Below are 144,179 nucleotides of genomic sequence, written 5' to 3' on the forward strand. Positions count from 1 at the left end.
AGATAAGTAGGAATAAGAAAGGGAAAGATCGAGATCTACATTGATGATTTGTGATGATGAGATACTTGAGGTGGTCATTGCATGATGACTACATGACATAAATGATTAGGAATGATACGTGATTACACTTGAAGACACAAGAATGGCATATTTATCGATGGACAGATATTGGCAAATGGAATTCTCCCTAGTTGAGAGGAAGTGTTAATTTTTGAAACTGCGGTCAAATTCCACCTTGGACAACTCAAATGACTGAGATGATGATTGCATTAGATTCCTCATTTCAAGAGGACCAAAATCTACCTAAAGATCACCTTATTTGGACAAGCGAAAGTTGATTTTTGAATTTATTTATTCACTCTTGTATATTGGGTTAGGTCGGCCCTAAGCACATGTTAAATTGGTCAAGTCGGCCTCAACCCCAAGTGGACCCTCATGAAATCCTATAAATAGAAGATACCTCAAACTCATTTGGACACATGGGATCAAGCCATCTTCTACTCTTCTCTTTTGTCTTGGCTCGCACAGGTCTGACGGATGAAGTTTGTGCAAGGGTCCAAAATCTTAGGGATGAAGCTCGCACTGATCTAGGGTTTTCTGATTCCTAGACACTAGCACAAAACTGGGCATTTCAGTCCTTGGGAGCTGGCACACAGTGGTCAAGATAGCATCCAAATATCCCTAGACACTGGCACAAAAGCCGATGGGAGCATCCAAGGTTTCAGAGGCAAATATGGAGGTGTCGATTCCTAGATGCTCACACAAAGTGGTCGTGAGAGCATCCAAGTTGTCCCAGACGCATGCACAATAACTCAAAGAGAGCATCTGGGGGTTTGGAGCAGATCTGGTGAGTTGGTCCCTGGACGCTCGCACAAAATGGTCTAGGGAGCATCAAGGCTACCATAAACATTGGTGTAGAATTCAGAGAGAGCGTCCAGGATTGTTATAGACGCTCACACAACTCCTCCTCCCTACATCCGAGACTCAAATATGAGATTTTAGTATTCTGAAGATTCTGCTCAATGATAGAAGTGTTCAACAGTATCCAGCAGTTAACTACATTCAATGACAACACATTGCATCCATCAGAATGAGGGTTTTGTTTATAAGCATGATTAGATTTGTTTCATGGATATCATAGTTGTTTTGTTGCATGGATAAAGTTATGGATCATTGTACTCTATTTTGTTGAATCATTTGATGACGATCTAAGAAGAAGAATATTTGCAAGGGTTTTCCCCATAGTGGGTTTTTCCCTGGTCTCAGACCAATCCTGGTGTCTCTATGTGTGTGCATGCTTTTCTTCTATTGTTCCTTTATGTTCCGCTGCATTGATGATGATGATGTTGTTATTTCTATATATAATTGCATATGCTGATGAATAATGGTGTAGATATGAATAATGTAATGATGATATGGGGTGAACTTAATGTATTAATGAAGAAATGCAATTATTAAAGCAAAGAACAATGTAGCCTTATGAAAAATTAACAGTTAGGATGAGACTGGAGGAAATGGCTCGGATACCAATTGTTAAAAACATTGAGAGGGAGGTGAATCAATATTTCATTCGATTGTTAATTAACCAATTAAGATTTTTCTCTGATTAGAAGCACAATATACCAAACCACAAAAATAACAAAAAAAAAATAATTAATAAAGAAAGTGAGGACTCCAATCCTCTTCAACATGTACAACAAAGTATTGAAATTCCTCAAGGCCCTAACCTTGAACGAGGTCTCCAATCCTCAAATATCAAGTTAGGCTCCATACTAGTCTCTCACAAGGCTCCAACCTTGTATGAGGACTCAAATTCTCAAATATAAATCTAGACTCCAATTTGGTCTCTCATAAGGCTCCAATCTTGTATGAGGACAATAATCCTCTTAGGTATACTTCAAAAGTTGCTTTAAGAAGACTTGAAGATTGGTACAAGGTGTGCTTCAAGTAAGGCTACATAATAAACTCCACATCTCTTCAAGTCGGTTCAATAATGTCACCAAATTTTGTCATAAAAGAACTTTCAAGACTGCTCCAACAGATGTTCAAGAATACTTCCAAGAGAACTCCTTCAATTGGTCTACAATATTTTCTTCAAGTCTACTACAAAGGAAGACTATAAGGTCTATCCAAGATTTGCTCATGAGTTCCTTTGATTCTTTTCCAAAAGTTTTTAGTGGTATGCTCAAGATGACTAAGTATCTCCATGCTTCATCAAGAAACGGCTCAATATATGCTTCCAAATTAGTCCAAGGTTTGCAAAAATAATTGCTCCTAAATGCACCAAAAACTTCTTCAAGAATTACTCCAAATACTGATCAAAGGTTACTCCATGGAGTACTTCAAAATGGCTTCAATGATCTTGAAAGGAAGCTCTCAGATGCATCTTCAAGAATTATTCTAATGTTCTTTTAGTGGTTCTCCAAAATTCTGGTCAAAAAGCAACTTCAAGACAACCTCTAACAAACTCCAACCAGTTCTGAGCAGATAGGCTGAAATCTGAGGCAAAAGGCAAGTCTAATTTGTTCACAGAGTTTTGTTCTTCAACACAGAGTTGATTCAGAAGTCCGAAACAGAGTTGGTTCTATGCAAGAGTCAGGTCGAATCTCAAGGTTAAAATAGAGTTGGGTCCGTGTCAAACCAAATCTGAAACAAAGCCAAAACCTCAAAAATAAACAATTTTATTTAAACCACTATAGTACTCCTTGCTAGGTTCATGAGGTATCAACCTTTTTCTTACCTCTCTACACATATCTGAATCTTCTCCCTTCTTTTACTCCACAAGTTTTCTTGTCATGCTCATTGTCCATCCACTTTTCAAATTAGCCATATATATACTAGTCGATTCAAGAGGTAGGACCAACTTGTGATTCATATTTTTATGTTGAAGCTTACCTATAATACAATATTACGACTACACAACTACATTTTTCATCATCGGGTTATAATTTATTTTTCCCAATAGAATATTATTGCATGATGAATATCTCGCATGGGGTGGGCATAAGACTTAGCATACCAAACAAAGAAACCATCAATGTTCTGCATTAGGGGCCAAAAAATTAGTCAAACATGGAGGTAGGTGATGGTGTTTCTGATGAGATGTTCTAAACATATTTGTGTAGTCCAAATGACATCAAAGGAGAGTTGTTGAGGATGGCATAAGATGGTGTAAATGAGAACCTTTTTCTATAAATAATTGTTTGTTCTAGATATTCGTTATGTATCAACCACTTCTATAAATTTTATTGAGAAAGAGAAGATGCACATGTCCCAAATTTTGAAGCTTAACATCGTAGATTTTAACCTTGATATGGTATTAGTCAAGTTTACATTGTAGCTCTATTACAAGCTTGCATTTTACAGGCATGTCCCCACGAAGGTCCACAAAATGCACCACGTCTCAAAGGAAATGCACCATCTTTGTCAATTGCTCATTCATCCTTTGACATCAATGATAATTCTTCCAACAAGACAACTTTTTCCCCTTTAACATTGTTTATCTCTTTTTATTCTCTTTGATTTTCATCATTTTATGATTGATTTTTTTAACTTTCATAATTTCCCATTTTTGAGGTTTTTTTCATCTTCTAATCTTAGAGAGTTTTCCAGCTACATGAAATTTGCCTCATTCTAATTTCCAAATGAAAAGTTATGGCCCTCATAAGTTTTGAACTATCATTGGGTTTCCATGACGTGGAAGATGATGTGTCCCTTAAATCTATGTGGAAAATCATTCTAATGAACGTACTAACATGGTAGTTGATGTGGCAAGTGATGTGGGTTAATGACATATCCTCCAATCTAAAAAAATTTAACCCCAGATTACTCAAATTTGCATTTATGCATTTTATTTTGTGTGTAGTTTTAATTTATGTTATTTAATTGATTTATTATTATTTTTTAGATCCATCTGAGAATTTGAGCATTCAGAGGTTTTAAAATTTTTAACATTTTTAATTCATTTGGATTCTCAGATATTTAGATTTCCCTGCATACTTTTTTATCCTGAAGTTGGTTTTTATTGAATACAATAATATTTCCCGCACGACTCATGATTTCTTTTGTTTTATTTTAATTTATTTTAATTTTAACTTTTTAAATTTTATTAATGGACCATATGACTCAGATCCAATAATAACATTTTATTTTTGATCTACTTTTATTTTTTAATTAATTTTTATCTTATATCTCGATCAAAATTATTCCGTGATTTCCTTGGATACATGGATTATTTTTATATTTGGATATATTTTCACCAATATACATTTCATATCCTTAGATTATCCAAATATATTTAAGAATGCATTTTATCTTAGATTAGTTTTTACCCAATTTTTTAGGAACATGGACATGCACATGAGTGCATGCAAAATACTAGCATAGACTCCAAATTCTATACCTTCCATAACTTCTGATACATCGTATTATGGGAGGAAAATACTTCGGATTTCTTCAGACCTGCGTTTCTTTGGAGGGGGCTTTCTTTTTTCGGGGTATGTTTTTTTGTTGTCATATTCTAACGTCTACTTCTCGATTTCCGTGCCAGTCATCTCAATTCAAGTCTTCACCGATGTTTTCTACTTGGGTTTTAATATGGACTAGGAACTGCTTAATTAGGGCAATGACAGCTCTTTAACTGGGCATGCATTCCCATCCCACGAAGATTTTGTTTCCGGGATGGATTGCCTATTAGTTTCACCTCATGTTCATCCAATGGTGGAAATGCATATCTTTGCTCAAGACCTATTTAATTCATCGTTGAATCATGTAGATAATGCACAACATCTGGAGATTTCAGGCTCGAGTCCTTCTGTTAAGCATGCTCCAATTCTGGATGTAGCAAACCCTGATTGTAATAAGCGTCCCGCGAAGCCTCTGAAGTGAAAAAATTCAAAAATTTGAATGGTAGTAGGGGATTAATTATTGGAACATGTCCTTTTGTTGTTTTTCCTGCCATGAGATCGAGGCCTTGGATCAAGGGAGAAGGAGCATTTGGTTTTAAAAGTCGAAGATGTAGATGATATTTTTTCTCCCTCTCTAGGTAAGCAATTTCAACCCCCTTCGTTCTTTCCTATCGAAAATAATGATAAAAACTTATCATGACGGTAATATGCATGCGAAAGTTTCCAAAATTACATCCCTAATAGTGAAATCTTTGGTCCCTTCTATTCAATATCTCTCCCTCTCTAAAATTTCACCACCTATCAAGGAAAATTATGCCTTTCCTGGTCTAACTGATATTTATGATTCCACCTCTTTGTCTAACTCTTGTAGGAAACATCCTTTTGTAGATTATAAGGTTGTTTATTCCTTGGGATAGGCCTCTATTGTTTATGGCTTCCCTACTAAGAAGTATGCTCTCCATTCATCTTCCTTGACTCATGAAGACATTTCAGGATTTGGTCGTTTAGCCATGTATGCTCATTTAATTAGTCATGTCAGTTGCAAATCCTCACTTTCTAAGGACCATTCTAAGGCTAGGAAATACATTCTTAGTGGAAAATATACCACGATATCTAGGGCTCTTAGAGAAAAGTCCCCTCTCATGGCGGTGGGGGGGAATGAAAGTCTTGTATCTAAATATTAGGGGGTTTGGGGCCAACCCCCAAAAATTGGCCCTAAAGTTTCTCAATAGATCCAAAAACCCGTATGTTATCATGCTTCAAGGAACTATGTCGTCAGGTGCCTATGCGGTCTTGATTTTAAAACCTTCAAGTAGGAATTGGACTTTCTTCTCATTAAGGTTGGTCAGGTGCTTTTCTTATGGATCTGCGACCTAATCTATCGATTTCACTTTTCTTAAGATCTTCTTGACATATAGTGATTGATTTTGTTACAAATGAACTAGACGTGGACATTAGATACATAAATGTTTATGGTCCCTATAATGATCATAAACCTTTTAGGGAGGCTCGAATGACCTGTAGTCTCTTTGGTGCAATGTATGTAATCATGGGAGGAGACATGAATTTCACTCTGTCGTTTAGGAAATTTTTAATAGTTAGTACTCAATCAGATCCTCTAGGTGACTTCTTCACAAATTTGTTTCATTTCGTGAATTTATTTAATGTTGTGCCTATTGAAATAAACTTGACTTGTTGAAATATGAGTCTTGATGATAGCGTGATCTCTAAGCGCATCGATAGATTTTTTTATTTCAATATATTTCTCTATTTTTTTACGGTTCAAATTTTGGGTGGAAGTTGTTGAGATATCAAGTAATCATCTATTTTTTCTGGATATAGAAAAAGATAACCCAAAACCCCGACCCTTGTAACAACCCCTGATCAATTTTACATGTAAATAAAAATAAGACGAAGGTCATGGGACACGTATTCCAAGTTGAATGGTGGGAAAACATTATAGTGGGCATCACTTGTGGTTTATTAATGGCTAAGGAAATTGGCAATAATTGGCATTTACTTATGAAAATAAAGGAAAATAGGAGAGAAGGAAGGTGAAGAGACACAAATTTGCATGGAAGGGAAATTAGAGGAAAATGAAGAAAAAAGGGGACATCAATAATAAAAAGGCATCAAAGAAATAGTTCGCAAATTTTGTCAGCTTTAGCTTGGATTAATTGAGAGAGAGACAACAAGCAAACAAGCAAAGGAAATCAAAGAGAAAGAAAATGAAAGCAAGGGAGCGCAAGGAGAAGGTTGGATCAGCAACTTCAACAAGAGGATTTTGTAGGTAATAGGTTGCATGTGTGATTTCCTAGCTGAGGTGTGAATGCATGGTACATGCATTTGTTTATTTGGTTCATTTGTTGTGCATGGGTTTTTCTTGGTTTGACAGTGGTTTCAGCCTTGCCTTGCCATTTTCTGGATAACCATGGTGTGATGGGATTCATTATTGGTTGAGCTTTGGATTGCTGGAAGGTTTTGGAATCAGGTGAGGTGGTCTCAAGAAAATCCCAAGGGTTGGGGGTGGAAATGGTTTTCTCCGGGAAGCCCTCAACAAGTGGGTGGAGACAGGAAAATTCCTCAAGGTATGGTGAAGAAATTCTGAGGCATCCAAGCTTGGTTTTGTTTTGTGATCTCGGGACTAGTTTAGGTGAGATCACGGTAGCTTGAGGGTGGAGGTGGTTTAACCTCTGGATTCCCTATTTGATTATGTCTTGGTTTATCCCATGAGATCTTGCATTCATGCTTGGAATATGGAAAAAAGGTGATTGGCTGAAAGAAATATTTGGTTCAACTTAGTTTATGGTTGGGTGGTACGTGGAAGTCCCTAACTTGGTTGGATTTTTCATAAGTTAATATGGGCTATTCTTCTAATGTATTTAATGAGCATAGGTACTTGTTATTATGAGGATTTTATGGCTTATTTGTCATGGTTTCTATTTTGGTTATATGTTGGTTATATACCTAGTTATATGATGTGCTCTAGCTATGGCTCTTATTCATGATTTGATAGTTTATTGAATGGTTGATGAATGCATAGGGCTAACAAATGTTGTTGCAACTATCTTGAGAGGGAAATGAGCCTAGAAGTCCCTAACTTGGTTGGCTTTTGCATAAGTTAATATGGGTTATTCTTCTAATGTAATTAATGAGCACAAGTACTTGTTATTATGAGGATTTTATGGATGATTTTTCATGGTTGCTATTCTGGTTATATGCTAGTTATATGATGTGCTCTAGCTATGGGTATTGTTCATGATTTGATAGTTTATTGAATGGCTTATGAATGCATGGGCTAACAAGTGTTGTTGAAACTATATTGAGAGGGCATTCAACCCTCTTGGTGATTATCAAATGAGGTTCAAAACTTTATGATCATATATGCATTCATGACCTGTAGCTTATATGTTTATCATGTGTTTGACAAAATGTCTATCATGTACTAGGCATGTTTTGGTCAAAATATTGTTCAAGTTTTGAATGGTTAGCCTTGTTATCATGTTATTTATGTTTCTAGAAAATTACAGGTAGTGGTCTGGAGGCTTGCCTGAAAAAGTGACAAAGATCTTGCGACCGCATGCACAAAACAAGGGATTATTTTCCATAACCGCATGCAGACAGGCTTATGGGTGAAGTTGGAGCCTCATAACTGCATGCACAAAGTGTCAAAGGTGTGGTTGGGGTGTTAAGTCAGTGAAAAAGAGTTCCATATCAAGGATTGATCACTTGGGGTGGTTGTCAGGCTCTTGAGTGGTTTGTAGTCTCTGAGGGATGTCAGTGAATTTTCAGATTATAGGCCCCACTTCCATCACTGGAACTTGGAGGTCGGGTCATGTCATAGTAGAACTCAACTCAAGTTTACCCTGAAGATCTTGTCGAAGTGGGTAAATGTGGGAGGGGTAATTACAGATTGGTATCAAAGCGAGGTTGTAGCAGTGGACCTCGTGGTAAAAGCAAATCGTCATGCAAGTTTATATGTTTGGCATGTAGGCATGATAGTTAATGGTTGTTATATGCATGCTTGTCACATTATTGTTGTTGTGGTTACATGTTGTAGAGGTAATTTAATTGCTTAAATTCCTTAACATAAATTGTCAACCCGGGGGTCCATGGACTTGCGAGGCACACGTGCACCATATGTGCTAGAGATCAGTTTCCAATTTCGAAAGATAAACCTTAATCTATTAAATAAAAGATGGCAATCGACATAAAAATAGATATATTCTAGAAAGCAATAAATCACACCACACACTTCCGGAAGTAAAAATCATTTGCAAGAATTGAAAGCACACATTTGCAGAAATGAAATAACTAATCCAAGCACTTTTGCAGAAATGAAATAACTAATCCAAGCACTTTTGCAGAAATTGAAATCATTAATCTAAAGCACACTTTGTGAAAATTAAAACACACTTGCATGAATTGAAATGCTATGCTAGAACAAACTTATCTTATTACATCCTCACATTACATCTCCTTCCATGATTCCAAACTTCTCCAATATTACAAGTTTCACATTACAAATTCTTCCTCCTCTCTCTTCTATGAAAGGAGAATGTTCTCTTATTTATACAAAAATTAAACAACTACCTCATTAATGGTGATCCACCATTCTCTCCTTAAATCCATAAAAGTCTCAACCAATTAGACACATATCCATGATTTTTCTCCATGAGATATGTTTGACTCCTATTCCAACTCTCCTTCCAATCTTGAAGAGAATTCGAAATTGAACCTTGGAGGCCACATAAGAGTGTCTTGGAAGCTTCCAAATCACCTACACATGTCACCAAACTCATTCCACCTTTAGGTATAAGTAAATACATGTTATTTTTCTAACTTTTAATCATAAATTCACTTTAAATACTTGAAACTAATAACTTTGGAAAATACAAATATGAACCCATATGGTAATGAAAATGGAGGCTAATGTAATGACAAGGTGATGAAATGAGGCAATAAAGTGGGAATGAAGGTGAAAGTGTATGAAATTGTGAAGACATTTTGGAGGCTCAACACATGTGTGAGAGATGTTATTTGATCGGTATGGTTATATGCACGAGCATCGGTTAGTCACATGTGATGGTTAACTTATTGTTATATGCATTGTGGTCATATCAATGATGATTATCATTATTGCGACTAAGTTCTTGATATTATTATGTATCGTGCTAATCTGCACTGACTTGTGCAGATCTAATAGCCTCCCCTGAGATACAATGAGGTATGACTTTGATTATTTCTTTTATATGGTTTATCTAACATGGTATGTTGCAGGGCAATAAAAGATAGGGATGAAGAAAAAAATATTGAGTACAATTCATATGACTCTTCGTACAGTCCTGAAGAGATATTGGTAGGATGGGAGAGATCAATTGAGCGGAAAAGAGAAGGGGTAATCTCTTGATATAGCAAATACACTGAAGAAGCTTGAAGGCAAAATTTGTGAGTTACAAGACAGGAAATGAGAGGCTGATTGAGGCATGGGAAATACTTGCTAGAACTCAAGAAAAACAAGTCAAGGTTAATGCAATGATCCTTCAGAAGCTTACAAATTTGCAGAAGCAGGGACAAATGTGGAACAATCATGAGGTAGATAGGAGGAGAAGACCAATGGAGCATATGGTAGCAGGTCTCAGAGAAGACATATGATGGACATAGATGATACAATCATAGGTGGTAGATATTTAGATACACCTGACAAAAGGGGTAGAACTTCTGGATTTTATTCTAGTTACGTTTCTAAGAGACATCATCATCATTGTCGCCATCATCCTTATAGGAGGAGTGAAAAGGGATATTTTCCAGAATATTCAAGAAATCCAAGCCTATTGCATTCGATGGAGAGATGAGGAAATTAGAAGATGCATAAGCATGGCCTCTTGGAATGGATATGTTTTTAAGATTTCATAATTACTTGGAGACCATGAAAGCCAATATAGCTACCCTCAGTCTAAAAGGGAAAAGAAGATATAAGGTGGGAAGGAAAATGTGGCTCCACATAAGAATTTTAAGGTAGTTGAGATAGGACATGGGTCTCAACTTGTGGAGCAGCAGAATAAAGGAAATATCATAGAACCATTGCATTGTTGGACCTTCGGTGGAGATCATTGTAGGAAGGATTGACCTTTGTATCAGAATGGCAACGCGGATGTGTGGCAGGCCTCAGATATACAATGTGAAAGAGGTGCAGACAATTGGGGATGTAGGTTAGAGTATTCTCTAGATTTATGCAACAATTGATAACGGACAGGCAGGCCACCAGGTATCCATCATTGAGGTGGAAGTGGAACTAGGGGGAGAGTTCCAGGCAGAGCCTCAATGCATCTTATAGTGGAAGAAGCCCATGCTCTGGGACCAAGCAGTAGAGTAAGTTGATGTGCATGGAAACACTGTGGGGTTGAGGAAGCTACATGGATGACGATTGATCAGATGTAGGCATAACAACTAGTTTCCAGGTATAGCTGGATTTGTCAAGGAAATTGGAATTCCTTGAGAGATGATATGTGCAGGTGTTTAGTTGCATGGTAGCGTGTTGGTACAAAAGGGCAAGGTAGCAGTTATATTGTTATATTTATTTATGCACCGACAGTTGTGTGTTTATGGAAGTATGATGCGAGGAATTGCATGGCAAAAGAAACTACCATGAAATCCTAAAGAAGGCTAAGGTTGAGCCTTCCTTTGGAATCACTAGGAACCATGGGTGTTGATTCATGGTGTTTGTTGAAATTTTTGTGCTTCGGTGCTTTGTGATTTGTTTTTGCTTGATTTTTGGTTCTAATTTTGTTTTGTGCATGGCCATGCCACTTTGTTTGTGGGTTGTATTGTTGTTGGTTTTCCTTGTTTTCTTTATCTTTCCTGTTATGTTTCGAGGGTCTCGGGAATTGGTTTGGGAAAGAGGAAAGATAATGGAGCTCGAGGAGAGATGAATGAAATGCAACATGTAGTGTAAAGACTTGGATAAATCCCAGTGCACAAATAAAGGGCAACTCAAGGCAAGACTATGACAACCAATTTGGCTAGTTGGGTCCATTGGGTTAAGTGGACAGTGGCAGTGTGGAAAATCCTGTAGATTCACAAGCTCATGTAATTTACTAAAGCATAGGACAAGAATCTACTTCTACTTTCATTCAGCGAAAGCCAATAAATCGATGAAAACAATAATCAACAAGAGGAAGATATTCAAATACGCATAACACAATAAATATCCAGGGAAAGCCACAACTTAAAACCCCACTATCTGTTGCATATATCACAAATCTGAAATGATAATACAAAGCTTGTTCTCTCAAGAACAATCCCAACACTTAGTAAAATCAATGTCCAAATCACAAGCAAAATCTTGGCCAACACTTAGTCAATTTTGTAGCTCTTCAAGTCCCTATTTCCTTGCGCAATTCCAATGGCTGATCAACCCATATTAATGGGAGGCCATTTCATCCAAAACTGTGCAATCCCTTCAAGGTTCAATTCCTGATTGCATGCATGATCTATACAACTCATAATACATTGTCACTGCACTCTAGTCTCAACTGGGTCTTTCGCATAATTGACATGCATGAGTTTTTGATGAGGGAATCTTTAGTTAACTGGAGTAGCACTAGTTAATGCATTAGTTCCCCAACTTACTGTTAACTCACTATTAGTTCCTCAAACAATTTGGAACTAATTTAACTGAACTTAACTCAGTAAACTAAGTTATCTAATTACCGCTCACAATTCACTCATCCTGGACCCCTATAATATAGGGAGAACATATACATGATTTCATAGACTTCCAACTCAAATTTCCTAAGTTAATTAAACTTAATTAATTATTTACGAGTTGCTATGAGAATAGAATTCTATTTTAATTCTCAGTTTAATTCAAGGACAAATTAACCTAAAATTTCTTGTTGCCATTTCTCAACACTCCCTCTCAACGAGAAAGGGATTGTCAGCTACCCCGATCTTGTCTCTGTGAAAACTCAAATTTACATCTTGACAATGCCTTTGTAAAAATGTTAGCTTCTTTCTCCTCTATGGGAATGTACTCTAACAACATAATCTGCCTCAATACACAATCTCTGAGATGATGATATCGGATATCAATATGCTTGGACCGATCATGAAAAACTAGTTTTTAGAGAGTTTGATATAACTCTGATTATCACAGTAAATCACAGTTGGATCCATCTGCTGACCAAACAAACCAACCAGGATCTTCCTCATCCAGATGGCCTCACATGCTGCCTGACTCACAACCATGTACTTTGCCTCTACTGAACTGAGTGCAACCGATCTCTGTTTCTTGTTGTACCAAGAAACTGTCGCTGACCCAATACTGAAGATCCCTCCTAATGTGCTCTTCCTGTCAGATGGACTCCCTGCCCAATCTACATCGGTGAAGCCTTGAAGATTCACTCCCTCTATCCATTTGTACCATAATCCATATTGATAAGTGCCCTTGAGTTATCTCACCACATGCTTTAACGCCTTCCAATACAGCTTGGTAGGCCTAACCATCACTTGACTAAGCTGGTTAACCGCATAGTACATATTCGGTCTTGTGTTCACCAAGTACATGAGTGAACCCACAAGTTGCCTATAAATAGTAGCTTCCACTACTTCCCCTGAAGTAGCATCCTCCTTCCTCCAGTTACCTGCTAGAGGAGTCTCCATGGGTTTGTTGCTCTCCATGCGGAATCTCCTAACTATCTCATTGGAATACTTGCCCTAAGACACAAACAACTCCCCATCTCCCTTCCATACCTCCATGCCAATAAAGTAATGTATGAGCCCCATGTCCTTCATCTCAAACTCTCTTGCAAGGTCCTCCTTGCAATATTTGATCAACTGATCATCACCTGTCAGTATGATATCATCAACATAAAGTACAATGATCAACAGTTTACCTTCCACCACTATGTGGTACAGGTTCGCATCTACTTCACTCTTCGTGAAGCCCAACCCGGTGAAGTAGCTATCTATCCTGGTGTACCAAGCACGGGGTGCTTGCTTCAGCCCATACAACGCTCTCTTGAGTCGGCACACATGTGACTCATGGTCAAAGGTTTCAAAACCTTCAGGTTTCTCTATGTACACCTCTTCCTCAATCATGCCATTAAGGAAGGTTGTCTTCACATCCATCTAATGTATCTTCCAACCCATCTGTGCTGATAGTGCCAATATAGATCTGATTGATGAGTACCTTGCAACAGGAGAAAATGTCTCATCATAGTCAATCCCCTCTACCTGTGAAAAGCCACGAGCCACAAATCTAGCCTTATGCTTCTCCACACTACCATCTGCAACTTGCTTTACCTTGTAAAGCCAACGGGAGCTCACCACTGACTTGTCCTCTGGTCTCGAGACCACATCCCAAACACTGTTACGAACTATGGAGTCATACTCCTCCACCATGGCATCAACCCAAACTGGCTGCTGCATTGCTTCCTTAAAGGAAGATGGCTTTGTCACAACACATTTCCCATAAGAGTCATGTATCCAGTGTACCTCTCAAGTGACCTCCTCTGCCTGTGCTAAGAAGTGGGTGCTCCCACATTCTCCCATGCATCATCCAACAATCTGTTAGCCTCTTTGGTGCACTTTCTTCCCTCTCTGGAAGACTCTTCCTGAGTGGATGTCTCCACTCCCATATCCTCTGCATGTGGCTACTCCACATCAATTTGAGGCTCCTCAACCTTAGGAGCTAAAAGCTCCTCATCCGCATGTAGCTCAAGCTCCCTCTCAAGGGAAACTCGCATGACCTTCTCCTCATTGAATCTGACAACCCTACGAATCACTGTCATTCTACTGGTTGGCATGTACACCTGATAGTTATGAGATGTCTCAATGTACCCCACAAATATCCCCAACTCTGTTGTCGGCTCAAGCTTCTTCTGTGCATCTTTGGTCACATGGAAATATACTAATGACCCAAAAATCTTGAAGTGACCAACATCTAGCCTCTTACCGGAATAATCCTCCACTGGTGTCTTCATCTCAAGTATCTAATGTGGGCTACGGTTCTGAACATAAACCATTATGTTGCATGCATCAACCCACAAGTGTAATGGTAGGGCTTGATCATGCAACATTTCCCTCACTGCCCCTACTATGATTCTGTTCTTCCACTCGGCCACCCCATTCTGTTGATGATTATGGGGTTCCGTCAACTCCCCTTTAATCCCTTCCACTGCACAGAAGCTCTTAAACTCATTTGATACATACTCACCATCGTTATCACTCCGTAGAGACTTAACCTTCTTACCTGACTCTTTCTCCACCAATGCTTTATACTCACAAAACTTTGTGAAATTTTGATCCTTTTTTTGCATGAAAAATATCCATCATTTACGAGAATAGTCATCAACAAATATAACATAATACATGTGTTTGGTCATGGATGTTGTTGAGAATGGTCCACACACGTCTGAATGGACTCTCTCTAGAATAGAATCTACTCGACTGTCTCTGTCTCCAAAGGAATACTTGGTGTATTTTCCAAAAGTACACCCATTGCATGTATAAACTTGCTCAAGCGTACCTTTGGGAATACTGATAGAGATCTGCTGCAATATATTCAAAGCCCCATGATGCAAGTAGCCCAATCATATGTGCCACAACTTGCGAACATATCGGCTCTGCACCCTTTCTGCTTTTGAGCTCAAAGCATCACACTCCTCTACCTCCAACTTATAGAGATTCTTCACTTGAATCCCTATCTTCTTTACTTGACCCGTGGCTATGTGTCGAAGGAATGCCTTTCCTTTCGAGAAGATCGCATCATAGCCTCTATCCTCAAACATGGCAACGGATACCAAGTTCTTCTTCAACCCGGGTACATACATAAAACTCTTCAAGGTGAGTGGAGCCCATACTCCCTCTGAAAAGTAATTGTTCCCAATCCAGTAACATTATACTTCTTGTCATCACCCATCTCGATATGCATTTGGAGATCTTTCTCCTCTAGGTCACTGAATAACTCTTTGTCGCCAATCATGTGGAATGAAGCTCCACTATCTAAGTACCATACATTTCCCATCATTGATGAAACCATGCATGTAATGAGGGAAAAGTCCAATTCAAATTGAGAGGCCAAAGCCTCACCCACCACTCCTCCTAAGGACTTCTTCTTGGACTTCTTGAGTGGAAAATTTGTAGCAAAATGGCCCAACTCATGACAATGAAAGCACTTAACTTTCGTCATGTATTTCTTCTTACCTCCATGATAAGAATCTGATTTGGAATGTGAAGATTTCCCTTTCCCCTTCTTCATCTTAATCGCTAAGGTACAGTTCTCTTCATCATTAGTCTTTGATGAAGAGCCATCCCTGGTGTTCCTCCTGATCTCCTCCTGCATCAAATCCGACCAAATTCATTCCCAATCTGGCAGTTTCTCCCGACCATTGACAAAGTCCTAATAACTATGACAACTCTTTGGGAGTCCTGGAAGAGAAAGACTCACCATATCCTCCTTGGCAACCGTGATTCCAAAACTTCCAAGTTCATCACGACATTGAGTGAACTTGGTCAAGTATTTGGAAATAGTCTCGCCTTTCTCCATTTTAATGTTTCAAAGTTTGTCATTCAGTGCTAATTTCCTTTGGTCATTGTTGTTCTGATACACGTCCGTCAATGTTTTCCACATAGCATATGGAGTTTCCTTGCCATGGAGACTCGAGACAATGTGGTCTCAAGCTCCCTCAAGGATTATTAGCCTCGCCTTCACCACACACTTCTTCCATTCGGCCAAGTTCTGTGCATCTGATGTTGTTGGCTTAGGGACTTCTTGATCAGTGAATTCCTTCAAGCCATTATATTCTAGCATAGCCTCCATTATGTCCCTCCAGGCTATAAAATTCGAGCTACCTTCCAAGGCATACTCGAGCCGCAAACCGTAGAACGCCATCTGCCGATCCTGAAGTATGAAATGCAAATTCGAATTTCACCTGTAACCCTAAACTCAAAACTTCGAAATCTCCTCTAGTATATTGTTCTCAGCTCTAATACCATGTAGAAAATCTTGTAGATTCACAAACTCATGCAATTTACTAAAGCACGGGACAAGAATATACTTCTACTTTCATTTTTCAAAAGCCAATATATCGATGAAAATAATAATCGACAAGAGGAAGATAATCAAATACACATAACATAATAAATATATAGGGAAAGCCACAACGCAAAACCCCACTAACTGTATTGCATATATCAAAAATCCAAGATGATAATACAATGCTTGTTCTCTCAAGAACAATCCCAGCACTCAGTAAAATCAATCCCCAATTCACAAGCAAACTATTGGCCAACGCTTAGCCAATTTTTCAACTCTCCAAGTCCCTATTTCCTTGCGCAATTCCTATGGTTGATCAACCCATATTAATGGGAGGCCAGTGCATCCAAAACTGCGCAATCCCTTCAAGGTTCAGTTCCTGATTGCATGCATGATCTATACAACTGATAGTACATTGTCCCTGCACTCTAGTCTCAACTGGGTCTTTCTCAGAATCGACATGCATGAGTTTCTGATGAGGGAATCTTCAGTTAACTGGAGTAGCACTAGTTAATGCATTATTGCACCAACTGACTATTAACTCACTATTAGTTCCTCAAATAGTTTGGAACTAATTTAATTGAACTTAACACAATAAACTGATTTATCTAATTACAACTCACAATTAACTCATCCTGGACCCCTATAATATAGGGAGAACATATACATGACTTCGGGAAGGCTTCCAACTTGAAATTCCTAAGATAATTAAGTTAGTTAAACTTAATTAACTATTTACAAGTTGCTATGAGAATAGAATTTGATTTTAATTCTCAGTTTAATTCAAGGACAAATTAACTTGGAATTTCTTGTTGTCATTTCTCAACAGGAAAGACAATCATGAGAAGGGTAACATGGGAAATTGTTGTTCTCAATGTTGTGCATGGATAAAGGGCGTTCTCTTAACTTTGACCTTATGAATATTGGTAATTATGTTGTGATCATGATTATTCTAGGTTGTCAGGGATCATTTTTGTGGAAGAATGATTGCTTTATACAGGTGAATGACATGAAAGGTTCCCGATTTATGAGGAATTAAGTGGGAAGAGTAGCCCTAGAAGACTTATGAGGATAGTATTAGGAGGGTATAATTTTGATATTATGTGCTTATAACTATGCCTATGTTTATGTTATGACAAGAAATGCTAAAGGATATATCAACGAAATTAAAGCAGTGTGATATGTGACATGTTGGGACAAGCATGGATAGTAGAAAGAGCCACAAACCCGGGACTTGAGTTGTGGATGCATGTAGTAAGGCATGGGAAAGATGCTAGAGGAAAGGTTGCGTGGTTGAGACAATGTGGTCTCTAGGTGTGATATTTTTTGTTGTCTACATGTTGTACATATGGTGTTGAGTACATGGGTACATGTTTTACATATGGTGTTGTGTACATGGGTACATGTTATGTTGTGTACATGTGGTATTGTTTGATGTGTAATTGTGTATTCGTTGTATTGTGATTTGTGTATTCATTATGTTGTACACCGTGTGTAGGTGTATGTGTTATGTTGTACACCGTGTGGAGATGTATGTGTTATGTTCTACACCGTGTGTATGTGTATGTGTGGTGTCATACACTATTTGTATGTGTAAGTGTTGGGGATTGGCTCTCAGGATCCCTAGAGGTTGTGGGTGAGATAGTAGTCCCGGGAGCCTTGGATAACTTGGGAGGAGACCAATCTTGACTTGCTGATGTTGAGGGTAGAGGCAGTTTAGTCTCTAGACACCCTTGTCACTGATAATGAGGGTGGAGGCGATTTGATATCTGGATTCCCTTGTTGTTGATATTGAAGGAGGAGGTGGTATAGTTTCTCAATTCCCTTGTTTCTTTGGATGAGAATAGAATAGAAGGCACTAGGTGCTTGCCGAGTTGGCAACCAATCCAGTGTGTGCACGTGGCCGAATAGAAGAGAAGGCACTAGGTTCTTGCCGGGTTGGCAACCAATCCATTGTGTGCACAAGGTCAAAGAGAAGAGAAGGCACTAGGTGCTTGCCTAGTTTGGCAACCGATTCAGTGTGTGTACAGAAAGGACAAAGAACAAAGGCAGAAGCAAAGAACAACTTGAAGATAAATATCAATATTTTATTTCAGTTTTGATTATGCACATAGTCTATGATTCTAATTTATGATGGTTGAGTTTTGAGCTAACCAAATGTGATATGTTTATATATGATTATTTGATAAAATAGCTAATTTGACTTGTTGTGACAAGAAGTAAACAAAATTGCAAGTATCACCTTATTGACGAGCTATCAATGAGGTGTGATTTGAAGTTATTTGAATTCCTTTTAAGTCTAATGGAAATTATGTGCTTGTTATAGGAAAGCCTAGAAATGCTTAGTTTGGGTGGTTGGAACTGGTTGCAAGACTGTTAGTAGCAACAGTAAAAGGAATTAGAACATGCAAAAGTATGTTGGTTAATGAATTTACAAGCAGGGCCATTGTGGGACATTGGAACCCAATAATGTCCATTGATTGCCATGAGCATGCTATGGTCTGTATGATGGTTTTGAAGTAGGGATATGCCTTGGTTTTTAGACCTTCTGATGCGAGGAAATATTTCCAAGGGATGGATCACCTGAGAAGGGTATGTCGAGGAACTTGGAAGTTGAGTGACTGCATGGAAGGGGGTGACCAGATTGCCCGAGGGACTGGGAAGCAAAGAAGGGAAGGCTGAGGAATAAATTTGTTTTGGTCATTAGCATTGTCAGATGGAATTAGAAGCACATTGGGAGTGTGCCCTAGAACAATGAGTCTGTAATTGTTCCTAAGAGAATAAGTAGCACAAGGATTGTAGCATTGGGCATTGCTGGCAGATTTTGATTTTGGCAGTGGATTCTGGACTTCCTGGGAAGGAAGTGAATCTTGGTACTACTTTAAGGGTGGAGTTGTGAGCCTCTGGACTCCCTTGTTGCTGATGTAGGTATTGTATCCTTCATTTACTAGTTAAAGCAAATGTGATTTTATATGTTTGTGCATATCATTGTGAATATCGCATCGAGTTGGGTTTATAAAGCTCCATAAGCGGCATGTTTGTCATGTTAAAACAATTGTCATTGTAATAATGCATCGAGTTGTGTTTATAAAGCTCCATAAGCCATATGTGTTGATGGTCGTAAGTGCCATAGGACATTGAGGATGGCATTCCCCCAAGGGGGAAAGGTTTGTAACATCCCCTGGTCGATTTCACATGTAAATAAAAATAAGACCAAGGTCATGGGACACGCATTCCAGAATGGAGGGCATCACTTGTGGTTTACTAATGGCTAAGGAAATTAGCAAAGGCAAAGAGGAAATAATTGGCATTTAATTATGAAAATAAAGGAAAATATGAGAAAAGGAAGGTGAAGACACACAAATTTTCATGCAAGGGAAATTAGAGGAAAATGAAGAAAAAATGGGACATCAATGATGAAAAGGAATTAGAGAAACAATTCATACATTTTGTCAATTTTAGCTTGGATAATTTGAGAAAGAGAGAGAGAGAGAGAGAGAACTCCAAGAGGAGAGAGCAAGCAAGCAAGAAAAGGACAAGCAAAGGGAGGAAAAGGAAAGAAAAGGAAAGCAAGGGAACACAAGTTAAAGGTTGGATCAACAACTTCAGCAGGAGGATTTTGCAGGTAACAGGTTCCATTTTTGATTTCCTAGATGAGGTGTGAATGCACAGTACATGCATTTTTTAATTTAGTTCATTTTTTGTCATTGGCATGGGTTTTTCTTGGTTTAACAGTGGTTTCAATCTTGCCTTGCCATTTCCTGGATAGCCATGGTGTGATAGGATTCATTTTTTGTTGAGCTTTGGATTGTCGAAAGGTTTTGGAACCGGGTGAGGTGGTCTCAGGAAAATATCAAGGGTTGGGGGTGGAGATGGTTTTCTCTAGGAAGCCCTTGATAGGTGGGTGGAGAAAGGAAAGGTCCTCAAGGCATGGTGAGAGAATTCTGAGGCATCCAAGCTTGGTTTGGTTTTGTGATCTCGGGACCGGTTTAGGTGAGATCATGGTAGCTTGATGGAGGAGGTGGTTTAACCTCTGGAGTCCATGTTTGATTATGTCTTGGTTTATCCCATGAGATCTTGCATTCATGCTTGGAATATGGCACGGGGATGATTGCCTAAAAGAAATATTTGGTTCATCCCAATCTATGGTCATGTGGTACGTGAAAGTCCCTAACTTGGTTGGCTTTTGCATAAGTTAATATGGGTTATTCTTCTATTGTAATTAATGAGCTATGAGGATTTTATGGCTGATTTGTCATGGTTGCTATTCTGGTTATATGCTAGTTATATACCCGGTTATATTATGTGCTCTAGTTATGGATCTTTTTCATGATTTGATATTTTATTGAATGGTTTATGAATGCATGGGCTAACAAGTGACGTTGTAACTAGATTTAGAGGGCATTCAACCTTCTTGGTGATTTTCATATGAGGTTTAGAATTTTATGATCAAATATGCCTTCATGACCTATAGCTTATATGTTTATCATGTGTTTGACGAAATGTCAATTGTGTACTAGGCATGTTCTGGTCAAAATCGTGTTCAAGTTTTGAATGGTTAGCCTTGTTATCATGTTATTTATGTTTCTGGAAACTTACATGTAGTTTTGGGCAGTGGTCTGGAGGCTTGCCTGAAAAATTGGCATAGATCTTGCGATCGCATGCACAGAACAGGGGTTTTTTGGTCATAACCACATGCAAGCATGCTTATGGGTGTGGTTGGAGCCTCATAATTGCATGCATAGTGTGTTTAAGGGTGCGGTTGGGGTGTTAAGTAAGTGAAAAAGAGTTCTAGCTCAGGGATTGGTGGTTGTCAGGCTCCTTAGTGGTTTGTAGTCTCTGAGGATGTTAGTAAGTTGTTAGATTGTGGGCCCCACTTCCATCATTGGAACTTGGAGGTCAGGTCATGTCATAGTAACACTCAACTCATGTTTACCCTGGAGAGGTTGTCAAAGTGGGTAAATTTGGGAGGGGATGTTACAACCCCCTTCACATTTAACCGTGTCTGAATTGGAAGAGGATTATAGAAAATTAGTCGAAGAAGCATGGAAGCCTCTTATCTAGAGCAAAGATGGATCTTTCACATTTCAGTTTGTGGAAAACTTGAAGTTTGTAAAAATTAAGACTAAATTTGGGTTAAGGCATACCATGAAAATGTAATTCCATGTTGAGGGAGATGAAAGAAAAAATTAACAAATTGTATGCATTGAACTCTTTAGGTATTTTTTAGTGGAACCCGTCGATGCTCTACACACTCTTGATTACAAAAAAAGAGAAATTCTTGCCATATGGATTTATGAGGCGGATAATAACATTAAGTTCTTCCATAGATGTGTCAATAATCATAGGAATGTGAACATTATTTGGTCCATGAAGGACGGTGACGAGAGTTATTTCTCCTCATTTCAGGACATTGCATGCATCAATGTTCATCATTTTAAATCCCTTTTCTCCTAGCCTAGAGGAAGCCCCATTTTAGGGTTTATTGATTCTCTCTTTGTTTCCTCCTTGCATATATGCATAAATAAATTCTTCCCTTGCAGAAGAAGTCACAACAAGTGAATTTCAAGTGACCCTTTTCTTTGTGCAAAAGAAGAAAAGTCCTAGTCCTGATGGTATGACAATGGAGTTCTACATTGGTTTTTTTTATTTAATAAAAAAGGATCTCTTAAAGGTTATAAAAGAATCCAAGAGTTCAGGACAAGTCTTAGGCGCAATTAGTTTGAATTTCATTTCTCTTATTCCTAAGAAATTGGAGGTGAATTATTTAGATAACTACAGACCCATCTCATGTTGCAATGTGATTTATAAATTGATGTCTATAATTATTGCAACTAGATTGAAGCCTATTTTGAGAAAAATAATTACGGAGGAATAGTTTGTCTTTTTACAAAACTGTCAAATTCATGATGTTATCTAACTAGTTGAGGAAGCTTTCCATTCTATCAAAACTAGGAACATTCCATTTTCTCATATTAAAATTGACCTTTTGAAAGCCTACAACTATGTGGATTGGACCTTCCTAAGGTTGGTTCTCATCCAATTGGGCATAAATCTCATCATAGTTAACTAGATAATGGGATGTATTTCCTCTTCTAATTTCACTATGCTTATTAATGGTCGCCCATTGACCTTTTTCAATTCCACTCGAAGCTTGTGCCAAGGTTTCCCCTTGTCTCCCCTTCTCTTTCTTTTGGTGGTAGATTTGTTAAGTAGGACTTTGCGAGATGCCATTGAAAAGGGAAGACTAAAGGGAAATTGTATATCTCAAAATGTCTCCATCTCTCATGTGTTGTTTGTTGATGTTGTTTTTCCTTTTGTGATGGGAGATATGTGTTATCTTCAAGAGATCCCCATTATCTTAGATCGCTTCTCCCTTCTTACTGGAATTATAGTAAATATCCAAAGATATACTCTATCTTATTGTTCCCTGTTTGAAAGGATCTTGTATTTTGTTCAAAAATACTTTCATTTCAGTTAAAGCCAATCAAAGAAAGAGTGAAATATCTAGGATTTATGTTAAAACCAAACAATTAACGATTCAATGATTGGTTATGGATGATCAAGAATGTTGAAGGCAATATTTTTGTCCAGACGAACATATTTTTGTCAAGAGGTGGACATCTAGTCTCAATAAAATATGTTCTTGAGAGCATCCTTGTCTATTGGACCTCCATTGCGAGGGTGCCCAAATGTATTTTAAATAAGATAAGGAAGTTGAGTTTTCATTTTTTGTGGTCGGTTTGAAGGATAAGAAGGATTTTCATTTAGCATCTTAGGATTAGATTGCTTCTCCAAAATCCTTTGGAGGATGGGGACTGAAAAATACTCACTCTTTTTGTCATACTCTAGTTGTGTGTAGTTTGTGGCGCCTTACAAACAATTCATCACTTTTGCGTCGTGCGCTCAAGTCGAAATACTTGGGAGATATCTCCATTATTGACTAGTACATGGATCCTAGGAAGAAGCATGAAGGTTCTTACATGGTATGGAAGGATTTAATTATATCTTTTTCTTTCATTGGTCCCTCGGTTGTGTGGCGAGTAAAGTAGTGGATGATAGGAAGTTTCGTCTGGGTGAAGACCCCTAGGCAAAGTTGGTAATGATTTCAAACTATCTCAGAATTTTGTTAGATGTCTCAGAGAAGCAGCCATATAGATTTTGGTGAATGCAAAAGCCTAGTAGGTTCAACGTTAGAGTAGAGAAGGTTGGAAGTCGGTTGAATTATTAGATCTCCTTGATCTTGTAGTTGTACAATGGTCTGTTTTCATTAACTTGCATGTCATGTCCTTCATAATATTATCGGAAAATGAAAAGGATAGGCTTATTTTTTCTAAGAACCCTTATTTGGGCAAATATATAGCAAAATTGGATTACAAGGAAAACTTCAAAGAAAATTTTAATGGGCATGTCAATTGGTGGGGGTGATTACTGTGGAAAAACAAAAGACCCCTAAAATGTAAAATAACCCTTTGGCTAGCTCTCATAAATAAATTTTTGTTAAGGGTTTATTTGTGGAAACATGGTTGGTGTGGGCGCAGTAAGTGTGTGCTTTGTTCTAATGATTGTGGAAATCTTTCTCATATTTTTTTTTTTTCCCTTATGCAATTCGTGTTAGGAAACTAGTCAAAGCATCTCTATTTCCTACGTTGATAGACTGGAATAATGATCAACTGGAGGATTGTATTCAACATTGGATCCAAGATAAATCTGTGCAATAATTTTTTATGTTTCCCTCCTTACTAATTTATAATGGTGGGAAAGGAACATTAGAATTTTCCAAGATAAGCTCATCCCACCTGAAGTTACAACTAGTATCATTGAAAACAATGTAAAGAATTCAGAGTGGAGCCTAAAAAAGAGAAAGCTAAGATCACACAGATGCCTCCTTTGGACAAAGAAATCCCATTGGGATTTTTCGATGGCGCCAGTCAAGGTGACCCTATGAGGTGCGGAGCAGGAGTTGTTATTTATCACAACCAAAATCATCACTATTTGTTGCGCTATGCTACGAGAAAGAGATTGAATTCTAAGGCTAAGTTTGCATCCCTGTGAACTCTGCTTTATATTGCTCGTCATTTGGGAGTCAAGAAGATCTAGGTTCTTGGAGATTTAAAGTTAGTAATCGATTGGGCTAATAAGAAGACAAAGGTAGATATCCCTTCTATAAATCATATTTTGTGTGAAATCAACATAGAGCTGGATTCTTTTGAGAGGACCTCATTTGCTCATATCTATAGGGAATTGAACTAGAAAGCGGATCAACTCTTCAAAGAGGCTTTGTAGCTTCCCACAGGGTCCTTTGGTCAATATGAAATGTGGGATGATCACAAAATCAATGGCATGAAGTTTCACTTCTAGAGTTTCTTCAAATTGCATGAAGGCATTTTGAACATGTTTTTTGTATTATGATATTGATATGTATGTATTTGAAATTTTTTGGACAACTTTTTGAGCAAAACTTGAATCAGTCCACCCATAAGACAACATTATGTATATTTTTCTCTTAGAAATATAAAGTTTTTCTTTTTCTTTTGAAAAAAAAACAACCTATGATGGGAGGCAATAACAATATAAACACCATGACACGCCTTCCCACGATGCATGTGGGATAAAGAATAAAAACACAAATTAATGGTTTATAATTTATTTAAAATTAATGGTTGTTGAGTGCTAACTTCCCAAAGCCATATCTTGAGTTTTTAGAACATCAAATTAAGAAAGAAATGACTCCTTTGACGCTAGGAGTATGAGGAACATGTTTGAAGATTTATTTTCGTAAAATTTATAGTGAAAATGCTCGAAAAAAATTGGTGTGATTTGTTTTTTTAATATTTTCATTATCTTTCAGAGGGATCCTTCAATTGTTTCAAATGCAAGTATGATTAATGAATAATCTTGTTTTGCTATTAACCAACTAGTTAAGATTGAAAGCTTTGATGAAACAAATGATCTTAATGGATATTGTCCTATATCTAGCATAATATCTTATAGTGCAGTCAAAGATAGCCCACATACATTATCTGATCATATTAATCCATTACGAGTTGGTTATTTAGAATACAACTCTAGGAAGACTTATCGAGATGATGAGACACTTCCGTTTCAACCAATGGTTATGTCAAGCTCTCATTTGCTTGCTCTGATATATGAAACAAACCATGCCAATAATAACAAGGTCCTTCCACAAGGTATTTTTCATTACATGATTTCACATGATTCTCATTAGGTATGTCATTCATCTACATATTTCTTTCAATATTTGTATATTATTCACTATATATATCATGATAGAATAAAAACATGGTTAGAGGAATCGTTTCGTGCAAAATTTCATTTAAATAATAATGTTCTTATCTTGCATATGATAGATATAGGTTTAGATATTATTTATTTTTATACCTATAGTCTATTATGAATTCAACTTCTATTGATATTTTGTTATTAAAAAACAATTGCAGATAAGAAACTTGAATGACTACATTGGCATTTTGATTTTATCTAGTTCATTATCAACTAATGTATTGTAGTTTTAGTAGTACATTAATTAGTTTTGTTTTTAATAGTTTTAGCATTATTATGTTTTAATATCTTTTTGTAAATATGTAGGTATGAACTATCATGTTAAATCTTTAGAATACATTCAAGATCTATGAAAAAGAGAAGATGAATTAACTAAGGATTTTCTATTGACTTGTCATAAGTTTAATTGTTAAACTTTCTTTGATTCAACTTGTTGAACATTTTCTACGTCTTAGTTCTCTTTCTTTTAAAGAAGATAAGTTAGATATTGTTGAGTTGAAATCATATCTTGATGTTAATGATGAAATCAAATGTGATTCACAAGATAGTTTCTATCTTATTTCTCCATGTACATTTCCCATTGATAAACAAGAGATCTCTTACACAAAAAGTATGAGCTACTTGTTTGTTTAGATCCCTCTGGAAGAACTAGTTGTGGAAAGTAATTCATGTTGATGTTGAGACACTTTAGTTCCAACCAATTGTGATGTTTGGCTCTCATCATTCACCTTTATCTATAGGATCAGAGGGAAAACAAAAGGAGGAATAATCTCTACCTAAAGAACCAAGAAAGTTGTCGCCTTTCTGAATATTTCACAGACACTTTGGAAAATTTGAAGGAAAAGCATTCTCTTGTAATCAACATTGTCATTTAGTATATCATCTTTTTTTTAAACTATAGCAAGTGAAGTTGAAATTTTTGAAGTTTCCCTCATAGACCTTTTTGACGACGGTCTCTTCAACATGTTTCTCAAACCTTATTTTGAAAATTTTGATGATATGCTTCTATACTCTTCAACTACTTCTAAATACAAATCTAGACATAGATAATCTTTTGAGTTCCAATGTATTAAAAGAGGATGAGACAAACATTATTTAATTAGCAGAAGAAGTTGTTTCAAATGTACATGATATTAAACATTTTTTATCTTGTTTAAGAGAAACTAGAGTTGATTTTGATAAGGTTGATGATGTTAATATATTTCCCAGATTAAAGCCTTTGAATGATGCATTAACAACTAATAATGAGTTACAAAATAATATTTCTTTTGAGGAGACTCTAGGTAAAGAAATTGATCATTACTTGATTTCTAATAGCCATTATTATTTATATCTTCATATGTTTGATGCTTTTCATGTGCAGATAATTATACCTGATATTCTTATGAGGCGTTAACTTTTAATGATATACAATTTGGAATGATGTATTAACAACTAATAATGGGTTACGAAATAATATTTCTTTTGAGGAGACTCTTGGTAGAGCAATTGATCATTACTTGATTTTTAATAGCCATTATTATTTATATCTTGATATGTTTGATGCTTTTCATGTGTAGATAATGATACCTGATATTCTTATGAAGCGTTAACTTTTAATGATATACAATTTGAGATGGGAAAAATGAAGTGGTGGCTTTGGAATCATTCCAACTCCTAATCATTTGGAATACTAATTGCAATATAATAAGGAACATTGGTGTTGTGTCGATTTCTTATTTTCTTATTTCAGAATTAAATGACATTTTTTGTTGTATGAAGTGGTGTATCAAGGAGACGAGTTTGAGGAACCCATCTAACCCGAACTCAGAGATGGCTAGGGTTTCAGGAACAGTGACCTGTGTCGCCGACGCACTGCAAACTAGAGCTCAGCTAGAGTTATACCCTGGCTATCGATCTGTCGCCCACAAGCTTAAAGCCAAAGGTGAGGCCGTATGGCCGGATCGAACTGCGCAAGAGTGGATATGGGCCACGCGGCCTGCTGCGTCCCCTTATTCACCTGGGCAGGTGAGGTTTTGTGCCAATGAATGGAAGCTGAGAGCTACAACGGACCCAACCAAAGTGGCCATGATCCCGAAGGGCTGGACTTTCCTGCTGAAAGCAGGTATTCTTGACATAGCGGCTGGGTCTATGAAAAACGATCCCTACAAGCCAGATCCGGAGAAACCATGGCATAGACAGAATACAAAACTCAGTGTTGCATTTGGGTTTACAGAGAAAAAGCCCGATCCAACAGATCGGGGCCTCAATAAGGTTGTTCCACTATGTATGGGCGAAGATCTGATACAAATATTCATCAAATTGATAGGGGGCATACATTACTGCATGCGGCTCAGCAAGGGGATGAGTATACAAGAGTTAAAGAAGGAAATCCATATTCAACTTGGAACCCCAACAAAATACCAAAATCTGATATATACAGGACATAGTCTACAGGATAACCACACACTTCAGCACTATGGTATAATCAAAGATTCAACTATCATTCTTAATCTGAGACTGCGCGGCGGATGCAATGGAGCCAGCTCAAAAAATACAGGTTCCTTTCGTGATGCAGTCAAAGGAAAGGAAAAAATGCAAAACAAACCAGCATCAACATCAGAACTACCAGGCCCCTATATTGTGGAACAAAAACCGGAATCTCCAATGCTTCAAGTATCTTTGCCGGAGGTAACTGCTCTACACACAGATCTATCCAAAAATGTTGTTATCTATAGATTTAATGGTTTTTGGCCAAAATCTGATGCTCTGCATCAATGGATCTTCTCCACATGGTCATCTAACTGTGAAATTTACCTATGCCCAAAAGGGTTTTTTATAGTTAGATTCAACACAGAACAAGAACGAGATAGTATTATCAATCAGGGGCCTTGGTTTTGGGGCAATGTTGGCCTCTTCACCACCCCCTGGTTTCCTGATTTTGATGCCAATACTATGAAAGTCTCAACAATGCCTATTTGGGTTAGGCTACATAACCTCCCTCTACATTTTTGGCATCACAAAGTTTTAATAGCCATTGGGAATTCCTTGGGGAAATTCCTAAAAATGGATGAAGACAGAGCTATCAGGGGAATTTTCACATTTGCCAGAATATGTGTAGAAGTGGACCTGAGTCAGGGGCTACCTGATCACATCACATTGAACTTCAATAATTCTTTGTGGACACAACCGCTGGACTACGAGAATACAACATTTAGATGTCGCGGATGCATGCAAACAAGGCATCTCCAATATGCCTGCCCACTGGCCAGGAAGGACCCCAAAGGGAATAAGAAACAACAAAAAAAGCCCAAAGGGTGGCAGCATACCGACCCGCTGGAAGAAGAGGACATGAAGACAGAACCTACAGGGAACCAATCAAAACCTGACACACAAATGGGACAGAAATATACACAGGAAGAGAATGCCCCAGATACTCAGTTGGGGCCATACAACACGAAACAACAACAAGAACCTCAACTGGAAGTAAGTGGCATCAAACGAACTCATGGATCCGAAGGATCGGAATCTGACAAAGAACATCCAATGAACACAATGGAAAACCAGCTAGCTATTATTGCACCCACTCCCAACTCTGGAGGTTGGCGAAGAGTGGAGAAGAAGGGCAGAAAAGTATAGGCTAGCTGGAATTTATTTTTTCTCTTTTTTTGTAATCTTTTGTTTTCTGTCATTACGGGAACAACCCATATGCATATGCTTCAAGCATCTACAAAATGTAAGCTAAAGATGAAACATCATCAGGATACTTTTAGGGAAGTTTATTTTACCTTTTCATCTCTCCTGTGTTATTTATCATCTTGTTCACAATTAAATTCATTCAATATTCTTGTTTAAGTCTTACTTTTTATTTCTCATTATCAATTAAGAATTATAAAGACTTAGTTATCAAATGTTTAGGGCAATTAGTTTTAAAATTGTGAATCAAGAACAATTTATAAAAAAAACAAATTGATGTAACTAGATTGATAAAGATCTTAACAGTGCTATCATAATTCTAAATTTAGTTAGAATTTATCTTTAGGATAGGTAAAAAAAAATATTTCAAATTCATTTGTCTCATTTGATTTTAATAAAGAATCCCTGAACATCTCAACATCTCTTGCATTGGTAAAATAACTTTTATCTATCTCGATCTTAATTTAAAGGAAACAATGTACTTATATGCAAAATAATTGGAGGATCTAATATGGACAAGAGTTTAAATTAACACTTCAACATATCCTTCGGAATTTAGTTCATGTTTTCTTATTTGATATAAGATATTGGTTTACACATTTTTCCTTGATCGGAATGTTGGGATATTTAAGGTCTATCTTATTGCTTTAGGTTGTTTATATGTAATTTTTTTGTAATTTTTTTTATAATAATAATGTTTCCTTTTCTATTTCATGCTTTCAAGTTTGCTTGATTTTTTGATTGAGTATGCTATTTTTTTTAAGAAGCGAATTAAAAACCTTGACAAAAAAATACAATAAAATATTTGTACAACCGAAAACATCACATTTAATCATCTATACAAAATTCTAGGACTTAAAGATAGAACCTTTATATTTGTGGCAGAAGTGTTTTTGGCTATGGATTTATATCGAACACTAGCACACCAAACTTTAGGTCTCTTTCAGAACTTTTCTTTGAACTCCATCCACTTCACATTAAAGTTGATGTCTATAATGATTGAAAGAGGGAATACTTTAGGTTAAATTTTGGAATTGGGTATTCTACCAAGCAAATCTAAAACACTCATGTACCACCCCACTTCCTTAGGCTAAATTTTGGAAGTGGGTATTCTACCAAGCAAACTAAAACACTCATGTACCACCCCACTTCCTTAATATCCAATTGCATATGGAAACCTTATAATAGAAATCAAAACGATGAAAAAAAAATTGAAGTTGAAACACTTTAAAAATGTGGGAAGTACAAGGAGATCCATCAAGGCTATGGACATTCACTGGCAACGAGTCAATCCTTGTATGCTACCAAGGAATCTTTGTCGAGGCTATGGATGCTCGCTAGCAACAAAACAATGCCAAGAAAAGACAAACTAGGAATACACATAAGAAACTATGCTACTCACCTAAAGTGAAAAACCTAGGTCACAACTTCAATCAATCATTTGTAGAATGAATGCTTAATACAATTAATTTCATAAATTGGCTCAAAGAGTTAGCATGAGAATTACTCAATATTCAGTGCTTACAAAAAAAAATATTTGAAAAATTCATAAACACGTGGTGGGAGTCATGATTAAGAAACATATATTTATAGTGATTGAGCTTATTTTTAACTTTAAATGTGAATAAGTTTTAGGTAATGTTATACAAAAATCATTGCTCCACCAAGTGTGTCACCATTTGTTGAGTCCTCAACAATACTCTTTAACTTTTAGATAAAAAAAACTAAAGGGCCCCCCACTAAAATTTTGAAAATTGTTAACTTAAAACATTTGATCCCACCTTTCTTGACTTTAAAGTATGGTTATTTTGGTTGGACAAAATTTGTTTACCTTCTAGATTGGTTAGTTGTTTTTATTCTATTTGACTTTTCATGTTTTTATGTTTGATTCTTTTAAGTTTCATAATTTCCTTTTTTTGAGGTTTCTATCATCTTCTACTCTTTGAGAATTTTCCGAGTATATAAATTTTCCTTCATTCTGAGTTCTAGATGAAAAATTATGGCCCTAAGATGTTTTGTAATATCATTGTGCTTTGATGATGTCGCAAATGACATGTCCCCTAAATCCACGTGGAAAACTATTCTAATGAACGTGCTAACATGGTAGTTGATGTGGATTGATGGCGTGTCCTCCAATCTAAAAGTTTTTACTTCCAAATTACTTGAATTTGCATTTATACATTTTATTTTAATTTATTGTGTTTTTTATTTATGTTATTACAATTATTTAATTATTATTATTTAGATCCATTTGAGAACCTGGGGATTTTATTTAGATCCATTTGAGAACCTGGGGATTAAGAGGTTTCAAATTTGTGAACATTGTTGTTTCACTCGATTTCCTAGATATCTAAATTTACTTAAATAGTTTTTATCTTCGATTGACTTTACTTGGATACATTATTGTTTCTCAAATGTCTCATGATTTATTTATTTTTATTTTTTTAATCTTATTGTTGATTTTTAATCTTTAATTTTTTATTTATTCAAATTTATTATGACATCCACATCCAGGGATTTCTTTTTTTTTTTCCAAAAAAGTAAATGTAATTTTTATTAAGAGAAAATAAAAATTACATCTTGTAACCATACCAAGTGTGTATGCGATATTTGTAGAAAACATGTCGGATAAATGGAAATATAGAACGAAGTAGGGTCAAATAATGTCAATGACTTTTAAATACATGGACAAAAATGAGAAAGGAAAAAAAAATACAAAGGAAGATGATGGTAAAAAACCAACAAATCCACATCAACTAGTGTTTTTACCCTTCCTTTTGTGCACCTTGTGCCAACCATTTGACATAGGTTCGATCAACACTAATGCCAATGATCTATCTGCATCCATTAGGGGGCTTCTTTATATGAGTCAGAACTCTTTGATACATGAGCTCTTTTGGAGCTTCCTAATCCCTCTGAAATCAACGTGCTTGCAAGGAGAGAGTCTCGTTGAGTCTAAATAACCAGTCATGTACTATGTGGTGAGATCTCAACTAGTTGTTGCCTACTCTGACTCATATTCTCCTCTTCCACTTGATCTTGTACATTCTCTTTGGATTCTTCTACTTTATGCTCTGAAAGAGGAATCTCAGAGAACTGTCATCTTTTTGGTTGCTAAAGTTCCTTCTTTTTCTTTTTTGGGTTTTTCCTAGCCAATGAATAAAAATTATGTAGGTGACCTATTTGAAAACATTCACGACATCTAAATGCCAGGTTCTCATAGTCCAAAACTTATGACCACTATAAGTTATTGTGCTTCAATATAATGTGATCTGGAAGCCCTTTCCTTATATCTATTTCCACACATGTTTTGGCAAAGGTGAAGAGACATCTTCTTGTTCTTTCCATATCTCTTTTTTTCTACGTCAAAGTCCAAGTCCTTTCAAGTATCATATCGGACTATGGAGAATCCTTTGGAGCACAAGTATATATTGCAGTTTGGTGTTCATGACGAAAGAATACATTGAGTTGTGGCATTGGGTTTTGGCTAAAAACCATTAAATCTACAAATGATTGCCTTTTTTTGGAGGGTCGTAAAGAGAGAGACCTTTGTATTTTTTACCTCCAAAGCGAGGGTCTGTTCCATTTGCTCAAGAATATAGGGACTTGGAATATTTTGGTTTTGTTCCGTTGAACCAGAAGCTCACCCTTTAACCGTATTTTTGAATGAGATAGTTGTACCATTTGCAAGCCTAGCACCAAGAGCACCTCCACATAGTATAAAGTTTAAAATTATTGCGGATAGATATATATACAAGTATCTTTGAGCAGTGTGAGGTCTTGGAGGACCTTCCCTTCATATTGCAGATATTGGTAATTTTGTGGTATGCCCCATTTCACTTCAATGACCTTTTTGAGGCATGAAACCGAATTAGTATATTTGACCCATATAATTGTAAATTCTCCCCCCATATATCTAATAAAAATCTAGAAATTCATTTTTTTTTCCAGCTCTGTATGGACAAAGCGCGTTTCGGAGGTGAAGGGTGCAAGGGATACCCTGACCTAAAACCCTCAAAAGTCATGTGGCCTCATGTGCAAACGAAGCTAAGAGAGACTAAATAATTGTACAACGTAGAAAGAATAAGCCACAAGAAAAAAGGATTACAACTATGGTACTTGGACGTTGTTTTACCCTCTTCCAAGTGACCTCCGGTGTGGCTTTCAGTGAGATATTTGGTGGCTAAATAGAGGCTTCAAAAATGCCACGATATGGTCGACATACTAGAGGAATAATTGAGGTAACATCCATTGCCCACAACGAATCTGCGAATGAAACTCCCCCAAGAGTAGTCCTCATTCATACACCTCACAAAAGTGATGTAAGGACATAATGAGACCATGCCCAGAGTCAGAAACATCGAAATTAGAAGTCACTAACGTGGCAACACCTTCGGTCTTGGAAAAACGGAGTAGAGAGTCAGCCCATCATTCCTCCCATTATCACCCACATCGGAGCATTTCTTATTTAACAAGGTTTAAGTTTTCCCAAATGACTCAATTACATTACATTCGTATTATTCCCTAAATTACATTTTATTCTAGATTGATATTACCCAAATATATTTTCTATTTCTGTTAAATATATATATAATTCCTTAAATTACATTTTATTCTAGATTGATATTACCCAGATATATTTTCTGTTATATATATATATATATATATATATATATTACTTTTGTTTTTATTAATTTTTATTTTATATCTAGATAAAAATTATTCTGTGATTTCCCCACATAAATAGATTATTTTTATATCCAAATACATTTTCACCCCTCATACATTTCATATCCATAAATTGTTAGTATCTATTCAAAATGCATTTTATCTAAAATTAATTGTTATCCAGATTTTTAGGAACATAAATATGCACGAGCATGTGTGCAAAATATTAGCACGAGCTCCACGTTCTATACCTTCCATAACTTGTACAACTTATGATAGGAGGCAATAACAATATAAATACCCCGATGTGCCTCCCCACAATGCATATGATATAAAGAATAAATTCTCAAATCAACAGTTTGTAATTAATTTAAAAAATGAAATCAAAGTTCGTTAGAGTGCTAACTTCCTAGAGCCATATCTTGAGTTTTAGAGTGCCAAATTCCTCCTTGGAAAACTAGGGGTATGAGGAATATGTTGGAGGGAATTTGTTTTTGTCAAATTTATAATGAAAATGCTTTAAAAAATTGAAAAAAAAATTGCTGCACAATTTGATTTTTTTACATTTTCACTATCTTTTATAAAGTTTATTTAGTTTATTAGCTTCATTTATTATTAAATTTATGTTTTGGATTTATTGATGTACCGGTGTGGATTTAAAATCCTACAAAAGTAATTTTCTTTTTCATACAGATGTAATTTTCAAGGGAAAAGAAAAAAGCGAATCCCAACAATTCTGGAGATTTAGACTATGGCTTTAGATAATCATGTGATGCATTTTTCATTAGGATGATACACATAAATACATTAACTTATTACTATTGATTTATCTTCCAAGAGGTCTCTTGGACTCCCAATGATTGTTCAAGTTCACTTGCAAGTTTCCATCTTTCTCTGAAATAAGTAATACAGATTTACATAATCCCTAAGGATTAGGTTCCCAACAATTTTCTTCCCTTGACTACCTTAATCATCTTCTTTCCAAGGCATGTCTCTTCCGAAAGATAAAACTTGTGATGACCCCAGGGTGCTTCCCACTCATCTGTCTTACCATGACTTAACCTTTCTTTCTTTGAGCTTTATAATTGAACTTGTGATATAAGAAGCAATGATCGGTTCCAACTTTTGATACTATTATTACAATCTGTTGTTTTCTACCTAGTGTACCTCACTCTCAGATGATTGAGAAAAATTTAAATGAAAGTCATTGTTTTCTTGCAATTCTGTGGTATGAGATATTTCCAATTCAGTATATATGTGAACGAGTTTCATTTCCGTAATCCCATATATTCTTCTGCATGTCCTTTCTATGTAATGGATGTCATCTTATCCTTTCATAATAAGAGGATTCTGTTCTTTCTACATATAGATTACAATTCATCCAACCACACAAAATAAGCAGTTGAAAATATCTTTTAGAAATCTCAAGGAAATCACAAGAAGTTGAAAGAAAGGCCCCAAAGTTTTCCCTCATCTATTGACCTAATTTTGGCACAAGAGGGTGGCAGTCGTCAAAAACACAAGATAATCGACAATGCCTCTAATATAGAAGTGAACAGCTCTTGATTGTACGATAATCAGCAATGCCTCCTCCAATACAAAAGGGAACAACTCCCACTCAAGTATCAGCATCCTGATAGCTGCAGCCCCACCGGCCAAGGAAAGTTCTTGTATTGTACTTCAACGCCCACTATTGGGGCTTTGGCATTTTACATATAACTCTTTTCTGAGCAAACAGTTAGTAGTTACTTGAGATGATGTAGCCTTATTTTTAGTCATTGTTAATAACGGGTCCAATTTTACTAAAAATTTCTCAGCAACATTACATTTCTTAGCAAGAGTACAAAAGGAATGTTAAATTAGGAGGCCTGTCTATTTTAATAATTGGGAAAGAACTTTATCTTAAGATTAGATCCACCTTTAGGATAACTTAGCAAGAAAATCCTTTTAGTATCTAGAAAATACTTATCTTCAGTTTCTAGTTTTTTCAAAAGCCTTTAATAATGTACGTACTCACAAACAATACAAAGAAAGGCACAGTTTTGAATAAGCGCATTCACACTCATGCTACTACTCTTTTCCCATATCACTACAATCAATTTTATAACAAAGAACTCAAACAGCTGTTTCAACCAAGCTGGCCATGTAAGAGAGTCAAAGCGATGGATTATAAGTGATTGGAAATATCCTGAACTACAGATGTAATTCTTAGCATCGTTGCATGAAATTATGGAAACATGGAATAAAAACACATTCATGTGTTGCAGGTCTTGATCCTCTATGAACATGTAAAAAGTACAGCTAAAAGATCAAAGGAAAAGTCATTTGGTCAAGAACATGGATAACTGACAAGAAACATAAAAATGGGGCAATGGCATACCACGAGATGAACCTTATTTGAGGAACAAAGATCAGAAGCTTATTTTAGAAATGAACCGAGACAAAAAACCAAAATACTGAGCTTCTTTTAAGAAGGTCCATTTTGCCTTCCAACTTGACAGCAGGGGCAGGAAAGCAGTGTTTTAGAGCACCACCCTTGGAATACTGCTTATCTAATCAGATCTCCTCATTTAGTGAAGAAATCAGTATGGCCATTGGAACAATTGTAGTGTGGAACTCAAGTATATGGGACTCTGTGTACAGCAATAACCTGGAAAGGAACATTTATAATACAAGAAAGGTATGGGCATAAAAAATGTTGAGTATAGTGTCATTAACTCAAACTAACAGATCTGTTTCTTAAAATAATCATCTTCCAAGACAGCTGGGGCAGGAAAAGCAGCGTTTTAAAGCACCATCCCTTGGAATACCACTTCTCTAATAAAACCCCCTTATTTGATGAAGAAACGAGTCTGGCCATGGGAACAATTGAATGCAGAACTCAAATATATGGGATTATGTATACAGCAATAACTTGGAAGTAACATTTATAATACAACAAATGCATGGGCATAAAATCAAACTACAATGTCATTAAATCAAACTAACAAATCTGATTCTCACAATAATCGCGTATACATAGCCGAACTGGGATCTTAAAACTCCAAAACTCCTAAAAAGATTTAAATAACAATAACATGATCTCCAGAAACTGAACTAAAGAAAAACTGACAAGCTTTTTCCCGCCAGGTTAAAAGTAATCCCATAATTCATCAAATGCTCATGCTTTTTAAAGCACAGTTTGGTATCCAACCTAAAAACCAGCTTTACGGTATGACTCATACATAGACGCCTGTAGCTAAAAGCAAAAATAGGGATCCAAAACCCTGAAAATAAATAAGAAGCTGTCTTTAGAACTTATATGGAAGAATTTGAAAATTACAAAAGAACTGAACAAAAATGAAATAATCAACTGCCTTGATATTCCAATCAAGCAATAATTAAGAAAAATCTTGCAGTAAACTAGCACCTGTGACCTAACAAATAACACAGTTGTAAGTTCACAAAAGAAATGACAGGAAAATCTAGCACATACCAAGAAAACTGATGCCAGACCACTGGTGGCAAGCTCCCTTGTAAGACTACGGCTACGTTTAGAAGTAGTAGCTTCATAGCTGAAATCATCAACTTAAATCGTGGTAAGTAAACATTAACAGGCAAACTACTCTAAAAACTAAATACCAATTCATCATCAAAAATCACTCAAATTTCTGACCTCTAGTCTCTAAAAATATTAACAAAAAAATGCTTCAACAAGTCCTCATGACAAGCTTGTGGTTTATGTAGCTTGCACTCATGAAAATTTAGGAACACCTATTACCAATATTCAATCACAAAATACGCAAGAGAATAGTATTAAAGTATTGCACATGCAGATTGAGTAAACACAACGTGTTGAAGGGAAAGAGGCAGAGTCAAAATCACTGATAAGTACAAATTTCAAATACAATTTTAAATTGTAGAAAGTAAAGTTTTTTTTTATCAAAAAAGGGAAGCATTTTATCAGAGAAAGAGAAATGGGCTTGCAGAATTTATAGCGTGCTCACAGGGACATTAGGTTATGCTCTTATATTTATAGATCTTTGGAATGTCTTCCTGGAAGAAGAATGATCCTAGAACATTTCATATAAAACAATTATAAAAACTTCAGGAAAAATGTTGGAACGACAACCTACAATTGCAAATCAGTAGTACATAAAAATGTATATATATTATAAACATATCTATATGCATCAAGCATGGCATGACCAGTACACATAATGTAAACTCTCCTTGCTGCATCCATGATTGCATTGCCTTCTAATTGCATTTGTGTTTTACTCCACCAAATAAATACCTTAATGATGCTCCCGAGAGCTTTTCACCTTTTAATCAATGCCTTCTGCCTTCAGATGTATTGTAGAGGACAACCCTAAAGGCCATCAAGTCCTAGCTTACATTTGCCCAAATGTTATTGCTGACTAATGTAATTTGGGCTTTCTTATTCTAAATAAGTGCCTCAATCATAATCCAAAAATATTTTCATTTCTTAATTGATGCCTTCAGATGCATTGTAGAAGACAACTACCACTTCAAGGCTATCAACTGCCAGCCAACATTTGCCCAAATGTTATTGCTGACCATATGTACTTTGAACTTTCTGCTTATTCACGTTTCTGATTTCAGAACCAGAGCCATGCCTCAAACAGAACCTCAATAAACTCTATTCCTATTCAATTTCTAATTTGATACCCCTAAGTTATCTTGCTTTACGGCTGCCATACAGCCTTCAATACTAAACCCTACACTAACCCTTCCAACTCCAAATTGAACTCCCCTAAATCAAAATTCAGCAGACTTAACAGTTTTCAGAATTTCAATATCGGTATGATTGCAATGTTTCCATTACATTCTGTCATGTATGAGGGTATGGAAATTGCAATTAATCAGGAGCACCAAGCCCTCTGTGTACCTCAATGTTGGTGGCATTAATTGTTGAACTCCTTTGCCATGACCCTAGTAAAAACTCACTGATTTGGCATGTTAAGCTTTTTGTATTTTATTTTAATGCTTGTGATATTTTGATGATGAGGATCCAATATAGGCAATGATTTTGATGGAATGTAGTTATTTTTTGTACCGTGATTTTTTTGGACTCTAAAGGCCATTTATAGCCTCGTGGTTGATGTATTTTTGGTCAGAAATGGATTGCTCTGGGTGCTATTTTGGTTGTATGCACCCTTACTTGCTATATACATGAGAAATGGACTCCGAAAGAGTCCAACCTCTAGTGTCCTCTACCGGTGGGCTGGTGCTATTTTGGTTGTATGCACCCTTACTTGCTATATAAATGAGAAATGGACTCCAACAGAAGGGGTTGGACTTGGAAGTAGCACCAGCCCACCAGTAAGGATGTCAGAGTCTAGCTTCTACTTCTTCTTCTAGAGGACGTCAAAGTTCAATGCCAGCCCCAGGGCCTTCTTCAAATAAAGGAAGAGACATTTCTAGAGTCACTAGCTTTTCCTGTAAAAGAGGCACAGGAAATCACTAGTTTATTTATCTCATTTCATTGTAGATGATTCATGATGATAAGACACATTTATTATATTTTTTGATGATATTTTGAGGCTTTGGATTCGGGACTCGAGACATTATTCAGTGTTGATGTGTGTGATGTATCATTAGACATCTTACACATATTATATATCATTTCCCTTTTCATATTTATGTGGGGATGCATATATTTAATGATGTTGCCCTAGATGTTTAAAGACTTGAAAAAAATAAATTATATATATATATATATATTGCCAATATTTTCTGATATTTTCCCCGATGTTCCCAATATTATATTTTCCAGACCCTCGGCAATATTTTTGCCGACACGATGTTTGCAAACTTGCTCCTAACTAGTAACAACTAATGTAAGCAATAGTTCTAGTGATGATAATATTTGATATGTCTGGGGGTATGGAGAATTACATCATAGTAGGTCCAATTTGAAATATCCATCTGGAAGACAGATCAGTAAAAACTGCTTGATCAAGAAGAAAAGTCATCTCAACAAATTCTACCATAGGATAAGTGCTTTCCACCAGAGACATCCACCCGAGAGGACTCTTGAAACATATTTGAAAGAGTTGGTCAGTTCACTAGATACCACTTTACCTGTAATCTGACCATTGATATTAACCTTTCATCTAAGTTTGCGGCTAGTTTCAATTTATAGTTGCACCAAAGCACACAATGTGCAATCAAGTATCAACGTTTGAAACTTGTCATCTCTTGCAGAAAGGAAAATCTCTTTTATTAGGACAAGCAGTGCATCTCGTCACAAACTACGGTTTCAAATTTATAAATTCTACATCTGGAGTTCATGGAATGAACTAATGCATATCTCGTTGACAATTTTTTTTTAAATTTGTATTCAGAGATATATTTACAAAAGCAAAAGCAGAGGCAGAGGGGTATATACATTCGAAAATCATATCCTCTTCACAGCACCATTAGAGCAGAAATAAAATATGAATAAACATGTGCATCTAATTCATTGACATCTTTAATCAGAAGATAGCCTTTGGCCAACAGTTGCATATGTACCTCTTCCCGCTAATTACAACAAAAAGACTTGAGTGAACCAAACTCATGAGCAAAAACATGTTTGCACCCTAAATTCCAAACTATGGACAGTGCAGTGATTATTAGGTAGTGCCAAATTCCTGTAAAATCAACAAAGACTGAGTATCTGGCATCACCAAAAGGATCAGCTCTCCAATGTGCCTTCCCCTTAAATTAGAGTTGAATGCTGATCCTGGATATACTGCCAACAGCCCCAGGCTATGTTCCATTACCAAAAAATATTTTTCTCATGGTGGACATAATTCTCACAAATTCATCGCGTGGAGTCTCAACAACCTAGCTTTGATAGCATTTTAGAGATAATGTTTCAAATTAGGATTGAATATTATATTTGCCTCCACAAAAAACAAACAAATATGCCTAAAGGTATGCAATAAGCCCAACTGTAGTTCAATACAACAGGTGCAAGCCCTCTAAGATAGTGAAATAGTGAAAGGAACATGACCTTTCAATCACACTTGAATACATAATAATAAGAATGATATAGTGATAATAATGACATCAAGTCAAGATTATAAATAAACAAGATTCACCAAATAAGCTTATCAATTATAATTAGGTGTCCCACATAATTCTTTGGGTCCCTCATCCTAATTTAATAACATGTCTAAAGTTCTAAACCCAATGGACACACTCAACTTATTTCAACCTTCGGGTAGCCCTTCCTACATGTTAAAATATTCTTGGTTTCGTTGCTTAGCAACCAACCCTTTCCCAACCTAGACATAGCTTCTCCCATATAATTTGGCCAATTTGGGGATTCCCAATTAATCAAATTGACATGAAATATGGAGTCCTACGAAAAATCCATGAAAGTACGTGCTAGCTACATGATAACATCACTACTACTAATTCTATACAATGGACCTTTATTCCCAAATCATTTTTTGGCATTTTCCCGTTTGCTAAGCACTAATGTCCATTTCCCTATGCTCATGCATCTCCCAAAGAGATCCATAAAAATAAATGACCTAAATTTTTTGCAATAAAGAAACAAATATAAGTCAAGACATAAGAGAGCATCAACAGGCATTTCAAGAGCAATTAGGCTCATCTATGAAGATTTGATGAAAATGCTTTTGGCATATGCATGACCATGGAATGTCCAAATTGAAGGAAAGCCCATACATTGGGTGTTATGTAAATGCATCTGATTTCATTGCATTCACTATATTTGTTGTTTGGCTTGTTTGGTCTTTTCTTTCAGGCTTATTAGGCACATAAGGAGAGTCTAGATCTGCCTACTTGGAGATCTATTCCATAGTAATTAGTAAATAAACTTGTTAGAGTCATAACACTCAATAATATATAGTGTACAGTGAGACAGGTGTGTAAGAAATGAATAGGTGCAGCATTACAAAGTTTAGTCATATTACTCTCTTGATGCACCGCTGCGTGCATGAATCAGTGCTGAAAAAATTGGCATCGGAAAAAAATTGGTGAGGGTCCAGAAAACATCTTCTCAGAAACATCGGCAAATATTAAAAAATACAAAATATATTCATTTCTTCAAAATTGGAAAAAATCAGCAAAGGAAAAAATCGCGATTATTTTGGGCCAAAAAAAATCACGGTTTTTCAGCATATCGCAGAAATATTAGTGAATTTATCAACACATGCATGTATCCTAATTTCCTACATGGTATCAGAGAAATATCAGAGCACATGAGCCTGTAGACACTATAAAGTCAAATTCGTGGATGGCAACCTTACAAGGAAGCTGAGCAACCACGTAAAAAGTAAACAAAAAAACATGATATCAAAGCAATGAATTTTCGTTTATTTCAAAAAGTGAAATTTTCAATTTAAAAAGACTGAATTTTGAATAAAGGAAAATCCAGGAAAAAAAATAAAATTGAAGTTAAATAAAAAAAGGAAAACAAAAAAAAGAAATTAGGTAGGTCGAATGCCATAAGCACTTGTCCTACAAAGCCAGAAACCATCGAAGCACACAGCAAATATAGGATTTTACGGGTACATCAAAACAGTTAATCTGTCAAGGCTCAAATTCCATAAAAAAATTGCAAAAATGTAACAACATGAATGCAGCACATGACAGATAGATCCCCACAGACAAGAAACCATGCAGCCAAGCAGCCAAAATATCCCAAGACAAGCAAACAAAGTAGAAACGAAAATTAAAGTGTAGCAGACCTATAACTAAGAGCATACCAGGAGCAAAAAATCTGCCCAAAAGACCCAACATTGACAGATAGAAAGACAGTTGTTTTAACCTGGCAGCATAATAGACACATGGAGAAACAATGACAGACCTGACAAATCACCCGTCTTTTACAGCAGATAAAGACCCATGAAAACACACCCTCACTCTTCAAGTAATCATCTCAAAAGTTGGGAAACAATCCTCTAAGGCCTTTTGTTGTATTTAATAATTTAGGAAGGCCTTTGATTTTGTGCCCAAGAACACTCTACTTTAGAGGATGAATGACATTGTCATCCTGAGCCATTCATTATCTCTATCATGACACTCTATGAGATAGTAATGGCCCAATTTTGAATGGCCCAGGGAGTTAAAAAGGGGTCCCTCTAACCAACTTTATTTGGGATCTAGATTGATAGCTTTGAGGAGTTGCTCAAGTAAAACATATATGACGAGGGGCGTCCTCTACACCACATCTTGATTACATCTCATCATTGACGATGGGCATCCCCTACACCATGTCTTGATCACATATACTGTTGGAAAATATATCTAGGTTCGGTCTTCATAATGATCTTTGTACTTATGTCATTGTACATTGATGATGGGCATCCCCAAGACAACCAAACAAAGTAGAAAAAAAAAGTAATGTGTAGCAGACCTATAACTAAGAGCATACCAGGAGCAAAAAAACCGCCCAAAAGACCCAACATTGACAGATAGAAAGACAGTTGTTTTAACCTGGCAGCATAATAGACACATGGAGAAACAATGACAGACCTGACAAATTACCCATCTTTTACAGCAAATAAAGACCCATGAAAACGTATCCTCACTCTTCAAGTAAAGGCCTTTTGTTGTATTTAATATTTTAGGAAGGCTTTTGATTTTGTGCCCAAAAACACTCTACTTTAGAGGATGAATGACATTGTCATCCTGAGCCATTCATTATCTCTATCGTGACACTCTATGAAATAGTAATGGCCCAATTTTGAATGGCCCAGGGAGTTAAAAAGGGATCTAGATTGATAGCTTTGAGGAGTTGCTCAAGTAAAACATATATGATGAGGAGTGCCCTCTACACCACAACTTGATTACATTTCATCATTGATAATGGGCATCCCCTACACCATGTCTTGATCACATATACTGTTGGAAAATGTAACTAGGTTTGGTATTCATAATGATCCATGTACTTATGTCATTGTATATTTTATGTACAAGCAAAGAGAAGAAAAAAAATTACTATTATTAATTTTTATTAGTTAAGAATGTTCATCATGCTTATAGGATTTGTTGAATCAAAATCCTCATTGGACTTCTTGTAAAGAAAAAGAGAAAAAAAAATTCTATATGTAATTTTGGGTCAAAAATGCCTCTATATGTCAAGTCGGCCCTGTCCCAAAGGACATGTCTATTTGAACCCCTCTGGACAGTATAAATAGAGGATGAGATGAGCTCATTTGGACACACAATTCACTTGATTGATTCTGAAATTTTGCAGGAGGGCCAAAGTCTGAAATTGAAGAAGGGTTTTTGGAAGTTCTGCCTTATCATATCTCTTGTTTAAGATTTGTTGTTGGTCTCTTGCTATTGATGGATTTTTTGTGTAGAAGGGTTTGACTTGGAATCTAGAAGGTTGAAGTCTTGGATATCTTACTTTGATCTAATTCTATAAGAAAATATTTTTTCTCGATTTTCCCCTTGGAGGGGTTTTGGCCTGGCTTGGAGCCTATATCTTGTGTTCATTAGTTTTCTTGTGATCTTCATGTTTACGTTTTTGGTAATTGTTTGATGAAAGAACATAATAAAGATTAATAAAAGGCCAACAAACTTCACAAACAATTATCAAGAAAGAGAAATCTAATCTAAATCGTAAGCCTCTTGATTTCTCAACAATTACTACTATTCAGTGTCACAGGGTTCGCCAAACTTGAACGTTGGGGTTCGAAGTTTGGCGAACCTTAAATAAATTTTAGATGTGGCTCAAGTTCAACTAAGGTTCGATTGTAATTAAGGTGTTCAGTTCAACTTCCTCTGTTACCTCAATAACAGAAGATGAGATGTATTAAATCTGCACTCGAACCTCCAACATTAATTGTGCCCTTTGATGGCCCATTTGGTGTGAAAAATTGTAAACTGAAATTCTATCACTGCAGCAACTAATTTATTCCACCTACTTATTATTCTCAATAAGTTATTTACGAAATTCCTTCAGTAAATATTAAAATAAATTCTACTATAGTTATCACACAATTACCCAAAGAAAAATACATGCACAAGAATCAATCACATCAACACAGTGATTTTTGGACAATTGCCCCCGGAAAAACCCAATGCAGGAAAACCGGTGCAGCACATGAGGGTTTTATTAATCTTCAGCAGCGATTGCTTTTACAAGGAATGATTTTACAAAGAAACTAAAAGAAAACACCTAAGACTTTCCCTCTGAGACTATCTAACTCTTTGGAGACCTTGCTCCCACTTCTGCGCCACCCCCGCGTCACTCTGATTGACCCAGTGTGGCTCTGAGTGGCTCTGCGTCCCTCTGCATCAATCTACGTAGGTCCTGCGTCTCTCCTTTGTATTGTGTCTCTCTTTATGCGTTGTCTTCCATTGACCTTACGTCACCTCCTCCTCGATCACTACCTGCTGCTAAAGCCCTCCTCTTCCTCCACCCTCCAACTCCCTCTGAAATCGATCTCCTCTTCCTTGAGAATTGAATTTCCTTGAGATACTGAGTATCCGTCGGTGTGTCTCCAAATGACCCTCAAGTCTTCTCTTATACTTTTCCTGTTGATGAATCAACGGCCGAGATTAAGTCCCTAATCAACAGCTAAGATTAAAACAGACTTGATCCCTGTCTCTTAGAAGCTTTTCATCCTTATATGTATTAATACCCATTAATATTTTTATTTTCCTAAGTTTAGACTTAGGAACCTATTAAAAAATATTAATTATTTAAATAATTCTTCATCCTGATGGAATTTTTCAAAATGATTTCTAGGTCTTGGAGATCTCATGTACCTTAGCCTCTCCTCCAAATTTCAAGGCTAGAGCACATCCGATGCTACCAAAAATCAACATTTTGCGTATATTGTAAGAACCCTTAATTCAAATACATGAATATGTAATTTAAACACAGAATTTAAATTCATTTATCTAATGAATACCAACCTGTCTGCTCTGCTGGGAAGCTCCACTGCATATTGTTCTGTTGCAGTTCTTGTTCTGGTTGCAATTGTTGTTCTGGCTGCAATTTTTGTTCCAGCTGCGTTACCAAAACGACCAAAACCCCCCTGCCGAACTGGGTACAACCTAGGTACTCAGTCTCATAATGCTTTCCAATAAGAGCGATCTAATCCCCCGTGCTCAAAAACTCCAGTGCAATCAAAACTCAAGAGTGTTTGTATCTCTGTGTTAAAAAAATTTCTCCCCCTTACAAGATTTCCTTCCTCCTTTTATTTCCTCATCCACTGCCTTCCTCCCATCTTCGTGTCAATATTTTGATACATGTAACTTTTATGAAATCAAATCTCATTTGATTTTGTTGATTTTATTTGGATACACAGATTTGATTTAATAAAGTTTATTTTTTTTTTCTCGTTAAGACTATGCTATTCTATTATATACATAAACAAGAAAACAGTTACAGTCATGAGGTCATATTGCCAGAGGCCATGGATGGCACTCTGGACTGACAGTGATCAAAAAAACAGCACACACAGGGACCACACCACTGAGACAAATCACCCGCGCAGGGGCCCTACCACAGAGACAAGTCACCCGCGCAGGGGCACCACCACTGAGACAAATCACCCACGCAGGGGCACCACCACTGAGACAAATCACCCACGCAGGGGCGTTAAACCGTTGAGGTGCAGTAAGAGCAGAAATTGACATCCCACGCAGGGGCTCAAAAAAGAAAAAGAAGACCTTCATAAGGATCCCTTGCAGGGGCATTGACAAACATTGAACAGGATATTTCTCGAACCAAACAGAAACAACCAAAACATACAGTAAGCCATTGTAGCAAACGTAGCAAATCATGGGAGAACCTGAGCAGCGTCTGAAGGGGAGAACCTGAGCGAACGGACAACTATTCGTCCGGCTCCTCCTCGATGATCCAGCACATACCTTCCGGGAGAGAGTCCCATGCGGCCTTGTCCTTCTCTGGAGAAGGTGCTGCCTGAGTCGAAGGTGGAATGACAGCAGGCTCTGGGCTAACCTCTGGCAAACCCTCAGCATCCCTAGAGCTTCCAGCCTGGTGCATCTTTGTGCTGGGTTGTTCCTCGCCCTCCTCCTTCGGTTCTTCAAGAAAAAGGACCGAGACATGGGCGTTGATGCGAGAATTGCCCTGGGAACTGCTGAAGGAGAAGACTGCAGTTCCAAACGCAGGTAACGGAGCCGAGTCCGAATCTGGATTGCTGGAGTCCAGGAAATGGCTCGACTGGATGGGATGGGCCTCTGCAACTTGATGGCATAGACATCGACAGCAGCGGGAAGGGGGAGTTGCAACTGAGGGACGAGAGGACCCGCCTCTGCTAGAGCCTCGACGGCTGAGAAGGCGCTGTCGAGGCCTGACCATGTTTCCACTGATAGCAGGAGAACGAAACAGAGCAGGATAAGAGGAGTTGGAGAGATTGAAACACCCTTCACCCACCCTTGCAGACCTGAAACCACCGTCAATTGCCAAAGGGGCGACGTGAGCACTAGCTCTGTGAGCCGTCGACCATAAACCCAATTCCGAAATCTGAGCTCGACCCAACACATTACATTCCATTCCCTCACCATTCTTATGCTCCTCTGCTCTTCCTCGAACTCCGCATGCCATAACTGCACTCTGAATTCGCATTTGAAACCCGGACAGAGCAATGAATTGCCGTCCCTTATCGCACCTGCACCCACGCTTAAGATCCATGGCGGCGGATCGCAGTAAATGCGAGTCTTAGGCTTGGGGCCGCCCATGGTGACCATGTGGCACCTCATTCTCAGCCATCGTGTCACCCGCATCCGGGGTAATAAAGTTTATTTATTATTTTAATGAATTAATTTGATTTATTTAATTTATAATTTTAAATTAATTTATATTATTATTTTATTAATTTTAAATTTTAATTTGTAAATTAAAATTAGCTTTTTCTGTTAGTTTTAAGGATTTATCATATATATGATACTCTGGTGAAATATTAATTCATTACCTTAATTTATATCTCCTATTGTAGTAGCTAGCTTATATATAGTGCGATACATGCGGGTCCATGCATACGTAGCTATCGTATGGAGGTCTCCTATGTATGCTAATACTCGTTTTTATTTATATGTGGGTCATTACATAAATCCCTCCTTCCAAAAACTTCATCCCAAAGTTAGGTTTTCTAACATATATTAGTGATTAATGTGAGTATATAAGTCTTTATATTTCAAGATTGAATTCGTTTTATATGGGTACTTAAAATTTGTTTTCTTAAATATTTTAAGATTTTACAACTATAATATTCATGTTCTACCCCGGTTGGTTCCCCAAGCTACTCTAGAATCATCCTATCCTTCCTAATCTCTTCCGCTTCCATCCTATCCGTCCTCTACTAGAGTGTGCCATGGCATCAGCTATACTGACTAACCATTCATAGGCTCTCAAGGGTATCAGCGTCGATTATATCAACCTGATTGCCCAGTAGGCATCTGGCAATCATCATCACACGTCTAGGGGAGCGTGATTCGCACAGTCCTCCCATGACTCCAAGTTTTGGAGGATAAACGGTGGGCAATACCTCCACCCCTCCTAGTTGGACCTAAGTCAATGCTCTTTAATGGAACCTCATTGAGTCTTAATTGTACTGAAGTTTTTGTCATCACGTGGTCACGCTATCTACAACGTAAACACGGTGGGCAATACCTCCAGCCCTCCTAGTTGGACCTGAGTCAATGCTCTTTAATGGAACCTCATTGAGTCTTAATTGTACTGAAGTTTTTGTCATCACGTGGTCGTTTTGGTAACAATGCTATCTGCAACGTAAACACTTGTCCATATATTATAACATATGCATCAGTATATATAAAATAAACAGTTTCTGTATAGCTCATACATGTTGTTATCTCCAGTATAACATATTTGGTCATGTCCTGCTCATGTTATTGGCTTTCATATTGAAATTGTAATCATTCTTTTATTTCTATCTCATTTATTATATCGATATGCATAATGAAGCAAAATTTATAATATCTTAATTCCTATCATAATTCATGATTTAGATTTTATAGCAAGGTTAATCAAATATTGAACTTCATCTTGGTATCCATAACTCAGTAAAGTTAATTTAAATAACATATTTCATCTTGGTATCCATGTACCAATAGAATTAAGCAAATAACATATATCATATTTCAGTAACATAAAAACTTATGTTTCTATGTGATCCTTCCAAAATGGTTTTGAGTATCTGATTTAAAGTAAAGTAAATATATACAAAATATGGCTTAAAGTTCTTCAAAATTGACACAAGTTGGGGTATTTTTGACATATGATTTCCGTATCTTCCCAAGTAGTCGATCCAGGGCTATACTTGTCCCACTAGACCTTAACTTGGTCTATCAGACGATTCCTGAGCTGTCGAACCCTACGTTCCAGTATACGTAATGGTTCGACCGAAATGATTCCCTTGTCCAATACCTGCAATTCCTTCCATTGAAGGTTATGAAATTTGTCAGCTATGTAATGCCTTAATACAGATACAGGTGGCAGTGCAAGACGATAGGCGACAGGTCCAACTTTTTCCATGACTTTAAATGGTCTGATAAATCGGGGTGACAACTTTGTCCCTTTTCCGAATCGGATAGTGCTTTTATTTGGTTTGATGCGGACGAAAACCTGATCCCCTACTTCATACTTCCTGTCAGTTCTGTGGGCATCAACATAACTCTTTTGTCTATCATGTGCTTCTTTTAACCGTTGTCTAATTTGTTTTACTTGTTCCTCCATCTCTTGGATTAATTCTGGCCCTACTATCACCCGATCTTCTAACCTGTCCCAACTTAACGGTGTTCTGCAAGGTCTGCCATATAATGCTTCAAATGGAGGCATTTTGATTGAACTGTGGTAACTGTTATTGTATGCAAATTCGACTAAGGATAAGTACTTTTCCCAGTGTGATTGCTGATCCATAACATACATCCTCAACATATCTTCTAGTACTTGATTTACCCTTTCTGTTTGCCCATCAGTCTCAGGATGATAAGTTGTACTCAAATTTAGTTGAGTTCCTAAGGTTGACTGCATGCAAGTCCAAAATCTTGAAGTGAATCGTGAGTCTCTATCTGATATGATCTTCTTAGGTACTCCATGAAATCTGATAATTTCATTTATGAATACTCGAGCTACGTCGGCAACTTCGTAAGTATCTCTTACGGGAATGAAATGGGTGCTTTTCGTTAATTTATCCACCACAACCAGAATGGCATTGTGCCTTTGTGGAGTGAGAGGTAGTCCGACGATAAAATCCATAGAAATTATCTCCCATTTGGTCATAGGAATGTCGTGAGGTTGCAAGAGACCTGTTGGGTGACAATGATCAGCTTTCACTTGCTGACATTCAAGACATTTTGCAACGAATTGAACAATATCGTGTTTCATGCCTGGCCAAAAGAAGAGTTTCTTGGTATCAGTATACATTTTCTTAACCCCGGGATGTGCACAATACACTGCTCTGTGGGCTTCCTTAAGGATGGTGTCTCGAAGATCCCCATTATCAGGAATATACATCCTTCCATGAAATCGCAAGATTCCATCATCTTCTAGTTCATACCCCTCAAACTTAGGTTCTTTTGACTTTTTACTATCAAGACTAGATCTTACCTTTAAATACCAGCTATCTCTTATGAGATGTTCTAGTACTCGTTGCCTTAAATCTACTTTGATAGGTATGAGGGAAAATATTTGAGGTCTTCTACTTAAAGCATCTGCCACTACGTTTTATTTTCCCTTGATGTAAGATATTCCAAAGTCATACTCACTTAGAAATTCACTCCATCGTCTTTGTCTAGCATTCAAGTCTCTTTGAGTAAACAAATATTGTAGACTTTGATGGTCGTTTTTGAGCATAAAGCTTCGTCCTACTAGATAGTGTCTCCATATCTTTAAAGCTAGTACTACAGCGGCTAACTCTAAATCGTGAGTGGCGTAGAGTTCTTCATGAGGCTTTAATTTTCTTGAGACATACACTATTACTCCTCTATCCTACATTAATACTGCATCTAATCCTTGCTTGGATGCATCAGTACATACAGTAAAATCTTTGTCCATATCAAAGAGTTGTAAGATTGGTGCACTGGTCAGCAGTTTTTTGAGTTCAAAGAATGTTTTATTACATTCCTCAGTCCATTCATACTCAACAACTTTACGTTGAAGAGTTGTAATTGGCTTTGCAATTTTAGAGAATCCTTCCACAAATCTTCGGTAGTAACCGACTAAACCCATAAAGCTTCGCACTTCATGTGCATTTTTCGATATTGGCCATGCCATGATTGCTTTTACCTTCTCGGGATCTACTGAAATTCCTTCACCAAATATGATATGACCTAAGTAATGAATATTTTTCTGAAAGAAAGAACACTTGGATAATTTTTCATATAACTGGTGTTTTCTAAGGCAAGATAATATTATCCGTAAATGGTCTTCATGCTCTTTCTCATTCTTAGAGTAAATGAGAATATCATCTACGAAAACTTGTACAAATTGATCAAGATATTTGCGGAAAACATTGTTCATAAGGTTCATGAATATTGTTGGTGCATTAGTCAACCCAAATGGTACCACAGTAAATTCATAATGCCCAAAGCGTGTTCGGAATGCAGTCTTAGAAATATCGCTTTCCGAAATTCTTAACTGATGATAGCCTGATCATAGAACAATTTTTGAAAAGACAGCAGCTCCTTTCATTTGGTCGAAGAGGTCATCAATTCGAGGCATTGGATACCGATTCTTTACTGTAGCTCGATTCAAGTCTCGGTAATCTATGCATAATCTTAAGGAACCGTCTTTCTTCTTGAAAAAAATTACAGGAGCACCCCAAGGTGAAATGTTGGGCCGTATGTGTCCTATATCCAATAGTTCCTTCAATTGAATTTGCAATTCTTTAAGTTCTGGAGTTGTCATTCTATAAGGTGTTTTAGAGATTGATTGAGTACCAAGTTTCAATTCTATTGTGAGATCTAGCTCTCTTTCAGGAGGTAATCCTGGTAGTTCCTTTGGAAATACATCTGGAAATTCGGCTAACACCGGATATTGTTCTAAGGATGGTCCTTTTTCTTTACTTACTTCTTGAACTGCATATGCCTGACAACCTTTCCTTAAGCAACGCTTCATTTGCATTGTTGATATGTAGCGTAAAGATACTTTTCTCTTGATACCTTGAATTTGGATCGTCTCTCCTTCATCATTTATACCAAGAATTCTTTTTCAGTAATAGTCTACCCAAGCTTGATGAGCTTCTAACCAATCCATACCTATGACGAGGTCATAAGTTCCTAGGGCTGTGACATAAACTTTTAATTTAGTCAAACAGACCCCTAGATCAATTTTGCATTCCTCCACACTTAAGTCTACGGATTGGAGTTCTCCTGAGACCATTTCTACATGTCTGAAATCATTTTGTTTGCACACTTCCAACCCACATTTATTTAATGCATATGACGAAATGAAACTATTTGTGGCACCAGTATCAAATAAGATTTTGAATTTTATACCATTAATAATACCTGAGGATTCCACTACAGTGGATTGATGTGTTGCTTGATTGTTGTTGACTACTGCATGGATTCTATGATTGCCTTGGGTATTTGGTATTGGTTCTTTTCCTGCCCTATGCAATATACTTGATGAAGCTTCTGGACAATCACGTTGAAAATGCGGTCCTCCACATCCCCAACAATTAACTTGGGTCGGTCCTCTTGAATCATATTGTGAGTTTCTAGATAAAGAGCTTCGCCCTCTCATGCCGCTTCCTCTCGTATTTCTTCCTCTATTAGCAGTTCCACGAGATTTCCATGGACTTGTGTTTGATGATTCAGCGGCTATAGTATTAACTGCCATGGGAGCTCTTTCTCCTACGCTTCTTGGGTTAAATCTATTACCATAGGGTGGTGGTCTTGAGCTACTTCCCCTGAAGAAGTTTCAAGGAGTCTTTCCTGGAAACCCTGATTGTAGAGGCTTTGTTGGCCCGACATCCTTTTTTATTCCTAGATGCTCTTCTGCATAACAGCCACATTCTACCGCTTCAGCTACTGATGATGGCTTCCACATCGTAACCAAGGCCCCGATGCGAGGGTTTAACCCAAATATGAAGCGTTCAGCTTGAAGTTCACTAGAATCTAAATAATGAATGTATTTCACACGCTCCATAAACCTTATTTCATATTCTTCCACTGTTTTATTACCTTGGATTAATGTATGAAAGGCCCCGGCTTGTTGTTCTTGAAAATATGGAGATAAATACTTAGTGCAGAATCTTTCCTCGAACAATTCCCAAGGGACATTATCCGTTGTGAGGTGTAGTTGTTTTTCCAGATTTCCCCACCAAATCAAGGCGCTTTCCTTCAATTGAAATACGGCAATTTTTGTTTTTGAAGAAGAGTACTCTCTTAGTGTAAAACATATGTTCATTCCTTCTAACCATGCCTCAGCACGTTCTCCAGCTCGTCCTCCAGAAAATTCTGGGAGTTTAATTTTCTGTAGCTCCCTAGAAATATCTTCCTTTGATTGTCTATACTCAGAATTTTTTGGTTCCGCTGGATTTGTTTGCTCTTCTTTGGTTTTAGCCATTGTCGACCCTTTTAATGTTTCCAATATGGCTTCCAATGAGTGCATTATTACGGTCAACTCCAGTGCTAGAGCAATTGGTGTTGATGATGGTCTCGATGGTGGCGGTGATGGTGGTGGCGATGGAGATGGTGATGACGACGGTGGTGGTGTTAATGATGGTGATGCTGCCCGATCACGTCGTCGTCGCTGATATGTCCTTACCATCGTAGTGTTTCCTGTATACATAATAAAATTGTAAAAATTTGAGGTATACTTTCAGATTTAACATATAATTTCAAATTTCAAATTTACAAACAGGTATAGTTTTTTTTCTATTTTTACCTGCTAGGCAAGTCTTACTAGTACCAAGGTCAAGGAGGGTGGTCTCGTGACCTCCTTGTCCTAATGCAAGGTATTCTATTCTAATGTATAATAATACTTATTCTAATGCATGGGTCTTTATAAACCTTAGTTTTTTTTAAATCAATATTCTATATTAATTATATTATATCCCTTAACCTTAATACACCTATTTATATATGACAAATATATATATAAATAAATTAGGACACATAGTGAACTAATAGTTTCATGTGTCCTCCTCCTCTTGGTGTTTAGTGTGTGTAGCGCTACTTTAGCTTGATGTTGCTTGGATTAGTGGTATTATATGACATATATACATAAATAAACATAAATAAAACAAACATAATATTACAACTTTATGTTATAATATGTAATATATATATAAAATATATATATACACCATAGTTTACGTTATGGTGGAACATTTGCCTTAACCGAGACGTCATAGGTGATTATAACCGGGATATGCTACCATGTGACTACCCTATCAGTAAAAACTATGAATATAAGTGACACATCATTACTCTTTGTTATATACTTTGTGAACCCCATGATGAGGCAGAGATACAGAAAGATAATCATTCGATTTAGATGTTCCTCTATCCGCTGGTGGTTGACATACGTCAAAGGTTTAGACATACAATATCATCGTTTGACACCAAGCGCCACCAAAGAAATGAGTTCCGACACGTCAGGTGTTTAAAAACGATGTGTGAGCACCGTGGCTTTTATAATGCATGCAGGCCTGATAGTTTCAATCTAACAGGTCCGTAAGATTTGCGGCTTAATGTATTGCATTGCATAATTACACCCTGACTATGAAACTATTTAAGGAAATATAAAACAATCTGGAGAGACAAGCGACTGACCCTAACGAAGAGGCTACGCTGTGGCTAAGGATAATATTCACCTACGGTAAAATAGACAACAACACACAAAATGACCAAGAATACTCAGGATGGAGGGAGAATGGAACAACGAACAGAAGGTATTCTCATAAGCTATCGGACAACTATGGTTTTATGAGATTTTCACTCTAGGACAACGGTGAGACTCCTGTGAAGCGTGTGTATTTAGCATAATAAGTTCGAATCTCATGCTTAGCAGCTGAAGCAATTCCAGCAAGTAGTTTAGTAGACGTGGTAATTTTTTTTTGATTCAAAATCTGGTTGCTATTGATGTCAGGTGTGGCAGCGGTGGGGTTTTGAGAAATCTATCGGTGGTGCCAGAAGTTAGACAGGGTTTGGCAGAAGAAGGTATAATGTCAGTTCAGCAAGGACTTAAATATACTCTGGGCACTTTCGAAATGACTGCAAACAGGTGAAATTATGTCGTTGCAGATGCAAATCACCGACCTTGACCGTCTATCAGTTCTTCTTTGGGCATAAATTGCACTGTTGATAACATCGGCGATATTCGAAAATATCGCGATATTTTCGGCAAAACGATATATCGCCGAGAAAATATCGCGATATTTTCAAAATATTGGCAAATATCGGAAAATGTCGGCAAAATATCGCGATATTTTGAAAATATCGGCTATATTTAAAAATTTGAAAAAAATATTTTTTATGCTTGCTGATATTTGCCGATATTGCCGATAAGATATTTTCTGGACCCTTGCCGATAATTTGCCGATACCGATATTTTCAACACTGATAAATTGTATAATACTTCCATCATTCTCTTGTCCAACATTGGCTTCTTCTCTGAGGAAATCATCTTTTAAAATCGCCATCAATGTGCCATATTTAAAATAAATAAATACTTATATACATCTTTCTGTGATTATAATGATTCGATATAATACTGAGGAGGCTCACATAATTGTTTCTGAAGCTTAAATAAACTTGTATTACTAGTTTTGACTTACTATATATATGAATTTTTTTTAACAATGATTTGTTATTTTTGCTCTATGGTGTACACATTACATAACGTATGGGTCATATCATTATAGATCAATACAGTGACATATTCTTACACTGGCTGATATTTGAATTTAAAAACATAAGGACCTATAGTGAGACCTTGTCTGCATTAAAAGACATTCTTTTCACTGTAATGGGAGCCATAGAACAAGCTTCACATCACTATAATTATCCAACTAATACATCATTGTAAAAATCAACCACTATAAAATCCCTCTATTTGTCTCTTCATCACTCAAGAGTTCAGTAAATGACTTTGGAGCATAATATTTTTTTTTGAATTCAACTGTAACCTTATCTTAACAAACTTAACAGGTCCGAGAGTTTGAACTAAGCTTTGATACCAGATGTAAGAACCCTTAATTCAAATACCTAAATATGTAATTTAAACACAGAATTTAAATTCATTTATCTAATGAATACCAACCTGTCTGCTCTGCTGCGAAGCTCTACTGCAAATTGTTCTGCTGCAGTTCTTATTCTGGTTGCAATTCTTGTTCTGGCTGCAATTTTTGTTTCGGCTGCGTTACCAAAACGGCCAAAACCACCCTGCCGAACTGGGTACAACCTGGGTACTCAGTCTCAGAATGCTTTCCAATCGAAGCGATCTGATCCCCCGTGCCCAAAAACTCCAGTACAATCAAAACTCAAGAGTGTTTGTATCTCTGTGTTAAAAATTTCTCTGTTTTTCCTCCTCCCCCTTTCAAGATTTCCTTCCTCCTTTTATTTCCTCATCCACCGCCTTCCTCCCATCTCCGTGTCAATATTTTGTTACATGTAACTTTTATGAAATCAAATCTCATTTGATTTCGTTGATTTTATTTGGATACGCAGATTTGATTTAATAAAGTTTATTTATTATTTTAATGAATTAATTTAATTTATGTAATTTATAATTTTAAACTAATTTATATTATTATTTTATTAATTTTAAATTTTAAATTTTAATTTGTACATTTAAAATGAACTTTTTTTTGTTAGTTTTAAGGATTTATCATATATATGATACTCTGGTGAGGTATTAATTCATTACCTTAATTTATATCTCCTCTTGTAGTAACTAGCTTATATATAGTGTGATACATGCAGGTCCATGCATACGTAGCTATCGTATGGAGGTCTCGTATGTATGCTAATACTCGTATTTTATTTATAGGTGGGTCATTACATATATGACCATCAATTTTTACGTTGAAAACATTTGAATATCTCTCTAACGTTACTTTGGTGACTTGTTTGACATATATTTCAAAATATTTTTGAATAGCGTGAAACGAAATGTATAAAATTTTCCCTCGGACCTCAACTGTTAAATGTGTCGTTCGATGACATTTTAGCATGACCATCGATTTTTAAATGGAGTTCAAAAGAAAACCTACAAATAACAGTCAAATGTTACCTTAGTGACTTGTCTGCATATCACTATGTTTTATTTTAATGATTTTTAAGAAATTATGAATTGTACACGCTAAACAAAATGTGATGGTTGAACCAAATTATGAATTGTGCTGAGCAAAAGAAACGTGCTCTCGCACAACTATTCAAAGTTATTAATGGAGCAGCCAATTTCCATCAAGTGGCCAATTTCCAATTCCAACTTGCAATTTAAATAAAAGATAAATAAAGGATAGTTAAATAATTCATGGTTACATTAATAAATTATAATTACATCGATATATTATTATATAACTATAAATTTTATCACAATTTTTTTGTATGAACGCAAAATTATATATTACATTTATATAATAAAATATTATTGCATTACTTTTTTTATAAATTTATTAATATATATGAAACTTGTTATAAAATATGTTAATTTATTTTTGTAAATATATATATATATATATATATATATATAAAATGGTGAACCTCATCGAATTTGAGCTAGAACCATGTGACATAGCTTCTATTCATTCATGATGTGGTCCACTTAGCATTCTCCCCCTAAGGCTATTAGAGACAATTCAATGCCCTAGCCTACTTTTGTTATCATCAACAACTTGTGGTTAACCAAAGCAAGAATACGGCTATGGTTTTAACACCTCAAAGACAGCGCTCTCCAAGTCTCATTTCTTCTTCAAGGTGAAGCCAATTTAGATAAACATGCTTTGAACTTACTTGGGGGATTACTTTATTGGTCCTATCTTCATATTTTGGTCAACATCCCAATCACAACTCAATAAGGGGCACATCTTCATCTGTGCGTGAGTGTTACTACTTCCATAAACATTTTCAAGATATAACTTCAAAGATGCACCTCCTTGACAAGATTGTGTGCTTGTTGTTCTTTGTGGCTTTGAGGCTTGGGGGGGCAGCTTAGAGCCTACTAATTGAGCATAAGTGGAGAACTTACGAGCCATTATACTCTAGAATATGATCAATTACAAACAAAGTATTCCTCAATACATTATCAAGGGAAAATTTGGAGTGCACCCCTTTCACCTCAAGGGCACATTCGCATTTCCGAAAGCAGAGGGTCTGCCTTCACTCCAGAAATTGCGCAAGCCTCGCCCAGCACACAGGTATGATCACATAATATGATTAGTCACACAGGTATGTTGCAAGTCAGTTCTCAAGTTCGTTTTGGTTTTCGACTAACTGATTTCTTGCCATGAGTGTTGCCATGTCCACAGGTATCGCAGGTGTTCATCTGCCTCTTAGCAGCACAAGTACAATGGCCTTCAAGAGAGCAGAGTCAAAGGACACCGTTGAGAGCACAACGTGGGTTGCAGCCAAGCAAGTGTCTATGAGCTTGCCTACCTATGAAGACATCAAGTTGTTCGTAGACAAGGACATCAAGATAAGATGGCAGCAACATCACAGCGATCAGCATCACAGCAAGCAGCACCATCAACAGCAGCAAAAGGTAGCACACCCACATGTGGCGAATGCAAGAGGAAGGTTGTTTACAACACAGAGGCAAAACAAAGTGGCAAGCTCGAGCAGATCCACTTGTGATGAAAGCAACTTTGGATATTGAGGCTATGAGGTGATGGCGCGGCCAGACGATCGTGCGAGAGCAGAGAAGGAGTAGCATGTGCTGAAGCAGCAACTCAAGGAAGAACAAGAGCTGCATAGACAAGAGAATGAAGTGTAGTAGGAACAAGTACAACAGGGGGCGCAACATGCACAGACGGATGAAACTGCGCCCGTACAAGTTATAGATCCATCCCAGTAGCTGGCACGGAGCAGACAAGGTGAGCAGTGTTGTTGATCGCATGCAAGGGAATTCAGCAACATGCATGTCATTGTGCGCACGCATGCGATCCCACACATTTGGCACACTCACCGAGGCAAAGACAAGAAGCAAGTTCAACTGGAGCTGAACATGTATTTTGACAAGTTGACGTGCACGGCGACCAGCGCATGCTTGGAGATCAACGCAGACACTATGCATCAACATGTTGTCAGTTCGACCACATCCAAGAAGACCATGCTCATGTTAGTAGATGAGTTGGATGGAAGAGCCACACTAATGCACTGAGATGCAACGAAGGCAAGAGTTCGCTTCAGCAACATGTCACCATGGAGCGCATGCACACCATCACGGACGACCAAGCTTGGCATCAGCTCACCACCTTTACCATCACAAACATGTCAAAGAGTTGGTCTCATCACAACGGACTGAGTGTCAGTGATGTCTTGCATGGCTTGCTCAAGCCATTTTGTCTCACATGGGCACATGTGCATTGTATGTGACGTCTTGTCAAGTGGAAGTTCAAGTGTCGATAATTGGATGTAACAGTCATAGAGTAGATGAAGAGTCATGAGGGTATATGAAATGTCACAAAGGGGAATGTCAAGGGTCACCCCACCCTTTGTTATAAATAGAACCTCATAACTCATTGTAAAGGCTTTTGGTCAGCCAAGCTTCCGATAAGACTATCTTAGAGAGAGCTTGGACAATATTGTAACGAGCCTTGGCTTCTCCACTGCGCAGAGCTAGTATATCTCTTTGGAGGAGCAAGCGGTTGTGGCTGTAACATTCCGCTATCGGAACTAGTGGTTGGACATGGATGTATTGTATGACTGGAACTTACACTTCTTAATATAACAGAGCCAGCACGTTTCATGCATATGTCATATTGTATTCCAACTATCTTGTTTACTCTAAATGGTATATGTATCTGTTTGCTTATGCATGCATGTATGGACTATTATGTATAAGTATGTATGAGACTGACTGAAATGTGTTGATTGGTTTAACCATCACTTTAGATTGTTAGCTAACTCGCTTTCCAGTTTGTGATGCATCTTCGCTCGCGTGTTCCCTTCCAAGTCGCGTGCTATCACAGGTTTCCAAGGGGCGCACTCACCCAACTCTGTGTATTAGAACCGTTCATGCGCCTTCCTTGTCTTACTGCAGCTGTCACACTCTTGCTACCAACATATATATCTTACTTGCTTCTATGCGAAATCTCGGTCAAGGCATTACCGTACGACCCACTGCTGGACTCCTACACCAAACGGTGTGAGGTCTAATTTGGACTTCTTACTGGGGAGATCCCCTGACATGTTGGCGGGTCCAACACCGTCAACATTTATGGCGCTAGAAGGAGGGCCAAATGACAAACTGTGTCCTCTCATCTTGTTTTGAACCTTTGCATATCTATCATGGAGTCTTGCACTCTCAACCCTCCACGATGTTTTTCGCATGCCGAACCTGTCCACATCACGAGGGAGTTTTTTGATCTCTTATCTACATACACGTATGATGGTGAAGGCGAAGTGGCCTGGCCTGTGTTCTTACATGACTTCCTTGCCATGCTTGATGAGGAAGATGGATGTTCTAACGAACAGGCCAGTCTGCTGCTTGCATACACACTTCGTGAATCCCCACATCGGTGGTTGTGCAACCTACCGGCTGACAGCGTGCACTCACTTGAGCACTTATGTGATCTCATTGAAGATACTTTCCATCATTTTGATCCAAAACATCTTGACCACAAACTGTTACAACAACGGAAGGCTCTGCATGAATCGCCTGATGATTTTTGGCAGCGCTTCCGTGTTTTGCAGTTTCAAGCTCCAAGAAGCCAGATGAAGTTTCAATATCTCATTGACAAATTCGAGTATTGCCTTATCAAATATGTCAATCCCAAGAAGAAATATGAGCCCAAGCCTCACTCAGCATACTTCAGTGATGGAGTTGCGCAATCACAGACGGATACGGTCACTGTCACAAGTGACTATCTATCGTCCCCTCATCAAACAGCTCCACCACTGCAGAGTGATGCAGGAGATCAGGCACACACATCAGTTCAACTATCACATCTTCCCAGCATCACTTCGCTTAATTTTCGCGCAGATTTGGTTGTGAGTCCGTCAAGTTGTCATATGCATTATGTACCACAACCTCCGTCTTCATACTCAGATGATCCTCCGGATGATATTGTCTTGTGTTCTTCCATTCCGGACTCTACACTTGTTGTGAACAAGGATCAGGCCATTGATGGAGTTGGTGTTGCACAACCAACATGCGTTGTCATTCATGAAGAGTATGACTGGGAGCTTGAGTATCAACACTCGACGAAGGATGACTCCTTCTGTCTGAGCCCCCTCCGTTATTTCCTAACATCTTTGGTGAACCTGCCATCCATGATTTCACATGTGTACCTTCATCTACAGATGCACCCATTGTTGATCACTCGTAGGACACACCAAATGTCAGTCCATCATCCAACAGCGGAGAGGATAAATTATTCATTGAAAATCCACTTGACTTTTCATCTGCCTTTTCCAGAAACACAGAGGGTGAATTTGTCCGCTTCTCATCTACCCCTCTGTTTGATTCATCAGATCATGAGGATGCCAATGAAATCATTGATTTTGTTGATCGTAGTTGTCGTGATCTATTTACTCCCATATTTGATCATGATGATGATTCTATCGCAGTTGATTTTTCGAAGCCACCGGTTTATGATGATCTATCTGACGATGAAGTCGAAACCCCCTAGACTGTCGAGGCACTTCAGCTCGAGCTGATGGTTATGTCAGGCCCTCGCTGTCCTGAGGTTGGTTTCACTTCCGATCAGGAAATTGTTGAAACACCCAAGGCTCCTCATCACTCATCTGTATGCATTGAAGATCAATCTCACACAAATCATACTTCCTCCACTCGAACTACACGATCCCATCGCTCATGCATTGGAGGAATCTTACATTGCAAGCACACATGCATGACGCAAGTTGTCTTTGTTTCTTTCGTTTGCTTGCATGTCATAGTCAAGAGTATGTGTATGCTTCACAACTGCACATAGTGTCGCACAGCACCGTGACAAGTCCACGAACTGCATGTCATGTACTTGCACTCACTCATGTTCCGTGGACACATTGAAACATGGAGTGTGTTTGTCTTCATTGTTATATCTTTCTTGTTTGCTGGTTCGCACAACTGGGTTGCTCGCGGACCATGCCTTCACCAACATGGGTCAACCAATGCACCGGTGGCTGCATTGGAAGTATCACTTCACGTGATCAGGCCCATGCACCATTAGCTTAAGAGTAGGAGTAGTGTTTTCTTTTGGTTGTTTGCTTGCAAGCTTTTTTGCTTACTTACTTCGCATGTTTGTTTGTTTGCTTTCCATTTTGCTTTCGCATTTACTTCTGCTTCTGCTTTGTGTTATGTTTGTTTGCTTGTTTTGCGCTCATAGTTTAGTTTCGCATGAAACCGTGTGTGAGTCTTGAAACAAGCTGGGTAAAGTACAAGAGGACTTGTACAGCTACCAACATTTGGTTATTTGTTGTCCGCTCTCTTATGTAAGAACTTGTTATCTTTAGTCCATGATACATCAATGGAAAATGCGTACTGTTCGAAGTGAACCTTGGTGAAAACACAATGCTTGCACACTAACTAGTATCACCTACTCTAGTCGATTGTTTTTGGGTTAATCCTTGTCAACTCAGTCAAGTAGAGTAAGGTGAGGGAGAAAACCTTAACAAGCATATTAGAGGTATATATAAACTACTTCTCTGAAGGAACAACCTCTTTTGCTCTCAATAAGTCAGGATCCCTCTTATGAAAAGGAAAAATAAAATAAAAAATGAGAAGTGAAAATTTTCGAAAAAAAATGAAAAATGAATAAGGCGAAAGAAGAGAAAGGCTTCCTGAGCAGAGAGGTGATGCAAGTAACTCCGCCGGAATATTGACCAGGCTCGCTGGCAGCGGAGCGATGCTTATGTTCCTGCGTGACTCCGTCGGGCACTGTCCAGACTTGCTGGAAGCGGAGCAACACCAGAGATGAAACTAAGACTCTGACGACTATACTGCTTGTGCACCAATATACCCCTCATCCCCAATCAAAAAAACTGTGTTGGCTTGGCTTGGAATGTGTGTCGACCGACCAAGAGCTTGGCAGATGCTACATCTTACAATCAAGCAAGTGTGAAAACCAAGACGAACTGAGAACTGAACAATACTTCCAGAGGTGTTAGACTTGCTTTTCACGAACAAGGTCCATTCAGAGAGCTAGAGTTCTACCAGTGTGTTGCCAAGTGTTATAGCGGCTACAACCACCCTCCAAAATTTTTCCTTAGCTTCATTTTGGAGCCTCCCTACCGACCATCCTCAGCAGCATGTCTTGCATTATCAAGCACATCAGCTTCAGTTGTTTCATAGAGTCTTGTTAGCTTGTGCATGCAAGTTTGTTCCACCCCCTTCATAGGCCGCTTTCTGGACTTGGTGTCAGTTGTTGATTGAGCAGCTCCCTCTGTGAATTGCACAATTCTAGAGGGGAACCAGCCTTCCCTCCAGAAATTGCGCAAACCCAACTGGACACCCAACTGGGCTCTAGAATTACACAATTCTTCCTGACAATATTCCTCCCAAAAATTGCGCAATTCATCCCAGGATAGCTGCTCAACCCAGAAATTGCGCAATTTTGGGCAGCAGTCACCTGCTGCTCCCAGAAATTGTGTAATCCCTCTGGGACAACTAGCCCAGCAGCTAGCAGAAATTGTGCAAATCCAGCCAGGCAGCCTGTTGGGCTCAGAAATTGCGCAAATCCAGCCAGGCAACCTACTAGGCTCAAAAATTACGCAATACTTTCAGACATGCTTCCTTGAGAAAATTGCACAGTCTAACCCAGGACAGCTGCTCAACCCAGAAATTGCGCAATCCTGGGAGACAGTCACTTGTTCCTCCCAGAAATTGCGCAATCCCTCTAGGACAACCATCTCTGCTCAGCCCAGAAACTGCACAGATTTTCATCCCAGGCTCGCAGACCAATGCATGTGCCTTCAGGTTGACCGGTTCCCTCCGGGACCGAGCAAAACTAATTTGCATGCATGGACTGTTTCTCCCAAGGCAGCATGCAAAGGCATCCCTTGATTTAGGGATCTATTTTTAGCAGCTAGAGATTACATGTAAGGATCATTTCAGAAAACCTCCTGCCAAGTGTCGCTTTTCCTAGATTTGTGGCATGCGCATCACAACCTCGATTTTATCAAAACTCATCAACCAGACGCTGCAAAGCTCATTCCTCACATCGACCTTGTAGCTTTGACATCCCACATTGCATCTAGGAGTCATCAATACATTCAACTCAGTGGTTTTGGGGCAAGCCTGCCTTTCATGTCTTGCGTTGCGTTTCTGTCGCTTTTTGTGTTTTGCTTTGTGTGAGTGTTGTCTGCTTGATTTCAGTGAGTGCTTGTTGTCGTTTTGATGTATGTTAGCTTGTGGAAACATCGTTTCAGTTTTCGTTCACATCTCATTGTTGTCGCATGCATGACACTATTTTTGCACAGGCGGTCGTCATTGTGGCGACTCGCTTCACACATATGCATGCTTTCCCGTTTTCTGAATCCTGCACTTGCAGATTCCATGTATGATCATTCACTCTTCTTTGCACTCATCTCACCATGCATTCAGACTTCTCACGTTGTTAGTCGCTCGTTAGCCGAACTAGGCTGCCTTGACCCGGACCGTGCCTTGCCCGACTAGCATTGCGCATTTCCGGAAGTAGATGCTTTGCTTTCACTCCAGAAATTGCGCAAGCCTAGCCCAGCACTGACCTCCAGGCTTGCATTGTGCAATTCTTGGAGGCAGTGTCCTGCTGGCCCCAGAAACTGTGCAATGTAGTTCGCTGGTTGCATGTCAGTCCTCAACAGGCCAGGCTGGACTGTGCATTGCGCAGTTCCAACAGTCAGTCAGCCTCCTGATAGCCCGGACTGTGCCTTGTGCAGTTTTGGCAGTCAGTCTCCCGACCTCCCGACGGAAATTGCACAACCTTCATGATCAGTCACACAAGTATGTTGCAAGTCAGTTCTCAAGTTCATTTTGGTTTTCGAATGACAAATTGCTTGCCATGAGTGTTTCCATGTCCACAGGTATCGCAGGTGTTCATCTGCCTCTCAGCAACACAAGTACAATGGCCTTCAGGAGAGCAGAGTCAAAGGACATCGTTGAGAGCACAACGTGGGTTGCAGCCAAGCAAGTGTCTATGAGCTTGCCTACCTATGAAGACACCAAGTTGTTCGTAGACAAGGTTATCAAGATAAGATGGCAGCAACATTACAACGAGCAGCAGCAGCAGAAGGCAGCACACCGGCATGCGGCGAATGCAAGAGGAAGGTTGTTTATAACACAGAGGCAAAACAAAGTTGCAAGCTCGAGCAGATCCACTTGTGATGAAAGCAACTTTGGAGATTGAGGCTATGAGGTGATGGTGCGACCAAACGATCACACAAGAGCAAAGAACAGAGCAGAGAAGGAGTTGCATGTGCCGAAGCAGCAACTCAAGGAAGAACAGGCACTGCATAGACAAGAGAATGAAGTGCAACAGGAATAGGTATAGCAAGGGGGCGCAACATGCACAGATGGATGAAACTCCGCCTGTACAAGTTATAGATCCATCCCAGTAGTTGGCACAGAGCAGACAAGGTGAGAAGTGTTGTTGATCACATGTAAGGGAATTCAGCAGCATGCATGTCATTGTGCGCATGCATGCAATCCCACCCATTTGGCACACTCACCAAGGCAAAGACAAGAAGCAAGTCCAACTAGAGCTGAACATGTATTTTGACAAGTTAATGCACACGGCCACCAGCACATGCTTGGAGATTAGCGCAGACATTATGCATCAACATGTTGCCAGTTCGGCTGCACCGAAGAAGACCATGCACATGTTAGCAAACGAGTTGAATGGAAGAGCCACACCAATGCATCGAGATGCAACGGAGGCAAGAGTTCGCTTCAGCAAGATGTCACCATGGAATGCATGCACACCATCACGGAAGACCAAGCTTAGCATCAACTCACCACCCTCACCATCACAAACATGTCAAAGAGTTGGTCTCATCACAACGGATCGAGTGTCAGTGATGTCTTGCATGGCTTGCTCAAGCCATTTTGTCTCACATGGGCACATGTGCATTGTAATGTAATGTCTTGTCACGAGGAAATTCAAGTGTTGATAATTGGATGTAACAGTCATAGAGTAGATGAAGAGTCATGAGGGTAGATGAACTGTCACAAAGGTGAATGTCAAGGGTCACCCCACCCTTTGCTATAAATAGAACCTCATAACTTATTGTAAAAGCATTGGTCAGCCAAGCTTCTGACAAGAATATCTTAGAGAGAGCTTGGACAGTATTGTAACGAGCCTTGGCTTCTCCACTACGCAGAGCTAGTATATCTCTTTGGAGGAGTATGCGGTTGTGGCTGTAACATTCTGCTATCGGAACTAGTACAATCAACTTTGGGTCATTCATCAATGCACTCGAACCTAAGAAGTCATTTACTGCTCTAAATCAATATCCCTTCTCAAAGGAGCATGCTATAAAGCAATGCCTTATTACCAAAGCTATCAATCAATGCCTCATTGCTAAAGCTATCAAGATAGTATCAAGAGTGAAGACCCTACAATTGAGTAGAACCACTTCTAAAAGCTCAACCAAACAAAAGAAGAATTCTTCAAACTAAAGGATACCAAGGAAGTGCAATTAGCTCAATAGCTTGAAAAAGGTTCTCCTAAGAAATCCCCAATCTAAGAATTGTAAAGAAAAAAGACGTAATGTAAAAGGAAAAAAGATGCTCCTAGTGAAGGCATTTCTTCTCCTAGAGAAGGTTGAAACTTAAGATCCACCACCTAAATCCCTAAAAACCATGTTGTTCATCAAGAATGAGAACAAGTTTGTTCTTGAGTTTGAGTCAAAAAAGCATGAAGGTAAGTCTCTAAAGATTGTGGATATTGTAGAAGCACATCCACAAGCAATTTCACATCCCCATTAAGGTTCTCAATCCTCATCTCAAGCATCCAATACAAAAATATCAATTTACTTTTAAACCAACAAACCTAGTTAATTCAAAGGAACATCATTAAGAGAAAGATCCATGTTTGTAATGACCCATTTCGGTTCTTAAGCAAAAGGGTATTAGCATGTATCTGATGTATGCATATGATAGCTACATATGCATACATCAGATATCTTGCACTAGTATACTTATTAAATAATTATTCCAATACCTAAATTATTTAAGAAGGGAAGTATTACCTAAAAATTCGACACTCCCAAAAGACACATTAAAAATTTCATGATTATAAAGTTACTAAGTAAAATTAACACTTTCAATCCCCTTAATGTAATTATGTACAAATATTTATTTTTAAATAATCATTTTATATATATCAAGCTTTTGACAACTGTTCATTTATTCTAATAATTAAAAAATAAAATTATGTATTAAGATTCATTTGTTAAATGTTATAATTCTAATAAAATAAATTAAAATTTAAAACTCATCCTCCACTTTATATTACAATGCCTTGAGGCAACGCATAACAAATGGCTAATGAATCAAATTGGATAAGGGCGGTGGAAGAAGGTGGCGACTGCCTGAGAACAAGTATTTATCCAAGCACAAAAGAACGAAGGAGGAGGGGGAATGGAGGATGAAAATTACAGAGAAGAGGAAATTCCATGCCACTGATAGAAAGAAGTTTGAGCTTAGTTGTTCTTGAAATTTTGGGCACAGGGGAACAGAGTACCTCGAATTCAAGCAAGTTTTGGTCGTTTTGGTAACGCAGCAAGAGCAAGGATCGCAACAAAGCAAACAAGGTGGTACTCAATAGAAGAATTGATAAATTCTATATTAAAATTCTATATACTGGTATTTTATGAGCAAAATTTTGTTAAACCCTGTTAAATTTTAGATTTAGGGCTTCATAGTTATTCTCAATATGAATTTGTTAAACTTTGTTAAATTCTTTAAAATTTAGGGCATTAGAGGGCCCTTACAATCTTGCTTTAAGTTCCAAATATATGGCTTTATAACAAAAAGAGACATCACAATTTTTTTATCAGTGGTTAATGTTATCCCATTCTCTTCGGTTTAAGGCCTCAATGTCAAGAAGCTTAACCTTTCTTGATAGGTTTATCACAAGTTCAACAAATTTAAAACTACTCCACTAGGCAAGAAAGTCTGGCAAGAAAAGTTGGCACAATGTAAGTGGAACATCTCAACCAACCATTGACCTATAACATTGGCTTCATTATATATGTTTCATGTTGTCCTCCTTGTTTGGCGAGTTGCAATTTACTCACAAAGAAATGGTACACATCGTAAGAAAGGATCTTGGAACTTTTAGTCATTATCATGTTGACAATTGAACAAGACATAAATTCCAACCATCCATGTTAGCAATTATTTTTTGGATTAGAGGTATGACCCCTTTAAGGTGGTTTCAAAAGAGTTTCTTTAGAGTTTGTAGAAGTCTTAGCCAATTCATGTAAGCATCAAAGTCTTCACACAGTCAACACTTGTTAAATTTGGCAACTAGGGCCAAACTTCACCTTGGACAGCGCATATGAGGCAGCTGATATTTTTATTGGATTCCTCTTTTCGAGAGGTGTAGGATTGATCTAAAGATCGTCTCATTCTAACATGTACAAATGGAATTATGAATTTATTTCTATTATGGACAAATTGTCAAGGTCGGGCACAAAAATGAAGGCAAACCGTATTGTTTGACCAATGTTGACTGCCAAAGGGTTTGACTGCAGCGTTGACTTTCATTGACCAGGTTTGACTGAATATTTTTAGACATTTTTGGGCTGATTTGATTTGTTGTTGGAGGCTAAGTTGACTAAGTTTGACTGAGTTGTTTTGGAGGTCAAAATTTGCCTTGTTGACCAGCGTTGACTTTCTTGTTAGGGCTTTCTATGGCTGTTGTTTGACTGGACAAAATTCACTTGATTGGGCAAGTGAATATTGCATATTGTACTCTCTCTCTGTTGAACTTTTGAAGAATAATAAAAAGAATTGATCATAGAGTTTCGCCTCTTGTCTTGGCTTGTCTTCTACTGTTACTATTTATGTTCTATCTGCATTTTACTATCATGTTGATGTGATTACTAATCTGGAAATTGATATTGGGTTAATAAGAAAATTGAAGTAAATAGCTCTTAAGCCTAGAACATACCATTGTTATCTAAAATTAACATGGTATCAGAGCCGAGGTGAAGACAAAGCCCAAGCAAGAGAGAAAAGAACGACCACTAAGATTTGTTAGACAAGGACAAGAGTCAATGGCCTCCGCATCTCACTTCAAGCCTGATGACAAGCTCAATGATAAGTCTAATTATCATGCATGGAAGGTGTCTCTTGATTTGACTTTGGAAGAGCAGGATGTTATGGACTATGTGTAGGGAAAGATTTATGAGCCTCCTTCAAATGCACCGGCTGCCACGAAGACAAAGCACAAGAAGGGTGAAGTCAAAGCAAAGAAGATTATCAAGGATTCTATTAAGTAAGCATTTGGTTGCATACATCTCCGATTTGAACACATCCAAGGACATGTATGACAGTTTGGTTGGCATGTTCAAAGCTAGCAATGCAAACCAAGTTCTCTTTCTCAAGAACAAGTTGAAGGACATCAAGAAGGGAAGAGGTGAAGATATTCAATCCTACTTCATGAGGATTACCGAGATCAAGAATGATATTCTTTCGATTAGAGAAGCTATCGCTGATAGGGAGCTCACTCTCATTGCCCTTGGAGGACTTCCTCATGAATGGCACGTGTTCAACAACTACTATTCTTAACAACGACCGGATTCCAAGTTTTGAAGAATTGATGACTAGATGTTCTCAAGAAAAAACAAGGATGATGGAACTAGATATGCCTTCAAATAGGAATGATCCTACTGCATTCTCCGCTCATGCTAAAAAGAAGAACAATGCAGGTTCAAAGACGCAATGTCCAGGAAGGCCGGGTTTCAAAAATGGAAGGAAGGGAAGATGCTTCATTTGCAACAAGTTTGGTCATTATGCTAGGGAGTGTCCTAATAGAAGGGATACACCTCGGGATGATGACAACAACAATCGCAATAATTTCAGGGGCAACAACAATCAAAGGAATGGCAAATTCAACAACAGAGGAAAAAAGAATGCTCTCGCTCTTCATCAAGGAAATGGCCACCCTCCCAAGAGATCAAGAAACTCCTAGTATGGTGAATCTAATTTTGTTGATAACAAGCAAAAAGAATTTCATCTTCTATCTGCCCTCTAATGCCTCTCGTTCGGACACCTTGGGAAATTGGTTGATTGATAGTGGTGCCTCAAGGCACTTCACTAGGTATAAGGAAGCTCTTTCAAATCTGATAGAAAAGGATACAAATTTGGAAATTACCCTTGGAGACAATGCCACCTATCTCGTGAAGGGAGTTGGGAATGTTACTCTTCAATTGAATCAAGGTAACACCATTCATCTACAAGAAGTACTATATGTACCCGATCTAAAGAAGAACCTGGTATCTATCTCGGCGATGGAGGACAAAGGATTCAAGGTGGCATTCATCAATGGAAAGGTACGTGTGTGGAATAAAAATTTCAAAGATGCATTTACACTTGGATTCATGGTTGATAGCCTATATCAAGTTGGAGGGATTCCATTGGGAGTTATGTCTTGCGACACATCACTTCAATCTGAATCATGGCACAGAAGGTTTGCCCATCAACATTATAAGGCTCTACCTGATGTGAGGAAGATGGTGACAGGTATGCCCGACTTTAAAGTAGAACATGAAGGTGTTTGTCAGGGGTGTGCCGAAGGAAAGCATACAAGGGGACCATTCCCTCAAGTAATAGCAAAACTACCGACATATTGCAATTGGTTCATTCTGATCTATCTGGTATGTGATGCACGTGAACTCTTTAAGAGGATATTTATATTATGCTATCTTTATGGATGATTTTTCTCGCAAAACTTGGATATATTTCTTGAAGAAGAAGGACGAAGAATTCTCATGGTTCCATTCTTTTACAACCTTGGTCAAAAATCAAACAGGGAAGAAGATTAAAATATCGAGGATCGATAATGGAACCGAATATGAATCAAATGAGTTCAATAACTATTGTAGAGAAGTTAGCATTAAGAGGGAGACTACTATTGCATATACTCCCGGGCAAAATGGTGTTCTTGAAAGGAAGAACCATTCTATCGTAGAAGCCACTCGTGCCATGCTTCATGACCAAAGGCTTCCAAAGTTCTTATGGGCCAAAGCTACAAACACTGCCCTGTATGTTCAAAATAGATGCCCTCATCAAGCGTTGGACTCCAAAACTCCCGAAGAAGTTTTCACCGATAAGAAACCTAATGTTTTTCACTTTAGAATTTTTGGTAGCCCCATATATTTTCATTTACCGAAAGAAAAGAGAAGCAAATTGAATGCTTCTGGGAATAAAGGAACATTTGTGGGCTACAATGAAATCTCTAAGACATATAAAATCTATGTCCCTGGTCAAAGAGAAGTGGAGATAAGTCATGATGCCACCTTCGATGATGATGTTGCCCTTGGGAAGATTAGTAAACTTCCTCTTCCAAGGAAGGACAAAGAAGCAGATTTAGGAATGTAGGGAGAACCGCAGCATGAGCCGATGCCTAATGTTGAAGAACCAATGGATCCCATTGATCCACCCCCTCATGAGCCCTCCTCCTCGAAAAGGAGACCCTCATGGCTTAGGGAGACTCTCGAAGATGCCGAGAAGCATGTTGCACCAAGGGGGGCATTTCGTGAAAGCAAGAAGTCGAATAGGTACCAAGGGTACTTAACTACAATGAGCACCATTGTTCAATCTGAGCCTGGCACATTCAAAGAAGCTGTGAAGCATCGAGTTTGGAAGGGTTATGAACAAAGAGTATGAGTCGATTATAAAGAATGATTTCTGGGATGTGGTGCCTAGACCCATGGACAAATCCTTTGTCACCTCGAAATGACTCTACAAGATCAAACATGGAGCTGATGGAAGTGATGAACAATACAAGGCTAGATTTGTTGCTCGAGGCTTCTCTCAAAAGGAAGATGTGGACTAGGATGAAATATTTGCACCTGTTGCCCAATACACCATTCATTCGATTATAGCCCTTGCTGCCTTACAATGATGGAATCTACACCAAATGGATGTCAAGACCACCTTCTTACATGGTTCAATTAAGGAGGAATTCTATGTAGAACAACCCGAGGGGTTCGAAGTTCAAGATCGTCAATCGCATGTATGCAGATTGAAGAAAGCCCTCTATGGGTTGAAGCAAGCTCCCCAAGCTTGGTATGAGAGGATCGACAGCTATCTGATGAAGCTGGGATTTACAAGAAGTGAAGCTAATCTGAACCTTTATTCTAAGGTTGAGAATGATATACCTCTCATCTTGGTACTTTATGTGGGCGATCTCTTTCTGACAAGTGCAAACCCTCTTATTCATCAATGTAAGAGGGAGTTGGCTTCCGAATTCAAGATGAAGAACCTAGGATTGGTGCATTACTTCCTAGGATTGGAGGTCTGGCAAAAGCCAGGTGAGATTTTCCTTTCTCAAGGAAAATACTTTGTGAAGCTACTTGAAAGATTTGGGATGGTGGACTGCAAGTCCGTGACTGCTCTGATGGAACTTAACTTCAAGAAGTTATGTGAAAGTGTTGTTGGGCACGATTTGGGAAATCCTAGTATCGTCAACTCGCGTGGAGCTTGATGTTCCTGGTGAACTCCCGTCCGAACATATGTTTTGCAGTGAACACATTAAGTCAATTTATGGCTGAGCCTCATCACATACACTGGATTGTTGCCAAGAATCTCTTGAGATATCTTCGGGGCACAATCACCTATGGACTGAGATACACTGTCAGGAATGTAAGGCTCCATGGTTATTCTGATGTTGATTGGGCTGGCAGTGTGGTGGATTGTAAAAGCACATCTGGATGTTGATTCTCTCTAGGTTCTGCTTCGATATCCTGGATGAGCAGGAGGCAAAAGTCGATTGCCTTGAGCACCACTAACGTTGAATACACTGCTGCTAGTATGGCCTCCTGTGAAGTTGTTTGGTTGAGGAAGCTTTTTAGTGAGTTGTTTGGACATGTGCTAGATACCACCGCGATCTATTGCGACAACCAAAGTGGGATTCGTCTTTCTGAGAATCCGGTGTTTCATGACCGCTCCAAGCATATTGATATCAGGTACCACTTTATCTAGATATGGTACAAAGGGGAGCAATAAGGCTCTGTCATATTGGGATTGATGATCAGGTCGCAGATATTCTTATGAAGCTCGTGGGGAAGGTCAAATTCTTAACCTTCTATGAACGACTTGGAGTCGTGGAAAGACCCTCTTATAAGGGTCCCATACGAGATGGATACTGAGCTATGGGAGCTCTGTGGGGCTTGGGGTACTTCTTGGAGCGATGAGCGACCATAGGGTGAGTGGTTCACCTTCCCCTAATGGTGCGTGATGTACAGGGTGAGTGGTTCACCTTCCCTTGTGATATCCCATGCTGAGATATGCATAGGATGAGTGGTTCACCTTCTCCTATGGCATATGAGCAAGATGAGTGGATCACCTTCTCCTGCCAATACATCCTACCCATGCAATCTGGGACTCATGGGAAGTACCTCTCATATGGCCAATGAGTAGGGAAATGAGGATAGGGGCCATAGTACTACCGATGGACGCATCGTGTACTACTGTACTCCCTATGCTAGGATGCTTGATATTGATCTAGGATCAATGGAGACACACTCGAATATTGGAGAGTAGTATGACACACTCGAATATTGGAGACTGACTTTGGGTTAGTGGAGAATGGTATGATACATTCTCGATCATTTCTTCTTCATTATTTCTTCATGGTTCAACAAAACAGAGCAGAGCAGAGCAGAGATGACATGAATGGTACAGATTGTCAAACGGTTTGGCAGGTGAAGTTCTCCCTAGTTGAAAGGGAGTGTTAAATTTGGCAACTAGGGCCAAACTTCACCTTGGACAGCTCATATGAGGCAGCTGATATTTTTATTGGATTCCTCTTTCCGAGAGGTGTAGGATTGATCTAAAGATCATCTCATTCTGACATGTACAAATGGAATTATGAATTTATTTCTATTATGGACAAATTGTCAAGGTCGGCCAGCCATCTAATTTAGACCCTCAAGCCCACAACGTTGCATATAAATAGAAGGAGCCTCCTCCTCATTTAGACACTTCACTTCACTCACATATCTCTCTCTCCTTTCATGATTGGGTATGGATTTCTAAGGCAGCTCTCCACATGTGCGAAGGACAGTTCTTTTATGTTCCTACGTTGACCAGTGTTGACCGAAGTTGCAGGAAGGGTTTTGACCAGCAGCATTGACCTGTTTGGCTGCGTTTTTGTGAGGGATATCTCTGTTTGGGCAGGCCGCATTTATAGACACAAAAATCGAGGCAAACAGTATTTTTTGACCAATGTTGACTGCAAAAGGGTTTGACTACAATGTTGACTTTCGATGACCAAGTATGATTGAATATTTTCAGACCCTTTTGGGCTGATTTGATTTGTTGTTGGAGGGCGAGTTGACTAAGTTTGAACGAGCTATTTTGGAGGTCAAAATCTGCCCTGTTGACCAACATTGACTTTCTGGTTAGGGCTTTTTGTGGTTGTTGTTTGACTAGACAGAATTCACTTTGATTGGGCAAGTGAATATTGCATATTGTACTTTCTCTCTCTCTCTCTCTGTTAAACTCTTGAAGAATAATAAGAAGAATTGATCAAAGGGTTTCCCCACATTGGGGTTTGTCCTGGCATGCACCATATCTTGTATCCTCTTGTCTTGGCTTGTCTTCTACTATTATTATTTATGGTCTATCTGCAATTTACTATCATGTTGATGTGATTGCTAATCTGGAAATTGATATTGGGCTAATAAGAAAATTGAAGTAAATTGCTCTATAGCATAGACCATACCATTGTTATCTAAAATTAACAACGCTATATAGTGCCAACGCACATGCTCAAGTTGTCACTATAATCCCTTAGTTATTTTGAGAATGATGAGGCCATCCTTGAATTTCTTCACACAAGAGAGGATCAATTGCCTCATAATCACAAGTTAAAATTTAGCATGTGACTTTCATTTCATGGACCCTTTAGTTTAGAGCATGATGCATTTCTGCTACAACACAAACACAGAGATATACTTACATGGAAATACAAGGACATGGAAGGGATGGTGTTTCCATCATTTAAACATAACATTGTATGTAATCTTGAAGGTAAGACAATTTGACAAATGTAAATGCTTATGTCCCCCAATATACCTTCTCACTCAAAAAAGAAATCCAAAAGTTATTGTCCTTGCAAAATATATCCAAAATATCTCACAAGGTTAATGACCATCCTAAATGGGTAACAAATATAGTGATAATGGTTAAGAAAATACTTTGGGGGAATTAGGGATACAAATGACTCACATTTGGTCAAGTTCAAAAGGCTAACTAACTATTCTAAATGGTAAAACGAATATCATGTTAGTGGTTAAGAAAATATTATAGTGGTTAAGAATCATTGAGGCCCCAAAAGAATTTCCATAAGACAATTTAAAATTCTCCCACAACTAACACTAGAAAAGGAATTTCTAAAGATTTGTTGACTTGGACCTCAAGCTATTTCCATTCCATGCAAGAATGCCACTATTCCACATTCTATAAAACATGCCAATCCAAAAAGCCCATTTGTGTCGTTTCTCATGTTTCCTTATACTCACGTATGTTCTACTATGATCCTTGTAAATTTAAGGCCCAAAAAATCACATTAAGAACACAAACACAGCCGGAGACAAAAGAGAGCAACAATCATTTCAACAATAAAAACCAAGCTATAGAGTACAAGTCTATCTCCATCAAGGATCAACAAAAAAAAATTGCCATGTTCATGGTAGTGAGCATTTTTATGTGAAAGAGGAGCTTGCCCTTTTAGTGGTACAATCATACAATGAATGAGTCCAATATTGCTACATCGAAAACCTCTACCATCTAGTGTTATTAGAATCAGATTGGACCAGTGTCCAGAGCAACAAAAGGCCAATTCAGTACCAAACCGACTAGTTCATGTACGAAACCGAACCTGACTTTTTTCACTGAACTAGCTGGTTTTGTACAATGCTACCAAGGTCCTTTTGAACACATTTAAAAAAACAATAATTTATGAGTGGGAAAGCCTAGTATTTGACCATATTTCCCTACTAATGCTATGCAATTAATGGTAATGTTAAATTCTTAGAGTAAAAGGAATTACTTAATTTTTTAGCATTACCATTAATCGACTCGCGAAGTTTTAGAGTGGTTCCAACTTCAATGGATTTCATATGGAGAAAGTAGAATTTTAGATCCCACTCAAAATCCAATAGACTTAACAATTATCAAGATCTCAAGATTGGGGGGATTGCAATGTTTCTATTGGATTTTGTCAGGGTATGGAACTAGCATTTAATGAAGAGCACCAAGCCCTCTATATAGCTTGATGTTAGTGCCATTGATTGTCAAACCCCTCTATCGTGACCCTACTAAAAATGTACCCATCACTCACAAAATCTTGACTTGGCATGCTAATATTTTTTCTATCTTATTTTAATGCTTTGAGGGTGACATTGATGATGCAAATCCCAATATAGGCAATGATTTTGATGATATGTAAGTATTTGTTGTAGCATAATTATTTTTGGATGTTATAGGCCATTTAATGTCCCAAACTAGATTTTGAAATAATCTTCACATACCATCGAGGCATTTTAACCAACACTTAGCAAAAATGGCATTAACAATGATTTTCTTACTAATTATTAATGTAAGAACATTGTTACATTTTGTCAAACAATTTAACATGAAACCCTCATTTGACAATAAGAACAAGTAACAAACTCAGCCTTATTATATTAAATATGAATCTAAATATACATGAAGACCTGTTAAGACATCAACAAGATGGCACAAATGGCTGAAGATATAAATGGTTGACAATGACCTTTTCGATGAATTCGATGATGCCCTGATGAGAAACTTGGATGACTCCTCCATATACTTGTTAAGATTAAATCCACAAATTGACACAGTGAGGAATTTGAGTGATTCCTCCTTCAAGACTAGCTAGGGTGGGGGTCGTTCACCACTGAAGCCTAGTTATTTTGATCAACTAGGTTGGGTAGTTGCTCCATCGAAGAAGATCATGCTCAGGGTTATAAACCCTCCACCGAAAATCTAGACATGCCTAAAGAATGATCTTGAGCTCCCTTTATAATCTTTTGCCATCCCAATACCATGGATAAGTATTCCATGGATACTAATACCATGGGTAAGTATTCCATGGGTGCCAATACCATGGGTGCTAATCCCATGGGTAAATATTCCATGGGTGCCAACACCATGGGTGCTAATATCATGGGTAAGTATTCCATGGGTGCCAATACCATGGGTGCTAATACCATGGGTAAGTATTCCATGGGTGCCAATAACATTGGCAAGTAATCCATGGGCAAGTAAATACATAATAATGTGACTTTATAAAGTTCCCCTTGTTCTCCTAGCCACATTTTAATCTAATTAAATCAATCATTTCCCCTGTAGTGATCATCAGAAAGGGGACATGACAGTCCTCCCTTTCGAGATTCCTTGTCCTCAAGCAATGCCATAAGTTGTGTATCAATACTTGGGTCCCAAATGTGCCATTGTGTTACTCCATGCCATTGTATTATCCAATCATCAATAAATCCCTCAATACTTGTGTCCCAAATATACCATCATATCATCTGGCCACAAGTGGATTTGTTGTAGTGTGAACCCTCCCTCAGAGTCATCCTTGGTAAATATGAAGGGCATATCTCCTCATGTGCCAATGGGGGTGTCACTGTTGTGCTAATCATCTGCTCCCCTAGAACCTAATCCACCAAATGAAGACCATCTTCACCATGCCATGCCCGACATTATGTCATGCCAATTCCATCCCACTTGAAAAGATCCTAACAATGCACATTGGAGATCCTGTTATCTTGGTCACTGAGAGTATACCTAAACATCTCATTGGGCCTGCACACTTCCTTGCCAAACAATCCTTCCCCCTAGGCTAACCTATACTCCAATGGGATCGCGAAGGGACATGCAAACTCAATCACTCAATTGAATATTCTATCAATGTAACCACATCCCTACACCTCTAGTAGAGCTATAAGGTCCACAAATACACTCTTTGATTCTAAATCCAAATTAGGTGAGTCTTGTAATAAGCCTGTTGAACAATCATGCCTTGATTTGTCTTGCTGACAAGTCATACACTCTATCTCATCACCTGGCATAACACCCTCGAGGCCCTCCCCGTAAAACCTCTCTCTGACCTGACTGTAAATGTGGCAATCCTCAGGATGAACTATCAATAGTGAAGCATGGACCACTCTCATAGTCCTATCCTTGAGTGTAGACTCAAGGACTAAGTAAATGGTGTTGTCCTTTACTATATACCCCGCCATCTTGTAGGTGTCCATCCCTCAACTTAAAGACAAACCTGTTCTTTAAATGCTCCATCCCCAAGTGGAATACCCAACTCTACATATTGTTGGTCTCCTAGATAAAATTCTTGTAACAATGTCCTCCATGCTCTCCATAAACCTCACAGTACGCCCCACCACTCTATCAAAAGATCTATTTGATCTTATTGCCCGTGATATCTCACCCCAACTAATTCCGAGAATTCATTGTTGCATCAAATGAATCTTGTACACCCTGTCAAGCTCTATCACATGATGACATGATCCATCTGGATCCCATTACCCATTTGGGATTTTGTCATCCCAAATATCCAAGGGCCCCTGTTGTGTTATACCTTTGACTACAAGTATCTTTCCAAACATCACTAACTCAGTGGGATACCAACTCATAATCTCTCTCCATTCCATCTAAAATGGAATTCTGAAATAGGAAGTAACAACAAGAATAATATAAGTTTTAGAGTCCATAACCTCCCATGAAATGTGGCTTCCATCATCTTTAGTTATCAACGACTCCTGAAAAAGACATCATGTATAAATGCCAACACAAGGAGTATTCCTGCCATGTTTATGTTGCACGACTTTGCTTTCAACTAGAATGCTCATATACTGAAGCTTTATCTCACGATCTTGGTCAACTTGTAAATGCAATAAAAAATATTTGGTTCCGTCTTCCTCATACCAACTCACCTCCCCACTATCCAAATGTGGATTCATGGTATCAGAAGCCTTGTGTTAATTTTAGTTAACAATGGTATGTTCTATGCTTAGCACAATTACTTCAATGTTCCTTTAGCATCCCAATGACAATTTCCAATAGTAAATCACATTAACAGTAACTGTAGATAGATCATAAATAACAAAATGCAAAAGACAAGCCAAGACAAGAGAATGCCAGATTTGGCGGATGTTGGGGAAAAACCCCAATGTGGGGAAAACCCTTTGATCAATTCTTGTTATTATTATATCAAATGTTCAACAAAGAGAGTACAAAAAGACAAAGTAGACTCACCAAATCAAATTCAAAACAACCCTGTCAAATTTGTAGTCAATTGCAATCAAACTCAGCCCTAAACAAAAAGTCAAATATGGTCAACGCAACAGTCAAACTTGCCTCCTTGAGCTCAATCAACCTTAGTCAAACTCGACCTTCCTTGTTGGTCAAAGTCAGCCCAAAACAGTCCTTCAAAGTCCAATCAAATTCAGCCAAAAGAGAGAAAGTCTACTGCAAGTTTTTGTGGTCAAAGTTGCAGTCAACCCTAAAGTCAATGTTGGACAAAGTGCCCAGATTTTCTCAATTTTTGTGCCCAACAACTTGGCCTTCCAAGATTAAACTTCTGACTGAAAAACCATAGTCAAACTTGGTCAATGCACCCCTGGTCAACACTGGTCAAACCTGCCACAAAGTTATGAAATTTCGGCCTGCAATTCGTCCTCCTCGCCACACGTGTGAGAGAAAATAATTGCCCAATAGTTGTACGACCCAATCAAATGAGGAGAGAGAAGAATGTGTGAATGATGATGATGCCAAATGAGGTGAGAGGACACTTGTATTTATAAAAGTCGTTGAGGGTGAAGAGATATGTCTATTGAGCTTCATGAGCCTGATGATGTGGTCTACTTGATCAATTTGCACATGTGTGGGCATAAATTCAAAAACACACTTCTGCTTGTCCAAATTAAATGCACACTTCTGCTTGTCCAAATTAAATGATCTTTAGATCAATTTAAGTCCTCTCAAAAAGAAGAATTCAATGCAATCATCATCTCCATTAAATGAGTTGTCTAAAGTGGAATTTGGCCCTAGCTGCCAATTTTAACACCGTCTCTATGTGCTCTTGAAAAGGGCTACTCCGCAGGCTATGGAATAGGCTTCTTTTGTTGTCTCATTAGAAACTTTTAAATGTTTCCCAACACGGGTAAGATTGGCAATTGTCCTAGCACAAATAACTCCAAGGAACTTAAGCTCATTGTCCTGTTGTAATATGGTGTCCTTGAGCATCTTGGTTCTCTCCTTCATTTCTGGAAGGCCTTCTTTAAGATGTTTAATCCCTTTTTAAGTATGTTCCTGGTGACTATCATTGGAAAATCTTGTAGAAGAGATCGGATAAGAGATACAACTATCCTCTTCATGGTTTGTGGCTACTATATAAGACTGAATTTCCACACAAGGCTCATCCATATCCTTTGGTTTGACCCCTACCAACTCCCCATCAATCAAGGTTTTAGCTTCCCTTCACATTGTTTGACAACATCCTATACCAAGTTATAAGCAATTATGGAAGCGACCTACTTTTGTTTCTAGACAACCAATAACAAAGATATGATGGGCTAGAAAATAACATCACTTTCATCACACTCATCAATAATTGTACCCATGATGATTCTTATGTGTTCATGAGTGGATTTGTAATGGTCTTTGCTAATAGCATCGATGAAATAATGAAACAGTTGTAAAACAAGATCATGATAACCATACTCAAGCATGATAACAAATGACCTTACCTATGCCATTAATTTGGAATATTGGCCCTCTTGCCAAAACATGGATTGTCCACTTGATCTAGCCCCTGGAAGCTTCCCACAATCAGTTGAAATATTTTCTACATTATAAGGGATTTCATGAGTTGTGGCCCTTTAAACTTCACTCAGACAATGCGCAACAACAAGCCTTACCTCTCCATCCTTATGCCTTAATAGCTTGTCCCCACCCAAGTCAGTCACTACTTGAACCATAGCTACTAGAGTCAACTGAGGAGGTCGTTGTCCCACCATTTGTAATTGCCTTATCACTTCCTCTAATGAGCTAAGAAGGTCATCTTTAGATGGACACAATTTTCCAAGTTAATATCCTGCTTTAAAAAGTTACCACAAAACTCCATCAACGCACTGAAACTTGATGTTAAAAGTAATCTACCTTCCACTATTGAACCTCATCAGACTATAATATACCCTTTAGACAAATAGCACACTTATCACACAAATATTTATGGGGATTACCGCATTCATTAGATAAACAAACAACAAAGAAAAAAAAAATAATAATAATAATTGTTGCGTATTACAACAAAGACATCATTCCAAATATTTGCACATTCAGAACAAGCAACCCTTTACAAAGAAAACATCTATCCTCAATAGTTCTTACCCATACTATTTTAAAGGTTTTCACAAGCATGCAAACATTTTGTATGTGGTTGGCTCAGACTTCTACTAAAAATTATTGTTGTTACAAGAATACTATACGTTATTTGGTAGATAGATTTTCAATGACTGACTTAGACCACTGGCAAGATTTGACTCGGTACCCAACTCTTGGCTGCATACACTATTAGTCGGTTCCTCGGGAATTGTTCATTAGTCTGGTAATACCGTGTCTTGCTTGATCTCCTGGATTGCAGTACGCACCCTCCTCATGCTATTCAAGATTAACACCAGATCATTTCCAATCTATCCAATTGTTGGCATTCACGTTCATGCACAAATTAATTTCGGCCCTTTTCTCCGTTTCCTTGTTTTTCACATCAGTGAATGGTGATACTGAGCTCGACACCCAACTCTTGGTTGCATGCACTATTAGTCGGTTCCTCAAGAATTTCTCATTAGTCTAGTAATACCCTGTCTTGCTTGATCTCTTGGAGTGCAATATGCACCCTCCTCGTGCTATTCGAGATTAAAATTTAACACCAAATCATTTCCAATCTACCTAATTCTTCGCATTCACGTTCATGCGTAAATTAATTTGAGCCCTTTTCTTTGTTTCCTTACTTTTCACATCAGTGAATGGTGATCCTAGGCTCTGCACTTCCACCCAACAATCTAGGAAATGTATCCCCGCCTTCAGATATTAACTCGGCCAAGCTTCCTAACAAGTTCTTAGTGACGTGTTTTCCCCTGTGACTTGCTTCACGCTTTCTCCTTGCGCAACGCAATAATCCACAAATCGATTCAACCCTAGATGGCCCCACCACACAAACCAAATGTGGTCATCTAGGGTCAGATATAAATGGCTAACAATGACCTCTCCAATGAATTCGTTGATGCCCGAATGAGAAACCTAGATGGCTCCTTTCTATACATGTTAAGATTAAATCCACAAATTAACCTAGTGAGGAATCTAAGTGATTTCTCCTTCGAGACTGGCTATAGGGTGGAGTCTTTCACCGCCAAAGACTAGTTATTTTGATCAACTAGGGTGGGTAAATGCTACACCAAAGAAGATTGTGCTCAGGGTTATAAACCCTCAAGCAAGCTCCAAGAGCCAAAGTAAACAATCCATCAGATATCTCTTTGAAAATCATCTAACCTAAAAAGTCTACTCAGAGCTTTTATTTTCATATTTCTACTAATTGCTATGTAGCAACCTTTAATTCTGGAAAGTTGTTTCCTGACCAAAATAATTATTAAAAACTCAAAATCCTTCACTAATATTCTGCTATCAAATTTATTTGAGGACCCATATCTTATAATGACGATTAAAAAAAAAATCAAGACCCCTGTCATACACTAAAAATGGTCCATAACTGTAAGATATGAAATAGACATGAAATAGTCATGGTCTAAAAGCTTTATACATCCAGAAGCAGGCTTTGGAAGCAAATATCTGTGTTGGTGTGTTTAAAAGCTCCATCCTTCTGGTACTACCCTTCGTTGATGTTTTTTGGATGTTATCTTAATCCATTTCACTCTGATTAGGTTACTCTTGTTTCAATGTCTTAGAGATTGTTGTACACCAAATTCGGCCATAATATATTCCTTTATGGAATGTTGGAAATATGCTACTACAATAAAATTCCCAACTTCATCCACATATGGAATTACTATTAAGTACGGATCTAACATGAACCAAGAGAGATCAAATTTCTTCACATGCAAGCTTCATCACTCAAAATTAATTATTTAACCTGAAATTAAGTCTAAACATTTGAGGTTTGAGGCCCTTATATAAACCAATTCGGCAAATTTATCTAAGACATTGACAGCAAACTGCCAGAGTGGTTTGGATCAGAAATGAAACTGAAGGAGATGATGTTCTGCATTATTGCAAGACATTTTGACTGAAATGTTTCAGAAGATAACTCAGACAAAAATGGCATCCAAAAGACAATTGCTAGTTAGGGGGAGAGAAAATCACAAATTCTACATTGCTGACTAAACTTTATCTTAGATCTTGTTTAACACGTATGTAGTATATACTATATACCAGACAGCTGAGATCGTTTGCCAGCTGGAAGAGCCTAGATATTATAGATCATTATCCAGAGAAAAAGAAAACGGCCATGACTATGGATTGCAATAAGGAGTATGCCATTTTGTTGTTCAGAATATCTAAACTAACAGTTGGGGTATATAATGAACACCACCAACAAGTCAACAATGCGAAAATACTTTCCCCAGATGAGTTCTAAACAAAACAATCCAGACAGGGTACTTTGGGCTGATCAAATGCGTCATTCTGGCATACAATAGTCAGCATTCTTCGGTTACTGATCAAATAGCAACAGAATGCTATGAGACATCGCACAAATTCAGATCCAACATCAAAGAAAGGGAATCATTGCATTAACCTTTTGCAAGCATGTTATACCTAAAGTGGGCAATCACCAGATCATGCACACACAATTCAGACATGAAAGCGAGAACATGTGGGAAAATCCTCGAAAACCTAACACCCACAACAACAAACTCAAATCCTAGATCTATGCAATTAAACCTGAAATTTCTCGTGCAAGGTTTAAGCCACATTTAGTCCTTTACAAAGACAAACTTGATCTCAAGCATGCAGAAAGGAGAAAATTGTGTAATGATCGTAGCTAACCAATGCCTCCTACTTCATTAAAACTACTCTTGAAAAGGAAAAATGAATGGGAGAATTCTCATATCCTTGAGTTTCTAACGCTTCTGAACAATTCATCGTAATGGCCTACGAAGGGAAGAAAGAATATCTTGCTTACATGAAAAAACTCGCGGTGACGACGAGGCCGATGAGGAGAAGCAGAAGCGCCAAAGGTGGATACCACCCTTCGGGTACAGGAGTGCTCAAGGGTTTCGATGCCTGCACAAATGCAGAATGAATATACACATTATGTATATCACCCTTTTGCAAAACCAACTAACTGAATCCTGACAGAATAAAACATGCATCCGTCCTTACCATTGGAACTGAAATTGCCTAGAGATCCACTGCCTCCTCCTACCGATCTTAGCAGGGGCGACTGCCTGTGCCACAACGAACCTGGTTTACCGATGTGAGTAAAAACATATGGAACTTATATCGAGGACTTTTGGAGGAAAAACATATGGAACTTATATCGAAGACTTTTGGTTTAAGATTATTAATTTTTTAAATAAATTATTAATTTTTTTTAAAGATAATAAAACTTTCGTTGGTCGAAATTTTCATTTATTGACTTATTAACAAATTTAGACGCCTATATGGGTGGAAGGAAAGGGATAGGGATTATTTAGTGTTTAATAGTAAATATTTTTATTGTACTTTATTTTATTTTAAATTATGTTGAATTTGTAATTTACTATAGTAATATGGGTTAGATATATTGAAAGTTTATGACTTAGCAAAGTCTACAAAGGTAGGGAGCTTACTCTTAAAGCCTTATCACAATGGGTCAAAGGTGTCCTCCTTGGGATTTGAAACAAGGTGCACCTCCATGGGATTTGAAACTGGGTGGAGGAGATAACATTTCATTGTCAAGAAGACTAGTAGGAAATAATGAAACTATATACTTTTGAAATTTCGGTGTTGTTACATTTATTAAATTATTAATAAATTTAGACACATTATTTGGGGCAACAAGAGTGGGGTTATTTATAATTTAATATGAAATACTGAAATCACATATTCTTGGAATCTTGGTATCGTTACCAATAATTAATCTGAGGCTTGTGCTCTCCTACTAGGTTTTGAATTGGCCTTCTCTCTCAGTGTTTAAAATATGAATAGCACGGGTGACTCCAAAAATACCATCTCACATCTATGTTTAGATATTAATCCCATTGATTCGTCATTAAAATTCATTTTCATTTGGATCCAACTCTTTTTCCCCTCTTTTTCTATGTTAGCATTTTTCCACACCCTTGGATCCAACAACTCTTTAGTGAACCTTCAAGCAAATCAATCACCTTTAGAAAATGTTAAGATTCAAGTTATTAATGGGCAACGTTCTACAATCCTAATTCCATGACAAGACTTTTATTTAAACTTCCTCACGTACCCATGAAATGCAGGTTCCATTAGTATCATTTCATGATCATGCATGAGATGTCGTCCCCATCACCCCATATACTCTCATTACTTTGCATCCCTTGTCATAAACCTCCCTCATGTAACACCCCAAATCGAAGGGGGATCTTGCATGCTGCAAGAGAAATGGCTATCTAGATGAATAATCATGTCCCTGTGTGAATTTCATCCTAAACTATACATGTAGTTATGCGCCCAAGGTTAAGTATTTCGGGGTTCTTGTTCCTTCATCACTCTCCTTTATCGTCGCCTTTGTTTGCTCCTTCCTCTATGTCATGTGTTTCCCTTTGACATTTCTCACCATGTACTTCCCTCTCCTTGGCCTACACTGTCATTTTGGATATGTGTATCCTCTCAGCATTTAAGACAAATTTGGACCAGCGAGAGGGTGATATCATTGACCTCTACTCCACCTCTCACTCCATGCAAATTTGTTTGGCCATCTTAGAAGCTCGATTGGAAAAATGATGAAAATATAAAAATATCTCATCTACCAAGTTTAGGACAAAATTGATGCAATTCAGGGTCTACTTTTGGACATCCATGTTGGGCATCATCAGACTTTCATGTGGTGCTCCTCCTCTATGAAATCTTGCTAAATTTCCATGCTAGAAGTGAACTCCGCTCTCCTAAACCTCAACATTGTTGCCCTTGAAGTTTCTTTTGCAACTACAAAATTTATAATGTCTCCACTCTGCAGAAGTTCATTGTAAATGTTTTGTTTTTGCATTTGTGTTTTAACAATGTACCTCAAGATCAACACAATAAGGTCTTATGTTAAATCACTTAATCTCTCCAACCCAAACTATGTGTGGAAATTTCAAAACCTGCGGTTTAAATATAACTCCTTTAAAAACAACTCCTACCTATTATAATGTTGTAACATTTGCCTAAATATATTTTTGTTAATATAATACAAATATACTAATTCTTTAAAAATAAAATAAAAATTAGATTGTACATCTATCTTAAGAAACTATTATATTTCCAACTCTCTCTCTCTCTCACGCACACATTATTTTGATTTTGATTGAGTTGAATAAGAGTAGGGTTGAAGGGTGACTTTATGTGGATTTCAAATTTATTTTGATTTTAAGTGAGTTGGGTAAATGGATAAAAATCAACACAGATCCATCTTAACTTTAGATTTATCAAGTATCGATATGGATCAAATCTCTCAAGGTACAAATCTCTTTTTGAGTGCAAAACTTGAGGAAATGTTTGTGCCTCGAGAGATTTGATCTCTCTTGGTGCTTGATATATTGAGAGTTATGATGGATTTAGGTTGATTTCGTTCGTGCGCAACCACACAAAAATTGTGGAACATATGATTAATCTAATCATTTTAAATATGTCTAAAATTAATCTTATGAGTTACTTCTCTTCAACATCTCATGCACATTAGACCTATATTTGTATTAACTAGCTGAATTCCAGCATGTGACTCCTCACACACATGACACATTTGAACTTGTATTAATTGATAAATCCTATCACGAAATTTTTTATGCGCAATATTTATATTAGCAAGAGTTAGAGGTTGAGCTTGGGCATATATATAGTTTAAACAACTTCTTTTCATGGGATTTTCTTCTTCATCTTATATTATGTCTGAGTTGATTGAATATTGTTTTCTTTGTCGATATACTCTTTGTTGTTCAACTTTTGTTTCCTCTATTCTTGATGCTCTTCAGTTGTCATTTTCTCTACCTTTTTTTTGTTGATTTCCTCTTCATTTTTCATTTTCTTATATTCTTTGCTCTTGACATGCTTTAGTTGTCATTTGTTGTGTCATTCCTTGTCGATATGCTCTTTGATATTCTCTTTGATGTGCTCTTTGTCATTCAATTTTTTAATTCATATGTTCTTGTTGTTATTCAATTGTCATTTGTTGTGACTATCTTTGTTGATCTACTTTTTGCTTCTCCCTTTGTTGTTGACACTCCTGAGTAGTCATTTCTTGTGTTTTTCTTTGTTGACTCGCTCTTTGTTGTTCATTTTTATTTAAGATGGATCTCGGTTGATGATTAAGATGAATCTAGGCTATTTGTTATTCATTTCTATTTAATATGGATCTAGGCTGATGATTATTGTAACACAAAAATGAATGCACATCACCATGAATTACTTTGTGCATACACTAAAATCAATGCACGTTATTAATCTAATTACTTTGAAAGCAATGCACACTATCCATCTATTTACATTATATTAAATTAATATCTACAATCCTATGTCTTTCTTTGTTGACTTGCTATTTATTGTTCATTTTTATTTAATATGAATCTAAGATGATGATTATTGTAACACAAAAATCAACATTCGTCATCAACAATTACTTTATGCATATACTAAAATCAATGCACGCTATTAATCTAATTATTTGAAAGCAATGCACATTATTCATCTAGTTCCATCAAATAAAAAATTAACATCTACACTAAATTAATGCATCTAATGCAAACAATCAAATAGGATTAAAAATCGATATCTAAACTAAAACCAATGCATCAAGTGCAATCAATCAAATACGATTAGAAATCAACATATATAATGAAATTAATGCATTAAGTGCAATCATTCAAATGGAATTAGAAATTAACATCTACATTGAAATTAATGCATCTATTTCAATAAAATAACAAAATATTAATATCAAAGTAGTCTAAACTCGGCTTAGGACCTTACATATGCCTTTACCCCTTTAATTTAGTGAAATTTCAATAAATTTTTATATCTTCTTTTTTTTATCTAATTTTGAGACTTTGATGGCTTTTAAAATCCAACTTCTTTATCTTGTAAAAGCCTTATTTCTGGTTCCTTTATGATTAATAATGTTCAATATAATATAGTATTATGTTAAATATTTTATAATATTTTAATTTTAAACATTATAATGTTATCTTTAATATTAGAATATTAGAATATTGTGTTTAATATAATATAATACTATAATATTATACAATGTAAATATTTCTCTATAGCTAATTAATATTTAATATTATAATATTATATTAAAACTCTCTAACCTAAAATATTAATATATATTAGGTTTAATATATTATAACATAATATTATATTGTTAGAAACTAGGATAATACATAGGGCCTTAACACAGGAAATTTACGTGGAAACTCATATGGGAGAAAATCACGAAACTTCGTTTGATTTTAAAGTAAATGCAAGCTCCAACTTCAATTTACATCAAATTTTGTAAGCATTGACCTATAGGAAGTACCAACCCCCTTTTCTTTGCAAGCGCCCACTTGTTGGAAGCACCAATTCCCACTTATTTGCAAGCACCAACCCCCTGATATTTACATGCACCAATCCGAAGAGACCCCAATCCCCTAATCTATAAGCGTCGACTTGCTTCACCCACTTAGATCTCTCTTTCATTCATTTTCATACTCAGATATATGGCACCTTAATTAAAACATCACTCTTACAAAAATCTTTATTTCGAGATCTGATATTGTCTCAATAACAACCTCTCTTCCTTTGATTTTCTTGATTGAATTTGTGCCAAACCACAATAACTCCAAATATTTTATATTTTTGCTTTCAACCTCGATTTAGTACACTTCAACAATCTTTATCTCATATCTATAACAATTTGCTCATAACTTCTTCATATCTATGTTTTCTCTTTTATTAAGCAACTCCAAAAACTCAACAAAATTGCACTTATACACTCTACACAACACACCTCTACCTACTCTCACAAACACATCTCCTTAATTTGACATTTAGTTTTGATTTCTTTTCAATATGTTGACAATGCTGGACCTACCAACATTCACGAGGTTTCCCCAATATGTGGTCCCAATTATACCTCACATCATTTGGGATAGGAGCCCCATCCAGAATACGACACAGTTACCCTTTTCTTAAATATTTGCCTTGGCTTAAGTATCAACAATAGAGAGGAATGCACATGTACCTTCAAAAAGTAAGTAAGTGTTCCTAATGAGTGTTCAATCGTAGGTGTGTCAAGGTTCTCCTATTGCAGAAAGAAAAGAAAGTGAACCTCTAAGAGAGAGGTAATAGTACCACCCTAGTAGAGACACACACAAACAAGAGAGATTTGTCTAACATCCATCGGAATAGTCCACAAAGATGTGACGATCATTACAATCGTTACAACACATTGTCAATATGATAAGCACTAAAATAATCGAAATAGTTCAACTACTTTAACACGGGTGAAAACAAACATGAATCACAAACATTGAAAAAACAGTTCTACTAATATTCATAATCCATGCATGAAGAACGTGTTGGCCATCAGGCTTCATATATTAAGTAAAAGTTCTCGGACACATGTATACAATGAACACCACTAGCTCCAATAGTGGAGTGTTGGAGCCACTACTTGCTCCTCAAAAGAACTATCTTCTCTCTCTTATGCATTGTGGGAGGAGCCAAGGTGAAAAGTCCTTTGCTCATACAATGAGGGTGTATATATAACCAAAGGGGTGATACTTCACCTCCCTTGTGATTCTTTGTTACCCTCATGACTGTTTGACTTCCTATGACTTTTCGACTCTTCATATTTTGTACGTGTCCTTTGGACTTCCACTTTACAATACATTTTCGAATAGATAGTTACATAACTCACAAGAATGATGTGGCATATGATGACTCACGACATGACATGACATGACATGACACCGCTAACACAAATTGCATGATGACATGGTAATGTCAATCCATTCTTGTTGCTTCGTGTTATGTGTCTTCTTGAGTATGCTCTTTTGTCCACCTCCATATGGCTTAGACGTAAGGAGTCTTCAGTGATATTAGGTCTTGAGTTGTGGTCGCAAACTGGTGTCCCTTTGCTTTGTCTTGATTGATCGACTTGCATAATCAGCTACAAAGATATTTTCTCGCACATTTCCCTTCTCCATCTCCTTCTTCATCATCCTATCATGGTATGATAGAGTACCTGCATCTGAAATTCAGTCATGACAAGACGACATCAATCTGATAAACCCCTAGTCTAAGATGTTGCATGTTGATCCAATGCCTGAGCCGGAACTGAGTGGCAGGTTGAGGGAGAGGCTTAGTGATTGCACAATTGTGCAACTCAAGTAGTCAGGGGTGAAGTTTGAGCCTTGATATTATGCAATGCACACTTTAGGTTGAACTAGGCAAGCAAATTGCGCAATTAGGGAGCTTGGTGAGCCAAGCTTAGGGGTTGAGCATTGATTTAGCCTACTGCATAGTTCTGGAAGGAAAAGAAGGCCAGATGACTGCGCAGTTGTGCAACTCAAGAGCTCAAGGGTTGGGCTTGAGGTCTGAGATTGCGCAATGTGTAGTCTAGGCCTAGCTAGAGGACATGATTGTGCAATGTTGGAGGTCAAGGTTCGGGCTTAGGCACTGAGACTGTGCAGTGCATAGTTATGGAAGACAGGAACTCACATTGCGCAGTGTCAAGAGGTAAGGCTGCAGCTTGAGGGATGGAACTGCGAAATGCACATTTCAGGAAGGTCGAATGAGGTAAAGTTGCTAGAAAGTTTTATGAATTTGGTTATGTGTGATCGGTGAAGTTGATGTGAATAATGATAATATTTGATTGTGATCACACACTTAGAATACTTGACGACACAACATAGGTCATCCAGAACACATGAACAAAATACTTCCCTTGGTGTGACAACCTTTGCCACAACTTATGACAAGTGCAACACCAAAAATACACTTTGCAACGACCGTGACGAGACTTGTGTGGCAGTGCTTAAAACTTTGGAAATGAGTGTGACAAATGTTTACATATTAGGACCAACTCATTTACACAAAGATAACCCCTTGAAATTACTAAAACAAGCGTATGTACATCATGCGACACTTAACCTGCAAAAATACGACATTTTTCTTTTCTTGCACACAAGACCAAAACACTTAGAGAAACACACATGTGATAAGTCTTAGTGTTTGTGACGATAGTATGAAAGACCAAAGTAGGGTCTGAAATTTGATGTGGGCCAAAATTTTGGAGGGTGTTGTAGCAACGACAACACAATAGCACAACTACCCCTCATTATTTATCACTAACTCTCATTGTTTTGTGCATCCATAACAATTTCACACATTGATTTGCATGAGAACTTCTCATTTCATGTTATTTAGTTTCTATTTATAAACATAGATCTCTTTGACTTGTCTAGTTTGGACTTTGATCATCCCAACGTTTAACTAAATTTTGGTGCTCAAACCACCAAATTTCCTATCTCAACACTCGATTTCTAAGTCGCTTGACTCATATGATCGAGAGCCAAAACCAATGGCTTAAGCTCAAAAGGAGCTTAGCCTAATGACCAGTGTGATTTGGTCAAACAAAATTATAACAACTTTTCCATAAATTCGACATCCAACCTTTTCGCAAATGACCAAAAACATGTGCACTACTCAACCCATAACTCTCAGAGCTTGACTTCAAGGATCCTTTTGACCAATCGTTGTAACCAAAGGCTTAAAATTGGTTATCAGCGATGGGGCATTTTTCAACTCTTATGTGTTGAAGTCTAAGACCAATAAAACCCTATGCACTCGCTGCCAAACCCATCATGATCAATGATTATGACCTCAAGCTTGTCGGATATTGGAGGTTTGGTTTGCTATAATACACCTCACTTGCATTACAATACTAAAGTCCCAACACTAATGACCCGCAACCCGATATGGGACACACTTGCCACATCACCTACCATTATGTCTGACACCTCATATGTTGCAACAAATAAGAGCTTGCCACATGTCCACATGCTAATGTGTGCCTACCACATGTCACTTGCCAATTGTCCATTTGGGCCATCAAAAGTGTTGAAATTACCTGCAACGTATCACCCTCACATGTTGCCACAACATCAATATGCCGCGTGTACTCCATTCTATTATCCACATGGCATCCATGTCAATCGTGTCATGTGTGTCGATGTGTTCGAGTTGGTTTAATGCCTTGTGAAATAGGGTCAATAGCTCGATACGTCCTCAACCCGTGGGTGCTAGCTTTCTAGCCCTTTGTGACTGGGGGTGAAAATCATAAGCTTTACTTCCTCAACCATTGGCATTTTGAGTCGTTCTAGTTTTTGGTTATAGCCCTCATGAGCTTTGTTGATATGGTTCAATGTGTTCCGGGCCCGATATATGGTTCGTCTATGGACATCGTGGAGAATTCCTGTCAAGTAATGGTGGGGGATTCTCATCTCAATTCGTTGGTCTGTTGACCCTTCATGACCTTCTTGTTGCGTGCTTAGCCCTTCACAACCTTCGGGGCTATAGGTGTGTGACTTAGGTTATGATCCCTCCCGAGCTTGTCTTTTGATGGTTTGATGGAATCTTAGCCCAATGAGTCCATGGAACCATGACCCAGGATGGAACTTTTCCTATAAAACTTATGCTCAGCAAGTCATGACACCATACATTCAATATTGCAGCAATGACATCAATGACAACATATTCAACAAACCCCCCTAAACTTGACATCAATGACAACATATTCAACTAACCCCCTGAACTTGACATCAATGACAACATATTCAACAATATAAACCTAATATATTAGTTGAGAATCAACCACATATAATAGTATTGAAGTCGCAAAACAAATCCTAGCCAAGTAGACCATTGCTTGAACTTGATAACAACTTGAACTCAACTGCATAATGGTAGGAAACAACTTAAACTCAATTGAAACTGAGAATTGACCGCATATAATAGTTATAAAGCCACACAACAAACCCTAGTTTCTTTCATTGCAAAGCAAATTATTACAAATATCTCATTGCAGCCCCGTGTACTCAAACACACCACACAAAATCAAGTATTCACTACAAAGTATAACCTTGATCCTTGAATCACCAAGCACTGTATGGTAAAATTTATGGCCACATTCCTATAGGATTCATTTTAGAATCAATACCATCACCGTGGAGCCAAGTTGAGGTTCCCTGCAAAATCAATACCATCATCGTAGACTTCACCATAAAATAGTAATGTCTCAGAGTACAATTCACCATAGACTTTGCCGCAAAATAATGTCTCTTAGTTTCATTATAGACTAATGTCTCTGATCCTGGCTTCACTACATAATTCACTTATGAAAATATATCAATGCCAAATTGATCTATGAACCGCAAAACCATAAAAGTTGAAATACCAATGTTGGAGTGATCTGCAATCCTCAAAATTGTATAATTCTAAAAGATATGGAATGACAAAATAGACTTGACCGTAGATGGAGACTTTAACCATCAAAATATATCAATGGTGGAGTGATCGATGAACCAAAAAACCACAAAAGATCCATATAGGTATTTACAAACAACAAAATTGTAGAAGATCAATGCTAGAGTTATTATATATATCTACAAAATAATACGAACTAAAAAATTATTTAACCACATGTGCAAACTTCACCCGTGAAAAGAGATATATACATACACACACACACACACACACACACATATATATATATATCACAAGTACAACATTGTAACACCCCACTCCACATTTACCCACTTTTACATACTTACCAGGGTAAACATGAGTCACACGTTACTATGCTTGACCCCAACTTCCAAAATGCAGTTACGGAAATGGGGTCAAAATTGTCCAGAATTTACTGCAGACACCCAGAGAAACATGATCATGCTGCTAGCAGAGTATCTTTCCTTGGTGATCATTTTCCTGAGCTTAGACCACTTCTTGACCTAAATTGCTTCAAAGCCACACACATGCAGGCTTGTGAGTGTGCCTAAAGGCTTCCAGCTGCACGCACAACCCATCCTCAGTGTGGTTGTGACCAAGATCTCTTAGATTTGTGCATGCGACCATGGACTTAGTTCCATAAATTTAGTGCTCATATTCAAGCCAATGCCCATACTTTTCCAAAACTCTGTCAACAGTAAGTACAAGTCTTCATGCTCTGTTCTTAGGCTTTGTTGTGGCTCATACTTGCAAAACACACATTATTCATTTTTACAAACATGGTGTGACCAAGGTGTGTGTAGGTTTGGATGCACAGTTTGTTCATTGTCTCATTAGTTTTGTTAGATATTCATCAAGGAGGCTTATTGTCCCCTCATGGTGGTTGCAATAAACCACAGGTTAGCTCATACATCCATATAAAACATCCAAAGGCTGTCAACCATGAATAAGATCAATAACAAGAACACTTCATATAACAAGAGATACACTATGCATGTAACATATACTTAACCAAAAATTGAGCCATGACAAACCAGACACATAATCAACACATTAAAGCAAAACTTGTGCTCATTAACCTCATTAAAGAATAACACATATTAACATATGCATAGTACCAACCAAGTCAGGGACTTCCACGCACCACCCTACCATAGATTGGGTTGAACCAAATCTTTCTTCCAGTCCAATCACCCCCATGCCATATTGATCTAAATGGGAAAATTAGTTTTGCTGTGCTAAATTCCTCTTTAGAATATGTTAAAGTGCTTAAGGATTCATGAGGTTAATTGCAAGTTTAAACATGAGCTTTTGAGTGTTTTATGTAAATTGCATGTACAAATTAACATAAACAAATGTCTGAACAACAATATATAACAAACATGAACATCACTAAAACAATTTCACAAGAACACATGATGAAGGAGTTCACCTCGCCTAGGTTATGTCTCCTTGGTCCAACTTCCAATGGCTTGGCCCTCTCTATTATGCTCAAAAGTGTGAATACATCAATTTACAATGCTCAGATAGCTTTGAAACATGTTCCAAAAGTTCCAGAATGCCCAAAAATGCATGTCTAGCCTCTTTCTGCTCTTGATTTGGTCAAAAACTCATCCAGTTATGATCTCCCCAAGTTTGGTTATTATTCGCTCTACAAACTCCCCAAATTTCGGCACCAAACTCATATTTTCACCGGAATTTTTGCTAATTGGGCGCCATTTCCACCGATTCCAGGGTGAATTTGTTGGACGGTTTAAAAGCCTACCATGACCTTAATTCTGAAATTTGTGGCCGCACGTGGGGCCATGTACCCGGGGCTAAGGCCAACGACCCGCCCCCACTCCTCCACAGCAATTTGGTTAGTGTTAACAGTGAACAATTATAACTCGGGGGGGGGGGAGGGTGTGGGGCTAGCCTCCCGCCCATGGTCACACCTTCCCGCAATGACCAGCACTGGGGCTAGACCCTGGTCCCCTTCCCCCAACCGCCATACAACATTACCATATTAATAAATCAGATCCATAGTATGTTAAGACCGATATGATAGCTCGACCAGTGGAGGCCTATGTTGTTTGCTCGGAGGTCGCGGGTTCGACCCTGCTCGCTGCAGCTTGGACCTTCAACCCATTTTGGTGGCTCTTGGGCTGCCATGTGGCGGCCCCTGGTCCTGCCACATGGCAACCTGTGGTTGGCCACCACCAAACACTGTGCACTAATGAAAACTCGCCATCTTAGAACAATCGAACTGTGCCACTTGGCACCCTGCCATTCGTCGGAGGAAAAATCCACCATTTGCATAGCCACCCTACCATGTAGGCATGCACAATCAGCGCCACGTCAGCAGTACGGACAACTGACTGGGTTGTCACATTTTGCAAAAATTCGTTTGTTTAGGAAAGAAAACAGAACATGATTCTGGGAGCATACGGTCTCTGTTTCGCGCGAAACGAGTTGCGCCAAATTCAGGATGATGAGCACTACGTGGTTGTTCATGTTTCACACCGATCTGACAACTTTGAATTTTGAGAAAAAAAATTGAGCACCTAATCATTCCTCCCCATTGGAAGCTTTTGGACCCCAAAAGATCACTTTCACTTGTTCAGTGGGTGAGGTACAGTTCCCTCACCTTTCCAATCTCGATCCATTTGGCCTTGGAAGGATTTGTTCCTTTGAGCCCCACTTGAAGGTAGTCCACACTCCCTCATTTTGAAGACCTTGTTCTTCTGTCAAGAATGGTGTCTTGTTGTAGTTCATCAAGGTATTCAGGAGAAAAATCCTTAATGGAAGGAATCTGGACATTTTCTCCTTGATCTTCAATCAAAGGAGGTTCATACAACCTTAAGTTCTCAACATTAACAACAACATAAATTTGCATATATGAAGCCAAATCCAACCTGAAGGCATTATCACCAATCTTTTCCAGAATTTTGGATGGACCATATCTAATTGGTTTCAATTTTTTAATTTCTCCTTGGACCCTCTCTTTGCTAATGCAAAGCCAAACGTCATCACTGACTTGGAACTTGTGATCTACCCGATGCTTGTCATGCCTTGACTTGTACTTGCCTTGGCTCTTTTCAAGCTGATCTTGAACTGTTTGAGGTACCATTTGGAATTGTTCAATGAACTTCTTGGCTTTGTCCATGTCACCATCAATAGCAACATCCTTCTTACCAAGATGGTACAACAAATTATGATGCAAATGGTAATCAAATTCCCCTACTTGGTTCTCTTGACTCAAGCTTAAATGTACATTTTGAAAGTATGCATATTGTTGAACATAACTTTCATGCAAAACAAAATTATGCTTGAGTAAAGTAGTTGCACTAACAATAGGCCTAGAAAGCATATCATCAACCTTGTTGTATATACCTTTCTTATACCTGCTGACCAAGTGGAATTGTTGTAAGGATCCCATCTGTCGAAAGTGCCTTGATTGTTGCAACTTTGTCACTGCACCATTGAAAATTTCTGAATGACATGAAATGGGCTTACCATATTGCATGAGGACTGCGCCCATGGCATAGTCGCTTGCAAGTACATGAGCTAAACCGATCTTTTCTTTCAAGACATCAAATGCCTTTTTTTGTTTGCCTCCCCACTAGAAGAACTTTTCCATGATAGTCAATGCATGCAAATGAGTTGCGATATAAGAAAAGTTAGCAATAAACTTTCACCAATATTGGGCTTCTCCTAAAAAACTTCCTACTCTAGTGACTGTCTTGGGCGTTGGCCAATTCATCATGACTTTGACCTTAGAGGGTTCTATCGTCAAATCACCTCCTTCAACAATATGCCTCAAGCACACCAAATAATTTTTACCGAATTCACACTTTGACATCTTCAAAAACAACTGTTCTTTCTCCAAGACATCAAGTACTTTTATCACATGCATGACATATTTATCAAGAGATTTTATGAAAACCAAGATTTCATCTAAATAGACTATCTCATCTAGAAATGGCTCCAATACATCATTCATCATACACACAAAAGTAGTAGGAGCATGACAAAGACCAAAAAGCATAACTAGCCATTCAAACAAACCTTGCTTTGTTTTGAATGTCGTCTTCCATGTGTCTCCTTCAACAATTCTACTTTGATGATAGCCACTCCTTAAGTTCCACTTAGTGACATGCTTTCCATTCTTCTTGGGCACCAAAACAATAGGTGACCTGTATGGCGAAGGAGATGGTCGGATGATCCCTTTGTTCAACAACTCTTGGGTTTGCTTTTGTATTTTTGCATTTTCCATTATTGACATCCTGTACATGCCAATGTTAGAAAGATGACAATATTGCTGCAATGGTATTTCATGTTGGATTCCCCTCTTGGGAGGTAATCCCTTTGGTTCCTGAAACATCTCATCATTTTGATTAATCACCTCAATCAAATCAGATTTCAATTTTGTATCACAACCTTCAAACGCTTCATAATCAACATCATTCTTTGGTTTGATCATAAGAAGCACTAAATTCTTGCTTGAATTCACTAGTCTTTTCATTTTCCTTGCATTAACTAATGAAAGATTTAGTTTCTTGCGATGAGCTCTCACAATATACTCCACACCATCTTTGAACAAGTGGTACTTTTTTTCATGACGATAGAAGATTTCTTTTCTATCATAGAGGTAAGGACTACCCAAAACAATTCCTGAAATATCAAGCGGTACAACATCTAATTCAACTTCGTCAATGAAGTTTGTTGTGATTGCAAACTGAAGAATACATTTTCTTGTAACTTGTAAGTTTGTGTCCTTGCATATCCAACCCAATGGATATGGCTTGGGATGTGGAATGGTTTCAAGATTAAGTTTCTTGACTAAGTCTTCAGATATCAAGTTGGCTTGAGACCCATTATCAAATAGTGTGTCAATTTTTGTATGTTTTGCAATAACCCTTACATGAAATAATTAAATCCTTGTTTCTTCATTTGGAGTGCTAGTGTGACAATTTGATGTACTAGTGCTAGCAATGGATTCTTTTCCTTTTATACCCATGGCTGTAATTTTAGTTTCATCACCCGAATCGGATCCCAAATCCTCTTGAATGATTGCAACTACCTTTTCTTTTCCTTTGTTGTTGAGTTTCTTTGGTTTCATCTTAGGATGAAGCTTCCAACAATGAGCTTCATCGTGACCCTCTTTGAAACAATGTTTACATATTGTTTTATCCCCTTCCTTTTTAATGGATGCAATTTTCTTTCCTTTGAAACCCTTTTCTTTTTCTTTACCCTTAAATGGATTTTACTACCCTCTTCTGGGGTATTTTTCCCGCTTGCCTCAAGATGAGTGGCTTGCACACACACCTCATCTAGGTTATTGGGATTAAACATAAGGATAATATGCGTAAGCTAAATGTGTAAACCCCCTATATACTTCAACAACGTGTCTTGTGATTGCAAATCTACACTTAACATTAGAGAACTTCTTCTAAATTATTAGGTGTAATCTTGCACATTTTGACCTTTAAGTTGTATAAAGTTCTTCCAATTCATGATGGCTTTCTGCATATATGCTAGAGGGTAAAACTGTCTTTTAATTGCAACAATGAAATCAGACCAAGAAATTGAGATCTTACCATGTTTTTTAATCTCTTCTTGTGTCTTGGCTTCCCACCATACTAGTGCTGCACCCTCCAGCCTCAAGGAAGCTAGCTGAATCTTTATGTCATCATCTTGAAGGTTTTGAATTCTGCAATAGACCTCCAACTGACAAACCCAATTGTCAAGCTTCTCTGCATTCACTTCACCATTATACATGGGCAGTTCAAATTTAACATCAAGTTTTAACAGGGGTGTTTTACCAATTCCTTTTGAGGTATGTTGATGAGTATGAGTAAGGGTTGTATTAGTGGAAGAGGGTGAAGATGCCTGTGAAGATGAAGATGAAGATGATGGTGGAGAGGGTGGAGGTTTACCTCCATTTCCATTACCTCCTCCTCTTGAAGAACCTTCTCCTTTTGGAGGCTTGGAGCTTTCACCCTGCAGTCTGGTATTCCTCTCTTCATAGAGGACTTTCACCATCTCTGTCATGTCAAAGAAAGCCTTCCTAAAAACATTCTCATCCTTTGTCATATTTGCAGGCTCTCCCTCATGTGACATGCTTACTGAAGCCTCAATTGCAATTTGAGGTAGAACTAGTGGTGGAGATTGTGGCAACCTTGCACTCCTTCTCCTTAACCCAACTTTAGGACTTTCAACCAACTTCCCTTCTCCTCTCTTGAGCTTCAATCTTATAAGCATCACATTCACTTGCACACAGTTAAATCCTCTTTGCACAAAGAAAACCAAGAGCTCTGATACCAAACTTGATATGAATGGGAAAAATTAGTTTTGTTGTGCTAAATTCCTCTTCAGAATATGTTAAAGTGCTTAAGGATTCATGAGGTTAATTGCAAGTTTAAACATGAGTTTTTGAGTGTTTTTATGTAAATTGCACGTACAAATTAACATAAACAAATGACTGAACAACAACATATAACATACATGAACATCACCAAAAAAGTATCACAACAACACATGATGAAGGAGTTCACCCCGCTTGGGCTACGTCTCCTTGGTCCAACTACTAATGGCTTGGCACTCTCTATTATGCTCAAAAGTGTGAATACATCAATTTACAATGCTCAGATAGCTTTGAAACCTGTTCCAATGGCTCAAGAATGCCCAAAAATACCTGCCTAGCCTCTTTCTGCTCTTGATTTGGTCAAAAATTCATCCAATTATGATCTCCCAAGTTTGGCTGCTATTCACTCTACAAACTCCCCAAATTCCGACACCAAACCCACAATTTCGCTCAGATTTATGTTAACTTGGTGCCATTTCCGCCGATTTCAGGGCGAATTTGTCAGATGGTTTAAAAGTCTGCCATGGCCTTAATACCGAAATTTGTGGTCACATGGGGGGGCACGTGCCCGGGGCTAAGGCAAATGACTCGCCCCTATCGGTCGGGCCCCCACTGCTCCGTCACGGTTTGGTTAGTGTTAACAGTTAATAGTTATAACCCGGGGGGCGAGGGGTGCGAGGCTAGCCTCCCACCCGTTGTCACACCTTCCGGCAATGACCAGGGCTGGGGCTAGACCCCGACCCCCTTCCCCCAACCGCCATACAACATTACCATATTAACAAATCAAATCCATAGTATGTTAAGACCCATGTGATAGCCTGATCTGAAAATGGGGCTCTTAGGCTTCTTGTCTAACTTACAAGAACCTCTCCCACTTCCAAAGCTTTAAATTTTCCCAAGTCTATTTGATTAACCAATGCGGAAATAAGAAATGCTTGACAATATGGGTGTATGCTTGTATTTGTTTTCAGCTGATTATTTACTTTAAAATCTGTTGTTTGTGCTAATATGGGAAGGTACTTAAACTGATATATAAATGCATATAACAATAGTTAAAGCAACAATAAAAACAAACACATAAGACAACAATATAATATGGAGTTCACCCTGATATCTTGGGCTACATCTCCTTGAGCTCTAATCAACTTGATTAGGCTCTCTAGGATTATGGCAATAGTTCTTTTACAAGTGCCTACACTTAACTCCAATGTTTTATACAGGAACATTGGGCTCAGAACACCATCTTATCCCCTAGCTCTTGGAGCTCCTCGACTTTCTAGCTCTGGCTGTGGCTCTTGCTCTGGCTGTGGCTCTGACTCTGGCTCTGGCTTCTCTAAGCTCTTTCTCCCGACCTTTTACATGCCTCTGTGAGTCGCTTAACTTCCAAGCAACTCCAACAGCAATATGTTGCTGTCAATTGAGCTCTCTGGCTTTTCCACTCGACCTCCGAGTGACTCCCCAGACTCTCTGCGCATTCAACATCTTCTCGTTGTACGCTTTTTTTTTTCTCCTCCTCCCTACTCTATGTCTGTTTGTGGCTCTTAGAACCATTCCATTCCCCGACTGTTCATTTCCTCTCCCGGCGCTTCGAATTTACCTCTGTGCTGGAATTCCCTGCTCTGCGTCATCATCACTGTAACGCTTCATAGAGAGGTGGCCACTTGTCTCCTCACGAGCTGAGCCAGCTCTTCCTCAAACGGTTCGTTACTTCGGTTACTCTGTGAAATGATTCATCCGCCAACTCAGCGGTCCAATCAGACTTCAACCTTTATGTGCCGAAGCTTATTTTCTCCGTCGAATCTGGTTTCCCATTGGGTGCAATCTCTGCCGTTAGATCTGGGGCCTCTAGATCCTATAGTTATCACTCTTATCGCACGATTGACTTGCTCGGACGTTAGCCCGTGATGAGAGCGGTTTTATCTCTCATCCGCCGGACACGCATCAATCACTGTATGGCATCGCTGGGTCCTCTGACAATTTCGCTTACCGCCCAAAATGCTTCCGATATTCCGCTGGTTTTGGAGCGCAGGACCCGCCTGTCACTTTAGCGCTTTTCCCATGGTTTTCGGGTTTTCCTTGTGACCGTGCGCTCGGGGCTTTTCCTTCTCAAGGGGTTTTGCACTAATCGCGCATCAGAAACAACCTCCGTTTTCTGGTCTGAGCCTCCTAACTGCCATTTTTGCGCCATTGTGCGATCTCCATGGGCCTCGGTCAGCGTGCTTTGACCGAAGGTCCTCGTTGCTCCGTGTTGGCTGCAAATTGTCATTGTTCAGAGGTTATTTCTGATAGGCTTCGACATCCACAAGACTTTAAACTCCGGTATGAGTTTTTATAGAGTTCAGGTAGCTTTAAGAGAGTTTAAGGATCCAATTTCGGATCATAGCCCGACTATGTTGTTTGCTCGGAGTTCACAGTTCGACCATGCTCGCTACTGCTTGGACCTGTTAGTGTCGGTCTTGAAAGCCCTCCATCAGTGATCAAAGCTCTTTGCATTTGCATTGGTAGGTGTCTCATCAGCGTCAAAATTTGCATCCCGTTAGGCATGCCATAACCCTGATGGAGGAGCTGGTCTATTCATACTCCTTTTGGCTTTGTTGGATCAGGTCATATCAGGTCATTGAGTTTGTCAAGCTGCTCTTATTTGGTCTTAATGTCAAAATTCCAGGTCTAGGGTTTTGGTCAGTTGTCTTAGCAAGGTCATGTTTCTGAGAGTCCTTGAGTGACCAGCAAGCCAGAGGAAGGATGGTAAACATGCTCTTTTGAAATTTTCATCATGTATAGTTCATTTTTAACCTTGGATTTAAAAACCCTGTTTTTAAAGCCAAGGTCATGATAATTTTTGTAAAGAGAATAAATTTCCAAATTGTCTTCAGAAAGGCAGCAACAACCCTGGTCCCCTTTGCCACAGTCCTTCAGATGATCTCCCTGCAAAAAGAATCAGGTGAAAGCACTCAAAAAGTCAACTTCAGGATAAAGGAAACCAAGAAAATCAGTGTTTTTAAAAAGTGACAAAATAGACTTTATAAAGTGGGTTTTGGATGAAATTTTTTCAAAAGTGAGATTATAAAAGGTAATTCTCCCTCCTTACACTCTCATTATGCATTTCGAGCTTCCAAGAGAGATTGTGAGAGAGTGAAAGGCGAAGGAGGCGAAGATACAAGCGTTTCGGGCAGTTTGCAGGTGCGCGACCCGTCCAGGCTCGTGCGCGACCTGTTGGGCGGTGCGCGACCTGTCCAGGGGTCTCCGGCTGTAGAGCCTCTATTCTACACCTACTTGTCTACCATTTTCCTCAGTTTTTCCTTATCTTTCCTTCACTTTTGCCTCATTTTCACCATAAAACCACCCAGATCATTACATTAGGTGTCATTAAGCATGATCAAGCAAGTTTTGCTAATGGATGACTATTTGTTTAGATTTTGACTTACTTGCAGGAATCCCGCAGCTATCTGATGATCCTGCAGCTATCTGAAGATCCTGCAGCCTTTTTGTTAAACGCAATGATCCACGTGTCGGTTTGCTAGATGAGCCACATGGGCACTCAGGTATCAACGTGCTCGAGGTTCCTGTCCCATTTTTCCAGCCATCCACGTCATCTTTACCCATGGTCAAAGCTGGTCAAGTTACGGTCAACTCAAGGTTGTTTAACGGTGATTGTGAGCTGCTTGGTCACGTCATCTTAAACGGTGATTTGTCCATGTTCTACAGGTGGCAGGGGACATGATCCAACAGGGGATTCATTACCCATGACGACATAACCATTAAACTCGTCCACGCAGCCGTATGATGTGTCAAGGGACCATAAATACGCATGACTGTTTGTTGTTTTTCTGTTAATTAGCTGTACGAGTAGGCTATCTTAGAAACCTCTATAAATAGCTGCGTCTGCGTACGCTCATCAGACTTTTATTAGTTGTAATTTTCTGAACTTGTGTTAAATTTAAGAGCATTGTGAACTCTGTTTTCTAGTGCTATTCCAGCACTCTGTTTTGTATACTTTTTGCAAATGGAGGAATAGACATAGCACCGTTTTGAAGTTTCCAGATCTCTGAGTTTTCTTGTGGCTGAATGAACAGAGGGCCCCTGCTCATCTCAGCCTCTGTAAAGTATTTTATGTGCAGTATTTCGTTATTTTCTTATTCATTTCCTTAAGCATGTATAGTTTCATTTACTTGTTTTCCTTTCTTTCAAGCTGATCAGTGTTATTTCTTTGCAGGTTTCTTTTAGCCCGGGATTTATTTTTATATGTGTGTGTTTGCTTTACAAACTAATGGTATTTGAAGTTGACAATTCAAGTGCTGCCTTTGTTTTTATAGTTGATTTTTAATCTTATTTCTCAAAGAGCTGCTAACACACATGAATGATCTTCATCATAAACTGTTATCTTTTAAGATCAGAATATCACTAATTTGCAGTTAGTTTGAGTGCTTTTTGGACTGTTCTTTCACTACTTTCTAACCATACTTTGCATAGTACATATGGCTGAAGTAGAGAGTTAGAAAGAGCAAACTATTACCACTAGTCTTTAAAGTAGAGTTTTGTTTTTTAAGTGCTTCTTAGACTATTCTCTCACTACTTTCTAATCATACTTTGCATAGTACATATGGCTGAAGTAGAGAATTAGAAAGAGCAAATCATTATCATTAGTCTTTCAAGCATATTTTTCTCACTTTTCTAATTCAACTTAAGCTACTTTCTATCCGTGCTTTACACAGTACATGTGCTTTGAAGCATCGAGTTAGAGAGAGATAATCTTTATTTTTGGGTTTTAAAAGTGACTTTCTTTTCTTTTATTAGCAGCAGCTTGAACGGTGTCTAGTGCCATTGGAAGTGGTCATTTGCTTTCAAATTTACTTTAAGTCATTTCAGTTCACTTATTCCTTTCAAGCATTTCCTTTCAAGCAAGTAGTTAGAGATCATTCAACACACACTTTCACTCATTTAGGATTCACTCTACACACACACCATCACTCACTTGTTTATAAATTCTCACTCCATCTTAGGAACATAATTAACCACAACAACACCCCCAACGATAAGAAAAACTCTAAGAGGTTACTTAAGTACATATAGTACACCTTCACTTCATCAGCTTACGAGCCCCGGGTTGACAATAAATACTAGCAATTTAGATAACACTAAATTGACTAAACATTTTGGCGCCGTTGCCGGGGAAGTGAAATTAAGTAGCCATATTCTTAGAAGAAAAAAATATATATATATAAAAAAAAGTTTCAAGAAAAGAAGTTAATAGCCTATCTAAGTATGCTCTCCTCTTGCACTTTGAAGTGATCTGGAGGATCAGAAAGGAGAAAGTTATTGATTTAATAGTCTCTTGAGTATGCTCTCTTCTTGCACCTAGAGTGAACTGGAAGATCAGAAAAAGAACTATTTAACTTGACTTGAAGATAAAATAAAAAATGACATGCATAGAGCTAGAGATTCTAGGGGAAGGTTTTTAGCTAGAGCTCGAAGTTCAATTTTTACAAGTCCATCTGCTTCAAGAGATAGACAAGAGATACCTCCCTTATCTCCAACCGAAACTCCTAGTCCTGAAATTCAAGAGCCAAGAGTTGACTCTCCTATACCTTCTATTGAGTTTGAACTAGGAAGAGGCTCTTCTCTTTCTCCTACAAGAAAACCAATTGTAATTGAGGAAATAGACTCACCTGAGGAGGAAGGAGAAATCTCTTCTCATTCACCCTTTGTAGAAGAACCAGAAGATTTTGAAATCCCTAGGAGAATCATCATGGCAGAGGAAGAAGGAGGCGGTAGAGGTAGAGGTAGAGGAGGAGGAGGAAATAACAATAACAATGGAGGAGGTAGAGGTCCCATTGGAGGAAATAGAGACAGGGATAATTCATTTGGGTTTCCCATTGTTGATGAGGACTCCCGAGCCACCATGAAAAACATATCACCATCCGTCCTCCCAAATTTTCATGGATTAAGAACTGAGGACCCTGAAACATTCTTGTTTGAATTTGAAGTTGTGTGTCGAACCTATGACTATCTGGATGATACTCAGAAACTCAAACTGTTCCCATCAACATTAAAAGATCAAGCTTTGAAATGGTTCATGGGGTTACTTACTCAATCCATTAGGACCTGGGATGAAATGAAACAAACCTTTTTGGATAGGTATTTGGACTATTGTATGCCTACTAATCATAAGGATGAGGTTTTTGAAATGATGCAAAAAGAGGATGAAAGCTTAGAAAATTTACTTGAGAGATTTCAATATAATTTAAAAAGAGCAAAAATGAGTACCCTAGATGAAGAGACCTTAAAAGCCCTCTTATTAAAAGCCATTAGGGATGAATGGATAGATATCTTAAACATGATGGGAAAGGGGGATATTTCTCAACTTTCTCTCAATGATATAGCAAAACTTTGTATCCATCTCTCAAGGGGCAAATCAAAAACTCAAAAAGGGCCTAGAGATCCTTCTCTCCTTAGGGCAAATAAATCTGCAACAGGATCAGTGAGTAGGGCTGAAATCGGTAATATGCTAGATGAATTTAAAACTGACATCTTAGGGAGTCTTAGTGAACAAATTGATACCCTTAAGATTCAAAATAAACAAAAAGCAGAAGCCGAGGCTATGACTATCTTTTGCCCGAAGTGTAGAAAGAAGCATGCTTTAAGGGAATGTCCCTTGGAGGCACAAGTAGTGGAAACCTGTGTAATTTGCTCAGAAACCCATGAGACCAAGGAATGTCCTTCAATCCCTGGCCTCAAAGCAGTCTTTCAAGAAGATCCAAGTACGCTTGAATCCCTTTGTTTTGTTGCAAGAAGACCTTGGCAGGGGCAGCAAAATCAAGGGTTTAACAACTCTATGAATTTCCAGCCCCCACCAAATTGGAATCCTTGGCAACAACCTTGGTCACAACCACAAAATCCTTTCCAAGCATGGTTGCAAAGCATGCAAATGCAAAATCCTTATGGGAGATTTGCCCAATTCTATCAATATCCTCAATCCTTTCAAAATCAGCAAGCTCCCCAACTTCCAAATCAAGGTCAACAATTGTCATTACCATTCCCTCAACAACAACAACCTCCTCCACAAAATCAAAATTCTCAACTCTTGTTACAATCTCAACAAAGGCCAAATCAACTTCCCTCTCAACCTCAACCAAACCCCAATAATAGGAATCCTCAAGGTGCTTATGTGATGGAAGGTCAACCATTCCCTACCTATATGGTTGTTCCTCTCAATGAGGTCCAACTCAGATCAGGTAGAATCCTAGACCAACCTTCTACAAGTGCTCAACAACCAAGCATTTCTGAGGAAGAATCTCTCAAAGCCAATAAGGGTTCTGAAGTATCCCTTCAAAACCCAAGCATTAAAGAAAAAGAAAAAGAATCAACTCCCTTAGTAGAGCAACCCACATCTTCAGCTATTCCTCCTTTTCCTGAAAGATTGCAAATCGATAAAGGAGTGGAGAAGCAGATTTGGTTGCCTGACTATAGCTTTCTAGATGAATTGAAAAATGTCTGTATCAAGATTCCCTTGTTAACAGCCATTAAAGAGATTCCCATTCTAGCAAAGACAATAAAGGAGATGAGTTTGAAAAAAACAATAAAAAGAACCAGAGATACCAAAAGGATACATCTAGTTGGAAAAATTGCAGACATTATGATGGGTAAAATTACCATGCAAAAATATGTAGATCCCGGTAGCCCTATTGTTAAAACTCATATTAATGGGGTTGAGATCCCAAATACATTGATTGACTTAGGAGCCGCTATCAACATTATGAGTAGACAGACCATGGATCAGTTAAAACTTCCTAACCTTCTCTTTACACCTACTTTGTTGCAACTTGCAGATAGATCAATCATTAAACCTGATGGTGTATTGGAAGACATTCCAGTCTCACTAGACTCTTGGGAATATCCAGTTGATTTTATGATTTTAACTCCCAAGAACAATCTAGGAGGACATCCTCTTATTCTAGGAAGACCTTGGCTGGCCACAGCTGATGCTTTCATAAGTTGTAGGTCGGGAGACATGTATATATCAGATGGTAATTCTACCAAGAAATTCAACTTGTATCCTCCCGCAAAGGCAATAACAGAAATAGGAGAAGATGAGTGGATTGATGATGAGGATACTCTTCAACCTGTTCTAACCATCTCTGAAATCAGCGAGGACAGTCAAATTCTAAATACATTAGAAAATTTTGAGGTACCTTTAGAATATGACTCTTCACAGTTTCAGTTAGATGCAGATATTGAATATCTCTCCTCTAGACAGATGTCTCTCTTCTCAATGGAAGAGTTTGGTAGTTCTACAGTTGAAATCTTTCCAGGAAAAACATTAAACATTAACAAGAACTTGGAAAGACTACAACAAGAAGAATTAACTAAACTGTTGCAAAAACATTCCACTGCCTTTGCATGGGAATATACTGACATGAAAGGAATCGACCCTAAGACTTGTATTCATCACATTTATATTGAAGAAAACAACAGACCCATTAGGCAGCCACAAAGACGGATGAATCCAAATCTTAGGGAAATTGTGAAAGAAGAACTTCAGAAATTGCTCAAGGTAAACTTCATTTACCCCATTTCAGATAGCCAATGGGTTTCTCCCTTGGTTATAGTACCCAAAAAGAATGGTAAATGGAGAGTTTGCATTGACTATCGAGAATTGAACAAGGCAACCTTAAAGGATCATTTTCCTCTACCTTTTATTGATCAGGTATTAGACACTTTAGAAGGTAAAAAGTATTTCTCATTCTTGGATGGTTTTAGTGGTTACAATCAGATTCAGGTAGCACCTGAAGATCAAGACAAAACCACCTTTACTTGTCCTTGGGGAACTTTTGCCTATCGAGTACTCCCTTTTGGATTGTGCAATGCACCTGCTACATTTCAAAGGGCTGTACTAGGAATCTTCTCAGATCTGATTCATGATTGTGTAGAGGTATACATGGACGATTTCACAGTCTATGGTAATACATTTGAAGAAGCTTTGGCAAATTTGGAAAAAGTACTGGTAAGATGTAAGGAAACAAATCTTTCTTTAAGTCATGAAAAGTGTTTTATGATGTTTACTGAAGGGATTGTTTTAGGACATCATATTTCAGGAGATGGAATCAAAGTTGATAGATCTAAAGTAGAAGTCATCTCTAAGTTACCTGTTCCAAATTGCCAAAGAGATGTTAGAAGTTTTCTTGGGTTTACTGGTTATTACAGAAGATTTATTGAAAACTTCACTAAGATAGCATCCCCTCTTTTCAAACTACTTACTAAAGATTGTGAATTTAAGTGGGATCCTGAATGTCAATCTGTCTTTGAAGCTTTAAAGACTAGAATATCTGAAGCACCCATTTTAAGGGGTCCAAATTGGAAACTCCCTTTCCACATTTCTACTGATGCTTCAGATACAGCTTTAGGAGCTGTTTTGGGACAAAAGGATTTGATCCCTTATGCCATTTATTACACGAGTAAGAATTTGACTCCTACTGAGTTAAATTATACTGTTACTGAAAAGGAATTTCTAGCTGTTGTTCATGCTATAAACAAGTTTAGACACTATATAACCGGCTATGAAACCTTTGTCCACACTGATCACTCTGCCATTAGATACCTCATGAACAAACCAGTCACTAATGGTAGAGTTACAAGATGGCTTTTGCTTTTACAAGAATTCAACATAACTGTGTTAGATCGACCAGGTAAACAGAACACAGTAGCTGACTTCTTGTCAAGAATCCAAAACACTAATGAGGACTCTCCTGTAGAGGATAAATTTCCAGATGAGTATTTGTTTGCAGTAACTACCAAAACCCCTTGGTATGCTGATATTGCTAATTATTTAGTTACTGGAAAGTTACCTTTACATTTATTTCCTAATGAGAAAAGGAAAATCATTCAGGATAGTTCACATTATTCTTGGATTTCTAATGAATTGTTCAGTACAGGGCCAGATTTGATGATCAGAAGATGTGTACGGGAGGATGAAATGCCTGACATCCTTAAGGCATGTCATGACGAACCTTGTGGCGGACATTTTTCTGATAAGAGGACTGCCTATAAAATCCTTTCATCAGGATATTATTGGCCTTCTCTCTTTAAGGATGCAAAGCAATATGTTAAAAGGTGTGACAGTTGTCAGAGAATTGGGAGACAGCCACAGGTATGCATCGAACCTTTCGAGAAATGGGCTCTAGATTTTGTTGGACCAATTAATCCGCCATCCAAGCAAAATAGATATATATTGGTTTGTACTGATTATGTTACCAAGTGGGTAGAAGCTATAGCATTAACTTCTGCTACTGAAAATTCAGTTGTTCAATTTCTTTTCAAGGATATTTTCACTCGTTTTGGTGTCCCAAGAGAAATTGTAACAGATCAGGGAAGCCAATTTACATCAAGGATGGTGGAGAAGCTGATGGAGGAATATAAGATTAAGCATAGAACATCTACTCCATACCATCCGCAAGCGAATGGTCAAGTAGAATCTACAAATAAAGTTCTTGAAAGCATCATCACAAAGACTGTTCATCTTCATAGAAGAGATTGGGCAGAAAGGCTTCCTGAAGCCTTATGGGCCTATAGAACTACATGGAGGAACACCACAGGACATTCTCCCTATGAACTTGCTTATGGGAAGGAAGTCCTGTTCCCCATTGAGTTCTAAATCAAGACCTTCAAGACAACAGTTCAATTGGGGATGAGCTTATCAGAAGCCCAGAAGCACAGAATGGACTAGTTAAACGAACTAGATGAAATGAGACAAGATGCAATTCTAAGAACCGATCTAGTTCAGCACCAAAGAAGCAAATGGCATGATCGACATATCAAAGAAAAGAAGTTTCAAAAGGGTGATTGGGCACTCTTGTTTGATTCAAAATTTAAGGACTTCAAAGGAAAATTTCAGCTGCAGAAGTAGTCTTGGGAGAATTGACTTTTTACTGGGCAAATGACCTCCAAATTCAAAAATTCCGGTTGAGTTAGAAAGTAGACTCAGAGACCTTTCCAACGAGCTATCCTGCACCTGATTCTGACACCGGGAAGGCCTCCAAACAGGGCTCCAAAGTGCGCGACCCGTTGAGCTGGATGTGCGCGACCCGTTGAGGGAACTTTGCCAGATTTGACCAGTTCAGCCCAGAATTTGCAGTTTAGCTCCAGTTTGACTTGCTGAGGTCGATGGTGGTCCTTTTGACTGTACTTGTGGCACTTTTTGGGTACTTTTACTCTTGTTTTACTCTTCTAGAAGTTTCTCTCATGTAAAAGAGTAAATTTGACTGTATGAACTGGTTTCCAAGTTTTTAGAGGCAAGTTGTTTTGACTGCCTATTTTGTAGTGCTTAGTTTAGAAGTGGTTCAAACAGCTCCTAGAAGGATGAGCTCGACCCCTAGAGGTGGGGAAAGAGGTTAGATCATCTATATTATGTACTTTCATGCTCATTTTCATGGTTGGACTCTTGAGGGAGAAACTATCATTGTATTATTCACTTGTATCTCTGCAATTTGTGGCTAAGGAAGACCAAGGTTTTGCAGTCATCATTGGGATTCTTGTGGACTCATTGTGTTGATGGTTTGTCTCTACATGTTATTGTAAGCTTTGTTATGTGATTCATTTCCTTTCTATACTGCTGCATATTAAACAAATGAAGTGATAAAGTTAGAATTCATGCTTGCCATGCTCTGCTTTCAAATTTGTTTAATTTCTATGTTTTCCACTGTCTAAAGAGAATTCAGATTCATTGTTTGCTCTCTTTAGCCTTCTTATCTTTCTTCCTAATCACCCATTTCAGCTAAAGACATCAATACAAGCTCCTACCTCGCCCCAAAGACCCCCCTGCAGAAACTGTGTCCAATCCCCGCACCCTAAATTGCAGCTCCTCAATTTGCCACCAAAAAACCCCAAAAACCCCCAAATCAACTTTCAAATCAGTTTACTAGCCTAATATCAGTGTTACCGAGTTGGTCATCTCTTCTCATTGAAGATTTACCGAGATTTGACCGGAGAGAGCCTTCTCCTGCCCCGTAGGGCTAGCTACGAGGCTGAATGGTTTGATGTTGCCTTGAGGTTTGCCTTTCTCAGCCTGAGGTGAAATTTCAAGCGCTAACAGGACCTTCGACCCATTTTGGTGTATCTCGGGCTGCCACGTGGTATCCTGTGATTGGCTACCACCAAACACTATGCACCAATGAAAACTCACCATCTTGGACCAATTGAACTATGCCACTTGGCACCCTACCATTCGCCGGAGGAAAAACCCACCATTTGCATAGTCACCCTGCCACGTAGGCATGCACAGTTAGCGCCACGTCAGCAATACAGACTACTGACTAGGCTGTCACATTTTGCAAAAAATCCCCTGTTTGGGAAAGCGAATAGAACATGATTCTGGGAGCATACGGTGTCCATTCCGTGCGAAATGAGTTGTGTTGAATTCAGGATGATGAGCACTACACGATTGTTCAGGTTCCACACTAATTCGACAATTTTGAATTTTTGAGCACCTGTTCCAACCCTGAATTTGGGATTACATGGGATAAACCAAAAAATAACCATATAGGGAATCCAGAGGAAAACCACCTCCACCTTCATACCATAATGATTTCACCTAAAGCAAGGTCCAAAAATCACCAAACCAATACAAGCTTGGATGCCTCATAATTCCTTCACCATACCCATAGGAATTTTCCTGTGTCCACCCACCTGTTAAGGGCTCACCCGAAGAAAACAATGTCCACCCTCAACCCTTGAGGTATTCCTGAGATCACCTCAAATGGGATCCAAAATCTATTGGGATCTAAAGCTCAACCAAACAGGGAACCCATTACATCATGGATATCTAGGAAATGACATAACACAATGTTGTACATGACTGTCAATCTAAGAAAATCTCCATGCCAATGATAACAAAATGACCAACAAACCAATGCATGAACCATGCATTCAAATCCCAACAAGATAATCAAACATGCACACTGTTACCTGCAAAGATCCTCCTGTTGGTTGTTGTTTCCCTTGTTCTTTTCTTCCCTTGCTTAGTGTTGTTCAAGTCTTCTTCTTGGCTACCACTCGAATTCCTCTTATGTTGCTTGCTTTCCTTGCTTGTCTCTCCTTGTGTCTTGTTTGTGCCCAAGTTCTCTCTCTCTTGTTGTAGTGTTCTCTTTCATTCTTCCTCTCTTTTCCCCAAAGAAAATGCTAGAATGTTCTCTCTCCAATTTCTTTTCTTTTCTTTTCCTTTTTCTTCATTTTTTTTGCATGCATAATCTTTGAATATTTTAACCTTTTCTTGCCTCTTCCTCTTCCCTATTGAGAAATTTAGGAGCAACAAGTGTAGGAGATTTCTATTATAGATATAGTTATTTGTGATGTATTTTTAACTTTCTTAATTAGTTTCTTCTTCACTTGTTCCTTATTAGTGTTTTCTTCTTCAAACAACTACCAAACCAGAAAGAAAAATGAGTCAAAGGATACAAGATGTAGGTGATCATCCAGGGCCAAAACCTCTCTAAATTGAGAGGAAAGCCCACCAAAATTCTTCTTCTTATAGAATCTTCAATTGACGAATTCCAAGACCTAGACCTTTGACCAAGAACCCCTCCAAGAGAAAGTCAATGCTTCCTCTTTGAATAGCTTCTACTTCTAGCAACTTCAGCCTATTCTGCAACTGCAACTTCGACTTGCTCAGAAACTGCAACTTCGACTTGCCCAAAAACTGCAGCTTCTCTTCTTTGCTTGGGTAGATTCTCTCTCCTAGAGAACTCGACTTCCAAAACAACTCTTCTTAATGACCAAAATTCTCTTCTGCAACTTGACTTTACTGCAACAATGTGTGCCCTAATTCCTTCGCACGTGTGGTGAGTATTAGCCCAAAACAAATCCCAAATAGCTTGAATTTTTCTCCTTTCTTTGTCTTCCTGCTTTTCACACTTCTTCTTGTCCTTATCATCGAACTTGAGTGTGTGAGTGAAGTGTCTCCAAATGAGGTCGAGTGCACTATATATAGGCTTTCTTGAGCCTACTATTAGGTCGACTTGACATGGCCTTGGAGGGTATTTTGACTCTAATTTGACTCAAATATTTTTCTTACAATATGTACATGTGCCCAAGAAGGGTTATTCACACATCGTAATGACTCTTTTGACTTTATAGACTCAATGAAAAATCCTAGAAGCTCTCAATGGGAGATTGACCTAAAATAAATTTCCCTTGAGCATGTAACCCGTGCCTCAAGAATAATAATAATAAATTGATTTTTCTCTTTTCATTGAATACATAAAATCAACATTACATATGTCATTATGAAGACCGAACTTAGTTACATATTTCAACACTCCCTCTTAACTAGGGAGGTATTCATAATCCATACAAGGTACTTGGACATTCACAATCTAAAGAATTCTCATAAGAAGAGTTGGATTGGTAACCCATATGTTTAGCATCATATCATCCAACATTATCACATAGCAAGGCCTTAACTAACCACTCTATCTCTCCACAAGATTAGAGCACAATGCTGGTGAGACAATGATTTATAGACACCCTCACCATTGTCTCTCTCAGAACATACCCCACACGGTTTTCTTAGGGTATGTTTCACCAAGACTATTATTATCTCAGATTCCCGATCCTCAAAGAATATCACTCCTTTACGACTACTCTTATCTTGGATTCCCTATCACATCCTCAAAGAGTATTGGATGCCAGATGCTTACCCAATCCTCCATTCTATCTTCCCAAGTGAAGACACGAATGATGTGTCTATCCATCCCTCTCAACTAGGGAGGGTATACACATTCCACTGTAGGAATGTACCCATTCCTATAAAAAGAATGTTCCCTCTTAACCAGGGACTTGACCAAGCTCCCTCTTGACTAGGGACTTGCTTCCAGTAGTTCTTTAGGTGGAGATTATGGGACAAACAGTTGCTTGTAGGACTCCCTCCTTCGATGTCATGAATTTCTTCTTTGTTATGGAGCCTACATCTTCTTGGGACTTCTTCATAGGGCACAAATCATCCATCACTTTCATTCATGAATCATGTCAGTCATGTCATCCTTTATTTCATTGGAAAGTAATCCATTAGTCCGTATCTGGAATTTCCTTAATACCTTTCTAGCATCTTCGCATCATGTTTCCTTCAGGATATTTCATCCTACCGCATGAGTATCAGTTATAGATGATATCTACTACTCTTCTCTTGGTGGCCCTACATTAGCCCATCCAAATATCGTTCAAAAATAGAAATTGCACATTAAATCAAAAGTACCTTTGTGATGATCTTTCATCACGACATCTCCTTGTTTGCATCAACATCCTACATATATATTGACACATCTCCAAAAAGACATACAATGTCAAGGGTCTCTTTCCTTTTCAAACTTTTTCATATCTTACCCATGGAGATATTATAGTCAAATCTTTTAGTCGTTGGATATTGATTGCCTTCTCCATAGTTGCATTTTTCATGATCTCTCCTTTGTTTATTCACACATTTCCTCCTAGGAAATTCTAATCATAGTTCCTTCAATTTTTTCAACCGCATCATATTTCATATGCAGACATATTATGTTGATTTCATCTAGTCAATGTGTGAACTATCAATTCATGCATCCTTCCAAAGGAGGAGATCCTTTCTTTTGATCATGCTCTTGAGGTAGAGCATTCATTCATGATATTTGCAACCATATGACATGAATTAGTTAAATATATGCATACATACCTCATTTCTTCCTTTAGGTCATCTAGACTTCCTTCAACAACTTCCTTGATTGAAAGAACTTCAATCACCTTGACCTGCTTTGCTTCTTATGACATCATACCTTTATTCCATGAATCCCATACAAGGTGGAATTCTCAACGAGACGCTTCTTCTAATAGGTGAACCTTCCAGTGAAGATTCCAATGGAGGATCTTGATCATCCTCATCCAACAAATGTTCCTCTTGAATGATGTATGATGAAATTTTATACTAGATGACTTTCTTCTTCTCATAAGTACTACTTATGCTTCTAATGAGGTTACCAAGAGCTACATCCTTCTATAGGTGACTTGCCATAGACTGCTTTTTCAACCATCTTTCATGCTTCTCTAACATGATGTCATGAGCTCTTACTTTCAATTGTATGCTCTTGTGATGCCATGATGCATCCTATCATGCTTCTTAGTGATTCCTACCATGGTAGCTATACAACAGAAAACTTGAAAATAGAATCTTGAAAAGAATTAGGTTAGGAAGCCTATCTCAATCACAGTAGAGATCTTTTACTTCCTCCTTCTTGGATTTATTCTTTCAGCTTCCTCCACTTCTTCAGTGATATGGGCTTCTTCTCTTCCTCTTTTGTTGTTATCCTTCTTGATTTTAAGACAATCTCTCTTGTAGTGCCCATATTCTTGACATCCATAGCATTGAACCTTTGCCACATTCTTCTTTCTTCTACGAGGACCAAATTTCCCAAACTTTCCTTTTCTTTTTGCTATAGCAACATATGCTCGAGTTTACTCATTTGATCCTACATCAGATTTTGCCTTCAATCTAGTTTTTTCAATTTTGCATAGTGACCATAAAACTTTGAATGGAGTAGCTTCCTTCTTCCCATAAATGCTTGATGTAAAGTTACCCCATTCCTCTAGGATTGCATTTAGTACTATGGTATTCATCTCCTTGTCAAACATTATTTCTCCCAAATCTTGTAGTTGGTCCCTTATTTCAGACACCCTCATAAAATATGAGGCTATTCCTCCTTCTTTTGATATCTTCATCTTGTAGAGTTCTTGTCTTAACAATATTACATCTCTTGTAGTGCTTACAGAGAACAATTCTACAAGTTTGTAATATATTTCTTTTGATGTTTCTAGTTTAGATACATAGGGAATGAGGGGATCCTTGATGGATTTTATGAGAATCCTTTGAGCCCTTACCTCCCCTTTAATACATCTTGAAAGTGCTTGAGCATCTTCCTTTGGAGGTTTGGTGATTGAGCCCTTAACATGTTCCATGACCTCATTTTCTACGAGGTTCATATCTGTCCTTTTCTTTCATGTAAGAAAGTTTTAAGCCCCAACCAGTTTATTGCTTTCCTTGCTAAAAGACATTTCGACAGAATCATATGTAGACATAAATATAATTACTTGTGAAGATGCTTATTCAACTTGTTGCTTTCTTGAATTTGATGATGATATATGTAATAGAAAACTTCTTCGATGAAGATGGTTTTTCTTCAAAAGTGATCCTTGACTCCAAAGAGAGGGAGATCACCTTGAATCCTTTGATGATGCCAACAACTCTTTTCTTGCTTTCTTTGGATGAGTAGACTTCAAGATGTTTTCAATCTTCTATTTGAGTAGAGATAAGGGTCTTTTGAGGTCTCCTTCTTTGTGATGATGATTTGAGCGAGGATCCCAAGAATGCTTCTAATGTAGGCTTCTTCTTTGATCGATCTAGGGTTTTGATACTTTTCTTCAAGATGACGATGTAGCCTTGGAGATGAGAGGATCTTCTTGATTCTTAGATGCCCTTGATATACTTCTAGAACTTTGGTTCTTGAGTGTCCCTTATTGAGATTCCCTTCCTTGACCTGTTACTTTAGCTCTGAAACCATGTTGAGAGATCTAGGGGCAACAAGTGTAGGATATTTCTCTTATAATGATAATTGTTTATGATGTATTTTTACTTTTCTTAATTAGATTCTTCTTCACTTGTTTCTTATTAGTGTTTTCTTCATTAAACAACTATCAAACCATAAAGAACAATGAGACAAAGGACACAAGATGTAGGCGATCAGCCAAGGCCAAAACGTCTCCAACTTGAGAGGAAAACCCACTAGAATTATTCTTCTTATAGAATCTTCAATTGACAAATTCCAAGACCTAGACCCTTGACCAAGAACCCCTCCAAGACCAAGTCAATTCTTCCTCCTTGAATAGCTTCTCCTTCAAGCAACTTCGACATATTCTACAACTACAACTTCGACTTGCCCAAAAATTGCAACTTTGACTTGCCCAGAAACTGCAACTTTGACTTGCCCATGAACTGCAACTTTGACTTGCCCATGAACTGCAACTTCGACTTGCCCAGAAACTGCAACTTCTCTTCTTCACTTGGGTAGATTCTCTCTCCTAGAGAACTTGGGTTCCAAAACAACTCTTCTTGATGACCTAACTTCTCTTCTGCAACTCAACTTTACTGCGACAATCTATGCCCTAATTCCTTCGCACGTGTGGAGAGTAGTAGCCCAAAAAGAAATCCAAAAGAGCTCGACTTTTTCTCCTTTCTTTGTCTTCCTCTTCTTCGCACTTCTTCTTGTCCTTATCATCGAACTTGAGTGTGTGAGTGAAGTGTCTCCAAATGAGGCCGATTGCCATATATATAGGCTTTCTTGAGCCTACTATTAGGTCGACTTGACATGTCCTTAGGCTGACTTGATGCTTGCACGTTTGACATGGACTTGGAGGGTATTTTGACTCTAATTAGACTCAAATAATTTTCTTACAATATGTAACATGCCCAAGAAGGGTTATTCATACATGACAATGACTCTTTTGACTTTATAGACTCAATGACAAATCCTAGAAGCTCTCAATGGGAGCTTGACCTAAAATAAATTTCCCTTGAGCATGAAACCCATGCCTCAAGAATAATAATAATAAATTTATTTTTCTCTTTTCATTGAATACATAAAATCAACATTACATATGTCATTATGAATACCGAACCTAGTTACATATTTCAACATTCCCCACCTGCTGAAGTGGAATTTCTTTCATTTTCCTTTATTTCTTTTGCATTTTTGCCTCATGTCTTTCTTGGCCTATAATAATTAATTTGTCATTTATTTCCTTTTGCCTCTTGCCAATGCCAATTTCCATAGCCAATAAATAATTAACCACAAGTGGATCCCAATGTAATGTTTTTCCCCTCATTCAACTTGGAATTCGTGTCCCATGACCTTGGTTTGACTGTTTCTTTTATAATGTCCATACATTATTTATTTACCTAGAAATTCAACCTGGGGTTGTTACAAATATTGTATATTACATATCAGGAATATGTGTCTATTATCAATATTGTCAACATCTGTTATGTCACTTGTGGGAATTGAACATGGCGGGGAGGATTCCATTCCTTCCTCCTAACCACTCGGGATAACCCCAATTGACATACATTCTTATAGTTATTCTATCATTACTAAATATTTAATTTTGTGTACTTTCTCATAAACTTAACATATGGTTTTGTTTCTTAACAAATTCCAACACTACTATATAAACTAATTTAATATAAATCAAGTTTACGGTTATAAATAATTAGACTAGTTTTAAATGAAATTTAAGGCGATAATAATTTGACTAGTCTTAATGAAACCATCGCCTGTAATGAAATTGATGACTATAAATAGATTAAGTAGTTTTAAATGAAGTTTGTGATTACAAACATAATATTCAAATAATTAATCCACCACACCTAAATACTTAGGGAGTAGTAGTTTTATTGTAAATTAAGTTGATGGTTATAAAGAGTTTTAGTAGTTTTGTACGAACCTTCCCTATAATGTCATTCACACACATATGCATATTATTATTATTATTTTTAACCCAACACAAGATACTAATAATAGGAAGTTATTAGATGCAAGAAACCATGCTCACATTTTTTATTAACAATAAGTGGTGCATTCTAAGTTATTGAACTACGAGTAATATGCAAATGAAGGTTTCCATTTAAAAAAAAAACCATCCATTGAGTAACCACATCCAACATGAGAACCATGTAATAATTAAGGACACATACATTAACAATCCAAAATTTTAGAATTATTGATCATATATTTAACTTTTACAATCCAATAATTATATACAACAAACTTGTAGAACTTTTCGAAAACAACAAAGATATTGTGCACTAAAGAGGATGGAGCCTTGATCTCAGGTTCGATGATCCTTGCACTTCTTGATGTTATTTGCGTACACGTGTGAGAATGTTGTCCCAACCAAATGTTGCCGACTCACTGCCTACTGTTTGGGTACTCTTCTTCCCCACGAACTCTTGAGCTGCAATGGGGTAATAAAGTAGAGGAATAACACTAACAATTGGAGCAGAACACTCCTGGCTCAAGAGTTTCCTCTCTAATGACCTCTACTTCACCAAACTCACTATAGAATCAATAGTGACTATCACAATAGCAATATGCAAGTCATCCACCAGTAGGGAAAAAAATGATTCCTCTCCCCTAGCTTGCTCCTATTTTATTGGAGGCTTCATAGGTTACACTTGTCACTTCATGCAAAAAAATTTATTTTTATTAATATAAAAAATTGATATTCACCCACCCATGTGTCAACCTCTCACCAAGGCTCTCCTAAATTATTTACTTAAATTCTTTTTAAAAATCATAATTTCCCTCACCCCAACATGACTCCCTATTTCTTCCCCTAGTTGTGTCTTGATCCCCCTTTTATAGTCCTTATTTGTGTTCATTACTGAGGTCAATTGGTAGGTCTCAGATTTGGTTCCCCAACTACACCCTACTTTATCTCAAGTTGAACTCTTAGATGGAGATCTTTGTGTTGTGCTCTCGCCAAATGGAGGTTCTCTCATGAAATGTTAGGTCTCTATACTACTAGTGTAACCCCTTATTGTTATTAGTACAACCCCCTTATTATATTGTTGTGCCCATGTAGTTCCCATATTGCTATTATTGTGCCCTTACATTATTATTGTTATGTTGGCTCTGATTATATTATGACCTCTTAGACTCTTATATATAGAAAGGAGATCTTGTCATTTGTATCATCTAAGAATTGTTCATTTGTGTAATGTAAAGGAGGTTGCCCCCTCGAAGAGGCTTATTTCTAAGGCATTGATCTATTTTTTCTATCTTTTTGTGAGCTATTTTCATAACATTTGGTATAAGAGCTTTGGATTCTAGGGTTTTGCTGCTCCAAACAGGTCATCGTGGTATTTTCGCTATAACTTTGTTTCTGCGACGTTTAAGAAGAGAAAACAAACCCATTTGAGATGAAATTGCGCTGAACCTCGAGTTCGAATTTCAGATCTTGGCTCGCTATATTTTCGGATATATGATCTGAGGAAGTTAGGGTTTTTGCAGACTCTCGAATTACATCCTAAACAGGTGACCTTGGGAAAATCATCATAACTTTCTCTCTGAGCATCAGATTGAAATTTCGTAAGAAGTTACAGAAAGAGGACAGACTGTATTTTGTTTGGGTATAATTTTCAAAACCTAAGGTTGAAACAGTGACATGTGGAATGTCGTACAAGTTCACTCTACTGAACTAGTCTATAATTAGGTCATCGCGGGAGATTGGGAATAAATATTTCTTCAGGAATCCAATTGCGATCAGACTTGCAGAGTTAGAAAGAGGACTCAGAGGGCTATTACAGGCCGAAATTTCAGAACTTAAAGATCCAAAATTACAGAGTTACAGTTGTTTCAAGATCGAGCTCCTAAAATCAAGAAAAAGCGAGATGAGGAAGTTTGATGGCAAGGATCCGGTAAATTGGATACTACAGATGGAGAAATATTTTGATCTACATGGTGTACCACTGTTACAAAAGGTACGTATTGCATCTAATTATTTAGAACCGAATCAATTTTTATGGTATAAAGGGCTTTGTTCTCGTAAACCACTTGTCACGTGGTCAATTTTCACGGAGGAAATGATAACACATTATGAGGATACCAAGAGCAACACCTTCTTTAGCCAATTGATAAATCTCAAACAAAAGGGTTCAATGGCAAAGCACATTGAGGACTTTCAAAAATTGAATATAAGGGTAAATGATATTCTAGAGAAGCAAAAGATAAATAGTTTTATCTATGCCATGGAAGATGATATCAAGGGTATGACAACATATTGGAAGAAAGACATGGAAGGTTTGAAGGAAGGTGGGACAAAGCTGCTACAAGAAAGGCCTCCTAATGACGAAAAGGATCAAGAAATGTCAAAAGAAGAGGATATACACCGGGAACCAACCCTAGAGAAAGAACAAATGAATCCGACCATATCTTGTATTGCAATGGCAGGAATTACCACTCCTCAAACTCTCAAGATAGAAGGACATATCAAGAAGAAGAAGGTTCAAGCAATGAAATATTAGGAAGAAAAGTATCAAGAAACATCAAAATAAAAGGATACTCACCAGGAACCAACCCCAGAGAAAGAAGAAATGAATCCGACCATATCTTGTAATGCATTGGTCGGAATTACCACTCCTCAAACTATAAAGATAGAAGGACATATCAAGAAGAAAAAGGTAATAGTGTTGATTGATTCGGGTAGTACCCATAATTTTATTCATTGTAAGATAGCCAAGGAATTGAATTGCTTCCTATATCCAGCACTAGAGTGTCAAGTGACGGTTGTAAGTGGAGGAACCATAAATTGCTTTGGAAAGTGCCATAATATCAAGCTATCCATGGGAGAATATGTACTGAATAGCCCAAAGCTTTTCGTTCCAATGGGTGGTACTGATGTTGTACTAGGAGTCCAATGGCTACAATCCTTGAGTACAATAGCTTTTAATTTTCAAGAACTTTTCATGAAATTTTTTTCGGAAGGAAAGGAAGTTGAATTAAGGGGTATCATAGGGAAACCATGAAAGATAATCAGCTCTAACGGAATGACAAAGTTTCTAAAGAAAGAACAATGAGGCGTAATTGCACAATTATGTTCACTAATGGTTCCCACATCGAAATCATCTATTTCTCAAGATTTCCAAAAAGTCTTGGACAATCATTCTAAGGTATTTGAGACTCCCAAAGGTCTCCCATGTATTCATGACCATGATCATGCTATTCATTTGATTCCAGGAAGTGTTCCTCCAAACATCAGGCCTTAGAGATATCCATATGCCCAAAGGAGTGAAATTGAACATATGGTTGCAGAAATGGTAGAGGTTGGTATAATTCTCCAACCAAATTTGATAAACGAAGCAAGGGATGAATGGAAGAAGGACGAAGAAGTGTGGCCACTCATTCAAAAGTTGCAGAAGATCCCATTTCAAACAATATTGCCAGAACTTGATGAGGAAGGAAAAATCATATTGGAGCCTGGAGCAGTCACAGAAACAAGAACCTTACAGCTACGAAATCGATCAATTTCAGAGTATCTCATCAAGTGGAAGAACTTACCCGCTGAAGATTCCACATGGGAGGACAAGAATTTTATATAGAAGCATCAAGAACTACTCAAGCATTGAGGACAACACTTTTTGAAGGAGAGGGGCATGTTAGGTCCCTATACTACTAGTGTAACCCCTTATTGTTATTAGTACAACCCCCTTATTATATTGTTGTGCCCATGTAGTCCCCATATTGTTATTATTGTGCCCCATAGAAGCCCACTATTGTTATTACTGTGCCCTTACATTATTATTGTTATGTCGGCTCTAATTATATTATGACCCCTTAGACCCCTATATATGGAAAGGAGGTCTTGTCATTTGTATCTAAGAATTGTTCATTTGTGTAATGTAAAGGAGGCTGCCCCTTCGAAGAGGCTTATTTCTAAGGCGTTGATCTATCTTTTCTATCATTTTGTGAGCTGGTTTCATAACATGAAACTAAATTTCTCTAATTTAAAATTAATATTGCTTAATTTCATACACCACCCTCTTTTCTTAATGAGGTTAAACTATCCTTGGAATAATGTTTCTAATTAACTCTATGTCCCATTCCACTTTCACCATTAGAACACTTATATACTTTAGATTTAATTTAATACACATTATCTACCTAAGATTGTCCAAACGCGGGAAGGGTAAACTTACTCAATTGGCTTAGTTTTTATAATTCTTCCTATTCTCCCTTTATCCCAATGTTTACTCTTGATTCAGTTAATTTGATTCTAACAACTCTCTTACTACATGATGTGAATTAGTGCTCATCGTTATATGATTATCAACTCTTAATTTATCTTTCAACTTTTTTTTCTTGATGCCAAGGGTTCCAAGTTGGTCGTGCCCTTCAAGGACTTCCCTTTGAAGTTCCAAGGGTGCCACGTCGCTTACCTTCGGGCATTATCTGACTACAAGGGGAAAAAATGGGTGTGTCGATAGAGACCACTGTCTTCTCTTATGTCGTCCTCTATAATGAAACTAATGGTGCTGAGGATCAAGTAATACACCTTGATACACTCCCCCCAATAAATCATCGTGAGCGACCTAATCCAGGGTCCACCCTCACGACATCGTGATCTTCAAGGCAAAGGTATCCCAACATCTTCCAACCTAGATCATGACAAGAGTGCTAGTGGGTGAAATCGGGGACGATACACCATTCCCATGAAGTTCCATATATCTATACAACCCCATCACCCATGTGTGAGTCATTCAACCAAGCAACTGACCAGTGCCTGCAACCATTAACATACCATTAGTAATCATGGAAGAATATCAATTTGAACTTGTAAATTTTGAAACAATAGCATGCAATTCAATCAAACTGGAGGTTGTCAAGTCACATGCAAGTGCATATGAGTGGTCTCCTGCCACGCTCAATAATCATCGGCAATATATGTTCATAACGATAGTCATCGATATAATTGCGTCTGTTAAATCATCCTCATGACAAAATCATTAACATAATTGCTAGATGTAAGCAAGAAGCTAATGTAAACAAGACAACATAATGAATCCAATATGTGATTACACATAGTCATCAAACATGTCCATCACAACGATTATTATCATAACATCAAACCAACATACAAATATTATAACATCCACTAATAGTAAAAGTCAAATAATGGGATCCTCGACTTGAGGTCCTCAAGGAATAATGTATGAGCCCCTAGGCTATATCAAGGCTAATGTAAGATCAGGGTCAGTGAACCAAAGCGAGGCACTACAAGTTTTAACTTAAAAAAAATCACAATTATAAATAATCTAATATAATTTAACTTGTAACTTAATGAAATTCATCACCTTTGATGGTTATAAATAATTTAATTATAGTTTTAAATAAAGCTCTTGATTACAAATATAATATTCAAATTATCAATCCACCACGTCTAGAAACATACGAAGTAACTTTTAAATAAAACTCATGATTATACATAATTTGATTTGAAGATATCATTATGGACAAAACAAACACTAATTTACATTTTGTTTTATTAACATTTTCAACTCTAAACTGAAATATGATTATTTCAAATGAACCTGTTTTTGGTTATGTTTTCTAATTTATTATCAAGTTAACATTTAAATATGTATACTAATTTATGGACACTACAATATCTCCCTCATATCCCTCATATTGGCTACAACATCTTCCTCATATCCCTCATACCGGCTACAACATCTCCCTCATACTAGGTTGTAAAGTATCTCTCGACATAGTAAGGTTAAATAGTAAATTTATATATTAATTTAGGGTTTGGGTATTTACATTTATTTTGTGAGGTTTGTTTTGATTATTTATGATATTTTAATTATTATAGTTATGTGGTTATAGTTTAAAAGCTAGAGTGTGAGTTTTTTAAGCATTTTATTTATGTTTAAATTTTATGAGTGACATGTTGGTCAATAATGGTTACATATGTAACATACCCCCTTACCACCCCCCCCCATTGTTTGTACTAGGTAGTAAGAAGGCAATTACTATGTTGACCCAACCTCCAATGTCCAGTTATGGAAAAGGGGTCTAAAATTTTGACTTTCTTCAAAACTTTCAAATATTAGAATAAACAACACCATTTCATTTCTCACATCAAGACCTTTTCGGCGATATAGAATTTATCTTAATCTGACTTTTGGATTGAAAGATATGACCATTCAAAGTTTGGCAGTTAACCTCCTACCTTAACACTAGGCCCTACCACATGGACCCCACATGGCACGCCACATCATTGCTAAGTGACACCTCTTGTGGATGCCACCATTGTCATGCCACTTTACCACACACAGATCTTCCTTTTTCCCAATATGCCACCACTTAAGCCTTCCGGGGTTCAGGATGGAGCCCTTTCTATGTTATCTAACGGGAAGGGTTCCCATGTGCCGAAGTCCATTAATACCAGTTCCCTAGCTCCCTACACCTTGGCACTACGGTGTTTCACCTAATGGTAAATCCTGTCTGATGCCAGATACTCCCTTTTCCGCCGACCCTATAACGCTGTCATTCATTCAATATCCCCAAGTATGTCATCAACCTAACATGACGTCATGCCGACGCCACAACCTCAACATGGCCTCCTTTAGGAGTGCCATATGTCTCTTGTTTTAGTCGATTTGGACTTGCTAATGACTGAATCCAGGTGCCACATGTCTCACCACGAGGGTGCTGCATCACCCTCCTTCCACATCATACACCACATAGCCTGGGTCCCATTTAGGGCGCTGATTCCTTGTAATTCACGTACTTCACATTATAAAGAAGGTTGGTGGATTTTGGCATTTACACTGATTTGCAAAGGATTGGCGTAAATTTAGTGTTCGCAACCATATTTTGATGGCCCATGGTGCCATGTTGTCCTAGGGAGTTCCTCCTTGTGCTTACTTTGAAACCTTCGGGGTAAAACCCTTAGTTCATCCAATGACGAAGGTGCACTCAAGCTATCAATAGTTCAGATCCCTTCCGCTTCAACATTAGTCATGGCACTTAACCATATGGGTTTAAGAGGCTCAGGGCCTATTCCTCCAACACACACACACACACACACATATAGAGAGAGAGCCTTTTCCTGGGGCCTCCAAAGCCACATCATATGTGGATATGTGCACGGCTTTATTGAGCTATCCCTTCTGAGCTTTTACACTATCTCGACCCATCTCGTCATGCGACTTGCAAAAATATTTTTACAAGTTTACATAAAATAAAAAGGACATAACTATCCTTCTTGAGCTTGCAATTTTATAAAATACGGCCTGATGGCCAAATTGCCATAATATAAGCATTTCATTTCCTTTTAATAGAGATTGTCTTTCTTTCCATACATAAGTATTTAGACTAATTTGTAGGCTCATAATAAACATAAGAATAAACCCATTCCTTAGGAAAATAATAAGAGAATCAACCTCTCATTTTCACATAGGAGATTGACATCCCTTGCTATAGATCTAAGCAAATTATTAGCATATGAAACACAAACATGATATCTACATGCAATATAGATAAATGTTTAAGGCATTTAACTTATATTAGCATGACAAAAATTCATAAAGTTCATAGGACATTCAAGGCATTTCAACCAATAATTTCATGCACCAACATCCTATAACTATGCAACATTTCTCAAAGTTATACATTACATTCCATATGGAAGATATTTAATTTCATAGCTCTCAACTGAATGCATTCATTTACAAAATGACAAATGGCCAAACTAAAGGTGGGACTTTGATTTTCCACCCAACCTTAGACTCACTGCAACCAAAATCACTTGTAGTAGTCACCCACAAGACATATCCACAATCTAAGGGGAATTTTCTTTAGAAGTTTTAACGAGAGTACATACTCAGCTCAAGAGTATAGGGACTACTTATATAAATAGGTGGCTTATCAGCTAGGTAAGCACAACAAAATTTATAATACTAGAGTGATTTATCAATTATGGCAAGCACTCAAAGAGTGGTTTATCAACTCTCTCTCAGCAAACACCCTTCTGCATGTGGGTTGTCACCCCTTTAGCAAAGAATCTGAGCGATTTCTTAGCTAAATTATTGGCAAGCACTCATTCCCATATGCTCAATTTTTTTTGATCCACTCCAAGCCTGGACATATTGTTCACAATTTCACTGCTTAAGGAATTCCCTTCCCTCAACCTCACATTTCTTTCCAACATTTCTCAAGTGCTCTCCCCAAGAGGAAATCCAACCCCTCTTTTGTTGTATAGTTGGATTTTTATCATTCCTCATGGTGCCTCTTTGTGCTCCTCTTTGACTCTTCATGCTACTCCTGGAAGCTTCCTCCCATTTTTCTTGATAATAACACCATAAATTAAACAATGGTGTTTGCTAACCCCACACAAATGTTATCTTTTCCTCTTCCCTCTTAGATCATGAATCTGCGGTACCACTCTTCGGGCCAATACATAAAGATATATTCATTTATAATTTAGAGTATCATTACATTACAAAAATCAGTGGGAAAGTCTACTAGGGGTGTCACAAACCCCACCCCGTTAAAGGGAACATCGTCCTTGGTGTTCTTATTAACAAAGGAACAAATAAAAATGAGCTTCACACACATTTCTTACATCTGCTTATTTAGCAAACAAAAGATGGGCACAAGACCCTTATTTTCTCATCCATTTGCCTAGGTGGCTTCATCGGGTCCAAAGTGCTTCCACACCTTGACCTGTTCTATAGCTCAATTCCGGAGTGTGATTTTCCCCCAGTCCAGGATGCACAGTGGCTCTGGTTTGAACTCTCTCTCTAGTTTGACTTGTATCACAACCCAACTAACAACGTGATTAGTGTCATGAACATATTTCTTAAGCAAGGAAACCTTAAAAACATTGTGTGCTTGCATTGTGGGTAGCAAGGTCAATCTATAGGCCACTGGCTCCACTCTCTCCAAGATATGAAATGGTCCACAATATTTGGGTGCCAACTTAGCACATGAGCCCACTTTCAATGAACTTTTCTTTTGCTTAACGCAGAGATAAACATGCTCTCCCACTTGAAACTCTTTGTGAACTCTCTGTTGGTCTGCATAACTTTTCTGCTTATCCTTCGTTGCCTTTAAATTTTTCCTGATCTTGATCATCTCCTGCTCCATTTATTTTAGCAAATATGGCCCAAACAATTACTCTATTTATTAGATCATCCCAGCTGATAGGGGTGTTGCATTTCCTACCATAAAGTTCCTCAAAGGGACTCATTCCCAATGACTCTTGATAGCCATTGTTGTATGCAAATTCTACTAGTGGAAGGTAGTCTTCCCACTTTCTTAGTTGATGCATCACATACATCCTTAACATGTCTTCCAATATTCTATTCACTCTCTATGTTTGATGATTGGTTTGGGGATGATAAGTAGTGTTAAAGGCTAGTTGGGTTCCAAACCAACAAACAATGATTTCCAAAATTTTAAAGTGAACTTGGCATCTCTGTTTGATATTATATTTTTAGGTACTCCATGCAACCTAAATATCTCTTTCATGAAGATTCTAAGTTATATCAATTACTTTATGAGTAGAATTAACATCTATAAAGTGAGCTTCCTTGCTCAATTTATCCACTACCACCATGATGGCATCATGTTGTCTAGTTATCTTGGGAAGACCTATAATGAAATCCATGGATATGACCTTCCATTTCCATTCCAGAATTGGAATTGGTCGTAGCAGTCCAGTTGGATGCCTTCCCTCTACCTTCACTTGTTGACATTCCAAGCATTTTGCAATATCTTTCTTCATTCCTAGCCAAAAATATGCATTCTTCATGGGTCATCATCTTTTGATATCCAAGGTGACTTGAGTAAGGTCTTTTATGGAATTCATCCATGACAAGCTTCCTTAGATCTTTTGCATCAAACACATATTTTATGTTCTTGAACACTAGTATTCCATCATCAGTGAGCTGGTAACTTCTGCTTACAAATCCATATGGTTGCTCTTGCTAACACTTCTTCACATATTGGTAATGTTCATCATCAATCAACCCTTCTTTAATTCTTCCCTTGATGTCAAATGAGCATGTGCTCAAGGCTGCTAGGTGAACCTCTTGCAAACTTCTGCTAAGTGCATTTACCATCTTATTCTCTTTTCCTTTGATATGCTTAATTTCAAAGTCAAATTCACTGATCAAATCTAACCATCTAGCTTATTTGACATTTAGTTTGGGTTGGTCAAACAAGTATTTCATTCCACCGTGATCTATCATTAGCACAAAACTCCTCACGAATAAGTAATGTCTCCACATTTTTAATGTGCGCACAATGACTGACAGCTCCAAGTCATGAGTGACGTAGTTCCTTTCATGTTCATTCAACTTCTTGGATTCATAGCAAATTACATGTCCTTCTTGCATCAGGACTCCATCCAGTCCCTCCTTACAAGCATTAGTGAAAACTACAAAATCTTTTTCTCGGTCAACTATTCTCAAGATAGGTGCACAAGTGAGTAACTTCTTTAGTTGTTCAAAACTGACTGCACATTTAGGTGTCCATTGAAAGTTTACTCCTTTTCTCTATAAAGCAATGATGAGATGTCCAATCTTTGAGAAATTTTGAATGAACCTTGGATAGTAACTAGCCAATCTCGTAAGGGATCTCACTTATGTCATATTCTTGGGTGTGGGCCATTCCATTATTGCTTTGATATTTTTTGGGTCCACAACCACACTTTCTTTTGAAATTACATGCCCCAAATAGTGAACTTGAGTTTGAAAGAACTCACACTTGCTAATATTTACATACAATTTATGCCCCCTTATCAGCTGTAGTACAACTCCTAGGTGGTCATCATGTTTCTTTTCATTCGTTTAATATACCAAGATATTTTCCACAAACAAAAACACAAATTTATCCAAGTATGGTTTGAGCACATTATTCACCAGGCACATAAAGGTTGTTGGGGTGTCCGTACCCCCGAATGGCACAACTACAAACTCATAGTGGCCATATCTTTTTCTTTGATCCTAACCTGATGGTATCTAGTCCTTAAATCGATTTTGGAAAAAACAATAGCTCCTCTCAGTTGATCGAATAGATCATCAATTCCAGGCAATGGATACTTATTTTTCATAATAACCTTATTCAACTACCAATAATCGATGCACAAATGCAACATTCTGTCTTTCTTTTTGACAAAAAGTGTTGGGGATCCCCACGCCAAAACATTGGGTCGTATATAGCCTTTCTCCATCAATTACTTCAGCGACAATTTTAATTCCATGAGCTCAGGCGTGCTCATAGGATGAGGGGATTTTGCTGTTGGTGTTGTTCCCAAGATCAACTCGACAGTGAAATCAATGTCGTTGTTGGGCAGCAGTCCCGACAATTCGTCCGGGAACACATTGTTATACTATTTTAATAATGGGTAATTCATAAAGGGGTTTGCGTTGGCTTCTTTCTCCTATGTGATTTGAATGGCATAAAGGGCACAACCCTTTCTATTGCAACTTTTTACTTGCATTGTTGAGATCATTCTGAGTGAAATTGGCCTCTTAATACATTGTTGCGTTATTGATTCACCTTCATCGTTAAGGCATTCTATTACTTTTTCATAACAATCCACCTTGGCCTTATGGGTTGCCAACCAATCCATACCAATCAAAACATCGTATGATCCTAATGGTAGCAAATTCAGTTTGACTACAGTGGTGATGCCTCCAATTTTTACAGGGCAATACTCAACCATGTCTGTTATCTGTCTCTTTTTCCTAATGGCCAATTGAACAAGCCATGATTCTTCATGATTTTTCTTTGGCAATTCACATCTCTCTACAATCTTAGGGCTAATATAGCTGAAATTTGATCCTAGGTCAATTAAAATTGAGATTGATAAGTTTTTACCATGACTTCCATTTGAATGATCGTTGCTTGTTGGTATGCCTTCCTATTGTCCAATGCAACGTAAATCTCGGGTATGCTCTGGGCCACATCATTCATAGTTGTTGCCTCTTGTACGTTGTATAACTTTGTGCTAGTCTTCTGCAGTTGAGGATAATTTCTCCGCATGTGGTTCTCTCCACATTCCCAACACTGCATGGTCCCTTTCCCAGACCCTTCAACCTTTTCATTCATTGATTTCTGAGGTTCATTTCTGCTGATTGAGGGATTTTGCTGAAATTTGTTCCTAGTGGAGGTATTAAACTTTCCAACCTTTCCCCCTTGCTTATATCCTGAGGTTCTTTGCTCTCTTCCTTTGTCTTTCTTCTTCTAGTCAGTCTGAACCTTAGTGTTATCCTTATACTTCTCATAACAATGCTTGGTCTTCTGAATAACCTCCTCTAGGGTCTTAGGTTCATCAAATTCTATTATGTCCTAGTATGGATGTGATAACCCAATGACCTTTAGATCATAGTATTTTCATCCTTGATGTAAGGTACATGCCTTAGTAGTTCTAAGAATTTGCTAGTATACTCCTTAGGTGTCAATTGCCCCATTTTTTGTTCATAAAATTCCTTGGCCCTACTTTCATAATATTTTTTGGAGAGGTAGTTTTCTCATAAGTACTTCATAAACTTCCTTCATGTCAACTCATTTTCTCTGATATTTTTGAAATCCTCCCACCATAAATCAATCTTTCCTTTTAAAATAAAAACAACTGCCTTGGCATTCAAGTTCTTCGAATAATCATGCAATTTGGAGTACTTAATTATTCCCAAGAGCCAGGCCTCTGCATCTTCTACTTTCTTGACTTCTCCATCAAAGATGGGAGGTTTTTCTTTCTTAAACTCTTCAAGCATGTAAGTCATTTTTCTCTTCCTTTGATAATGATGCCTCTTTGTTGCATTGTCTAATGATCTACTAGGGCTGCTTAATTCTTTTTTTGGAGTGCTGAGTAAGACTATTCCTCTATTTATATGTCTTTGACTCCTTCTTGATTGGCTACCTTCTACTCTCTTATTATCCAACTTATGCTTTTGAATCTTTGATGGACTATGCTCAAGCTTGTACCAATTTCCAGTCGTCTTTACCTTTGCAAGTATGATAGGCTTTGAAATAATATGGCTTTCACTTCTGCTTGTTCTCTAACAATCTTTTGGTTATCTGCCTTCCAACTTCTTATTTCAACTCTTAGGCTCCTAAGTGTGTGCATCAGTTCAATAACGTTCTCCTCTTTCATCTTCTCAACTAACTCTTCTTTGGGACCTTGTTGGGATTTGTTTACACAATTCCTTTCTCTTCCTCGATGGTTGTCTATCTAATTCTACACACACACAGATGTTAGCCAACCAAAAAGAGAAAAAAAAATCCAATTAACATAGGTACTCATCACCTTAGTCTATATTGATATGAAACATAAAATCTCAGTTAGCACATCAAACTATGGAATCAACAATCCTATAAAGTCATACATCACATTACTTTGTATCTTTAATGTCATCACACATTTGTCAACAGAAAGGAGATCTAGTAGATCAAGCACATCAGGCCTACTAAGCATTCATCTAGTGTGTGCATGTGAGCCTGTTCAAGTCCAATGCTTGAACCAGGCGCTCTAATACCACTTTGTAACATACCCCCTTACCCCACCATAATCTATACTAGGTAGTGAGAAGGCAGTTACTATGCTCACCTCACCTCCAATGTCTAGTTATGGAAATGGGATCTAAAATTTTGACCTTCTTCAAACTTTTCAAAGCTCAAAATAAATAACGCCATTGCACTCGTCTTGTTGAGACCGTTCCAATGATATGAAATTTACCTCAATCTGACTTTTGGATTGAAATATATGGCCATTCAAACTTTGGCCATTAACCTCTTGTATTAACACTAGGTCTTGCCATGTGGCACTCACATGGCATGCCACATCATTGTCGAGTCACGCCTCCCATGGGTGCCACTGTGTTCGTGCCACTTCACCATACACAAATCTTCCTTTTCCTAATGCGCCACCACTTAAGACATTTGGGGTCTAGGACAAAGCCCTTTCTACGTTATCTAACGAGAAGGGTTCATGTATACCAAAGTCTGTTAATACTGGTTCCCCAACACATTGCACGTTGGCACTACGACGTTTTTCTTGGTGGTACAATAGTCTAGTGCCCGAGGACGAAAAAAATCCTCGTCTGACGCTAGATACTCCCTCCATATTTTGGCTTCCATCCACTGCCCCCCTATAATGCTACCATTCCTTCGATATCCCCTGGCATGTCGTCAACCCATCATGACGTCAACCCAAGTGTGACATCATGCTAATGTCACACTCTCTATGTGGCCTCCTTCGAGAGTGCCATGTATCACTTGTTTTAATCCATTTGGACCTGCCAAATGATCAAATCTAGGTGCCATGTGTCCCACCACGGGGGTGTCATGTCACCCTCCTTCCACATCATACGCCACGTAGCCTTGGTTCCACTAAGGGCACTGACCCCTTGCAATTCACGTACTTCACATTATAAAGAAGGCTGGTGGATTTTGGCATTTATGTCGCTTTACAAAGGATGGGCATAAATTTAATGTTCGTCGCCATATTATGATGGCCCATGGTGCCACATTGTCCTAGGGAGTTCCTCCTTATGCTCCCTTTGAAACCTTCGGGGTAAAACCCCTAGTTCATCCAACGATGGAGGTGTGCTTAGGTTATCAATGATTCAAATCCCTCCCGCTTCAATGTTGGTCATGGCGCCTGGCCATATGGGCATAAGAGGCTCGGGGCCTATTCCTCCAGCCTTAAGGTTTTATGCTTCCGTGCGCTAACCAATATATATATATATATATATATATATATATATATATATATATATATATATATATATATATATATATATATATATATATATATATATATATATATATATATAATCCTTTACTCGGGGCCTTTGAAGCCACAACATATGTGAATATGTGCATGGCTCTATCGAGTTAGCCCTTCTTAGCTTTAGAAAGACTGAGCCCAACCTTCAATCGTTGTATAAAAGGTTTACACTTGAGCGTCTGCACACGTCCATATACATATATGTAAACACACCACCTTACCCTTAGTGAAATGTTCACTTGCTAACCCAACTTCCCTGGTACAATTAGAGAAATGTGGTAAAATCTTTTGACTTTTCATCAAGTTTCCCAAAATTCAACGTGGTTGCCATTATTTTATTTGTCTCGATGTGACCTTTGCTTTGATATGATTTCTATCCAAATTCAACTCCAAGATTGTAATTTGTGACCCTTTAAACATTATTAATTAATGTGGCATTCCTCTCCTCCCTTATGCAAGATAGGGGAGCAACATCTCCAACCTTATGGGTAGCAAATATGGGTGATATCCCATTTTCCATAGATCGCTCAACCCCAAGAGCCCTCTATTTCAATTCCACACCCTATGAGATCAAACAGGGGGGTAGAGATGGCTCAGTTTCCTCGATCAGCGATGCCCCTTATCAGGAGGGGTCACATCCATCAGTCCAAGTTGCTCTCTGAAGACCAAGAACTTCCCTTTCAACAAAGCCTTGGTGAGAATATTTGCAATCTGCTCATCTGTCGATATGTGATGGAGTCTAACAACTCCTCTCTACACCATGTCTCGAATGAAGTGATATCGAATCTCTATGTGCTTGGACTTGTCATGAAATACGAGATTCTCTGCCAGATGGATCCCACTCTTGTTGTCGCAATATATCATTGTAGTATCTAGGACCTGCTCAAATAGCTCTCCAAAGAGCTTCCTCAACCAAACTGCTTCGCAATTAGCCATGTTAGCGGCAATATACTCTACTTCGACGTTACTCAAAAATACGAACTTCTACTTCCTGCTCATACAAGATATCATGATCAGATCCAAGGCTAAAACAACATCCAGATGTACTCTTCTTGTCGACAATGTTTCCTGCCCAGTCAGCATCGGTGTATCCATGAAGTTGAACATCTCTGGTAGAATATCTCAGACCAAGTGTGATCGTCCCATGCAAAAATCTCAAAATATGTTTGGCAGCGATCCAATGTGCATGGAGAGGCTCAGTCATGAATTGGATCAATGTATTCATTGTATAGCATATGTCCGGACGAGTGTTCACTAGTAACATTAGAGCCCCAATAACCTGTCTATACTCGTATGGATTCGCTAAATGGAGTCCTATAGCTTCTCCACATAGCTTCTTGAAGTTCATTTCAATCGGTGTGGGTCGTGACTTACATTCAGTGATTCCAAATCTTTCCAGCAGCTTCACAATATATTTTCCTTGTGAAAGGAAAATCTCACTAGGCCTTTGCCACACCTCAAGGCATAGAAAGTAATGCATGATTCCAAGGTCCTTCATCTCGAATTCAGAGGCCAACTCCCTCTTACACTCGATCATCAGGGGCTCACTACCTGTCAAGAATAGATCATCAACATATAAAACCAAAATCAATGAGGGATCGACATTACTTCTTTTGAAACCCAACTTCATCAAATAATTGTCTAAGCGGGCGTACCATGCTCTGGGGGCTTGCTTCAAACCATACAATGCCTTCTTTAATCTGCAAACATGTGTCTTTTGATCCTCTGCTTCAAATCATTGTGGTTGCTCAACATACACTTCTTCTTGTAACATGCAATGGAGGAATGTTGTCTTCATGTCCATCTGATGAAGGGTCCATCCTTGACTTGTGGAAAGGGCACATATCGAACAAATGGTTGTATATCGAGCCACATGTGCAAATATATCATCATAATCTTCTCCCTCTTTTTGGGAGAATCCTCGAGCCATGAACCTTGCCTTGTATTTCTCAATGCTACCATCAACACCATGTTTGATCTTGAATAACCACTTTGAAGTCACCACAAATTTCCACTTTGGTCTCGGCACAACATCCCATACATCATTCTTCATAATTGATTCATATTCTTCGGCCATAACATCTTTCCAAACTTGTTCCTTTACGACTTCTTCAAACGTGGGAGGTTCGACTTAAATCACAGTGCTCATGGCTGCAACATATCCCTAGTACCTTCATGGCTTCGTCCTTTCTCTAAATGATCTTCAAACGAGAGCTCATCTTTCATCATCCTGTAATGTGTCTCAAAGCCAAAGTGGCCTCTTCCTGGTGGGAGGATCACATGGAGGAGGATCTAAGGGATCCATGGGCTCCATGGGATCATCAACAATATTTGTCTCAAATTCGGGCATGGAAAGACCATATAAAATATCCATATCATCATTCAACTCAGGAGGAGGAGGCAAAGAAAGGTCCCTTGCTTTTCCAAGGGCGACATCTTCATCGAATGTAACATCCCTGCTAATTTCAACCTTCCTTTGACCAAGAATATATATTCTAAATGCTTTAGAATTTTTACAATATCCAATAAACATACCTTTTCTTCCCGAGGCTTCCAACTTGTTTCTTTTGTCCTTCGGTACATGAAAGTATACGGGGCAGCCAAAGATACGAAGATGACCAACATCGGGTTTGACACTTGTGAATACTTATTTGGGGGTCTTGTTGTCCAATGCTTGATGAGGTACCCTGTTTTGAACATATATGATGACATTTGTTGCTTCTCCCCAAAGGAACTTCGACAACTTTTGATCATGGAGCATGGCACGGGTAACTTCTATAATGGACCTGTTCTTTCTTTCAGCCACTCCATTTTTTTCGGGAGTATAAGGCACAATTGTTTCTTTCTTGATACCTTCCTTCTTGATACCTTCCTTCTTGCAAAAATCAATGAACTCCTTTGATGAGTACTCTCCACAATAATTGGACCTGAATATTTTGATTTTCTTCGCTGTTTGATTTTTGATCAAAGTTTTGAACTTCTTGAACATTTCAAAGGCTTCATCCTTGTGCTTCAAATAATATATCCATGTCTTCCTTGAGAAGTCATCAATAAAGGTGATGTAGTAGAGATGGCCACCAATAGAATGCATGGGCATTGGACCACATATGTCAGAATGAATGTGATGAAGGATGTCATTTTTCTTGTTCTCGCTAGAGGGGAATGGTCCCCTTGTCTTCCTTCCACTGGCACAACCTGGACATACTCCATCATGATGGGCTTGAACCTTGGGAATCCCTGAGATCAATTCCTCCAATTTTGGAAGAGAATCATAATGTAGATGGGCCAATCTTCGATGCCATAGCTTGCTTAGATGATTAGTATCATGGACCAATGCTAGAAGTGGTCTTCCTATAATCTAGTAGAGTCCTTCATATCTTGATCCCAATGTGAATGCATCTATCATAGGTAATTCAATAGACCAAGTAAGAATCTTTCCCTTAATGAAGGAAACCCTCATCCCTTTGTCTTCTAAAGAGAATATTGATACCAAATTCTTCTTTAAGCTTGACACATACATCACATCATGGAGCAAAATAGATTCATTGGAATTCAAATGAAATTTGATAGACCCAAAACCTTTAACGTGATGAGTGGAGTTGGCACCAAGAATGATTTTCAAATTTGACACCCTCTCTATCAAATTAGAGAGAACTTTTTTATATCTAGAGAAGTGATGAGTGGCCCCACTATCAACCAGCCAACTATCCCACGAATCCGAAGGAGATGAACTAGTAAGGGCGGAAATAAGAATATATTCAGATTGATTTGCAACATTACTTTCATATTTGGAAAATTTTGACTTCTTTTGACGATGATCTTCTTCATGATAACTTGGAGCATCTCTTCTTCTTTCATCTCTTCCATTGCGATCATTCCTTTGGCCATCTCTTCTTCTTTGATCATTAAACCTGTTGTTGTTGCTTCTAATATTGTAGCATGGTCCATTGTTCTTCTCAGGGCAATCTCGAGCATAACGACCTTTCTTGTGATAATTGTAGCATTCAATGTGCAAGACTTCCTTCCTTCTATTTGGATTACGAGGAGGAGCCTTTCTTGAATTTGATGGATCTCATTTCCCTTTCTTCCTGTTGTTGTCATGAGTGATGAATGTAGAGGAATCTCCTTCTTCATGCTTTTGAATCCTTGCTCTTGATACCATCCTTAATTATTCTTGAGTGAGATTTCCAATGATTTCATCAAATGATGGGAGGACATTGTTGTTGCTTATAGTAGTAATGAAGGTTTCCCAAATAGGAGGGAGACCTCTTAGAGTCATAATCACCAATTCCCCAACTCTTTGCAATTGATCTCTAAGACGAGATATCCTCATTATGTAGTTTTGCACAGATTCTCCTTTGTTCATCTTTGTGTCTTTGAGTTGATCTTTCGAGGAGATGATTTCATTCAAATTGTTGATTTCATACATGCCAACTATCTTATCATACATATCCTTAGACCTTTTCAAGTTTCCAACATATGCAAGTAAATTATCTTGTAAACCATAAGCTATAATTTGGTTTGCTTTTAACTCACCTTTCTTGTGCTTGTTCTTGGCAGCAACGAAAACATTCTCTGGAGGCTCAAGTACTTTTCCTTGAATGTAGTCCAAAACATCATTGTTATCAACTATGATCTCCAACCTGACTTTCCATGCAGCAAAATTGGATGAGTCACCCAACTTCTCATTTTCCTTGAAGAAGGAAGTCATCTTGACTTGGCTAGATTGACTCCTTCAACTTTGCAAAAGATGATTGCTTCAATGCTTGTCTCCTTTTGGGTTTGTCCTTCACCTTAGCTTTGATACCATGTTAATTTTCAGATTGTTCTATGTTGTATCAATTACTTTAGCCCAATTCAATACTTCAATTAGCAATATTTCCAATTACAATTAGTCTTTCCATTCATAAACAATAATTGAAGATAGAACAATAAATGCAATGACAAAGGAGACAATCAACACATCAACAAGAGACACCAGGTTTGGTCAAAGACTAGGGAAAACCCCTTTGAAATTCTTCTTCTATTAGATTGTCATAAAATGTTCAGTAGAGAGTACAATGAACCCAATACAATATCATCCAACAAAACAACCCAACAATATTCAGAAATATGTTTCCAGCATCAAAATATATCAGAGACAACTTTTCCCGTCTGTGGTCAACTTCAGTCCTCGGTCAAATCTGAGTCAAACTTCCCATTCGCATGGATGAAGAGGTTGTGCGAACGACCAAAGGTTTTTGATCGCTCCCTTGATGCCTGGAAGCCATCAACTGTGGACGATTTTGCTCTATGATGTGTCTACGATTGTAGCCCAGAAACCCTAAAACAGATGCGAGCCTCAGACCTTGTAATTTCGAACCCTTTGCGAACCTTTGTTGTCGTCCCTGCCTCAGACCTGTGCGAACCAATCAATGAAGAAGAGAAGAAGATGTTTGGCGATGTCCAAATGAGCTCGAGGTCACTTGTATTTATAGGCTTCTAAGGGTGTCCAATTTGCTTTAGGGTCGACCTTGTTCAAATGTGCATATGTGGGCTTTCCTTCATAAGTACACTTTCCTTTATTTGATTTAAGTGATCTTTAGGTCGATTTTGGTCCTCTCAAAAAGAGGAATTCAATGCCATCATCATCTCCATCTAATGCACTTTCCAAAGTGGAATTTGACCGTAGTTGCATATTTTTAACACAACCCCCAAGGCCACTCTTGGTGATTCATCAACCTCACAATCACTTGAGTGATTCTCCCAAACGCAATAGGTTCTTCAATCCCAAGCTTTCGATGGTTCCTTCAACCCCCAGGAAAGCCTCTGTTCTCTGCATTTTCTTTCCAGCAAGCCACTCCTCAAGGATTCTTCAGTTGTTGTTTTTCCCCACAACGCTCTTCTCTTAATCCCTTCCATTGCACACACATAACCAACAAGAGAATCCTCCCAAAACACGGTCTGAGAGCCTACTTGTATCTGGGAATTATCCCCCTCTCTTTCGATCGTCCCTCTTAACAGACAAAATCGTCCATCCTTTCCGAAGGCTCCATGCAACCCCCTTCTTCCTGGATAGTGCGACCCATGCTGCCCTTAATTCTTTGTCCTCTTCTTGCTTGTTGTTGCAACTGAAGGACACCGGGGCCTGCCGTTGTCTCTGCATTTATCTTTAATACCAAGTCAACTCTTTTAATCTCTTCAACCAACCCATGGATGTTGTATTTAATTTTTTCCCGTTTCCTCAAGCGATCTCCCAACTCAAACAAACTGGAATTCGTGCCCCTTCTCTCAGTCTTTGATTAAATCACAATTATTTATAATTGGGAAAATTTAACCAGGGGTGGTTACATTATACATATACATATATATGTTCCTTGTGTTATCCCTTTTGAGTTTTTACACTGCCTTGACCCATCCCAACCTACAACTTGCAAAAATATATTTACAAGTTTACATAAAAGAAAAAGGACAGAGCTATCTAGCTTGAGCTTTGCGATTTTATAAAATAAGGCCTGATGCCAAAATTGCTTTAATATAGGCATTCCATATCCTTTTAACATAGATTGTATTTCTATCCATACACAATTATTTAGACTAATTTGTACGCTCAAAATAAACAAAATAATAAACCCATTCATTAGGAGAATAATCAGGGAATCAACCTCTGATTTTCACACAGGAGATTGACATCCCTTGCAATAGATCCAAGCAAATTATTAGCATGTCAAACATAGACATGATATCTACATGCAATACAGAGAAATGTTTAGGCATTTAGCTTACACTAACATGACAAAAATTCATAAATTTCATAGGACATTCAAGGCATTTCAACCAATAATTTCATGCACCAACATCCTACAACCATACAACATTTCTCATAGCTATACATTACATTCCATGTGGATTATCTTTAATTTCATAGCTCTTAGTTGAATGCATTCATTTAGAAAAAGGAAAATGACCAAACTAAAGGTGGGACTTCGAATTACCACCCAACCTTAGGCTCACTGCAACCAGAATTACTTGTAGTAGTCACCCCTACGCTGTAACCATGATCTAAGGGGAATTTTCTTCAATAGTTTCTACAGGAGGCCATACTTAGCTCAAGAGGACATGGACTACTTATATAATCAAGTGGTTTATTAGCTAGGCAAGCACAACAAAATTTACAATATTGGGTGGTTTATCAGCTATGGAAAACACTCAAAGAGTGGTTTATTAGACCTACAACAAGCACCTTAGGTAGTTTATCAACTATCTCTCAGCAAGCAGCCTTCTGCATGTGGTTTGTCAACCCTTTAGCAAGCACCCTGAGTGGTTTCTTAACCAAATTCTTGGTAACTCATTCCCATATCCTCAAAATTTCTTGAACTCCTCCAGGCCTGAACATAATGTCCACAATTTCACTGCTAGGGGAATTCCCTTCCCTCAACCTTGCAAGTCTTTATAACACTTCTTAAGTGCTCTCCTCAAAATGAAATCCAACCCCTCTTTTGCTATATAGTTGGCCTTTTATCATTCCTCGTGGTGCCTCTTCGTGCTCCTCTTTTACTCTTCATTCTCCTCTTGGAAGCTTCCTCCTATTTTTTTTTATAACACCACTATAAATTAAATAGTGGTATCAGCTAACCCCACACAAGTTTATTTTTTCCTCTTCCCTCTTAGATTATGGGTCTATAGTCCCACTCTTCAGGCCAATACATAAAGATATATTCATTTATAATTTAAAGTATCATTACATTACAAAAATCAAGGGGAAAGTCTACCAAGGGTGTCACAACAAATCCTTAATGTAGTTTCTCTAAAAGAGTAGATGCTATATTGTAACATCTTAATTCTAATTTTAACTATGACATTTTGATATGTGTGACTTCGTGTTGATCATATATCTTGGGGGTATAATGGTCGTCAATCAATTTGATCTTAAATGAAGTACACGTCAGTTTATTTATTTATTTATAATGATTCTAACTTACTCAAAGCTCAAAAGCTCCAAATGTAATAAATATTCAAAGCAGTAAACTGATCAAAGAGTTTGATTTGGGGTTTTTTTGGGTTTTTGGTGGCAAATTGAGGAGAGGGCAATTTTGGGTGCGGGGATTGGACACAGTTTCTGCAGGGGGTTCCTTGGGGCGAGGTAGGAGACAGCGTTGATGCCTTTAACTGAGGTGGATGGTCATGAATGAAAGGTGAAGAGCTAAAGAGAGCAAACAATAACTTTGAATTCTCTTTAGACAATAGAAAACATTGAAATTAAACAAACTTAAAAGCAGAGCATGGCAGGCATGAATTCTTACTTTAACACTTCATTTGTTTAATGTGCAGAAGTAAAAGAAAGGAAATGAGTCACATAACAAGCTTACAAGTACATTGAGAAACACACCATCAACACATGAGTCCACAAGAATCCCAAAGAGGACTGCAAAACCCTGGTCTTCCTTAGCCAAAAATTGCAGAGATACAATGAATAATACAATGATAGCTTATCCCTCAAGAGTCCAACCATGAAAATGAGCAAGAAAGTACATAATATAGATGATCTAACCTCTTTCCCTACCTCCATGGGTTGAGCTCACTATCCTAGGAGTTGTTTCAACCACTTCTAAACTAAGCACTACAAACTAGGCAGTCAAAACAACTTGCCTCTATAAGCTAGGAAACCAATTCATTCATTTAATATTTACCCTTTTCATGAATGAATCTTCTAGAAGTGTTACATAAGAGTAAAAGTGTCTTAAAAGTACAATAATTACATCAAAGAGAATCATAATTCACCCCAAAAAGTCAAACTGGGTCAAACTGCGTTTTTCTGAAATGTACAGTGCATTTTGGAAAAATCTGCCTGACGGGTCGCGCGCCCCTGCCTGACGGGTCGCGCGCCTTTGGAGCCACTTTTGGGGCACTTGCAGGTGTCCAAATTGCACAAGAGTAGGCTTGTTGGAAAGGTCTGTGAGTCTACTTTCCAACCCAACCGGAATTTCTGAATTTGGTGGTCATTTGCCCCTCCAAAATTGCAATCTCTCAAGACTGCTTTCTGCAACTCAAAAATGTGGCAGAAAGTCAATTTTTGCTTGTTTTTTGACTTTCTGGAGGCCCAAAACTTCACCAAATCTCAAGTCCATCCATGAGCATGTGTAACTTTGCATGACAAATCTGGAAATGCTGAGTTTTTGCCAAATGGAGTTGCCATGCTGAAGGGTCGCGCGGGGGGTGAGACCCGTTAATGGGAAAAACCTGCAAATTGCCTGAAAATGCCAAAATTCACCCAAAATTCTCAAAATTTCTTGGGATTTGTGTTGTGGCTAGGCTATTTAGTGCCTTGATCCTTGAGTG

General features: G+C 38.0%; 1 protein-coding gene across 1 annotated transcript; it reads right to left on the reverse strand.

Moving 5' to 3' along the window:
• Positions 1-37,044: 37,044 nt before the first annotated feature.
• LOC149144441 (uncharacterized) lies at positions 37,045-84,980 on the reverse strand. The gene is made up of 4 exons (XM_089447194.1): positions 84,830-84,980; positions 84,630-84,730; positions 37,568-37,646; positions 37,045-37,358 (listed from the first exon to the last, which is right to left on the reverse strand). The coding sequence occupies exons 1-4, from the start codon at positions 84,830-84,832 to the stop codon at positions 37,311-37,313; spliced, it is 231 nt and encodes a 76-aa protein (XP_089303320.1). The 5' UTR covers positions 84,833-84,980; the 3' UTR covers positions 37,045-37,310.
• Between the last annotated feature and the right edge of the window lie 59,199 nt (positions 84,981-144,179).

Source organism: Pinus tabuliformis, chromosome X (assembly GCF_031772625.1).
Source record: "Pinus tabuliformis cultivar Carrire ecotype Pingquan chromosome X, CPIR1, whole genome shotgun sequence".
In the NCBI taxonomy this organism is placed as follows: domain Eukaryota; kingdom Viridiplantae; phylum Streptophyta; class Pinopsida; order Pinales; family Pinaceae; genus Pinus; species Pinus tabuliformis.

Excerpts from the sequence above, each read along its gene's own strand:
- LOC149144441 (XM_089447194.1), bottom strand. Across the intron at positions 37,647-84,629 it reads GTCACCGCGAGTTTTTTCAT|CTATGAAGCTACTACTTCTA; the intron begins GTAAGCAAGATA and ends TGATGATTTCAG. Across the intron at positions 37,359-37,567 it reads GTCTGGCATCAGTTTTCTTG|GGTTTTGGATCCCTATTTTT; the intron begins GTATGTGCTAGA and ends ATTTATTTTCAG.